The sequence below is a fragment of the Pongo pygmaeus genome, chromosome 22, assembly GCF_028885625.2.
Source record: "Pongo pygmaeus isolate AG05252 chromosome 22, NHGRI_mPonPyg2-v2.0_pri, whole genome shotgun sequence".
Classification (NCBI taxonomy): Eukaryota; Metazoa; Chordata; class Mammalia; order Primates; family Hominidae; genus Pongo; species Pongo pygmaeus.
The window spans coordinates 55,425,022-55,546,917 of NC_072395.2; the positions used below are offsets into that span (position 1 = coordinate 55,425,022).

The 121,896-nt window shown below is 47.9% G+C and overlaps 2 protein-coding genes across 13 annotated transcripts; one reads left to right on the plus strand and one right to left on the minus strand.

Annotated features, from left to right (window-relative positions):
* Window positions 1-9,690: 9,690 nt before the first annotated feature.
* On the minus strand, window positions 9,691-34,295 carry RSPH1 (radial spoke head component 1). 5 transcript variants are annotated; one of them, XM_054468558.2, is made up of 10 exons: window positions 33,230-33,701; window positions 30,311-30,395; window positions 30,063-30,176; window positions 29,855-29,960; window positions 23,498-23,588; window positions 22,797-22,932; window positions 19,753-19,824; window positions 14,461-14,614; window positions 13,100-13,249; window positions 9,691-10,070 (listed from the first exon to the last, which is right to left on the minus strand). In XM_054468558.2, the coding sequence occupies exons 1-10, from the start codon at window positions 33,466-33,468 to the stop codon at window positions 10,018-10,020; spliced, it is 1,200 nt and encodes a 399-aa protein (XP_054324533.1). In that variant the 5' UTR covers window positions 33,469-33,701; the 3' UTR covers window positions 9,691-10,017. The 5 variants fall into 5 exon arrangements, with proteins under 5 accessions (XP_054324533.1, XP_054324534.1, XP_054324535.1 ...); XM_054468559.2 differs by having other exon boundaries at window positions 30,320-30,395; window positions 33,230-33,692; XM_054468560.2 differs by lacking the exons at window positions 30,311-30,395; window positions 33,230-33,701 and adding an exon at window positions 34,238-34,295.
* Window positions 34,296-36,704: 2,409 nt separating this feature from the next.
* Window positions 36,705-120,401, plus strand: SLC37A1 (solute carrier family 37 member 1). 8 transcript variants are annotated; one of them, XM_054468551.2, is made up of 23 exons: window positions 36,709-36,847; window positions 39,418-39,531; window positions 39,803-39,907; window positions 45,669-45,766; window positions 56,796-57,027; window positions 64,264-64,345; window positions 73,233-73,365; window positions 74,018-74,096; window positions 78,068-78,203; window positions 80,890-80,966; window positions 81,888-82,054; window positions 85,579-85,616; window positions 92,781-92,861; window positions 97,683-97,814; window positions 100,793-100,883; window positions 102,547-102,609; window positions 103,470-103,555; window positions 104,590-104,638; window positions 105,749-105,822; window positions 107,132-107,210; window positions 113,810-113,907; window positions 118,709-118,773; window positions 119,318-120,401. In XM_054468551.2, the coding sequence occupies exons 5-23, from the start codon at window positions 56,972-56,974 to the stop codon at window positions 119,331-119,333; spliced, it is 1,602 nt and encodes a 533-aa protein (XP_054324526.1). In that variant the 5' UTR covers window positions 36,709-36,847; window positions 39,418-39,531; window positions 39,803-39,907; window positions 45,669-45,766; window positions 56,796-56,971; the 3' UTR covers window positions 119,334-120,401. The 8 variants fall into 8 exon arrangements, with proteins under 8 accessions (XP_054324528.1, XP_054324526.1, XP_054324532.1 ...); XM_054468557.2 differs by having other exon boundaries at window positions 36,724-36,847; window positions 39,395-39,531; XM_054468556.2 differs by lacking the exon at window positions 39,803-39,907 and having other exon boundaries at window positions 36,754-36,847; window positions 39,395-39,531.
* The last annotated feature ends 1,495 nt before the right edge of the window (window positions 120,402-121,896 follow it).

Below are 121,896 nucleotides of genomic sequence, written 5' to 3' on the forward strand. Positions count from 1 at the left end.
CTACTACGTGCTGCTTGACATATTTAGGTGGGGAAAGCCCAGGTCTGCTAGGAAGAATCCTGCCTCATGGCTAAATCCCAGGCACCAGACTTAAGGCGGTTTGCCACCTTTATCACAGGGTTCCAGCATGAGGGCCTTTGAACTCTCCTATGGTGAGAGGCCATCTGTTTCCTGCTGGGATCCGGACTGAGAGGATGGTGCCTTCACAGACCTCACATTTCAGTGAGGAGGAGGGTCAGCACAAAGGTAATTATGCAAATTAACACAGCAGGAAGTTCTCCTTATCAGGAGATAAACAGTTCAAAGTCATGCACAGCACATCCTGTTAAACCAAAATACAAAGTAAATACTGAGAAGTAGGGTTTGATTTAGAGTCTATCTTGATCAATTAAATTAAAAATTATGAACATTGGTCCATTTTACCTTGTATTTTAAAAAGGTAAATTAGTCAAAATTGCAACTATGCCCAAATTCTTAAAATAATAGTAAGTCAACATTAAGGGTGGCAGTAGAGTTCTTATACATTTTCTGACTATGTTTTATGAGAGCAGAACGCAACATTTTTAACTTCATGTTTGACTTAATAATACATCATGTGTTCAGCAGGAGAGTCATTTTTACAAAAATATGTATGGCCTTTAATTTTCCCAAGAGCTCTTCATCATCCTTTGAATTAAATTACTTGTTTTGTCAGGGCTGGTTTGTTTCTGTTTGTTTGTTTGTTTTTTCTTTTATCCCCCTAAGTAAGTAAACAAAGGACTAGTTGTTGACAGTCTCATACCCTATTGTTACTTAGTCTCATTTTTCCAGAGGCTCCTTTGTCAGTAGCTTTGTGTATAATTTGAGCAGTCCCCCAACATAACGTCAACAATTCCATGAAACCTTACAGCGTTTGCAAGATTGGAAATTTCCCTTTGCCATCCATTGGTGTTATATTTGCATTGTGTTGTGGAAAATTTGACGATCAGAAAAACTGATTGCCAAGCGCGTGGACACAATGATCAGAGGCAGAGAGATGCTCACGCTAAACAGGGCAGGTGTTCAGTGAGGGTGCAGCCTTTAAATGGTGCGTTTGTGGCAAATATTTTCAAGGCAGTCTGACCACTTTTGCTTCTCTACCAACATACGGGGTCCGAATAACGAATCCTTGGAGGGCATCCCTGGCCTACCCCAGCCCCAGGCACAGTGCCTGGCACACCCTTAGCTTTCCAGAAATAGTTATTGACTGGATGAATTGCAAATTATGGTAAATGGCATTGGTTAAAAAAAAAAAAAAAAAACTTCAGCCAAATTAAATTTAAAGGAGTTTAATCGAGCAATGAATGATTTGCAAATCAGGCAGCCTTCTGAGCCAGGGTAGGCTTAGAGACTCCAGCCACGTGATGGAAGCATATTTATGGACAGAAAAAGGAGAGTGACGTACAGAAAACAGAAGTGAGGTAGGGATGCAGCTGGATTGGTTACAGCTCTGCATTTGCCTTATTTGGATACAGTTCGAACAGTTGGCTGTATTTGATTGGCCAAAACTCAGTGATTGGCACAGGTGCAGGCCAATCTGCTTACACCTCTGCTTGTTAGTGTTCAGGACCTACAGAGAAACCTTTAGGCTGAACTTAAATATGTACGGAGGCTACACCTGGTTTAACAGCATAAAGAAAAACAAAAGAGCCAGGAAAGAGGACACCAGAGAGGCCTTAAAGAGCCTAGAGGTGGGGAAGGCCTCTGTGCGGGGTGAAGTGGGAGGAAGTGGCTGAGGAAAAGAGGAACGTGGGGCAGGAAGTACGGGTCAGGTGGGGCGAGGGCACCAGGTGTGAGTGTGAGGCAGGAGCGCAGCAAGGTGGAGATGGGGAAGGCGCGATGACGTGGGCCCTGCAATGACGCTTGTCTCTGTAAACCACAAAGCAGCAGCGATGGACAGGGACAGAGGCAGCAAACACAGGCATGGTCCCCTCCCCTCCCCAGGGCCAGTAGCCCTCATGTGTCACTAAGGAAGATTGCCTTAGGAGAGCAGTGGCTGACCAGCTCCAGCAGGGCCTGGGGTCTGTAATCCTGCTTGAGGGCTTCCAGAATTCCAGTGCTGCATGCTACTTTAGGTTTAGAAATAAAAGTATTCAGCTGGGTTTGGTGGCTCATGGCTGTAATCCCAGCACTTTGGGAGGCCAAGGCGGGAGGATCGCTTGAGCCCAGGAGTTTAAGACCACCCTGGGCAACATAGCAAGACCCTGTCTTTACAAAAAATAAAAAAAAAAATGAGATTGGCTTGGTGGTATTCACCTATAGTCCCAACTACTCGGGAGACTAAGGTAGTAGGATCTCTTGAATTAAGAGGTTGAGGCTACAGTGGGCTGTGATTGCACCACTGCACTCCAGCCTGGGCAACAGAGTGAGACCCCATCTCTAAAAAAAAAAAAAAAGAAAGAAAGAAAAAAAAAAAGAAAAGCATTCTCATAGTGTGATTCCCTTGTACCTGTAATAGGTCCATCGCCTGATGCACTCTGCAAATCAATATGCCAAGACCCCGGGCTGCAGCAGAGAAAGAGGCTTAATCATGGGGCTACCAGAAGAGGAGATGGCAGGAAGCCTCAACTCCATCTCCCCAAGGAGTGTGGGGCTATAGGGTTTTTAAGGGTTTTGGCGTAGGCTGCAGTGTGGAGATGGTTGATAGGTTGGAGAGTGGAATGAAGCCGTGGACAGGGAGATGGAAAAAATGGTGTTCTCATGCTGACTCAGTTCCTGTTATGGGGATCTTCAAACCGGTTGGCATCAGCTGTTCTGCTGGAATTCAGGATCTGCTTAAGCAATTCTTAAACAGAAGCCTTATGATTCTAACAGCAGGGAAGTTCCTGTCTAGAGGAATGGTGGGGTGCAGATGGTTGGTATCTCATGCTATGGGACTTTCCCTTACAGGGAAGTGGGTCAAAGTGCAGCCTGATTAATGTTTAATTATAACGATATTTCTGTCCAGAACTATTCTTAACACTGAACCATGGCTCCGCTATGATTTCAGATAGCAGCAGCAGCTCCCTTCACCCTCCGCCTTTCTTTCTCCACCCTTTTCTACCTTCTGTCCCTTCCCTGCCTCCCTCTATTAATGGTGCCCTGACCACAGTTCCTCCCCTTTCTCCACTATCTGCTTGCCCACTCGAAACCACCACCATAACCACAAAATGCTGTGTGCAGACCCAACAAGAGTGTCCTCTGAGGCTGCGATCTCAGGGCAGGAGAACAGAGAAGTTATCCAGGGTCAGGGCCAGCCCTCACACCAGCTGAGGGAAGAGCAGGTGGAGTTGAAGGGTTTCTCCAAGGTGGAGGTCCCAAAACCCCCACTCAGGAAGGCATTGATGCAGGATGGTGCTAGACATCCCCTAGACAGGCTCCAGTGAAACTGCCTTTGCAGTATATTATGACAGTAAGAGAAGTCTGACATCATTGACTCTATCTTGCTTCTGACTACCATGCCATCCTTGGTCATTCCTTGACCTATGCAAAGTTAGCATAGGTCAAGCTAACTTTGGGGAGAATTTATAGTTTAACTTGAAAGCAAGGATGATAACAGTCCCTTCCTAAAACTAACCCCATCCATGCTCAGGAACTGAAAACCACCTTGTAAGACTAATGAAAGCCCACAAGAATAGGTTTATAGGAGGGACCTGAATTCTGCTAAAATGTAGGCATAGTTTCTATAATCCCTTCTTTCCAGGGGCCATGTGGGGATTTGTGATTTTTCCCAATTGCTTCTACAAATAACATCACTATTGTAAAACCTAAGTGTTGTTTTTTTTTTAATTATTATTATTTTTCCAGACTGACCCTTTGGGTATCTGGGACTCATGACTCAACCGGTCTTGTGGCCCCACCCAGATGCAGACTCAGTACATGAGGACCATTTTCTGCACCCCTGTGATTTCATCCCTAACCAATAAGCAGCACCCATTCCCTAGCCTCCTGCCCACCAAACTGTCCATAAAAACCCTAGTGTCCAAGGCTTTGGGGAGAATGATTTGAGTAGTAACTCCAGTTTTTCTGCGTGGGCCAGCCTTGTGTCAGTGATACCTTTTCTCTACTGCAATGCCGTGGCCTCGGTAAATTAATTTTGTCTGTGCAGTGGACAGGAAGAGCCCATCGGACGGTTACACTGGCGGGGGGCCTGCTCTGAGAATGCTGACACCAAGGAGACTCAAGAGAGCTAGCAAAGGCCAGGAACAGCCCAAGGTGGTAGAGATACCTGAAATAGGAATCACGCACATCTTGAGATCAAGATGAATATCGTAATATTTCAGCTTATGATAAAGACATTTGGTGATCGAAACTTTTCTCTACCCAGAGTCACATGCTGCAGGCTCCATATCTGGTCAGCTCCTGCCAGAGCCAACCCTTCTGCAGTCAGCAGCTGTCCACGCTGGAGAAATTACAAAAAATAACTGCCTGATGCCAGCGGAGAGTGAACAAGATGAAACCAATTCTGGAAGGGAGTTGACACTTGGAAGAAAGGAGGGCAGCAGGGAGCTTCTGTCATGAAGGTTGTGGTGGTGGCGGTCGTAGCCATGATGAGTGACCAAAGGAAAACAGAAAACCGCAGCCTTTCTGGTCTGCAGAGCCAGTGGACTAAGCGCATGGCAGCCACAGTTGATAAAAAGCAAGTGAGCACCCAGGACAGAAAAGGCCACAAGGAGGAGCCTCAAATCCTGTGGCTAAACTCTGCCCAAATTAGATCATCAGAACTTCAGCCTTTGGTGACAGAAGCCCTCATCTGCACATCTTCCCAGCGAAATGGAAAGTGAGCATTCCCAGTACAAAAACCAAGTGCACTAGACTTCCAGCCACTGGGCTGAGCTCTTCCCCCAACTCCAACTCTCCACCACTCCCAGCTGTCCTAATTGAAACTCAGAGTGGAATACCAAGGTCTTTTTAAAACAAACAAATAATATTCAAACTTCTCATCAAGGACACAGTTGAGAAAACAGCAACAGTTTGTTGTTGAGCCACAGATTAAGCAAAACCTTGCTTCTGACAAAGGACAGAAAATGTAGAGGATTTCTACAATCCAAATAACAAGACAGCCCAATACAAACTTGAAACATATTTGAACAGGCATTTCCCAAAGGAAGATATACAAATATTCAATAAGTACATGAATGAATGCCCAATGTCATTAATATTAGCTAAAAAGTACATGATGGGGGCAACTGGTACAATGTGAATATGCACTATGGATTACAAAAATTATATCAATGTGAAATTTCTTAATTTGATAATTGTACTCTATATAATATCCTTGTTTTTACAAAATAGATACTGAAATAGGCATATCAGACTCAAAAGGTTATGAAGAAATGGTGTATGTCTACTGTGTATTTATGCCTTCTCTACATGCTATTCTCCCTCTCTCTGTTTCTCTCTCTCTCTCAGCAAGATGATAAAGCAAATGGGGCAAGATGCAAATAATTGCGAGTCTAGTTAAGGAGTATAGAGGAGTTTCATTCTCTATTCTTGCAAGTTTTCTTTAAGTTTAAAATTATACAAAAATAAATTACAAAACATCAAAAACACTAAAAAGTACTGAAGTTTTCAAGGACCAATGGGGTCTTGTCAACCAGACAAAACAGTGGCATGAAGAAGCTACCACTGGCCAAAGTTGTGTCTGTCTCTGCATCATAAAGAAAAGTGATTGGAGTGGATTGAAATGCATTGACTCAGTGACATCCACGAGTCCATGGTGACTACGCAAAAAAGATCCAGAACAAAGGGACTTGTCACCTTTGAAGCATCTGCTAAACTAACACCTCGCTTATAAAATTGGTCATTCAAGGGAAAGAATGAAAGGTTTTATTCTGTTTTTCTAGGAGGAGCTGCATTTCATGGGAACCAAATAAATCCATGATTTACAGCCTAATGAATTTAGAAGGAACAGTGGAGTTGGAAAAACACCATCTCGCAAACCATACTTGTAGTGGGCTGAATCATGATGGCAAAGATATCAGGCCCTAATCGTTATCTGGGGTTAACTGCTAACAGTGGATCAACCAGATAGGCTATGCCTTAGGCTGTAATGAAGGAGGAAGTCTGTAGCACCACAAATGTGAATTCCAGCTAAGAACATTACCATGAATCCACCAAACCTTTAGCTCCAGCTTCTTTGGCAGTAAGAAATGCCCAGAGCTTGAAGAACAAGAGAGCCCAGATAAGCCCAGAAGATGAGATATTCTGCCAGACAGCCCGCCCAGTCCCTTCAAAGCCAGCAACATGAAAGGGACTGCACTGAATGAAAAGAATGGGGTGCAGGGATTTCCACGAAGCTGCCAGCCTCCAGCTTCAGACTCTGCACAGGCACAGGCCCTTTCCAAGGTCCAGACGGGGTGTCCACCTGGCCCTGTGTTTCGTCTATTTTGCATTAGTGAACAATTTTAACCATAATCGTGCCTCTGCCACTTTCCCCTCTAATTTCAATCAGACATGTGTCCCCTCAGGTGGAAGGGCATTGAAGTGGCCACAGGCACTTTTAGAATCTGTTTCAGGGGCACTAATTAAATTGAATCAAGGGTGGATGTGGTGGTTTGGGTTCTGGAGAGTATTTGTGTATGCCACTGGTTTGCAGTAATTTTCATGTGTAGTACAGTTTCTGCCACCTGTCCTGGAGTAGTATCACTTCCAGAAATACTTCTAACACCCATTTTGCTACTTACCTAGAATTGAGACATGTAAGTGTACGGTCAAACTTCAAATCCCAGTATGAACCTGTCCTCCAGCTCCAGCACCATTGTGCATGGGAGTGTAGAAGAAATTAGGTTCGAAGTGCACAGAGTCAGAAGCTGGGCTATGGAGATTATTTCAATCATCAGACGTGGAAAACTGTAAAAGTGCGCTGATACCTGCTTCTAACCAGAATATCTCCTGTCAGGGGCATAATGATACATCATATACTTTTTTTTTTCTTTTTTTGAGACTGGGTCTCAACTCTGTTGCCCAGGCTGGAGTGCAGTGGTGTGATCACGGCTCACTACAGCCTCAACCTCCTGGGCGCAAGTGATCATCCTGCCTCAGCCTCCTGAGTAGCTGGGATACCAGGCTAACCTTTGTATTTTTTGTAGAGATGGGGTCTTGCTATGTTGCCCGGCTGGTCTTGAACTCCTGGTGCTCAAGTAATCCTCCACTCAGCCTTCCAAAGTGCTAGGATTACAGAAGTAAACCACCGTGACCAGCCCATCATATATATATATATATATATATATATATATATATATATTTTTTTTTTTGAGATTGAGTCTTGCTCTGTTGCCCAGGCTAGAGTGCAGTGGCACAATCTCGACTCACTGCAACCTCCGCCTCCCAGATTCAAGCGATTCTCCTGCCTCAGCCTCCCGAGTACCTGGGATTGTAGGTGCATGCCACAACTCCTGGCTAATATTTGTACTTTTAGTAGACAGGGTTTCACCATGTTGGCCAGGCTGGTCTCGAACTCCTGACCTCAAGTGATCCATCCACTTTGGCCTCCCAAAGTGGTGGGATTACAGAAGTAAGCCACAGTGCCCTGCCCCTGTCATATCTAATTTTGGATGAGAATCCATGCAAATGGATTTATCAGCACGACTGTTTGTCATTTGCAATCCTGTAGCAGTTTTGTGCACGGTGTTATGTTTGTATGTGAAGATGAATGTTTTATGCCCCTCAATTATCAGTAATGAATAAACCACACTAAAGAAAGAGTGTAATTATCTTGCTAATATCCCTATAGAAAATATTACAAAATAGTCGTAAAAAGAGGCAATCAAAGAGTATGCTGGAAAAAAATGCAGGAAAAGACGTATTACAGAGTTGTATTAAGCAGTGAATTAATAACAATATTCTGATAGTTTTCTAGATTTTGTACTGCTTATCCACTTTTCATTTGTAATTTTATTGTAATTTATTTTCCTATTCTAAATAAACATTTATTTTAATCTAATTTTATATTCATAATGCTGTATGTGCTTTCTTTTTTAGATTTTTTTTAAATGTATTTCTTTAGGCTGGGCACGGTGGCTCATGCGTATAATCCTAGCACTTTGGGAGGCCGAGACGGGCAGATCACCTGAGGTCGGAAGTTTGAGACCAGCCTGACCAACATGGAGAAACCCTGCCTCTACTAAAAATACAAAAATTAGCTGGGCGTGGTGGCAGGTGCCTGTAATCCCAGCTACTCAGGAGGCTAAGGCAGGAGAAACATTTGAAACTGGGAGGTGGAGGTTGCAGTGAGCCAAGATCGTGCCACCGCACTCCAGCCTGGGCAACAAGAGTAAAACTCCATCTCAAAAAAAATGTATTTCTTTAGAGATGGGTATCACTATTTTGCCCAGGCTAGACTCAAACTCCTGGGCTCAAATGGTCCTCCGACTGCAGCCTCTCGCGTAGCTGGGACTACAGGCTCGTGCCACCACACCCAGCTTGTGTGCTTTGTCTTAAAGAGGCCCTGTTCCATGAAAGGGCCGTGTATGCAAAGTAGACCCCAAATGCCAAAGGAGCCAAGAAACAAAAGGAGAAGGCAGACAAATCCAGTTTGTCGATATTGGTTGATGTATTGGGGAACTTACACATGGAAGCATGGCCCTGGGCGGCCACAGGAGAGGTGGCTCTCTGCACTGTTACTCCCCAGACCTGGGGCTTATATACCGCAAGGAAAGGGTGTACACGCTCTAGCAAGACAAAGGCAACTCTCCAGGACAGCAAGAATGCCATGTGCACTGTGGCCTCTAATTTGTGCAGTAACGTCAAGGTTGACACGTTCTTACACTAGAGACAGTAGATAAAGCGGACACCAGGAGCCATTCACAGGACTGAGGCCGATCAGACGTCAACATGGTGGGTTAGCATCCAAGAAGGAGCCACTTTTGTCTCCACGGGCCCCCTGTTTAGAGACATAGCCCCCAGATTATGTCTCTAAAGGACATTTTGGGGTGAACTGATAGTATGTGGGGTGAACTGTTTCGGGGTGAACTGAAGATGTCTGGGATGAACTGAAAATGTCCTTGACATTTGTTAAACTAACTCTAAAGGACATTTTGGGGTGAACTGAAGACACTTGCCCTCTGAGTAACTCAGGGGAGGGGAGGATACGTGAAGCAAAGCCATGAGAGCTATGCAAGATGGGGAGTCGGGCTCCCCTGGGAGGTCCTCGCTTACCTGCCCAGGAACAAGGGGGTGGCCTGGCACTGGGGAGAGAAAGGAGAGGCAGAGTCTGAGACGGTCCTCAAGAAATAAGAATGAGGTGCAGGTGGCAGCCTCCAGCACACTAAGAAACTGAAGCGTGTGCAAAACAGGCCAAAGCCTGGCCTGCGGGAGGCTCTTCTCCCCAGCCACCTGCAGGGCCCCCACAGTGGGCCTGGGCTCCACAGGGAGAGGCGAAGGAGTGGGAGGGAGCCCTGCGGGGCAGTGGGGGGTCTCCTACCCAAGTCGGCCATGTACCCATCACACTGCATTCGAGGAGCATTGCACACAGCAACCCTCATGTTCTAAGCGCTTCCTACCTCCCTTGTGGGAAATCTGAGAGAGGGGTTTGGGTACAGGATTATTCTCCCAGCTCAGCCAGAAGCCAAACTTCCATTCACCGTCTCCCGCAGAGTTACAGTTTTCTCTATCCAAGGAGAAGACGCCACTGAAAAACCGTGGCAAAACCACCTGGTAAGCTTCAGTTTACAGAACTTGAAGCAGAGGCTATTTCAGAAAGAAAGGATAATAAAGAGGTTTATTTGCAATTGTCAACGAACTTAACACACAGCTGAGAAAGAAAGACTAAAAACCCTCTAATAAAGATTGTTAACTGACAGAAGCATTTTTTGTTTGTTTTTGAGACAGGGTCTCGCTCTGTCACCCAGGCTGGAGTGCAGTGCCGCAATCTCAGCTCACTGCAACTGCCACTTTCCGGACTCAAGCAATCCTCCTGCCTCAGTCTCTCAAGTAGCTGGAACTAGATACACGCAGCACCGCACCAGGCTAATGACAGAAGCATTCTTATGATACGATCTCCTCTCAGCTCACTTCGTCTTAGTCCTGGAGCTCTGACTGTCTAGTTTCTTCTTCTTCAGAATTAATGTTTCCTGAAAAGAAAAGACAAATATGAATATATCTCATATTTACTTTGTTCTATTTTTAAAGTCTTTATTCACTAACAGATCTTTTGCCAAAAAAAAAAATTATTGTAACTATTAAGCATTCATCAGTCAAAAATTGAATGTTAAATTTTATCTCATACGCACTTCAACAGTTTTTTCTTTTGGTACCAGAAATAAAATAAGCAAAATACATACTCAAAGTAAATGCTAAGACAAGACTATCCATGTAACATCAGTAATTCTCTTATGCCTGCACACCTGTCCAAAACAGCCAGCTTTGTGGATAAAACATGTAATTGCTTGGCTATTAATTTAAAAGAAAAGCAGGCCGGGCACAGTGGCTCACGCCTGTAATCCCAGCACTTTGGGAGGCCAAGGTGGGCGGATCACTTGAGGTCAGGAGCTCAAGACCAGCCTGGCCAACATGGTGAAACCCCGTCTCTACTAAAAATACAAAAATTAGCTGGGCATGGTGACGCATGCCTATAAACCCAGTTACTTGGGAGGCTGAGGCAAGAGAATCGCTTGAACCCAGTGGTGGAGGTTTCAGTGAGCCAGGGTCACACCATTGCACTCCAGCCTGAGCGACAGAGCAAGACTCCATCTCAAAAAAAAAAAAAAAAGCAGAAATTTGCCACATTCTTATAAGATGCTATATTTAAATGTTTTGGGAAAGGTAGAGTTATTTTTTATTATTAATTAAACTCTATAACTTTCACTGTTGGGTATATTCAAAAAGAAATTAGCAGGGTAAATCTCCAATGTAATGTGGGATTCATGATGAATACATGTTGAACTTGCATTATTTTGATAAATATTCTGCTGACTAAGCCTATTTTGTATTACTCCCTTTTCACTTAGGGCCCTCCTGACACTGTGGCCTGGGTGACCCTTTGCTGGGGGCTGTCCTGTGCCCTGCAGGGTATTCAGCACCGTCCCCAGCCTCCACCCAGGAAGATGCCAGCAGCACCTCCCTCACCAGCCTCCCAAGTCTCCAGACATTGCCAAATGTCCCCTGGAGCCCCAAAACCACTGAGTTAAGGGGGTGTTCCCTCTGTCCAAGGCTGGTGCATGAACCCAGTCTCAGACACCCGCTGGTACTGGGCATCGTCCTCTCGGCCCCATCTCTCCCAGTCCGGTTTTCAGGATTCTTCCTGCTCCATCCCCTCCGTTATCTCCTCCACCAAAGTTTCTGGGGCCTCCTGCCTTGCCTGGCTCCAGGGCACCCATCCTCATTGCCCCAGAGAAGCTCAGAGAGCAAGCCTGATACAGGCAATCCCCACAGCCCCCAGAGGTCCCGCCTACCGGGCTCAGGATCAAGTTCAAAGGCCATCCGGTTCCAAGGGAAAGGGGCCACCTCCCCACCCCTACACTCTTCTGCTGTGAGACTCTGCTCTCTGCCTGGAATTTCCTTCCTGGTTTCACCCATTCCTTGCCACCTCCCTCCCAGCTAACCTGGAGTTTCCTGGTCCTGCCCCAGGTGAGTCATCACCTCTCCTGGGTACATGGTAACACATCCCTGTCACTGCAGGGAACTCACTGATTCCTTTATTCCAGCTTCCCATTAGGTGCTGGAGGGCGAGAGCCCAGCCCCTCACTTCCACACTGCCTATCAAACCGTGTCTCCCCCTCCAGCCGTGCTCCACAGTGACTAAGGACTGACATCTGTGGGCACAGCTGGATGCTGCTGTAACACCGTGCATACTCTAGCCACTCAGTCCTAACAGAATCCTGTGGACCCCCTACCTGCCAGGGCTTACTCTATCCACCCTGTACAAGTCAGAGAAGCAGAGACGATCTCTATCCACCCTGTGCAAGTCAGAGAAGCAGAGATGATGCTCACTTGTAAAGCCAGGTTTCCACCTGACCCCGCGTTCCACCTCAGCACTGCGTCACTGGGTGCATCGCTACAGCGCTCAGGGGAATTACCAATCACGAAAGTCTATGCGTGCTTCAAGCATCTAAGAGAAAACTGCCTTATGTGATTTCATTATTTCAAGTATTATTTTCAAAGGAATGGGAAGTATATTCTTAATTTACAACAGAGACAAACTAAGTGGAATGGGACTGCAGACCCCGTGCCTGAGGCCGCCGTGCCCAGGCTGTTCCCAGATGGCCCTTTCCCTCACAACCATGACACCCTCTTTCAGTCAGATGTGAAAAGTGAGTTAAGGGAAGAGAGTCCTCTCTCCGGGCTTTCTGCAACTGCCCACAAGCACTTGGGGAAAGATTTTTAAAGATTCCAGGAACCTGAGGCTTCAGTTAGTCAGAACTGAGGTCAAATCCCTGCCCTATGAGCTGGCAGAGGCAGAAGTTTCTAGATTAATCTTACATCCAAACCCATTGAAAAAGAGCTAGTTCCCGACACCACTAGTCTTAAACCATACTCCTGTGAGTCAGCCCTGCTAAAAATCATGCAAATCCCAGCAATTTGGGAGGCCGAGGTGGGCGTACTGTATGAGGTCAGGAGTTCGAGACCAGTCTGTCCAACAGGGTGAAACCCCATCTCTACTAAAAATACAAAAAAATTAGCCGGGCATGGTGGCATGCACCTGTAATCCCAGCTACTTGGGATGCTGAGGCAGGGGAATTGCTTGAACCAGTGAGGTGGAGGTTGCAGTGAGCCAAGATCGCACCACTGTACTCCAGCCTGGGTGACACAGCAAGACTCCATCTCAAAAAAAAAAAAAAAAAAAAAAATCACGCAAGAGAAGAAAGCCAGGCTCTGCATGTCTGACGGGCCTCTCCAGCCTGGGGGCGGTCCTCCTGTGACAACGAGCACGGGCACCGCTGCATACCCAGGCCTTTCCCACTGCAGCCAGGCTTGCAGGAGGGCCTGCCCGGGAGCAACGTTCTGAGATGGCTCCAGTGAGTGCTCACAGGGGGCCCCCTAAGCCTTCCCCGAGTCCCTGGGGCCCAGCTGAAGGCAGGCTTTGGTGGAGGGAAGGGGAATCTCACTGTTCGTGGCCCCTATGTGCGGGCCCTCGCCCCACTTCCCTGCACAGGGACCTCACCCTCATCCATGTCATAGCGGAACTCCTCCTGGTCATACTCCCGGCTCTCCTCCCGGAGGACGTCTGCATCTTCATCTCCAGGCCTCATGTCCATCTCACCCTCGAAGCCCTCCAGCAGAGCCTGGGCCTCCTCCCCGGGTTCTCCTGCACCTGAGATAAAACACAGGTCAGAAGCCTGAGTTCCTGGGAACAATGGAGCCTGCAGACCTGTGCAGGGCAGCTGTCCCCTGGGCTGCCGTGCCCCCACCCTCCCCTTCCCACTGGCAGCACCTCATGTTCCCCATGTCAACACCCGCCCAGCCCAGCCCAGGCCTGGCCAGGGGAGCAGCCCAGGCCCCACTGTAGTCAGTGGCTTGGGGATGGGAGCAGGTAGTCTGATAACTTTCATTCCTGAGGGTGTTGATGAGACTCTTGAGAAAGAGAAGTCCCCTGGGGTTCCTGAGAGTGTCAGCCAGAGGAGCCAGCGCAGAGGAGAGCTGGGACAGAGGGCGGAGGCTGCCCGGCCATTCCGGGGGCTGTCCCGGAGCTTCCCAGTCACGTGAGCCAAGAAATTCTTAGCAGCATGAGTATTCTTTCACGGAGGCCAATCAGAGCTGGCTTTCCTCCGCTTGCAATGGAAGGGATCTCACCCGGGGTAGCCACCTTCAACTTCCCCCGGCACATTAAGGACTTCCAGAAACACCGCTGGGTTGGACCTGGAGGCGCCACGTGGACCCTTCTTCAAGGAAGGACTGTCCCCCCAGCTGCTGTCAGTGCCAGCCCGGGGTCACACCCACATTCACTCACTGACCTAAGTGAGGGGATACAGGTCCCCGAGACGCCACAGTGCTCCCCACGGAATGAAGCAAGGCTGTGGAGGCCACGCCTCTGCCTCTGTCCAATCAACCCTGTTACTTTCCTCTCCCCTCCGCTCCCCGGGAGCGTCCTCCAATCCCAAAGGCTCTCCCTGATAACATCCCGCACACTCAAGTGACCCAGCATCTGATTTTCAGAGAGTCCAACCACACCTGGCCTGAAAACAGGATGTCCACAACTCCCACAGCCCAAAGGCGCCCCACACCCTCCCTCCCACAGCCTGGGGATGCCCCACACCCTCTGTCCCACAGCCCGGGGGTGCCGCACACCCTCTGCCCCCTCCACCCCACAGCCCGGGGATGCCCCACACCCTCTGTCCCACAGCCCAAACGCGTCCCACAGCTCGGGGGTGCCCCACACCCTATGCCACCTCCACCCCACAGCCCGGGGGTGCCCCACACCCTCTGTCCCACAGCCCAAAGGTGCCCCACACCCTCTTTCCCACAGCCTGGGGATGCCCCACACCCTCTGCCCCCTCCACCCCACAGCCCGGGGGTGCCCCACACTCTCAGCTCCTGGAGCCTCTTGGCCAGGTCCATCCGTAGAGGTCGGCTCTTTGGGGAGAGTTGGTGTCCACAGGGCCAATTCAGTGATTTTGGTAGCTTTCCATTTTGGAACAACAGTTACTAATTCTTCCTCCTCTTCCTCTTCTCCTCTTTCCTATTTTAAGTGCAAAAATGTACATTTACCAACATTTGTGAGATCTTGGTCTGGACTATTAAAAGTGAGGGAGGAAGGACAAGTTTTGAAAGACAAGTTTTGGCTTGTGTTTCAGCCTTTTTAGGAAGTCATTCAGGAATCAGACCAGTTGCTGACTATCCGTGGTATAATCTCAGGGTTGAGAACGGATCTTGAAAGAGCCAGGGTGAGAAATAAGGTCTCCAGAGCAATGCTGGGCCAGCGAGCTTTATAATGGGTGCCACAAAAGGCTTTCAGATGAGCATGTCGCAGTCACCTGCAATAGCTAAGACATGGCCAGGACTAAGTGGCCAGAACTGAGTGACCAGGAGTAAGTGGTCTTTTCAATTGTTCAGCCACATTTTGCAACTCTAATATAAAAAATTCTTATATTATATAATTATATGTCTACTGAGCTTAGTAGAAACATAATTATTTATATTATTCTTTATATAAATAATAAAAGAAACAGCCATTTGTTTTAGGCTTATAGGCCTAAGAAGTTCCTAAGATGTCCATATGATATGGATTTGCATAAACACGAAAGCTCTAGTGTCAAGGATTATGGGGAAAAATAAAATTCAAGGAAAGCAGAATGAGAGTTCATCAAGTCTGAATGTGGAACACTTTGTAATAAAAAAAAAAGTACAATTCCGACAATGGTGAGCAGCCAACATGTGCCAATTTTGCCAGGCATATTTGCCTACTTCTCAGTTTTGTGACAGTCACAAAATTCCAAAGATCTGAGCATCAGCACTATGACTATGGAGCACTTCGCTGCCACATAAGTGATAATACCGATGACAGAGAGGGGCAGACACCTGCCTCTTCCGCTGAGTCACTGGGAAATCAATTACTCTCTATTTTGGTCTCAGAGTGTTCGAGTATGGCCACCCATGAAGGGTGACACCAATGCTGCAGGACAGGGTCCTCAAACTTGACTTAGATCAGAATCACCCAGAAAGCATTAAAAGACAGATTGCTAGCCCCACCCCCAGAGTTTCAGATTCAGCAGGTCTGGAATAGCGTCCAATAAGCTGCATTCCTAACAGATTCCCAGGTGAAGCTGACAGTGCTAGTTTGGGAACCGCACTCCACTTTATGTATAAAACCAAGAGGTGGAACCCTCTTACATTGCTGGTGGGAATGTAAAATGCTGCAGCTACTGTAGAAAACATTTGGCAGTTCTTCAAAAAGCAAAACAGCATCACCATATGACCCAGCGATTCCAGTCCTCAGTATATAACCAAAGGAACTGAAAACAGAGATTCGAACAGATGCTTGTACACGAATGTTCGTTGCAGCATTATTCATAATAGCTAAAATGTGGAAGCAACTCAATTGTCCATCAACAGACGAATGGATAAGCAAGAACCTTGAAAACGTCGTGCTAAACGAAAGAAGCCAGACACAAAAGGACAAATACAGAATGAATTCATTTATATGCAACATCTAGAATAGGCAAATTCATAGAGAAAGAAAGTAGATTAAAAGATATCAGGGGCTGGGGGAGGTCGAATGGGGAGTTGTTGCTTAATAGGTACAGAGTTTCTGTCTGGGATAACGGACAAGCTCCGGAAATGCATTGTTCTCACAGTTGCACAACACTGAACATACTGAATGCCACTGAAAGCATGCTTTAAAATGGCAAATTTCAAACTCTATAAATGTACATATAAAACCATAATTTAAAAAGAAACAGGGAGTGAGCCACGGGCTGCAGCTTGGCAACCCCTACTCTACAGGGGATACATTCCCTTTACTAAGGAAAGAGAACACGGAGGCTCTTCTCTTCCACCACCATCCTAATCCATCCCCACAGTACAGTGGGAGGCCTTCCACAAAGCCCTCAGGCTGTTGCTGCATTATTTCATGGGTGGTTTTTCCTAAACAGCAACAGGACTTGGGGCTTATATCAGTAATTCTCCCTTAGATGTTACTGATGCTCCTTCTACCTTCTTCTCATCGTCCTGAGATACTGACTTCTAGGAACTTTTTCCAGTAGTCTAAAGCTGCAAAGCACTTAATAAGATGGGCTTTATTTTTATCACTACACAAATGTAAAAACTTGCTCAATCACCAGTAAACTTAAACAGTTATTCCCAGTGCTGACAATGTATCAATTTAACTAATAGGTTCCTTCAGGGAACAGGTGAGAGGTGTCCAACCCCATGGAAATCCCAGCAAAATACTAAATACCTCCCTGTCACAATCGAATCCTAAAGCTGACTGTCTTTCTTAGGCTTCTGACTATGTGTGTAGGAGGTTACACACACACACACACATAAATGGAGTGGAACCTCGGGGGAGGACAGTATGTCAAATTCCTCTATGTTTTGTTAGATGCAGATGACTTATAGGAAACTGCCTTCCACCCAGACTAGAGCACCCTGCGGTCCATGAAGAATCCATGCTCAGAGGAGGTAGGGCCTCATACTTAGCAACAAAATCAAGCATCGTGGCCATTTCATTTTCTGGATTGCTAGGGACCTGCCCCTAGCCAGTGGTTCCTTTTAGCTGGAGCAAAGCAGGAGAAGAAGAGGCAAAGAAGACAGATCACTGTGAGGCCACACAGGATTCTGGTCAGCCAAGAAGGCGGAGCATGAGCAACCATGGGCTGTTTGGGGAAACTAAATAACTGTGGCCAGAGTGATATGCAGAAAGTAGAACATCGCAGGAGCAGGAATCAGGAAAAGAGGGTGGCTGAGGTCAGGGCCGAGAGCCCTGGGGACGTCCAGCTCTGGCCACTCAGGAGGCAGCAACGGAGCACAGACACTCACTCGATCATGCGAGGTTAAGGGATAAAGATTCAAAGACTCCCTTTGGTTTTAGAATCTAACTGACTCTAGGAAGAAAAACGAGAAAAGTTAAAAAACTGTCTGGAGGGCTGGGTGCAGTGCACCTATAATCCCACCACTTTGGGAGGCTGAGGCAGGTGGATCATCTGAGGTCGAAAGTTTGAGACCAGCCTGGGCAATGTGGAGAAACCCCATCTCTACTAAAAATACAAAATTAGCCGGGCGTGGTGGCACATGCCTGTAATCCCAGCTACTTGGGAGGCTGAGGCAGGAGAATCGCTTGAACCCGGGAGGCGGAGTTTGCAGTGAGCTGAGATCACGCCACTGCACTCCAGCCTGGGCAACAAGAGCGAAACTCCATCTCAAAAAAAAAACCTGTCTGGAGAGCATTGAAGAGCATTGAATTGAAAAATTGGTGATGAGTTTAGACTTAGGATTCAAGGCCAGGGCCCTTGGGGTGAAAGGATGGAGCATTAGGTAGAGACAGCAGTGGGCGGCATGGAGCAGGTGCGGGACAGGCGCTCATGCACAGGATCTCCCGCAGCCTTCCAAGCTCCTTTCCCCAGCCTCACAGCTGAGCCCAAGGTAACGAGGAGCTGGTTTAAAGCAGGGCCTCTGGGTGATGCCAAGGGGTTGACGAGGGACACAGCAACAAAAAAAAAACAAAACGAGGTGACTTGGCTCAGGTTGTGACATAGTTTGGGTGTTTGTCCCCTTCAAATCGCATGTTGAAATGTGACCCCCAGGGTTGGAGGTGGGGCCTGGTGGCAGGTGTTTTGCTCATGGCAGCGGATCCCTCATGAATGGTGTGATGCCTTCCCTGTGGTGATGAGTGAGTTCTTGCTCTATTAGTTCACACGAGAACTGGTTGTTAAAAATATATATATATACCTGGTACCTCCTCCCCTCTTTTCCTCCTCTTTTGAGCTATGGTGCCAGCACCCCTTCACCTTCCATCATGAGTGGAAGCTTCCTGAGGCCTCACCAGAGGCCAGGCAGTTGTTGGTGCCATGCTTCTTGTACAGCCTGCAGAACTGTGAACCAAATAAACCTCTCTTCTTTATAATCTACCCAGCTTTAGGAATTCCTTTATAGCAGCACAAAAAGGACTAACCCAGGTTGAAAGGGCATTGATGTGGTGGTAGACCCAAACAAGCTGTTCCCCGGCTTTCTTCAGAAAGAAAGTATGCAAATATGGGAGAGTTTGTGTACAATAATATATTCTTAACTCACTAGGAAGGGACACCTCAACAACTTCAGAGACCAAAAAACAAACAAAAGCACGATTCCACGCGTGTGTCTGCCAGGTTCACACTCCTCCTTAAAACTCAAAACTTCTTACAGTGAGAATGACCTCAGCTAAACAAATAAGACAAAAGGATCAAAACCAGTACCAGGGTCAGGAAATGTTACTGAATTGCTAATTATCTACGGGGATTGCTCAGACATTAATCACGAGAGGAATAGGAACACAGATATTCCCACCTCAACACATATACATATCTCAATGCCTTAAAATGGCAATATTAGCTGACTAGCTGTACTATTAACCAGGGAATGTCAATGTAGTGTTAATATTGATGTTAGATATTGGAAAGGAAAAAACGAGAGAAAGACTTACCAACGGCGCGTTCAGAGAAGCATGCCGCACACCAGACAAGCTAACAGTCATTGGACAAACTGTGGCAACACCAGTTACAGATTCAGTTTTCACTTCTGGGACGTAACACTGTCTAGAACCCTCCTACTCAGGATTAGTTTTTTATTTGTTGTTTGTTTGTTTGTTTTTGAGACAGAGTCTCACTCTGTCACCCAGGCTGGAGTGCAGTGGCGTGATCTTGGCTCACTTTAAACTCCACCGCCCAGGTTCAAGCGATTCTCCTGCCTCAGCCTCCTGAGTAGCTGGGATTACAGGCATGCGCCACCATGCCCAGCTAATTTTTGTATTTTTAGTGGAGACAGATTCATCATGTTGGCCATTCTGGTCTCGAACTCCTGACCTAAAGCAATCCACGACTTCGGCCTCCCAAAGTGCTGGGATTACAGGCGTGGGCCATTGTGCCCGGCCAGGATTAGTTTCTATTGACAAAAACGGTATCTATCAACAAAGTCTAGAGTTCTGCAATAACTGGGAAATGATATTGTTTGCTTCTGGCAATTTAATTCTGTACTAACACATGCAAATAAGGAAAATGAAAATGTGAAAGTTCCTAAGAGTTGGCATAACTTTTAGGCGAACCACCTCCAACCTTGCAGGATCAATATTTTTGAGCAGCTACTTGCCTGTTAATGTAAAAAAGCCATACATGCTCTGCAACTTACCATATCTGTTAAACGATATTCACCATGTTGTTCACACCCAACATCAAATACATACTTTCCAGGGCCAACAGGCTACGAGTAAAGAGAAACCATTCTTAAGTGTCAACACCCAGCAGAAAATACAAAATACAAATGTCACCACCACAATACCCACCTCAAATCACAAAATTGGGTAAAGTGTAACATGGATTAAGGAATGCTTTTGTGAACTCGTGGCTAATGGAATTGGGACTTATATGCCCTGTTTTGTTTACTTTTGAAAACTTCAACCACATTTTACTTTTTTATAAAAGTGATGTATTCATTTTCAGAAAACCTCAGTGAATCAGTATCCATAGGCAAATTAGCTAGAGATGGAACTACTACTACTATTTTGATGCATTCTTTGTAACTTTGCTTCTAGTATACATTGTTAAATAAAAATCTGATCATAATTGTACATACTAACTCATACTCTATTTTTACAGAGAACTATGGCATGAACTACTCCCGTATTTACAAATATTCTTTCCTAATACCAGTTGCCACCTGGTATTTTATTTCATCTATGGATTGCAACCTATTTTACTCAGTTACTATTGTTGGTATTTGGGATACTGATTTTTTTTTTTTTTTTTTTACAAAGAACGCTCCAGCAAACGTACTCTGAGTTAAAACTTTATGTACGCTTTTGATACCATCCTTAAATTCTCAGAATTTCTGGACAAAAGCATACATGTGTTTTGATTAGATGAGGCTCTAATCATTTCATTCCCACAACTGCACTTAAGAGTCCCAGATCCTCAAACTCTTGATTTTAGGACTGTAAAAATGTTCTATTTTTACATGTTTTTTAATGTAAAACAACGGGGTCTCACAATTTTAATTCACTTCATTTCAGTTGTTAGTAAGCCTGCATTTTTTTCAAGATTTTTAGCCACTTAAATCACATTGATTGATAAAACACTTTATATATTAAATGTTGCAAATATTCTCTCCCCATTTAACAGTCATCTCTTAGATTTTCTTTACAGCATTTTCTAATCTATAAGAAGTTATTTTTATAAAGCTAAACCGATTGGTTTTTCCTTTCTATTTATGTTTAGAAAGTTCTCTTTCCTCATTTCAAGGTTAATATTCATCTACTTTTTTTCTATATTTCGTAGGGTACATTTAAATCTTTACTTCTCCTAGAAAGTATCTTCATCTGTGTGAAGGCAAAACTATTATTTTCCTCCCAAATAATTATCAAGTGTTCCTAGCACTATGTCTTGACTCTTCCCATCATTCCTTTGTTAATTTGACATCCTTATTGTGTGTGAAATTATTTTATGTACTGGGAACTGTCTCTAGACTTTCTAATTTGCTTCATTGGTGTGTGTGTGTGTGTGTGTGTGTGTGTGTATCCTGGTATCACACTGTTTTAATTATTGAAGCTTTGTAGTATTGATAACTTGTCCACAAGGACATGTACAGGGAATTTTCTGAAGAAGAAACAGAAACCAGCAATAAACGTGTGACAAGATGTTTGACCTCACTAGTAATCAGGGAAGTACACATTAAAACAATGAGATGACATTTTTTACCCGTAAGATTGGAAAAGAACAAAAACAACATTAAAGACTGAGAATATCCAATGTCAATGAGAATATATGATAAAGAGACTCATATTCTATTGGCAAGAGTATAAACTGACACCATTTTTTAGGAAAATGGATACTACCGATTGTGATTCTAAATGCCAATCCTCAAAGGTTTCACAATTCCATTATCTAACCTACATAATAGTCCCAAATGTGCAAAATGACAAAGATGTATCTTTATGTATATTTTTGCATCCTGACACAGTATGATCCTAATTATGTAATTAAAACCCCCAAACAATAATTCTGTGTCAGATGACTGTATTAGAATGTGCTTACATGACACACAGAAATAGTGTAGAAGGATTGGGCCCAGGGCGGTGGGGCAGGATCCTAGCGTTTAAGTGCTTTACAATTGGAATGTACTTGTGTATTATTTGTATAATTTAAAGTTTTTTACTAACTAGCAAAACAAAGCCTCCATTTTTACCCTGATTTTTCAGACTGGTTTAGGCTGGACAAGCCGACTGATTCTTCCAGATTCATTTTCATCAAATTCTCTTCCTCTGCAACCACCTTCCCATCTCCTCCAAAAAGACCCACAGAAATTTGCAGGGAATTATATAAACAATGCATGGGTTTGAGGGGAATGTGCTGTTTTAATGAAGACTAAAAGTAAAATCTGTAGTTAGGGCATGAATTATATGTAAATGAAAACTGGGTTCTCAGAGAGTCTAAAGAGACTTCATTAAATCAGCTAAACATTCCCTCTGTCAACTCCTAACACCATCAATTTGCTCAGCAAATTCTCTCTTCAGGGAAAGTTTCTGCTCAACCCCTGATCAAAGCTATCACGATGTCCTGAGTATTAGCTTCTGAATTATTCAAGGTTTCTCTGTACAATAAGGGCAAGAGGAACCACCAAGTCTTCGAACAGAAACGGCCCACCGTGGGTGCTAGAAGCTGGCAAGCCTCCAGACCCAGGGCCAGGCCCTTGGCAGCCTTAATTCCCACCACAACTAGGAGCATGCAGGCTGGCCTGTAGCATGAGGAGGGAGCTGGGGGTCTTCCTCCCCAGGGATGTTGCACCTCCCCTTCCAGGGAAACAAAACCCAAACACCTCTATGCTCAATTGCAGGAAATAGATATTTGGTATCTGATTTACCGATGAGAAGGAATACACACAAGAGGTTCAGATGTCCTCTTGTGTTATATAACAATGCAACAGATCCCCGCTGAAAGACAGTGGGAGTTTGTACTGAGACCCAGAGAAACAGGCCAATCCCTCCCTCCCCCCAATTCTGTGCTCTGTGGGTACCAGAGGCTCAGAGAATGGCACAGCTGTCCTGTTCCCCACATTTGAATAGGCCGGACTCAGTTTTCTCTGAGTTTTTGGTATTCTCTGGTCACACATTTGCACAGGCTGCCGGGGGGGGGGTTATTTTGTACTTCATTGGCAAATGTCACTTCCCATGGACTTACATTTTTGTTCAAGAACTTGCCCTGGTACCTGTGGTTCAGGTGAATGAGCTCGGCCGTGCCCTCCTGCTGTCCGTTCACCCAGGTGCCAACATACTTACTGCCCGTCTCCGCGTATAAATAGGTGCCTTGCCCATGCCTGGTTAAGACAAAGGGAACATGGTATTTCGTTCCAGCACAGTGAAAAATCTCCCAGGTTTAAAACACAGACATTGACATTGAGGGAGGCCCAGGCTGTTGCAGGCTCACAAGCGATGTAGCTTCTGTATCTGTGTCCAGTCAGAAGGTACACCTTGCTCAGTGTGCCCCAAGCACAGGACATTGCCAGAGGCACAGAGGACCGGCCAGCTGGACAGAGGCAAGACTCCTGTGTGTCAGCTGTTTTCCCCAGGGAAGAGGCAGAGCTAGTGGGAGCTGTGGCTCAGGTCCCCCAGTGGCTCTTCTGTGCCCTCCACTCCCTGGGACTCTTGGGTGAAAGACTCACGTGCTCTGCCCCAACGGAGGTGCAGATGTCAGATACTTGAGTCTACACTTGCACAGAAAGGCATCCTTGCCTCAAAGCCATGGAAAGATTGGACCTGCCTGGCAGAGTTGGTAACTGGGCTTTTGTTATGATTCTGTTCCTCAATAAGTGTAAACAATCTGCAGACATCATGTTCTCATTACATAAGCAAATCCCGTAAGACTCAAGATAGAAACCGAACCTTTGATGAGCAAACCACTCTCCGGTGTAGGTGTCATTATTGATGTAGTAGTATACGCCATGGCCATGCCTCAGGTCATTTGCCCACTCTCCTGAAAGGAACAACACAAAGGCAAGCCCACGTGAGAAGAAGGGATCGATGCCCTGTACCAGGTCTTCAAATTGTTAACCATGGCAGAGGCAGATGTGTTGTGAAGCAAATGAAGCCCATGCACACACAGGCCCCTTCTGCTCAGGAAATCCTGCAGAAGAGAGATTTTTAACAGCACCGACCAAGGCTGCTGTCTGTTTCCACTCTGACATCCCTCCACCCCTTCCTTTTGTGCCAGATGGCATAGGTGCTGAGCCACGGTGGACAGTGGTCTAAGAGAGGGCTGAGTCAGCAGTTCACGGGGTACAGAGTGAGGTGTATGGATGTGGGCCACAGCCACCTGCATGTACCGACAAGCACATTTCACAGGTTAGTCAGAGGCACCACAAAGATGCAACGAGGAGGGAGACAAACCAAGGTTGTCTGACCCATTGCCAGTGATCCTAACACCACACTTATTTACCTTGCAAATGTTTAGTGATCCAGCAACAACTCCAGGGCTTGACCGTCTATCCTCAGCCACCTGCCAGCATTTCAGTCTATCTCCCACCAAATCATCTGACTCCAACGTGCCACCCTACCCCCAGCTGCACACCGGCTCCATCCGCTGGTGCCATGCCTCTGTTTGAACTCTTCCCTCACCTCCTCACTTCCATACGGCTTCTGCTAAGTCCTTATAGGCTTGGCAGGCAGTACTGAAATTGGCAAGGATATCATAAAATTCATAATACCACTCCATGATGTGGACAACTGCAAACTACTTTTGTCAACCACAGTATGAATCTGCAGTAGAAAACTCAAAACGTCCTCAAATCTTACAGCTCACGTAGGAAAGAAACTTAATAGAGGTCTCCCAAAGGTGACAGCTCTTAAAAACGTGCATATTACACCAAGTCATTAAGCTAAATGATATGTTTTGAGACTACGAATAATAAAAAGCAAATGTTGATCAATTTGTTGATCAAAGAGAAAATAAGGAATTATATTTATATTCTCTCTATAGAAAACATTACAAAATGGTTGCCATATGGAGAAGCAGTCAAAGAGTATTAGCTAACAAAGGTGGAGAAAAGCTATTCTAGAAGTATGTCAGACATTAAAACCCAGGCTACTTAGATTCTGTGATGTTTGCGGTATTTTTAAATTTTTAACTTATTTTGATTTATCATTACAAATGAAAATTCACTTTTATACCTACTTTATATTTTCTTTTTTTTAAAGAGGGTTCTCAAAACTTACATAAGCTTCTGGCTTACACAAAAACTGGACCCACTTCCACATGAAGATAAAGAATACCCAATAGGCCAAGAAAATGCTAATTATTCAAGTAATATTTGTTTATGTGAATAACCCCAAAATTTATCTACAGAAGGAACTTCTACATATTTATTTCCTCAATCATTCCAGTATTTACTCAGCACCTACAATGTCCTGGGCACTTTGTGAGATGAACGAACAGCTGTACAAAGGACAGTGCATGTCCCCAGGGTGCCAGCACCAGCCTGGGGATGGAAGGTTGGCACCTGAGCAGCAGCCGAGGACAGGGAAGGCAGCACAGAAAGCTACATGGCACAATTTTAAAAAGTGGGTAGTCATTCAGAAAAGAGCAGACTTACCAAAAATTCATGGACAGAGGGAAGGTGGCAACTGCTAACAATTAAGGAAGAGGACTAGGTCCCATGATGTGATGTGTGACAGGAACAACATGAACAAGAGAGATGAAGATCCCCAAATTGAGATAATTCATTAAAAAATACTTCAGGCCCCTGAACCTAAATTAACCATGAGGATGTGCAAATACCTAGAGGGATTTTTCTGGGTCTTAAGGGGCAGTGATGTGCCTGGATTTGTAGCATTTGCCAGTTTCTGTGGTGTAAATACTCACACCGTGGCCAATTTCAAGCTACACATGGAGCTGGGAAGAGATGCACAGAATGGGTTTTTGTGAGCTATTATGAGGGGGTTCCAGCACAGCCCTGGGGCATAGAGACCTCAGCTGAAACAGGTACATCATTTGGTTTCTTCCCAACAAAACAAAAAATTATTACATCCCTCCTCTCTTGGCCATGTCAGAGGCTCTCCAGGGTGTCATGGTGAGAAAAACATATTACATATTTTGCAGAAAAATTTCAAAAATAAAAGAGAACAGTTAAGTTGCAAAAGACAATAAATTTTGCACCATGAGGACTGTAAGCAAAATTTTTTAAGTCCCAATCTACTTAAAAAACCTATTAAGAGGCTCTGCCCAGCATTTTGTAATGCCACCACAGGGACCCTGCACAAATAGAGAAGGTAATTCAGAGAAAAGTCACCTGCTGAGGCACATCTCTAACAGCTATAAGTCAAGTTTCCTTTTTTGAGGTGAATGACATTTGTAAAACTTTATCATTGTGGCTTTAAATTTGCACTTAATTTTTTTTTTAAGTCTTTCTACCCCAATCCTATACTTTCTGATCATTCTTGAACTTGTCAACTGAGGTTTTTTCCAACTATATTTCTTTTCAGGAGTAACTCCCAGTTGGTTGGTTGATTGGTTGGCTAATTGGTTGGTTAACTGGTTGGTTGGTTGGTTGACTGGTTGGCTAGTTGGTTAGTTAGCTAACCGATTGGTTGGTTGGTTGGCTGGCTGGTTGGTTGGTTAACTGGTTGATTGGGTAGTTAATTGGTTGGCTGGGTGGTTGGCTAGTCAGTTGGCTGGTTGGTTGATTGGTTGGCTGTTTGGCTGGCTGGTTCATTGGTTGTTTGGTTGGTTGGCTAGTTAGCTGACTGGTTTGTTGATTGGTTAGCTGTTTGGTTGGCTGGTTGGCTGGTTGGTTGGTTGCCTGGTTGGCTAATTGGTTGGTTGGTTAGACAGTTGGTTGGTTAATTGGTTGGTTGATTGGTTGCTTGGTTGGCTAGTCAGTTGGCTGGTTGGTTGATTGGTTGGCTGTTTGATTGGCTGGTTGGTGGGTCAGTTGGTTGGTGTGGAGCAGGTGCTCCTTGGGTAGAGCAGTTTGTCTGGCACTTGGGATTGAAGACAATTTAAAATGAGAAGCTCTCCAGGATGCTCCTCCCACCCCAAATGCTGGTTGGTCACTGGTTTGCCATGCTAGCCCATGGTCTTGCCAAGTTGGCTCCCTAAACTGCTGGGTCAGCCAAACACAAGACAGAAGGAGCCCACACTTATGGGGAAACACACAGTGTCAGACCCTGGGCAGGGTTCCGTGCACTTGCCACAGCATTTGGTATATGTAATAGCTGAAATATGGTTTTACAGATGCAGAACCTGAAAAGCGGAGAGACTGCATGCATTGCCCAAGGTCCCACAGCTGGTGGGTAGCAAGACTGAAATGAAAATTGGAGTCTGTCTGATTCTAACACCATGCTCTCTTCTCCACAAGCATCCCAATAGTCAAGTGCTCATTTTTTCCAGCTCCTGCCATTCGGGGGCTTCCAAAAAACCCAGCTTCAAGTTGTCATATCATTCTTGTTTCTCCACAATGTCGTTCTTAAACTTCTTTGTTTTGATGAGTTCTGTTTGACAGGCAACAAGGCCAGCAGGGAATAGGGATGCTCTTTCTCCTCCTTAACCTCAGAGTCCTCAGTTGGCCCTATACCCCCAACCCTCAGCATCAGTACATGGGGTCCAGGCCTCTCCAACATCTGGCACCCACCCTCCCCTCCATCTCATCCCCCACTACCCCTAAAAACCTCTGCCTTCCTGCCTGTATCCAAGTCACCCGCCACCCAGGACCGTCTCCCCACTCCTCTCCTGCAGCACTGTAGCCTCTGCTGGTGCCTGGACTCCCTAATTGGACTTGTCTGACCATCTGGGAGACAGGTAGGGTACTGGGCTTTATGCCGCAGGGTCCTGACGTTGAACACACTGCCCTGCACAAAACCATTCTGGCCCATTGTGATGGCAGCCAGCCAAGACACACTGTTAAGAATAACTCAGCCATACATTAACTGAGATTTTGTGATTGGAAGAGTATTGGCTTACTATGTTACAATTAGTATTATAACTTCTGACCTCAGTTTCCATTGCTGCCTTCATGAAGTAAGATACTTATTTAAGCTTTTGTCAGAGAAGAAATCTCTGGGTAGTGGCTAAATCTTGCACCCTTTAAGATACAAAGCCATCTGGAGAATCAAAAATCCCAACTGTTACCAGATGAGCTTTATATGTTAGTGTGGCATAATAAGAAATATTAGTCTTTATTCTTGGTTCCCAGCACAGAGCTCCTAAAACCCTTGACATTTCCTGACTGATACAAATGTTTTTGTTATTCAAAATGAGACTCTTTTGACCACACCTGAACTTATGCAAATGAGGCCCAGGATGGCCTCAAGATGGGACTGAACACCAGAAAGACCAAGTGATAAGAAGGGTGGAACCTCCAGCCCCACCCACCAACTCTGGGAAAGAAGAAGGAAGGGGCTGGAGATTAAGCTCTATAAAAACTCTTGAGCAAGATTTGTTGAGCTTCTGGGGTGGTAAACGTATCATGTGCCAGGAGGGTGGTGCACTCCACCTCCACGAGGACAGAAGCTCCTGTGCTTGGGAACCTTCCAGGCCTTGCCCTGTGTACCTCTGCATCTGGCTGTTCATCCGTATTCTTTATAATATCCTTTACAGTAAACCTAAGTAAAGTGTTTTCCTGAGTCCTATGAGCCACTGTGGCACATATCAAACCTGAGTAGGGTGTTGTAGGAACCCCCAATTTGTAGCCAAGTCAGATAGAAGTGTGGGTACCCTAGGGATCCACAACTTGAGGTTGACATCTGAAGTGGGGCAGTCTTGGAAACTGAGCCCTTAACCTGTGGGGTCTGTGCTAACTCTGGGTGGTGTCAGAATGGAGTTGCATCATTGGAAACTCAGTTGGTATCCACAGAAGACTGGAGAAGTACATAGCATGGAAAATCCATGCATTTGGTGTCAGAGAAACAGTTACCCCTTTTTAACCTTCATATTCAAAATTCCTTAAATCCCTTATTCTAAATATCTTCAAATTGTATCAACACCTACACTAAAATCAAAAGTGACAAGAATGAGATTAGGTGCATAAGGATTTGGAAAGAATTAAATTAAGCCCCAAATTAAATTGTTTAAAGTTGATTTAAAAAGCAGATGGTGCTTCTTATAGAGCAAGCCTTCCGGGATTTATGAAACAAAACAAAACAAACTCTATCTAACAGGGATGGTATGAACACCCTCCATCTTGGTCTCAGAATTGGACAGAATCATCACTGACATCTATTAAAATAAGAACCACCTACTGGTTCTTATTTTATCTAGGAGCAAAGCAAGCAACTATAGCTTGCACTTTGTAAGAATATGTCCTCCTCACTAAGAAGTGATGCTGTCACAAGTGCTACATCACAGTCCCAGCCCCAGTTACTGAGTGCTCACTATGGATCAGGCAAGGTTGCAAGTGTCTCCCTGTATTTATCCATTGAACCTTCATGCTACAGATAAGAAACTGAGGCAAGGAGATGTGAAGTCACCTATGCAAGGTACCAGAGTCCAAGGTTAGGGTCACAGATCTTTTTGGAAATCTGAAGAAAACTAGACAATTTCTTTCTTCCTAGGGAAAAACCAAAAAGCCCAGAACACAGAATTTTATATACACTTTCTGAAGACTCACAACACGCTCCCTGCCGGTCCCTCTTCCCAGGTTTGAGATATCACTAATGTTGTGGTCACACCAGGTGACAATGGCACAAGGGGCGGCAGGGAGGCTCTTGGAAATAAAGGAAAAAGAATCCTCCTCAAACATAACGTTGGCCTGTAAGGAATTATGGCACAGATAGGAAAAGTCAGTTTAACAAGGCAGGAAGACTCCCAGACAGGAAGCCCTGATGTAAGGAAACACTCGATCTAAAGAAATAACACATCCGTCAGATGCGGGGTTGGTCAGAAATGGAAAATGCAAAGACAGGTTCAGGAAGATGAATGCCGCAGAGCAGCTGAAGCAATGGGTCCACCAGCTCCGAGGCCTGCGTCCACCCAGCAGCCTCCCTTTTGTCTGCTCCCAGGACATGGACTTGCTGGCCATAGGGACAGATTTCCCACTACAGATTCATTAGTGAGTTAATTAATTACAAGGCTTTCATATTTGTGCATCAACCCTGTGAATATAGTAACACAATCTGTGTTCGTTGAATGAGTAATCTGGAGCACTTTAAGCTTTCTGATACATGTCAGTATTCACAGACAAGTTCAATCATAAAGAAAGAAAAACAAACTTCTGTAACACGAAAGTCTGCTTGGTGATAACATTTTACCTTCATATCTGGATCCATCTGGATATATAAAAGTGCCTTGACCGTGCTTTTTATTTCTAACATATTCTCCGATATATCGAGCACCATTTTTAAATTTGTAGATCCCCTGAAACACATTGATTATATAATTCATATCATTGCTGAATGTAGCATTTGCTAACAGAGCATTAAATAGAGAAAACCATCCAGTCAAGTCAACGGTTCTGACCTGGCCATGTCTTTTACCGAATTCGTAGCTCCCTTCGTAGGTGTCCCCGTTGGGTAGCCGTGCCCTCCCACGTCCGTGCCTTTCGCCTGCCTCATTCCGACCCCCCTCATATTCCTGGGTAATGAAAATTGACACAATTACAGGTAACATTCATTAAGCACTAACCAGGTGCTAAGCATTTTGTAAATATCATACCCTTGAGTCATCCCACTATGCTAAATCCCCGGCACTATACTCAATTGTCCCACCTTTCCCACCTTACAGTTGAGGTAGGTAACCACGCCTGGGCTAGATGAGGACAGAGCTTGCAATTCATTGTGATAATCCTTTACCCTGTAAGCAAAGTTAACCAATTTGTGAAAAATGCTAGATACTCTAAGCTGTGTTCTTAGTAGGAACATGCTTGAAATAGCACATGCGGGTAGAACAGTTCAAGTCCACACAAATACCTCCCCGTTTGCTTCCTTCAGTAATCCAGGATTTCAAAGGCAATTGCCCTGAGAGAAGCAACTCTTCCCTCAAATGATCCCTGGGGCAGGGTGTGGCCTGAAGAGACCTTTGCCCTGCAAGGAATTTCCGATGGAAGGGACAGGTTGGAGGGCACTGAGGAGTACACAGGGCTCCCTTGTCGATTAAGTTTATCTTATTTTTAAAACCCCTAGCAAGAGACTTAAGGTTCAAACACTCATGACCCAATGCTGCAATAATTACATATCTATCTGTGGTTTGTTTTTGTTTTTGTTTTTGAGACAGGGCCTCACTCTGTTGCCAAGGCTAGAGTGCAGTGGCACAATCTCAGCTCACTGCAACCTCCGCCTCCCAGGCTCAAGTGATCCTCCCACCTCAGACTCCTGAGTAGCTGAGACTACAGGCATGCACCACCACTCCCAGCTAATTTTAAAATTTTTTTGTAGAGACAAGGTCTCACTATATTTCCCTGGCTGGTCTCAAACTCCTGGATTCAAGCGATCCTCCCACCTTGGCCTCCCAAAGAGCTGGAATTACAGGTATGAGCCGCCACGCCAGCTCAATTATGTGTCTATCTTAAAAGTAAATCAATAAAAAATGTGATCAAAGCTTGCAATTTTCCTATCCTTCAGAAAATAAACGTTTCTTAGCACTTAATACATGGGTATAGAGTGAATATAGTAAACAATAAAATGCTGAAAGCATCCAGTAATGATCTAACATGGGTATCTCATAACATCACACTGTATTTCTTAAATATACACAATAAAATTTATTAAAAATTAAAATTAAAAAATGGAATTGGATGTATATAGACTTATTATAACACAAGTACTGACACACTACATTGAGGACTTCAGAAATAAACATCTGTGCAATTCTTGCCCTTTTCTAGCACTGTTTGGCCCACTAATTCCTGCCTAGAATATAAGGTAAAAATCTGTGACCTTACAGATTTGTTTCAGGGTTAGTTTACATCAAAATGTACAAAAGTCCCCTCCTTCCATCCAAGAGGCTTCCCAATACACCCAACAGTGAGCCACTGGGGTGGCTGAATAAGACAGAAATCCTTTAAAATGACCCCAAATGTGATATGAACCTAAAAATTATAGGCACTAAAAAGTTACAAATCAGTGGGGCCATTTGAGGAGACAAACTAGAAAGCTTGCTGGGCAAGTGTTGCAGGTTGGGTTCACCTAGAATCAGACCCTGAACAAGTGATTTCTTTTTTTTTTTTTTTTGAGATGGAGTCTCGCTCTGTCACCCAGGCTGGAGTGCAGCGGCGCCATCTCGGCTCACTGCAACCTCTGCCTCCCAGGTTCAAGCCATTCTCCTGCCTCAGCCTCCCGAGTAGCTGGGATTACAGATGCCTGCCACCACGCCCAGCTAATTTTTTGTATTTTAGTAGACACAGGGTTTCACCGTGTTGCCCAGGCTGGTCTCAAACTCCTGAGCTCGGGCAATCCGCCCACCTCGGCCTCCCAAAGCGCTAGGATTACAGGCATGAGCCACCGCGCCTGGCCTGATTTTTTTAAGTGCTCTCCTGGAAGAAAGTGTAAAGAAGACAGGGAAGTAGACATGAAAGGGCAGGCAGCTAAGGAAGGATGCCACTGCAGGGAAGTAGACATGACAGGGCAGGCAGCTAAGGAAGGATGCCACTGCAGGTGAAGTCCCAGACTTGGCCTAATCCAACAGGGACTCTGGGGGCATCAATTGCACTGTAGACTTTGTCCTGCTTCTTGCACTAGCTACTGGCTGTCTGGCCGGATGTGAATTTCAGGCACTTCTGGCTCTCCATACTGGGCAGGTAGTTGCAGTGCACAGAGGTGCTAGCTTGAGTAGCAAATCAGGCGGAAGCTGGGAGATGAGTGCCCAGAGCTAGCAAAAAGGTCTGGGCAGGCACTGACAGCACCACTGCAGAGTCGCTAGGTTTTTCAGTTAATTCTGAAAGTACCTCAACTCTGTACTGTTCATGCAGACTATAGCGGCTGAGGTTCCCTACCTGTCAGCCACGGAGAGGTCACCCTCTGGAGTAGGGAGGAACTACTCTCTGGGTGGTAGAAATATTCCCACACAGAACCCAGCTCACAGGCTGGATGTGCAGCTCTTTCTCCTCTCTGCTGCGTAACTCAGGAAATAACTCCAAAGACCTGGGTCAGTTCAGATGGGGACTGAAGAAAGCACATGTGAGGATACGCCTATAATATCTTCAGGAACCCTCTCCTGAGCCCAGGGCCTCCTCAGCATTTCTTGGAGGCTGCCAGGAAGCAACTATCCTCCATGCATCTAAATGCCGGGGGAGCAAATCTCAGCTACAGAAATGACTTATTCAAGGGTAGTATGGCAGCGTGGGATGATCTGCTCATCCAAGAAAACTGCCTCGATGGGAATTAACACAGGGAGGAGAAAACTTCCAAAGCCTTCTGCTGGGAAATCTTTGCCTTTAATGGGAGGCAGGATGCGGGTGGGGGAGGAACGAGGCGGGATGTGGTAACCAGACGTCACAGCGTTTCACTTTTCACCATCAACTTCCAGGACGCACGCAGGTGTGTCTGGCGTGGCCCTCGTCCCTGCCGGGGATCCTGGGGAGCTGTGGCTCAGACCTCTGGTTTCTGCGCCTCCTCACTCTCCAAACCCAACCTCGAGGTTCCCCCGGCGCTGCGCACCCTGGGAAGTCCCTTCTCACCAGGAGCTCTCACCCCAATATCATTCTCTCCCTCCTCCTCCAACTCCTCCGAGCCCAGGTCCGACATGGTCTTCCACCAGCCTGGATCCCAGCCGCAGCGCCTCTAGCAGGTGGGTAACAACCGCCTCCACCGCCGCGTCCCGCGTCGCCATGGAGACGCGGCCGGCCCCCGCCTCCCTCCCAGCCCGAAAGATGGGGAGCCGAGACAGGCGACGCGGACGGCGCGGGAGGACCCACTGGCAGCCTTTGCATACTGTCATAGCAACGGGAAAGGCACCTCGACCAATCACCGCCCGGGAATACGGAGGGGCGGGAAGGAAGGGACGAGGTGGAGCCAGTGGCAGCACTGGGATGCCGTCATAGCAACGAGGGGCCGCCTCGGCCAATCACTGCTCGGGAAGGGAAGGGGCGGGGACTGGGCAGGGCCTGAGCGGGTTGCGTGCCTGGCTGCCCACTGGCTCTCTGACCTGGACCTCGCCGTTGCTGGCCCCTGAAATTCATCACTTTAGTCGGCTGTTCTGTGACGCCACAACGAGGAGCCACCTGGGTACTGGGCCCTCAAGAGGAAGGACGCGGGAAACGCGTCCGGGCCAACTCTCGAGAGGGTTTCACCCCTGCCCAGTGCGGGCACTGCCCGCTCCCTTCCGCCCCCAGGCCTCGCAGGCCCCTCCGGGGGTTCTGCCCACCCCCATTTACCTTTCTAGACTCTGCTGACCCTTCGGGATTCGCGGCTAGCTAAGATGTGTCCGCCAAGATCTCTTCTCTTGTCTGTAAACAACTTCACTCTCAAGGAGGCAGCCCTGGCCTCTCAGCAGGGGCGGCCTACACTGTTGTCCGTCCGGGTTTTACATCCTTCCCCGACCTCGACATGAGTCCCAGCCCCCTCGGGCCTCTGACTCTCGGGTGTCCCGTACGATCTCCGGTCCTCTCCTCTCGCTCCTGGCTCCCCTCCACGGTCACACACCCGCACAATCACAGACGCACACGCATGTACACGTGCAGGCTTGGAAATCTGCTTTACCTGACGCACTCCGCCTGCCCAAGGCGCCTCACTGTCTCCCATTTCGTCTGCCATCATCCCAGACTACAAAGCTGTGTTATTTGTTGTTGCTGCAGGAGCTGGGGAGGAGTGACTGAATAACCATAGGATTTGGTCTTGATAGGAGAATACTAGAAGCCAAATCCAGGCAGTGAATAAGCTGCTGATCTTTCAGAGCACACATCCCCTAGAGATTCTTCCCAATGCTAATATGAAAGGTTACAACCATAACCCATCATCAGGCCCAAATATATTACTTACTGAATAAATACACAAGTTACAAGCAACACACGAGATTCCAAAATTATGTCGTTTTTTAGTTGCAAAGATAAAAATGTTGTAAACACCAAAATTTAACAGCTTTTCTTATGGGGAAAAGTGGGGAGTTAGGGATAACAGATGATTATTATTTTCTTCTCTACATATTGGCAGTTTCCCAGTCACTACAATTAAGCATGTCCTACTTTTATAATAAAATGCCAAAAGCATTTTAAATGTTAGAAATCAAGAATGGTAACATAAGTATATGCAAATAAATACTCGTTTTTTACATTTAAAATGTCAGAAATTTAGCTTTCAAATTTGTCCTAACAATGACAGTAACCGATGTTTACTAAGTTCTGACACTGTGTGCGGGCACTGTTTTAAGAATTTTATATGAGTTATCTTATTAAATCCTCACTATCATTTCTCCGTTGAACATCTAAGGAAAGGCAGTTATAGGGGGGTATAAACTAAAAATAACCCCCTAAGCCCCACCACAGCCAACTGAATGGACCCCCTCTTGGCCAAGGGGGCCCCAGAAACCTTAAAAACTGAGTTCTCAGCCATGATGGGAAGGGAGGTCGAACATGCCTCACTAATACCCTTTTGCAGTTTAGACACAACAACTAACAAGCATTAATGTTAAAATAGAGATCATAAGACTGACAGAATGGACGCTGTGGCAGTAAGATACCAACTTATAAACAGGACCTAAGGCCATGCCAGGCATGAGTTAAGTCATGCATCCCTACACTTAAAAGAATAAACTATATTTTAACTACCTGGAGAAGGTCTTATGATTCATGTTTTACATCCTGTACTTGAGCAAAAATCTTACTGTGAATCTCTCAAATCTTATCATGAGTTTCTCAGACTGTTGATATACTAATTAATACGTAAACTACTGACCCTGAAAACGATACTGATTTGTTTCTAAATCATGACGTTTCACTGATTGTCTTGTTCATATGCAGAAAACATTTTAGCCTGTATGTTGTCATCTGTAGCCAATAATCGTAACCTCTATATTGTCCCTCCAATGAAAAAAGACAACTCCAATATGAGGAGTCCCCTTCCCATTCCTCAACTTTCTTATAAAAGCATTGCAACTTGTAACAGACTTTGGAACACACCCAACTTTGTTGGTGTGTCTTCCCCATTCAATCTTCAAATTTGGCTTTCAATAAGCCTTTATCAATTTCTGCCTCAACAGCCTTAACTTTGGTCGACTGCAGTTAAGGTCCTTGCCCAAGATCATACAGCTAATGGGATTCAAATCAAGCCATCTGACCCAAGAGCAATTGTCGCCCATCACTATACTGCCTCCAAGATCTGTGATATAAAGAAATAACTACAGTTTTCTGGCAGTGACTGTAAACCATCTACCAAGCAGAGGACCACTGGTTCAAATGCCTTGGATTGCAAACACCAGAGAGTGGCTTAAGCAAACCACGTGGTTAAGCAAACCCTGTTCTGGATCACATCATTAGCAGCTAGACGTCTAGCTATAGCTATTAAACCCTAAGGTTTACAATTTGATTTCTATCCCATACAAATTAGCCAGGGTCTTCCCTCCCAAATCTTTCAGTCAATCTATAGTAATTTCACTACACTGTGGGTTTAGCAATTATCCAAATAATTGACACCAAAGGCAAGAAGGGGTGAACAACAGGATGGGCCCTCAGCACCTCCTGCAGCAGCACCTGGAGTGGATTCTAAATTCCTCCTTCCAGAAAGAAGCTGCATCCCAGCCCAGATCCAGCTGAGAGCCACAGCTGCCAAGAGGCAGTCGGAGCGCTGGGCACCTCTCTGCGCACCCGGGAAGCCCCAGGAGGACTTCATCAAGCCAAGTTGATGCCTCACTCAGAGCCCCAGGATCCCTGACCCCAACCCCACAGTGACCTGGAAATGCCTGGTGATGCCAGAAGCAGCGCTTTCCAATTCTGAAGGCCCTCAAAATGCTTGTTCAGCCCACCTTCCTCCTTTCCTGGGGCGTGGGAGTGGTGGGGAGATGAGAGCCAGAAAGATGAGGACATCATCAGGAGGTTTTTCCTTACTGGAAAATGAGAGGAAATCCTCTTCCACTGCCTAAAAAATCAAAAGGGGCTGTCCATATTCCTCTGGCAGGGGTCTCCCATCATCCCCTGCGAGGCCTTCCCATTATCCCCTGCGGAGCTTTCCCATCATCCACAGAGGCCCTTCCCATAACCCCCAAGCGGGAAGTTCTCGCAAGTGCGGCTCTGCAGGGAGGAGCGAGGGCAGAGTGGAAGGCCCTCGGGAGAGTGGAGGGCAACAGTGGCCGCGGTTCCTCTGTACTTCGTTTCTTCCGTAAGAAATGATCTTCTTGTCCTTCTTAAGTATAAATGGAGAGATCCATTTCCTTTTACCCATTAACCCCTTCAAAAAGAAGAAAAACAGCCCCAGGCTGGCCATGGTTGATCTCTGCAGAGGGGCTGGTCAGGGTGCCTTCTGCTTCCTGGTGGGATGGCCCAGGCCGGGGAAACTGTTGAAACCACCCTGGAGCTGCCTTCTGTATTTTCCACAACCTTCCAGGCCCACCTCCCAGCTGGAGGCCCTGCAGCTTGGCAGTTGCCATGGCGACTGAGTCCCTAAGTGTATCTTTTCGGAGCTCTCCTGGACAGTGTGGAGAAAAGGCCTTAAGAACTGAGGGGCTTCAGTAAAATGCAAACAGATTTTTTTTTGTAGGCACTGTTCAGATAAAAAGCAGGGACTTTCAACAAAATGAGTTCGGGTCCATCTTAACTATAGAACTATGAGGTTGTTTATTAGAATAATTGTACTCTGGTAAATTTACCAATTTCATACATATGCATATTTATAAACAAACATATTAGGGTATATAGATAGAAAAATTTCTATCTACCTGTAGAATCGAAAACTTTTTAAAACAGTGTTGGTAGTATCACACATTGCCATTTAGTGGATAGAGACAGACCCGAGTTTGGAGCCCTAGCTCCATATACTTCTTTCGGAAGGCAGTCCACTCAATCTGTAAAATGGGCTGTTGTGAGGTCAAAATTAGATATTCATAATGAGAGCAGCATAGTGCCTAGCACACAGTAAGGCACTTAGTAAATGGGAGCTAGTACTATTAATTGTACTGTTGTTAATCTTATAACAGGTTAAGCACCTTTTGTCTATCAGTATGTTTGGGGGGGAATTTTAACTCAAGTTTATCTTAATCGTTTTCAGTCGTGTTTTTTTCTTGAAAAGAATCAAACTGCCAAAGATGATTCAGTCAGATAGTTGTTTGTGACAATCAGAAGTTAGTCTGTGATGAACAGATTAGTTTTAATGCTCATATTCATTAGCACTAATATACATAAAGGTGGGGAGAGACTGAAGCTTCTGGAAATATATAGACAGGTAGATTCTTAAGTGTAAGTAGGTACTTGAACTGTTTGTGGATTATGTCTCATAAAATTGGCATCCAGCAAGGAGGAAAATGCCAGATACACACACACCCATACCTGAGGTATGTAGGTCAATGGAAGGCTATTGAAACACGGTTGTCAAGAGAGAAATATAAATTATTTTTCACCCAGGAAGTGAGATTATTCAGTGATGCATCATAACCAGTAGGGAAAACAGTTTAGTGGACACCAGTGTGGAGACAAGAGATGTCAGAAAATTGGATAGACTCGAATTTCACGTTGGGTAGCAACTCAAGGACATAGCTCAGTGCTTGGCACATAGTAAGTGCTCAACCAACACAGGTTTATCAAATTGAATGTTAGATATTATTTTACAACAGAGCTGTGCTTTATGCAGCACTAGGAAAAGAGAAAAATTGACGTGAATTTTTTTTTCTTTTTCTTGTTTTTTTATTCTTAAATCACACTCCATTTTCCGAGGGCTGTCTCAGGATATCAGTTGCTTAACTATGTCTGAGTGTCTTCTAGGTCGAGTACTAGGGGATTACAAGGAAATGAGAAAGAAATTACAGACCCATTGGGGGGCAAATTCTACATTAATCTACACTGTTAAAAAAAATTACCAGGGCCGGGAGCGGTGGCTTACGCCTATAATCCCAGCACTTTGGGAGGCCAAGGCAGGTGGATTGCCTGAGCTCAGGAGTTCAAGACCAGCTTGGCCAACGTGGTGAAACCCTATCTCTACTAAAAATACAAAAAATTAGCTGGGCATGGTGGCAGGTGCCTGTATTCCCAGCCACTCGGGAGGTTGAGGCAGGAGAATCACTTGAACCCGGGAGGCAGAGGTTGCAGTGAGCCGAGATTGCACCATTGCACTCTGGCCTGGGCAACAAGAGTGAAACTCTAACTCAAAAAAAAAAAAAAAAAAAAAAACCACCAAAACTATTATGCCTTCTGGCTACATGTTAATCCTTCATTCCAAAGTGGAGGTCACTCTTTCCTACTGGTGGATATGTAAGGTTGGTTCTAGTTTTGATGCTGCAGATAGCCTCACTCTAATCAGCAGTTGTGGTGGGAGATCCTGTGCTACATGGGGCTGTACTTTTCAAGGTCTAAGGGTGGATCAGATTTTCTAAAAAAGGGACAGGGAAAGAGGTGGCATGCTGAACCACGTGTCCATGATTTTCCCAGAATAAGGCTCCCCCTACCCAACTTATAGGAAGGTCATGATCAAATAAGATAACGAGGATGAAATGATTTGGAAGTGCTATAGAAATGTAAGCTGTATATTTAGCTCAGGTTTTAAAATCTTTTAATTATTTAATATTTGATGCATACAAAAGAACATATATTCACATATGCCAGCAAAGTAATACAGTGAACACCTGTGAACCCCTGCCCAAAGTAAATAGATGAATGAGTGAATGAAATAAATATAAACATCTGAATGCATAGATCTTTGTCCACATCTCAAATTCAGCTCTTTGGATTGCAGCTTTATAGAATTGAGAAATTGCTGAGCCTAAATACATGTTGCTGCATTGCCTCCGAGAATGGCTGGACCTATCCCCACTCTCACCAAAACAGAGTGTGTGACTCACTGCTCCCTCGCCTACTGTAAGTCCTATTTTTCTTCTTTGCTAATCTGATGGACAGGCAGTGTCTCATAGTGACTTTAGTTTGTATTAATATTTTCTCTATTATTTGAGAAGATAAGCATTTTTCCCCAAATGTTTATTCTTCACCTATGATAACCCTTGTTAATTATTTAGATTAGTTTTTTGCAGGCCACTTTCATATATCTGTATATGTTGTTTTCCCTTTCTGAAATGTGATGCCCATGTTTCTGTACCTGGTAAACAATTTGTCAACTTTAATATCTTACCAGATGTAAACCTTCCTAGGGATGCTGTTTCTAACTGCTGCCAGCCCCTTCCCGTCTCTCTGGTTGTGCTTCTGATGCATTCCCTACACAACTGGAACGTGTTTCCAGGTCAGCCTCCCTAAGCACCTCCTAAGGCCTCCACCCTACAGTCTCTCACAGAACTTGACACATACCAGATGCTCCAATTATTAAATATTACTGAATACTTTTAGAAAATTGGGAACATACAATAAAGTATAATGAAGAAAATAAAGATAACCAATAATCTCACTTCCCAAAGATAATAACTACTGCCATTTTGGTATGAATCCTTTCATGCTTTTAAAATGCATATATATGTCTATTTAATTGAAATCATTCTATTTGTCATTTACATTATCACATGTCATTATATGGTGAACAAGTCAAAAAAAATTCCCAAAGTGTTTTAAAGACAATAGTATTTCACCTTAAGGATATACCAAAATTATTATGTCACAAATGTTGGATAAGAGAATGAATGAAAATGTTTAATATAAAGTTGAACAAGGTAAGGGGTGTTACTTAAGGAAATTATACTCCTTTTTTTTGAGACAAGGTCTGGCTCTGTCATCCAGGCTGGAGTGCAGTGGCATGATCACAGCTCACTGCAGCCTCGACCTCCCAGGTTCAGGTGATCCTCCTGCCTCAGCCTCCCAAGTACCTGGGAATACAGGTGCCTGCCACCATACCTGGCTGATTTTTTGTATTTTTTTTGTAGAGACAGGGTTTTGCCATGTTGCCCAGGCTCAAACTCCTGAGCTCAAGAGATCCACTCACCTCAGCCTCCCAAAGTGCTGGAATTACAGGTGTGAGCCACCACATCCAGCCTCCATTTTGTTTTTAAGAAAACAATGTTTCGGGTGTCTTTTCTCAGTATCTCATTCACTCATGTTTCTTGGGTGACTACCAGAAGTTCCTCAGCTCTGGGTACTGTCACTGTCCTCCTCTTGTGGCCCTGGCATACCTTCTTGTTTGAATTGCCTTTCTCCTCTCCTCAAGCCCATTTTTAATTATGTAGTTACTAGGACAAGCCTCTAAATAGTTGTGGAGCAAATATAGTTATCAGAAGAGCTAAATGAACCATTTCCCTCTCCCTCTACAAAGAGGAAAGCCAGAAAGGTTTTAAACTGGACTGGTAATTTTAGGTTCCCCAGAGCTGGCTTTGTGCTATCTGACCACTGAGGCCCTGCACTGGGAGGGACCAGACGGGGCCCCTGGCAACCACATCCGGGTGGTACTAGAACAGCTCAGTGCTGTTATCTATGACCCCAGAACGCAGTCTCAGTTCAGAGGCCCTAAAAGAGTTTCCCCATTGAACAAGAATGGAAATGTGAAAATACATATTTATTAAACAAGATAAGTGAAGATTGTTTCATTTAGAATGTCATTCACTAATGTATTTCTTTGATTACTTAGTTATCTTGGTATGTTCAAAATAGTGTGGCTTTCTTTTTAGCAGTTCTTTATATTAATACATTTAAAGAGGGTCCCAGAAGGGCAGCAGGCTTTAGGATGGCTGGAAATGGGGAGATGGCCTGGTCATTTTGGGTCATCTTGGCCCTAGTCTCAGTTCCAAGGATGTGTTGGAGAGAGAATAGCGGTGATAGCTTAGGAAAACTCTCTGGAGTGAAGAGGCAGCTTGGCTTTATTAGGTTGTTTTTCTTCACCTTAATCCTGAAAACCTTTTCAAGCTAACTGGCAGCAAGCTGGACATCGAGGTATGTGTTTAGTTCTAGAAACTTCTCTATGTGTGTCATGATATTTTCTTTTGTTACTATTTTAAGTCATGCACATATATGATATGTATTGTAATGTAGTAGAAAAAGTAAAATTTATACAGTAAAGGGAGAAAAAGGACCCAGAGAGCAAGAACTCATCAGCCTGCCTGTGCCCAGCATTACCCTGCAAGACAGGCGTCTTACTCCCAAGTTCACCACCAGAATAAATGAATTAATTGACTCTCAAAGGGTTTTGGAACAGTTTCAAGTTATTATTGCTTATGCTTCCTCCCCCACATTCCAGATCCCACAAAGAAGCCACTTCTTGGGCTGACCTTTTTATCATCCACCTCAAACTCAACAAGGACAAAACTGAACCTCTTCTCTCCTCTTTATTTCCTTATCTTAATGAAGGGCCCACTTGCTACCGGTTTACTAAGCCAGAATCTGAACATCATCAATGTCTGGGACCCGTTCTTTCCTTCCCCCTTCCCCAACCAATCTCCAAATCCTGGAGAGTCTTCCTTCCAAATTATTCCAAATCCATCTACTTTTTTCCATTCCCACTGCTTCTTCCTTAGTCAGGACACCATCATCTTCTGCCAAGAAGACGCCAATAGCCCATGTGGTCTCCCTGCCCTTAGTCTCACTCTCTTCTAATCTATTTGCCACACTGACCAGAATAATCTTTTAAAACCACACATCTAATCACGTTGTTCTTCAGTTTAAAATCTTTCAGTAGTGAAGTCCAGACTCCCTCATTCGATTATTAGGCTCCGAATGACGTGGCCACTAAGTCCCTCCCCAGCCTCTTCTCTTGCCTTATGTTCACACACCACACTCTCTGCTGTGGCCATAATGACTTTCAGTTCCCCAAACCTAACTTTCTGTAGGATTGCTGGGCCTTTGCCCATGCTGTTTGTTCTCTGCTTGGAACACCTTCCACTCTTCTTTTGGGTAACTCGATGCCTTCTCCAGGTCTCAGCTCAGCTGTCACTTACACAACCCCATAGGCAGGCTTTATCCCCAACCCTTGTCCACAGCGTCCTCCAGGTGACTGTGTCTCCCAGGTGGTAGCCCCTGAAGTAACCCTCTACACTCCATCACTGTCAGGCAGTTGGAAGGCTAGAGAGGCATGACCCCTCAGAGTCGACCTAGATCCTTGTGGCTTCAGCCCCCAGCAGGTAGGGAGCCCACTAAGCTTCAGCTCTACAGCAGAGACACAGCCAAGGCTACTGGTATGTGCAAAATATTGGCTTGTGAAAATTACAGTATCCAAAACATGATTTTTTTTCTAAAAGAGCTTTTTAAATTTTGTTTTCTAAAAGTTAAAACCAGAAAATTTCTGACAGGTTAAGGATTTAGGAGAATTTTTAAGTTATGTGATGTGAGGCTCTCTGTAGTTTTGTACCAACTAGATTGTTCATTTTCTAAGAATGAGGACCTCTCCTATTCATCTTTGTAATAGCGACAGTGTCTTACAGATGAAAACATTCAATGACCCTACATTAGAGTTGAAGAAACTGGAGCACAAATTGGTTGAATGTTCTCCCATGTGACACATTTAATAAGGCTAATGTTGTTGAAGTGGAGGCTACGCAGGCAGTAAGAGGATTCCCTTGTATACTTGCACGGTGAACATGAGTACTGGCATCCCAGGCCTCATTCAATGTTGATACTCCTGAATTTAAAGTGGCATTTCCGTGTACTCTTACAGATGTTCCTCCATTTGCCATCAGAAGGATAGCTGTGAAGTGATATATAGGAACTTCGTAGGCATATTTGATTTTTAAACCTCTATTAACTTTGTGTCAAATAATCAAAGCTTAACGGGATTTATATTAAAGATGGTGAGAGGGAATCAAACTTCATTTTTAGAGAAAAATAGCAAATCAAAATAAGCTGATGAAAGGGACTTTGTGGTTCTCTCCTTCCTTCAGCTCCTGATATGAGTCCTAGACTTATTACATATTCATACTAATTAGCTGTGCTTTCCGATAATTAGAGTAGCCATATGCATTTGTACACTAATTCACAGTTCCTAAAGCATCCTTAGGAATATTAGCATAAATGTTTATTGAATGTCTTCTGTGTGCCAGGCATGATTCTATATGTGATAAGGATTCACTGATGAATAAAACCGGTTAAAAAATCTCTGCTTTCACGGTGCCTACCTTCTGACACCTTACTTTCCCCATTCATCCGTACATCAACCCCACAGAGTCACACCAGGAAAACTGGAGTTCAGGAGAGTAAAGTGACTTTCACAGGGTCCCAAAATAGTAAGTTTGGGGTCACAATTTGAACTTGTCACTCCAGATTCCAAGTCCCATGCCTTTTTTTTTTGCTAGGTCAGTATTCACTGTGGAATCATAACTGATGCTCAAAAAGATGATCTTGAGTAATATTTAGGAAAGAATATTATATTCAATAAGTTGCTTTTTTTTTTCTTTTTGAGACAGACTCTCACTCTGTAACCCAGGCTGGAGTGCAGTGGTGCGATCTCAGCTCACTGCCACCTCTGCCTCCTGGGTTCAAACAATTCTCCTGTCTCAGCCTCCCAAGTAGCTGGGATTACGGGCACATGCCACCACACCCAGCTAATTTTTTGTATTTCAGTAGAGACAGGATTTCATCGTGTTGCCCAGGCTGGTCTTGAACTCCTCAGCTCAGGCAATCCACCTGCCTTGGCCTCCAAAAGTGCTGGGATTACAGGCATGAGCCACCACACCCAGCCCAATAAGTTGCTTTTATTATTGAGTTACATAAGTCTTTTTTAGAAAGGATTTCAGATATAAGAGTTAAATACTAATGGTCTTAACCATAAGAGTTAAAACTATAAATTAACTGGAAAGGAGCAGCTGCCTAGAGGAACCCAGGGCATGTGCCTTCTGATGGCCACAGTGAGTGCTGGGGTCTTCAGTGTAGGCTGTGACGGGGACTGGCTGCCTAAACTGTCAGCCACTGGTGAGTAGGGTGGATTAAGCTGATGGAGCAGAAAGCCTCACCATCCAAAGCCATCCTTTCCCAGACTCCATGTCTGGTGCGAATAGATAGGCAACCTGGGAAAGAGTACTAAAGTGTGTGTCTTAGTCCTTTTGGGTTGCTATAAAGGAATCCTCGAGGCTGGGTAATTTATAAAGAAAAGAGGTTTATTTAGTTCATGGTTCTGCACGCTGAACAAGAAGCATGGCACCAGTACCTACTTCTTGCGAAGACCTCAGGAAGCTTCCATTCCTGGTGAAAGGCGAAGTGGAGCAGGCCTCACATAGTTAAGAGGGGAAGGAAGAGAGAGAGCATGGAGAGAGGTGCCAGGCTCCTTCTAATCAGTGCTCACAGGGACTGATACAGTGAGAACTCACTTACTACTGAGAGGATAGCACCAAACCATTCCTGAGGGATCTTCCCCCATGAGCCAGACACCTCCCACTAGGTCCCACCTCCAGCAGTGGGGGTCAAGTTTCAACATGAGATTTGGAGGGGACAAATACCCAAACAATATCAGTTTGATAAAGAGGATATGAGTAATTTCATTCTCCCATCAGACAGTGTTTGTTTAAAAGAAAAGTACCATGTCCATAAATCATCAAATGCTGGCCCAGAGGGAACTTTAAAGAACAGCCGCTTGCTTTTAAGCCACATAGTTTACCAAACTATAACTGGACTGAAGAGTATGCTCTTTTTTTTTTTTTTTTTTTTTTTTTTTGTGGTGGAGTCTCGCTCTGTTGCCCAGGCTGGAGTGCAATGGTGCAATCTCAGCTCACTGCAAACTGCCTCCCGGGTTCAAGCAATTCTTCTGCCGCAGCCTCCCCAGTAGCTATGATTACAGGTGCCCGCCACCATGCCTGGCTAATTTTTGTATTTTTAGTAGAGACAGGGTTTCACCATGTTGGCCAGGCTGGTCTGGGATTCCTGACCTCAGGTGATCCACCTGCCTCAGCCTCCCAGAGTGCTGGGATTACAGGCATGAGCCACCGTGCCCGGCCTAAGAGTATGCCTTTTTGCAGACCCCATAAAAATTTTCCAACTTGCTTATCTCATGTATCTGCACTAGCTCAACTGCAAGAATGACTCCTTAGCTGATGGGTCAGTTTCCTGTTTCCACATACCTGACCTCATTCTACCTATAGGCATAAAATCAAGAGGAATTTTACAACAGATGGGCTCAGGCAACAAGTTAGCCCCAGAGTGGAGCTCAGCTACAGAGGAATGCTTCACTGAAAGAAATGTAAGTCCCTGAATCTGATTCAAGCCTTTATCAAGTCCTACTTCAGTTAGAATCCAGTTTACTCCCCAAAGACCCATGAGTACTCTCTCAGTTACTATTTCCCTTGCCACACATATAAAAGAAAAGCAAGAAAGTTACCCTGCTGGGAAACACTGCCAAGGGATCTTAGAAGCAAGAAAATTTGCCTATTTTATACAGGTAGTTTAAAGGGAACCACTCTTATAAATGAGTGTTTGTCCCCTTATTATTTCAGGACACTGGCAAAGCTCCTCTCCTCCAAATTTGTCTCTAATTCAAGTATCACAGTGTCTAAAATTCTACCACTAAAATGCCATTACCTAAATTAAGCACGGCCTTCTGTCTTTATGTTGATATTTCTTTAAATATCATGCCAATAGTTTTAAAATCAAATGATACTAAAGATATATAACAACAAACAGTTGGGCCTGGCTTTATCCCTTCAACTCCTCTGTCTCATTCCCCTACCATTTTCTACTCTTTTACCCATTTCTTCTGCTAGTTCCCTATATTTCTAAATAATATGAGTAAACTATGATTTTTATGTCCAATTTTAAAGCTTTTCTATGGACCTCTGGTTTTAGAGACAACATCTAGTTCTCTTACATCCCTTGCCACTTCCCCTGATGCTGTAGGACTGACAGGTCTATCCCACCCATGGTGACTCAGTCATTGTTGTTCGTGGCCGCTGCCCGTTCTTCACGATCAAGGAGGAGAATGCTTTGGAGGAAACAGAGCTTTCATACGTGAATCGACTAGGAAGCGAGTCAAAAGTACTGCAACTGGAAGTGTGGCATGGGGCGGGGGTCATGGCCAGTCTCCTCGCTGGGGTCCTGGAAGTGTGGCATGGGGTGGGGAATGTGGCCAGTCTCCTCGCTGGGGTCCTGGAAGTGTGGCATGGGGAGGGGGGCGTGGCCAGTCTCCTCGCTGGGCTCCTGGAAGTGTGGCATGGGCCGGGGAGCGTGGCCAGTCTCCTCGCTGGGGTCCTGGAAGTGTGGCATGGGGCGGAGAAACGTGGCCAGTCTCCTCGCTGGGGTCCTGGAAGTGTGGCATGGGGAGGGGGGCGTAGCCAGTCTCTTCGCTGAGGTCCTGGAAGTGTGGCATGGGGAGGGGGGCGTGGCCAGTCTCCTCGCTGGGATCCTGGAAGCGTGGCATGGGGAGGGGGGCGTGACCAATCTCCTCGCTGGAGTCCTGGAAGCGTGGCATGGGGCGGGGAGCATGGCCAGTCTCCTCGCTGGGCTCCTGGAAGCGTGGCATGGGGTGGCAGCGTGGCCAGTCTCCTCGCTGGGGTCCTGGAAGCGTGGCTTGGGGAGGGGGGCGTGGCCAGTCTCCTGGCTGGGCTCCTGGAAGCGTGGCATGGGGTGGGGAACGTGGCCAGTCTCCTCGCTGGGGTCCTGGAAGTGTGGCATGGGGAGGGGGACGAGGCCAGTCTCCTCGCTGGGGTCCTGGAAGTGTGGCATGGGGCGGAGAACGTGGCCAGTCTCCTCGCTAGGGTCCAGGAAGTGTGGCATGGGGCGGGGGGCGTGGCCAGTCTCCTCGCTGGGGTCCTGGAAGCGTGGCTTGGGGTGGCTTGGGGAGGGGGGCGTGGCCAGTCTCCTGGCTGGGCTCCTGGAAGCGTGGCAGGGGGTGGGGAACGTGGCCAGTCTCCTCGCTGGGGTCCTGGAGGTGTGGCATGGGGAGGGGGGCGTGGCCAATCTCCTCGCTGGAGTCCTGGAAGCGTGGCTTGGGGAGGGGGGCGTGGCCAGTCTCCTGGCTGGGCTCCTGGAAGCGTGGCATGGGGTGGGGAACGTGGCCAGTCTTCTCGCTGGGGTCCTGGAAGTGTGGCATGGGGAGGGGGACGAGGCCAGTCTCCTCGCTGGGGTCCTGGAAGTGTGGCATGGGGCGGGGGGCGTGGCCAGTCTCCTCGCTGGGGTCCTGGAAGTGTGGCAGGGGGCGGGGGGCGTGGCCAGTCTCCTCGCTGGGGTCCTGGAAGTGTGGCATGGGGCGGAGAACGTGGCCAGTCTCCTCGCTAAGGTCCAGGAAGTGTGGCATGGGGCGGGGGGCGTGGCCAGTCTCCTCGCTGGGGTCCTGGAAGTGTGGCATGGGGAGGGGGACGAGGCCAGTCTCCTCGCTGGGGTCCTGGAAGTGTGGCATGGGGCGGGGGGCGTGGCCAGTCTCCTCGCTAGGGTCCAGGAAGTGTGGCATGGGGTGGGGAACGTGGCCAGTCTCCTCGCTGGGGTCCTGGAAGTGTGGCATGGGGCGGGGGCCATGGCCAGTCTCCTCGCTGGGCTCCTGTAGGACTGGGAACGCCTACTCCTTCACACCTAATTATGTTTGCTGGATTGGGTTATAGTTCTTCAGTGTGTGAACTCTTGTCAGTTTTATATCCGTAGGCCGAGCACAATGCCTGGAATACAGAGCATGCTTAATAATGAGAGGCTTTTCATTGTATTTCTTATCAACAACACTAGTAACTGAATATAAAACACCCTTCCTCGCCAGTCAGTGCACCATACCATTAGAATTCTTGCTTTTTGATCAGTGGAGATAAAATGAGTTTCTTTTCTCCTGTTAAGTAATCAGTTTTTCCTTTTCTTTCTCTCTAATAGTGTTTAATGCTCTAATGCTTTCTAAGCATGAGGTATTTTCTTGAGCTCTGAAGCCCAGTATCCTCAAAGCCCCCTTCAGGGAAACTCAGTTCCCTGTCAGTCAAGGCCTGTCACTGGCTTTGCCTTGGCCTTCTCTGGGAAAATGTCTGCTCCTTAAGTTGATGGCATACAAGTTGAGGTGGGGAGAAATTAAAGTGTAGGATTTCTGTAGGCAGCTATGTTTTATTACTGGAGGGCAGTGGTGCAATCTCAGCTCACTGCAACCTCTGCCTCCTGGGTTCAAGCAATTCCCCTGCCTCAGCCTCCCAAGTAGCTGGGACTACAGACACACGCTATCACGCCCAGCTAATTTTTTGTATTTTAGTAGAGATGGGGTTTCACCATGTTGGCCAGGATGGTCTCGATCTCCTGACCGCATGATCTGCCCGTCTCAGCCTCCCAAAGTGCTGGGATTACAGGCGAGAGCCATAGCACCTGGTCTAAAATGTTTTATACAAGCATCATAGTGACCACAAAACAAAAACCTGTAGTAGATATACAAAATGTAAAGAGAAAGGAATCAAAGCTTACCATTACAAAAATCATCACATTAGAAAGGAAGATAGTAAGGGAGTAAGAAAGCAGCAAAGGAACTACAAACCGCCAGAAAGCAATTTTTTAAATGGCAGTAGTAAGTCCTTATGTATCAATAATTAATGTAAATGGATTAAATTCTGCAATCAAAAGATAGAAGTGGCTGAATGGATAATAAAAAAAAAAATCTAGGTGCTGCCTGCAGGAGGTTCATCTTAGCTTTAAGGATACACATAGGCTGAAAGTAAAGGCATGGGAAAAGATATTCCATGCAAATGCAAATAGAGAGCAAAAAAGATACTTACATCAGACAAAACAGACTTTAAGTCAAAAACTTCATAAGAGACAAAGTCACTATATCATGATAAAGAGAAAAATTCATCAAGAGGATATAACAATTATAAATGTATATGCACCCAACATCAGAGTACCTAAATATATATTAACAGAACTCAAGAGAGAAATAGCAATACAGTAATAGCAGGGTACTTCAGTACCGCATTTTCAACAATGAATAGATGATCCAGACAGAAGATGAATAAGGAAACAGTGAACCTGAACAACATTCTAGAGCAAATGGACCTAACAGACATACAGAACACTCCTTCCACCAGCAGCTGAATACACATTTAAATGTACACAGAACATTCTCTAGGATAGATTGTATGTTAGGCCACAAAACAAGTTTTAACAAATTTAAGAAGACTAAAATCATATCAAGTATCTTTTCTGACCACAATAATATGAACTAGAAATCAGTAACAGGAGGAAAACTGGAAAATTCACAAATATGCAGAAATTAAATACACACCTGAACAACCAGTGGGGTCAAAGAAGATATCAAAAGGGAAATCAGAAAGTTCCTCAAGACAAATGAAAATGGAAACAACATACCAAAACATATGGGATGCAGCAAAAGCAGTACTAGAGGGAAGTTTATAAAGAAAATGTGGTGTATAGCTATATCTACACAATGGAATACTATTTAGCCTTAAAAAAAGAAGGATTTCCTGTCATTTGCAAAAACATGGATGAACCCGGAATACATTACGCTAGGTGAAATAAGCCAGGTACAGAAAAACAAATATAGGCCAGGCATGGTAGCTCACGTCTCTAATCCCAGCACTTTGGGAGGCTAAAGCAGGAAGATTGCTTGAGCCTGGGAGTTCAAGACCAGCCTTGGCAACATACCAAGACCCTGTGTCTACAAAATTTAAAAAATTAGCTGGGTATGGTGGCATGGGCCTGTAGTCTCAGATATTCAGAAGGTGGGAGGTGGGAGGATCACTTGGGCCTGGGAAATCAAGGCTGCAGTGGGCCTTGACCATTGCACTCACACCACTGCCCTCCAACCCAGGCAACAGAGCAAGACCCTGTCTCAAAACAAACCAACAAACAAACAAAAAAAGAAAAATATGCATGACCTCACTTATTTTTGGAATCTGAACTCAGAGAAGCAGAGCATATAATAATGGTTACCAGGGGCAGTAGGGTGGGAGAAATGGGGAGTTGCTGGCCAAAGAGTACAAAGTTTCACTTAGTAAAGATGAGTAAGTTCTGGAGAGCTAATGTGCAGCTCTAATGTATAATTAGTAATAATACATTGTATACTTGAAATTTGCAAGAAGAATAGATCTTAAATATTCTCACCACCAAAAAAAAATAATAATGTGAGGAGATTGGATATACTAGCTTGACTGTGGGAATAATTTTACAATGTATTCATATATCAAAACATCACACACTATACTACAAATTATGTAATTTTTATTTGTCAGTTATACCTCAGTAAAGCTGGGGGGGGGAGGGGGGTGGGAAGAAGCTGTCTCCATATGAGGCCGAGGTGTCCTATATATCCTGAGCTTGTATTATCACCTTTCAAGTGTAAAACCTGTAGGTGATGGGATGCCCAAAAGGTTTTAAAATCAGGAATGACAAGATCAGATTTTGCTTTAGGAGGGCCAATTTGAGGCAGCTTAAATAGTGGATTGCAGGAGGTAGAACTTGGAAGTGAGAAGGCTGTTGCACAAGTGCAGTGAGAGAGGAGTAGCCTCAAGCCAAACCAATGGCAAGGGCCAGGGCTGGGGAGACCATTGGAGAGAGCGGCGGGAGCCACACTGAGCTATCACCAGGAATGGAGAGCTAGAAAAGAGAGGAGAAAGAACTGGCAGAGGGGGCCTGCGGAGAGAAAGAAGGTCTGAAGAAAACCTGGCCAAAAAGAGAAGACTGGAGCCCTGGCCCATCTCGCTTGCAGAATGAGGGGCCAGCAGGCTTCCTGGGGCTGAACCCTGCGTGGCAAAGAAGTGGGCAGGTTTTCTTTCTGCCTGAAGGCTTCTCAAATGCCTAACAAAGTGATGGATTTCACGCAGCCCAGCTCAGCAAAGAGAGACACAGATATCAGAGTGTTCTAGAAACAAAGCAGGGCCCCAGGGGGAAACTGCCAGGCATAGCAGGGCAGGGGAGCCAAACACAGGGAAGAATGCCTTCTCCATTCTCCAGAGGGAAGCTCAACGTGCCTGGGGAAGGGTGCGAGGGGCACTGGCCTGTTGGGACATTTACAGCCAGGCCTCGGGTTGGTTTTATCCTTAAGCATTGTTTTATCCGGGGGCAGGCTTTTTCCCCGGAAAATTCCCCCTCTGCCTCACTTTGCTCTTCCCCGAGGAGTGGGCTGGGAGCCTGCTCTGCTCTGAAGCCATCCTGGGGGTCCACTGTGGGTGTTCGGCAGTAGCTTCTAGGGGACTGGCCAGGCCCCTCCCTGGGGCTGCCTAAGGAGAAGAGTTGTTTCTGGGGTGACGTGGGAGCCTGTGTGCCAGGGCACTGGCCCGCAAGCGTAAGAACCCGGCGGGCTCCCGCAGCCTAACAGGGAGCTGCCTCTGTCACGTGCCTGCGAGGTGGGACACAAGTTGGCTTACAAATTGGTTCGACATAGCCAAATCCGCGTGCCGCATTTCCACGCTATGGAGTGCTAGTCTTTAGGATTGTGCCCCTTGACATGACACAATAGGAATAAAAGCCGGGAGGCCAAGGAAAGGCCCTCTTTGGGGGTGGGGGCGCGGCGGCCTGTGACCCTCGCCGCCTGTGGGGAAGACCTGCCTTGAGGACAGAGCGCCAGCGGTGCAGAGGCCGCCTGGGACTGCCCGGAGGCCGGTGGGGAGCGCGCCAGCGAAAGTCCGTGCGCCCTCGGAACCGGGGAAGGCGCGGGCCATGACCCGGGTTCGCCCGCAGAGGCCGGGCAGTGCCGCAAGGCGTGGGGGCGCCCCCGCCCGGTGGCCCCGGGGCTGGTGCGACCCTGGGCACGCCGGGGCCAGGGCCGGGGCCGGAGCCGGGGGTCGCGGCGGCCGGGGAGGGGGAGGAGCCGCGCGGCTCCGCCGGCGCCCCGCAGGCCAGGGAAAGTGAAAGGGCGGCGGGGCCTCCCGCGCGCCGCTCCAGGAAGTCGCGAGCAGGAAGCGCCCGCGGCGGCCGGGCCGGGCTGCGGAGCGCGGGCCTCGGCGGCGCAGGTGAGGCGCGGGGCCGGGGCCGGACCGGGAGGCAGGGACCCCCAGCTCCACCGCCCGCACCTGCGGGGCCGCCGGCGCTCAGGCGCCGCAGCCGCTGAGCACCTGCGGCACCCGCAGGGAGCCGGGCGCGGGGCCCTGCGCACTCGGAGCTCGGCTCCTCTCCTCCTTCCTTTTCTTTTTTTTGGGGGGGAGGTGGGGGCTGGTTTGGATGTTTTCCGAGAGCCGGGGAAGGTCTCAAGCTGTTTTCGCGGAGGGATGTCTTTGAAATACGACATCTAGAAGAGTGGCCCTCGGCGACAATGCCGGGCGTTCCCGGACCGGGGCAACGCTGGGATTCCGGGGAAGTGGAGGCAGAGGGAGCGGGCACGGGGCCGGCAGCCGCTCCACGGAGTCCCCGGCAGGGGCGAGCTTAGTTGTCCGGCCGGGTCCCCTGCCCACCCCAGCCCGGGCCGCGGTGACAGCTGAGGGTCCAGAGAGCCGGCAGGAGGGGACCCTGCGCATTGTCTGCCGCGATGGGGACGTGGGCGTGCCCGCGGAATTCACCTCCTCCGGCGACCAGCCGCCCAGGGAGGAGCCGGCACAGAACGCTGGCTCGGAGCGCCGGCACCCTGGGCCTTTGCGTTGTTTGTCGGCTGAGCAGCTGGTTCCCGGAGCCCGTGGGTCTCCTGGCCAATGCGAGTGACAGCGACCTTCTGGGTTTATAATAAAGGGCTTGACGCGCCGGAAAGTCCCCTCGCCGCTGGCCACAAGCCTTCCAGCCCTTACGGCCCACGCTGTGATCCTGGTGACCGAGAAGGTACGTACAGTCCAAGAATTTGCATTTGAACGAAGGATACTGGCCAAGCCCCTTACCACCCCCACTCCCCGCTAACACCCCAGCCCGCGGCCCCAGGTTTGAATTTCCAAAGGAGGAATTGCTAAAGCCTGCCCTTTCCGGGTCTCCCTTAGCTCTTTGCCTGGAAGGTGCCTGCCTGCCTGCCGGCCCTTGAACTTAAATTGTCTGAAGTTGTGTAAGTGGATAAATATTTTAGACTTCCCCCCCGTTGTTTCTTTATTAATCCCCTTTGAGAGCAAGCTTGAAAACCCCTGGCCCCAGACCTGTGATTCACCAAGTCATTTTGGAACTGCATTTACACGCTCTGTCTCATGCAGCCCACCTGTGATGTTCTCTTTGTTGGGGGTTGGGGGCAGGTAAGGGAGGTGGTGCAAATGGAATTCAGGTTCCTTGTACTTCAGCCAAGGGGAAAGAGATAGTGACCATTTTCATTCATCTTTAATACGGAAAGCGCCTTTAAAAGCAAAAAGCCATAGAAAGAGCACACTCCGGACAGGAAGTTGTATTCTATCTCGTAATTAAAAAAAAGAAAAGAAAAAAATGCATGAAAACTTTTGGAGGAGAATTGCATTTCTCACCCATCTTTGCCTGTAAAGTGGGACCCAGTTAAAAAAAAAAATGTCATGAAGTAGATTATTTAAAATATCTGTGGGGCCGCTTTGATTATGTATAATGCCACCTCAGCCCTAAAAAGACTGTTGAACCTTACTCCTGCTATTGCTCACTTCCTATCCCCATTATTTGAGTCTCTGCAGATTACTTGGAACCTTCTAGGCAGCACAGATCACATGTGGGTGGGTCTGGGAGTGGAGCTTGTGAATGTTTCTTTCCTCAGCTCATTCTGTTTTACAGTTGCCTAGGGTGGGTTTTTTGAAGAGCTAGGTATAAAACCATGTGTCTTTCAGTTTGTTTGTTTTTTTAACTTTTAGTTTCAGGGGTACATGTGCAGGTTTTACAGGTTGTAATAAAGATGCTCTAATGGGCTGTTTCCTAAGTTACTATCTTTTTTATTTTTTTAAGACAGGGTCTCGCTCTGTCTCCCAAGCTGGAGTGTGGTGGTGCAATCTCAGCTCACTGCAACCTCCACCTCTGGGTTCAAGTGATTTTCATGCCTCAGCCACCCGAGTAGCTGGGATTACAGGTGTGCACCACCACACCCAGCTCTTTTGTGTATTTTTGGTAGAGATGGGATTTTGCCATATTGGCCATGCTGGTCTCGAACTCCTGGCCTCAAGTGATCTGCCTGCCTCTGCCTCCCAAAGTGTTGGGATTGCAGGCATGAGCCACCGTGCCCGGCCTAAGTTGCTGTGTTTGACAGTGCAATGAAACTGGACATTCTGCCACTTTTCCTCCCTGGAATGGTAAGTTCCAGGGGCGCCTGTAGAGAGTGACTTTTTAAAAAAGTATCTCTTCTTTTTATGTACTTGGGCTGTGTGCCAAAAACTGGGTTTAAACCAAGTGATTTGCTCCCATTCTGCTGCCCTTTCTCTGCAGGGGATGGGCAGGAGGAAGAGTGGCTGGAGGGAGGAGGTGGCTCAGAGAAACAGGACAAACTGGAATCTGCCCCACTTATCCAGTTGACCCAGGCCAGCCGCCTAGCCTCATTTTTCTCCCTTGTGAAAAGAACACCCTGCCTCTTCAGGGTGGTCACGGGGCTCAGATGAGAGCATGTCAGTCATGGTTCGTGCTTCCAGAGGTCTTGACCCACTCAAAATGAAGTGGTCTTCAGTGGTGCTGCACAGGCTAGGGAGGAAGGGCCTCATTAGTTGAGCTCTTAACATCCCAAATGTAAAATCACTGTCTTTGCACATCTTAACTGAACTCACTATGAGAATTTATAGCACTTTTCTTTCACCCATTTTACAGGGAAAAGAATCCATCATTGTTTTAAAAAGAAATCAAAGAGGTTTTTTTTCCCCTCTTGATTTGTCAGTGCCTTCTGGGCCTTTGATGTTGTTGTCACAGGTTTTATCAGAGTTGGAGGTTTTTGATTTATTTAGTAGATGGCAATGGAATGTTTCCAGACACACTGGACATGGAGAAGCAGCACTTGAGAGGAAGACGTTTGCTTCTGACCATCCGTTTCCAGACACTGTTGAACCAAATTCTTTACTCTGAAGTTGTTATCACAAAGTCATTTCCCAGAGCAGATCCAGACCCATTCTGGAGCCCACCCATTTTGAGCAAAATATTGCTTAAATCTAGAGGTTTGAGCAGACGTGGTTTTGAAGTATTTGTGGCTGTTCATTCAACGTGAGTTTCTTGAGCACGTGGTCTGTGCTAGGTTCTGGACAAGGAGATGGAAGTAGGACCTTGCCCTGCAGTCCTGGGCCTTCCTCTTGTGAATTTACAATGAGGATATTATCAGCTAGTGTTTGTTGGGCATTTACTACGTACCAGGCCACTTATCAAGTGCTTCCCATAGGTTATCTCATTGCATGTTTATAACAACGTGGATGCTATCATCCCCATTGTTTAGCCTGGAAGGAGAGGGAGCAGAAAGGTTAAGTGACTTGCCTCGGCTTACACAGCCCAGGGTCAGCCTTGGAAGCAGGAGATATTGGAGTGGGGTGAATCCCACCTGTTCAGGCCCTGGAGGACCTAGGAGAAAGGTGTAGTTCTGGCTGGAGCAGATAGAAGAGATGAGGGGCAGCTCCTGGGACAAAAGCTCAGCAGGGATTTTGAATCTTTTTGTAAAAGGTGGTATAAGGGAAAATCCTTGGAGAATGTGCATTTTTGGAAGCCCACTCTCGAGGGAGGCAAAAGTGAATGTGGGGAACTGACTGGCTTTGGAGGACACAGTGACTCAGGAATATCATGAGTTTGACGTTGGGATGGGAGACCAGGCCTGCCTGCTGTGCTGGGCCCTTCTCAGTTCTCAGGCCTCCCTCCCCATTCCTTCCTATATTGCTCTGCCTTCAGCCCTGACTTCATAATCAGGTCATTTTCTGTGACCTCTGAGGTGACCACAGGAGATGAAAAATGAAGAGGCAGACAGAGGCAAATTCATTCCTCCTTTGGATTCAAATGGCAAAGTCACAATTAAATGATTGGTTTGATCTGCCCTCTTGTCTAGGCCCACATTTCTCTGTCACTACAGTTCGAAGGTGGACTGGTCCATAGGGGTGGAACTGAAGCAGTCAGTGCCCTGGCGTGCCCTGATGTCTGGGCACGTAGCGTGGCTGCTGGACACATACTTGGTTTTGTGAATGGGTTGATCTCTAGATGCCTCCCAGATAGAGATGAGTTCCTTGGTTCCTTTTTATCCACCATCAGAACATTATTTGAAATTCATTTCAGGGTTCTCAGAACAAACTGCCTTGAGGGTAGATACTCCACCTCACTCCCCCTCTTCCTAGTAACATTCATGGTGGGGGCCCCTGCTTGTATCAGACGTGCAGCTTTGATCAGGACTCGGTACTGCTACTGTACGCGTGTGTGGTTACTTCTGCCAGTAACACTGAAGGTGTGAATGTCACTACACTGGACTCTGAATGCCTCTCCTCCTCCTTGTACAGAGCAGAGCCACTGCCAGAAGAAAGGGGACAAGACCTGGCAGGACACCTTCTTTCCATGCTTTCCAGCCTGTGGGAGTGGCAGGGGCAACAGAGAGGGAACCTGGAGCCAGGATTAATGACCCATTTATGAAGCATCTTATTCTGCGACTGAAGCTCGGTGGTCAGTGGCGACGTAAATGGCTCGACTCCCCGCTGGCATTCGCTTCATCGTCTCATTCTCCAGGGATCAGTGGTGAGTCCTGGTGGGGCAGGCCCTTGGCATGGAGCTGTGTACAGGTGAGGGCTACTGTGCAGGTAGTTGTGTTGCCCCAGTTTCATTATAAAACACATAAAACTTGAATCACTGACCTCGCCCATAACCGTTGAATTGCTTATTGGTGATGGAAGCCGTGACCCAGAACAGCGCTGAGGTGTCCTTTGTCCTTGGTACTGGCATTGTCAGATAGTGTTTAGGCTCCCGCGTGGTCTCCAGTGGTTTCTCTAAGAACCATGGTCCCTACAGAAAAATGACCACTGACTACCAGCAGGGTTAGCAAATGGCTGTGGTGAAATAAGCACCTAACTTATATATAAGTTACACAACTCTGAGATCAGATGAGTGGCCTCGCCAGGAAAGAACTTTCAAAGAGAAAATGAAATGTTCTGGTGCAGCCCAGAATGCTGCTTTCCATTCAGAGAGCGCCTCCCCTTGCATATTCTGAGAATCCTCTCTTAGGTGGCCTCATTAATTCCATTCTCCTTGAAGGAAACAGTTGACGAGCCCAGAGTCTGCAGCTAGGCTCCCTGGCCTCTAGCTTGTCCTGCTGACCTCTTCTGCGAGAGGAAAAACTTTGCTTCTACCCTCGTAGGTTCTGTTTTGGGGGGACCTGGGAATTAAACTGACAAAAGACAGACTAGCAAGAGAAAAGACAGATTTCACCACTTATGTACAAGAGGTCATAGAACAGTGTCCCTCAAAGGGGCATTTAGAATTCTGGGCTTATGCGCCGTCCGTCCTTCACAGGGGAAGGGAAGTGAGAGAAAGGCACCTGTGGGCAAACGAATGGCTTTTTGGAAAGACAAGTGGGCCCTCAAGAGAACAGAGAACAGATGGGCGACGTGGTAGTTTTGTGATCATTCCTGTTTCAGTGCAGCGTGGAGGCTTCTCGTCTCCAGTGCTAAGAGTCCAGTTTCCCTGGCTGCTCCTAAGGGACAGGATTTATAGCAGATGGATTCTTTTGAATTCTTTTGGGGAACTCTGCTTTTCAGTAGCTAAGAGAATTCAAGAACGCAAATGCCTTCTGCTCAAAATGATTTTGATGCCACAGCGGCGGATTCTGGGCCCATTCATCTCCTCCACGCCAACCCCCTGGTGGCCCCCAGCCCTGTGCAGCGTCTCAGCCCTGCTGGTTGGTGGAGCATCCACAGGGTGTCTCAGGTTTGAATTGAGGGCATCTGTGCTCTTCAGATTGCTTCTCTTCTTGATTTATTTCATGTCTGCTGTGAGTCTAGCCACAAGTGCCGGAACACTTATGTTTTATTTAGTGAATGTCTAGCGTCTTCATCTTGTAAGTTTATTTTGATATAATTTCAAACTCACGTAACTTACTAACATCTGTAAGAATGTTCCTGTAGAACCGCTGTATGTCAAAGATTAATATTTAGCCTCATCTGCTTCTCTCCCTGCCCCTCCACAGTGTGTGTGTATGTGTGTGTGCATGTGTGTAGATGTATGTTTGTACACACACACTTTTCTGAACCACTTGAAAGTAAGTTGCAGACATCATACCCTTTTATTTGTAAATACTTCCGTGTGTACTTCTTATGAATAAGACATTCTCTTATAAAACCACAGCAGAAAGATCAAAATCAGGAAATTTAACACTGATAAGATACTGTTATCTAACCCACAGTCCATGTTAAAAATGATGTCAAATGTCAAATATCTGTCATAGCATTTCTTCTTCTGTTCAGGATCTAGTTCAGGTTCATACATTGCATTTAATTATCCTATGGGTCTCGTCTCTTCATCTAGCACTGTTCCTCGGCCTTTTTTTTATCTTTTCTGACCTTGGCTTTTTTTCCTTCTTCTTCTGAGACAATGGCCTTGTTATGTTTGAAGAGTTCAAGCCACTTATTTTATAGAATGTGCCACATTTTAACTTTGTTATTTCCTCATCCTCGTGATTAGATTCAGATTATGCATTTTTGACAGAAATCCCATAGAAATGAGGCAGCTTTCTCTTTAATGGAGAAGGAGCTACAGACATGGGAAGAGGGAGGGGAACTGGAAGGAACTGAGTGAGGTTGGATTGGAATGAAAGGTCTCGGGATAAACTGGTGATGGTCGATATAGAAATAGAGAAGGGTGTATGTGTGCATGTGTGTGCGTGTGTGGGTGTGCGTGTGTAAAATGCACCCCGCTAGGAGGTCCTGGGAACAGTAAGAGCACCAAAGTGAGCACACTTTGGTCCAGGATCTTGGTTTCTGCATGGCATCTCCCACTAAAAGGAGCCAGGAGTCCTTGGAGACCTGGCCAATGCCAGGACTGGAGCAGGGCAAGGAATAGATGAGCCTGGAACGTCTTGTGCCAGAAAATAAGGAAGTACTTACAAACAAAGGGACTCTGACTTGTCAAATCTAGGACAATCTGAGATTTACAATAAATGAGACTCATGAATGACAGCCCATTGAATAGCGTAAGATTCGGCGAGTCCCACTGATATAACTAAATAAGTAGGAGAAATGCACGCTCTCCGTACAGTGGAAGCTGGCCGCCAGGTGGAGCGGGGATGTGGAGCCGCTGCAGGGTACCCAGCACAGGCACAGAACGCCGTGGGGCGGCAGCTTGAGGAACGGGATATCTACATTATCTCAAATCAGGTTCCCAGAAATTCCGTATTCATTACTTAGAGGGAAACATAGTGGTTTCACTGAGGAACTATGAGGCAGACAGCACTTTAACCAATGACCTATGTCGTGTCACTGCCATCCTGCGCCTTCTGACAGGATACTCTGAACAGGACATGGCATCGCTTCTCAGTCTCAGAAAACGTAGATAGAATTACAAAATAAGAAAGGATTTTGGGAGGGCTGTTTGGCTTCTGGGGGTTTGAGCCCATCCATGCTGCAGAGTGAAGCAGGGGATGTCTTTGGACTAATTTCTGCACCAAATCATATCACTCAGTAATTCTCAAAAGTGTTTCTTTATTCCTTATTTGCGTATGATTGAGGCAATAACACTCAAACAAGGAGACAGATATTTTGCATGGAACCTCTCACCCTAAGCAGGCTGCCGTTCACCTGAGAACACGTGGTCTTCCAGAACATCTCTGAGGAGGCCCAGAGAGGCACCCCCATCTGGTGCTGTCGTTGCTGAGACCTGCTTTTTTGCTAGAAATGTGGGATTTTTCATATTGGTGGAAGTCAAGCATGCTATAAGTAGTCATAACTGCAAAAAGTAAGCGGAACACTGAGGAGCAGATAGATTAGATCATTTATTTTTTTATTGTATTTGTTTTATGTTCATAAGTCTAAACATAACACAAAACAAAAATGAAAGGATTATATTAGCCTCCTGGGGCTGCTGTAACAAGGTACCACAAGCTGGGTGTCTTGAAACAACAGGAATTTACCCTCTCACATCCCTGGAGGTCAGCAGTCCAAAGTCAAAGTGTCAGCAGGGCCACGCTTCCTCTGCAGGCTCCAGGGACAGACCCTTCCTTGCCTCTTCCAGCTCCTGCTGCTGCCGCGTTCTTGGCTGGTGGCTGCATCACACCAGTCTGCCTGCGTGGCCACATGGCCTCCCTTCCTGTGTCTGAGTCTTTGTGTGGCCTTCTGGTGAGGATGCCAGTCATTGGAATTAGGGCTCACTCTATCTAATATGACCTCACCTTAGCTAATCGTGCTACATGACCCTATTTCCAAATAAGGTCACATTCTGAGGTTTTGGGTGGACATGAAATTATGGGGGACGATATTCAGCCCAGTACAAAATGAACAAAAGGAAACATATCATCCAAAACATCTGCTTTATAAATGATAAAACTTAGATAGAATTACGAAATAAGAAAGGACTTCGGGAGAGCTGTTTGGCTTCTGGGGGTTTGAGCCCATCCATGCTGCAGAGTGAAGCGTCTGCCTACCCAGAGGCCAGGCGTATCAGGGTGACCACCAGCAAGGCAGCGGCCCGAGTGTGGCTGCCGCGGTTTAGCAATAGTCACGGGAGCTGAAGTCAGACCTCTCAAAGAGGAAAGTCCAGCCTCCAACCACTGCGTCCTCCGTCCCCAAGCCCCAAGTCCTAAGTACAGAAGATGAAGAAATGAGAGAGGAAAGACGAATTTGGAAATAGAAGTAGAGTTGGCCTGACACCAGCTAAATAAATGCAGCGTTTTCCTCTTCAGTCTTTAGGAACATTCCAGTTTGCTGTGTAAATGGACCCTTCACCCAATTCTACAGGATGGCTTCTGTCAGCCTGGCTACACCGTGGCAGTGACTCTTCCCAAAGGGGCTCATTCATTAAGGCATCTCCCTCCACGCAAGGCTGAACTAAAGGTTCCAGAGGCATGTGCTGCCCCTTGTGTGCTCCTCAGTGTTCTCAGGGCATCTCTGGGCATGTGCTGTGAGCACCAGCCGGGAGTCACCCCGCAGAGGAAGGCAGGAGTCCAGAACACATCACCGGGGCCTGATCACCCAAGCAGCCCTGACCATCGGGAACGCGGTGTGTGTCGGGGCCTCAGCACTCTTCAGACCTCAGCCTGACAAAGGGAGACAGCCTTCCTTCTGGGCTGTCTGGGTGGAGAGTGGAGATATGAACCCACAGCCCATAGGGCAGAGCTGCTTTTCTCAAAATCCTTCCTAGCTGGGTGATAACACCTGTAGAACTGGCACCGTGGATGGAGAATCCTCCTGCATGGAGCAGGAGAGATGGTCCATGGACTTGTCTGAGACTGGGGAGGTGCTGGAGTGAACTTGACCTGAGAACTTTGTTCACCTGTTTTGAGGAGACTGAAGAAGGAAACCCCTGTACTCCAGTGAGGGCCGATCAGGGTCACCCATCAGCCTTACTTGCCCTAGTCAGCTGCAGCAGGTGGGGTGGAAGTGACCAGTTTGTCAAGCTGTGGGCTGGACAAGTGAGCATTGAGGGCCGGTGAAGCCCAGTGGCCTGGAATCTTCCTGCACCAGCAGTTGAAGGCGTGAGAAGCAGTGGTGGCCTAACAGAGCTTCATCCAAAGCGCTGAGACTTTCTTTCCTTGCCAGAAAGGATGGTTTTCAGAAACACGAGGACAGAGGCCGGGGCTTCTGGAGCAAATCCACTGTTCCCACGTAGCCTTTGTACTTTGGGCTTTGGGATAAATGATAGGCTCGCCTTTTAGAGTTTCACTTTTTTCCCATTTGGCCCTTGCCATGAGCTTGGAGAGGAAGAATTGGAGAAAGGCCGTTGGAAGATAGTTCCCTGATGAAGAAGAGCGCGCTGGGGAATTTCTATCTTCAGGCAGCAGGTATTCTGTGAGTTGGTTTGGTTTGGTTCCTTCCCCAAAGGCACAGGCATTCCAAAGGTTGTAGTTTTGAGTCACACAGAGCCACCAACCTTTCTTTCCCACCTGAAATATGGTCTTTTTTTTTTTTTAAGAAAAATCTGGAAATATTTATTTGACCCCTACTTTAGCTGGTGACCAGAGAAGGCAGCTCTGGGATCGTAGGATTTTAGTTATTCGTGGAAAGCTTCCCTCGGAGTAAATCACAACATTAAAAATGTAGATGCGCAGCTGGGAGAAGCAACCCCTTATCCCAGGGACTCCCGGAAACGCTGTCTTTCTTTGTCCTGTGTAGGATGCCACCTTAGGTAATTATTGATTCAGGTTGTTGGTGGCACCATTTGAAGTCTCTTCCCAGGCCACAAGCAGGACAGGTTCTCCAGGGTAGGGAGATGTGCCTAGGACACAGAAGAGCTGCCGCTTGCCTTCCACTCCTGTCAAATACTTCTGTCTCCCAACCCATTTTGTTGCCCCAAAAAGTATTTTTCTACGCGGTGGTTGAGACTCTTAGACTGGAGTTGCCCTTTATCTTCTTTCTAAGGCACCTTCTTTTCTTCTTTCTTCCTCACACTCATGCTTACTCTTTCGGCTGCTTTTCTCCCAGCCAAACTGAGCGAGGGGCTTTGTGCCAGTGTTTCTGTCATTGGCCTGTTGAGAGCCTGCCAGCGTCACTGACTTTCTCTTTGAGGGCCGTGAAATATTTATATGTCTGCCTTGCTTGTGTGCTTCTGAAAAGTTGCATAGAAACCAAAGAGCCAAAAATAAATATGATCTTAATTGCCCAGGATAGCAGGCTACGCAAGAAACTTGTGGTTAGTTTTGTTGTAAAGTAAACATTTCATCGTGCTTGTTCTGCTTTGTAAACTCAAGTGTGCATCTCGAGTCCCAGGTTTCCCTTTGGTTACGGTTTCTTTAAATAAATGAATGCTTTTGATGTTGCGACGTAATAATAAGAAACATGCTTTTGGTCTCTGGCCCTGGTTCTGGGCACACAGCTCCTACAACCTTTAGTGCTGAGTGTCTTTTTGTTTGCTAATGAGGTGACTGGCTGGGGCTCCAGGACAGCCTCCTGGGGGACTGGTTGCCAGGACAACCGACCACGTGATTAGAGGTTGGGCCTCCACCCGTGGACCTCTGGGGAGAGGAGGGAGCCCGCAGAGGTGGAGTGGATCACCAGTGGCCGGTGATCTGCTCGATCGTGTCTGTGTAATGAGGCCTCCACAGACTCCCTCAACGACAGGGTTTGGGGGCTTGCAGGCTGCTGAGCACGGGGAGGTTCCCGGAGGGTGGAGCCCTGGCGAGGGCACAGCAGCTCCGAGCTCCCTGCCCCATACCTCGCCCTGTGCATCTCTTCATCTGTATGTATTCTTTGTAACATCGTTTATAATAAAGCAGTAAATTGTGTTTCCCTGAGTTCTGCGAGCTGCTCTGGCAAATTAATCGAACCTGAGAAGGGGTTCTTGGGAAGCAGCCTGAGAGCCAGTTGGTCGGAGGAGCAGGTCACAACCTGGGGCTCGCCATTGGCATGTGAAGCGGGGCAGCCTCGGCTGGAGCCCCGCCCTGTGGGGGCTGATGCTGACTCCTGGAAGACAGTGTGAGAATTGAATTCACTTAGAGGACATCCAGTGTCAGCTGGAGAATTGCTTGGTATATGCGGAAAACCCCTACACATGTAGTGTTAGAAGTGTGGTATGTTGTGTGTTGTGCATGACGGTAGGAAAAGCGGTCTGGTTTTTCCTGTCTCTTACAGTGTTTAGTTTCCATTTGGACAAAGCAAAAGTGGCAATATTTTTTAATGTTCCAATATTATAGTGACATCAGTAATATTGATAATGGCTGTAGAACTGAATGAATAATACACAGCCTAAGAACGTTTCAGAACACAGTGATATGTATTCCTAACATAACTTCTGTTATTTCATATCATCCTCTCCCACTGTTTTGTGTTTCAGGTACAGAGCCTTCATTTTTATTTTGACATTTCTGCTGTATGCAAGTTTTCACTTATCTCGAAAGCCTATCAGCATAGTTAAGGTAAGAATCATGGAAAGCACTGCCTGCCATCTCTGTGAGGAGTTCGTCACTTGAAGAGCTTGTGGGGCAGAGGGTGGGGATGGTAGCAGGTACATGGGGAAACAGATTATGTAGAAACAAGTTATTCTGCTGCTTTGGCTTTTCGGTTTCCCTTTTTTAAAATTAAAGTCTTTTAAATGTTTTTCGGATTTATACTTTCAGAGGTAGTAGACTTTTAGTTTTATTGGTTGACAGTTCCAGAATTTGAAAGCTTAGCTAAATATTTATTTTATCTTGTGTGACTGTTCCTTCCAAATGTATCCAGTCTTAAGTGGTTCCCCAAATTCCAGCTCTTCATGCGATCCAACCCCGGGTCTGGCTGCGGAGGTGGCTCTCCGTTGTTCTTGGAATGCTGCGTTTTTGTTTCTATCCGACCCCAGGTCTGGCCGCAGAGGTGGCTCTCTGTTGTTCTTGGAACGCTGCATTTTTGTCTGAGTGATGGGTGGCCAGGAAGTTGTTAAGCAGGTGTTCTACTAGACTTTGAGAAAAGAAGATTAAAGCAGACAAGCCTACATAATCACCAGTTATAACCTGGAGAAAAGCAGGAATAATTTTCTTACCCTCATTGGGATTACATCACCCTGCCTATAGACCATCAGGGGCCTGAGAGGCATTTGAGTATCGTGGAAGGAACGAGGAAATCATCCACTGCCAGAGACAGCGCATTCACAGCCCGATGGCCCCTCGCTCACTCTCTGGGAGTTGGCAGGGACCCAGCTCCAGGACTGCAATTCTGTGACATTTGGAGCTGTGCTTCCTCCACTCCTGCCGGTGGCTGAGCCCTGGGGGGCTGCCCTCTGCAGCCCAGGTCGGCAGAGGCAATGCAGAGGCTGGTTCTTTTGTGACAGTCCTAGGTTCCCCACGCTCCAGCAGCTTTCAGGGGATGTTAAACATTCATTTACCCAAAAGATTCTAAAATTCCCCCTTGGCCCCTGATAAGCAAGAAACTTCCATGCCTCTCAAGCTGTTGACTGTGGAAAACGTTTGCAGACCTTTAAAAATGTGGTTTTTAAGAGAGAAGAATATGAAAAGAGGTGGTGGGCCTTAAGAAACATTCATCCGCTTGACAAGACTCTCAAATCAGTACCAATAATCAGCCACTGTAAATCAGTACCAATAACCAGTTGCTGTAAATCGGTACCAATAACCAGTCATTATAAATCTGAATACTACTACTATTTCTTGTCTTTCTGGTTAGAGAAATACACAAACAGCTCAAGAAAATGGTAAATTATAAAGGTGGAAGTGACTATTGAAGAGACTTGGTGAGTGTGTTGGAGTTGAAGGATCTGGTGTGGTTGGGGAGCCTGCGTGGGGTTTCAGGATTGACCTAGAAAGGTTGGGTGTGGGTTGTAGGGGAAGAAAAACAGCTTTGCAAGTGGGAGAATTGCCTTGAGTACTATGTGCAGGAATGGGCGTCTCCACGAAGCCACCACCTGATGGGCTGGGGGGCTGTTGGGGCAGATGTAGCATGTAAGGTGGGCTGGCCCTTGGGGGAATCTTTGTCAGGCCGTAGCTGTTGGGGTCCACCTGACGACTATGAGGGCCCCTGTGAGCCCGGAGCAAGTGGGAGCCCTGTCCCGGTCCCTCTCCTGGCTTTCCTGGTGGTCCCATCTCAAAGCCCCCGCCCTGCGTGGTGGTGTCCAGGCCACTGAGGACTTAGGGCTTCTGAGGAGGCGGCGTCAGGGTCAGCTCTTAGTTCAGTGTCATAAGTAACAATATAAATAACTGCCGCTTACAGAGCCCCGGGGTATGACAAAGTGCCACATACATTACCGCTGTGACCCTCACAGCAACCCTGCAAGTGCCCCTGTGAGGAAACTGAGGCTCGGGGCTTTGTTCCCCCAGGCAGGGCTGCCATGCACTCAAGAATTCCCTGTGGGTCAGGCTGCCTCCAGGGTCCCTACTCTTCCTCTCTGTGCCTCAGGGTCTGTCCGGGTTTAATTACCTGAGTACAGTCCCAGCATCACCCTCAGAGCCTCCTAAACGCACAGATTTCCTGACCTAGCAGCTGTGATGTGCCTGGGCATGGATTAGCTTGACGCTGAGTCCTGTGGGTTTCTTTACCTTTCAAGATAGATCGGAACATCACACCACATCAAAACTAAACTTTATAGTGCCTTCTGAAGCGCCCGTGTGCTTGAGCTCGTGATATAAATGACATCAACGAAACTGAAAGTAGTAGTGATTCTGTTGACCCACAAAACAGTTGAGTGATTATTTATAGCCCGCATTTCCTAGAATATTGTAAGCAAAACCAAAGCAAAATATATTTGCTTACTTGAAATCGAACCAGAGGCTGTGAATTAGAAAGTGATTCTCATTCTGTTATGTCATTTATAGAATGACATGGCACACCAGGTCACATTTAAGTTAGTTAAATGAAATGTTTAGACTTATCTTTGATCACTGCTGATTAATTGTATTTTTCTCGATGATGATGATAAAACCAGGGCTGGGAGGATAGTGATGTTATAAGTGCAACCCTGTCCCTTCTACCTGCTGCTCCAGCTGTGGCCCAGCCTCAGGACTCAAGGCAAGTATCTGCCCAAGCTGGTAGACAGGTGGGTCTGACTCTCCCAGCAGAGATCTTAGTGCGAGCTCTTTTCCCCTGGACTGGGCCAGAAAAGAAACCTGAAAGCAGAGGCTTCCCAGAGAAGCTTAAACCGCAGGGGTCCCTGGATCCAGGGGGATGGCAGCATTGATTTGAATGTGAGTGTGCCCACCCCTCTCTGGACACACAGGACTTAAAAGGAGAAAACTGGCCGGGCGCAGTGGCTCACACCTGTAATCCCAGCACTTTGGGAGGCCGAGGTGGGCGGATCACCTGAGGTCAGGAGTTCAAGACCAACCTGGCCAACATAGTGAAACCCTATCTCTACTAAAAATACCAAAAAAATTAACCAGGCATGGTGATGGGCGCCTGTAATCCCAGCTACTGGGGAGGCTGAGGCAGGAGAATCGCTTGAATCCTGAAGGCGAAGTTTGCAGTGAGCCGAGATCGCACCATTGCACTCCAGCCTGGGCGACAAAGTGAAACTCCATCTCAAAAAAATGAAATAAAATAATCCTCAATGGCAGACAGAAAACAAAGTCTGAAAAGCTGGAAATATGTACCATGGATGGGAAACTTGTTATTTGGAAAGTTCCAATTCTCCCAGTGTTAATATTTAAATAAAATGCAACTCCAGTGAAAATCTTAGCAGGGTTTTTTTTAATTGAATAAAATAATCTTAAAATTTGTATGAAAGAATGTCGAGGAATTATTAAGAAAAGTGTAAAGATAACATTTTATGATATGAAAATATGCAAAAGATCAACATATTTTAATACCATAATCAAATTATGATATTACACGAGAATAGACAAAAAGATCAGTAGAATAGATTAGAAAATATGGAATATTTGACAGAGCTTATTTAATAAATTTAATAAATGGTGTCGGCACAACTGGTTATTCGTCAGGAAGAAATAAATATTGAATCCCTATTTTATAAAAACAAATGGCCCAGGCACTGTGGCTCACGCCTGTAATCCCAGCACTTTGGGAGGCCGAGGCAGGTGGATCACCTGAGGTCAGGAGTTCGAGACCAGCCTGGCCAATATTTTCAAACCCCATCTCTACTAAATGTACAAAAATGAGCTGGGCATGGTGGCGGGCACCTGTAATCCCAGCTACTTGGGAGACTGATGCATGAGAATCACTTGAACCTGGGAGGCGAACGTTGCAGTGAGCCGAGACCACACCACTGCACTCCAGCCTGGGCGACATGAGTGAGACTCCATCTCAAAAAAAAAAATAAAATAAATGGATTAAAGACATGAATGTAAAACACAAACAGTAAAAATCGAAGAAGAAAATTATGTTTATCGTAGGAGTGAGTGTGAAGTTAGGAAACCCAAAGAAACAACGGGCAAGGGGGATGAACAAGCAGTTTACAGACATGGAATTCAGATCGCCAGGAAATACGTGAATGGTGTTCAAGTTTGCCGGTATTCCATATGCAAATTAAGGCAACACTGTGCTCAGTGGCTGGCACAACGTTGCCCAGGGCAGTAAGGGCTGGCACAACGTTGCCCAGGGCAGTAAGCGCTATTCACTGGTCATGAGAGGAGAGGACTTTTCATGCGTTCTTGATGGGATGTCAAGCGTTAGCACCTTTTGTTGACACCCAGTGAAATAAAAAATACTACAGCCTTCAGACATACTTCTGGGAATTTCACCCTAAAAATAAAAGCACCCTACTTAGGAATATCTTCATAAGCATCTTTATGGCATCTTTGTAGGGACCAAAAAAAGCAAAAAGGAAAAAAACCAATGCTGGATATCAAGGGAACCTAATAAGTAGGTAAAAGTTTGAATAAATTATGACAAGTCCATATTATAAAATGTGCAGGTCCGTAAAAGAATTTATCAGAGGCAAACCAGTTGACTCAGAAACATTTCCAGGAGGTATTTTGAGTAAGAAGTTAACATGTGCATAAGGATGTATAGAATGATTCCATTTTTGAGAAGTAAACAATGACCAAGAAGCTCCTCCATCTATTTCTGTATCCTTCATGAGTGGAGCATTTGCGTGTCTGTGCCCGAGTGTGTATAATGCATTTCACGTGGCACCTGTGACTCATCGCAGGAGGCTGGCCGTGGGCAGGTGCTGTTGTCCGTGGGGGAGAGCCTGGCTGGTCGCTCCTACTTTTGGTACCAAAACTTTAATTGCTCTTCCAGGGCTTAGATAATGCTTTGGAGAATTCTTGTGGCCTTATAAAAGGAATGTGAAGGACTAGTTAGAATCAGTGCACCCACACAGCCTAATGAGCCATGTAAAGTTGACTAGACAGATCATCAAATGCAGATGCTACACACACACACACACACACACACACACACACACACACACACACCCCCTCTGTGTTGGCTGAAAGTGGAGTGAAACTGGCCTAACCCCACTGTCCTCCAGGGGGATTCGATGAGGCCCGAATCCCCTGCTCCTGTCCTGTCCTCTCACTGTTGCCTTTCAGTGGCTCCTGCACCCTCCAGACTGCCTGATAATCTCCGCTATTGGAGGCCACGTACCTCCTGCAGAGAATGTGTCGCATGGCTATAGTCTTAGGCAACTTAGGTGGGGCTGAGAACCCAGGGCAGGAATGAGTGGTTTCTGTCTGCGAAGTGGCTCAAATTCAGCATGGAAAGAATGGAGCCTTCGTGGAATGCAGGCTAATACAGTGAATGTTTGTGCCTAAATGACCGCGTGGGTCTCTGCAGGTGTAGGATGAGGAGTCCAGTCTTTTCTAGTGTCATGAAATTCCGCTGCAGCTGCCTGCTGCTCCCTGGACGGGATTTCCTCTCACTGCCAGTGGTAGGGGTGGGGAGGGCTGGATGTGGCGAGGGAGTCTGTAGACAGAAGACATTGCCAGCTCCCGGCCCCACCACCTTCCCCGCACACTCGTCGCGCTGTGACTCCTGGCCCCACCGCCTTCCCCGCACACTTGTCGTGCTGTGATTCCTGGCGGTTTCCTGTGTTCTTCCATAAGATCGTAACCTTTCTTCTCCCACCCCCACCCTCCACCCGCGATGGCGTCTGCTGTTTATTTTTGTTGCTGTTCTGTGTGTTGCATGGATGCTTTAGCAGCCGTGACGCCCGCGTGTTCACAGGGCCCACTCAGCCTCCCACCTCGCATAAGTGTGGAGTTCAGTTGCTGCAGAGGCTTTTGCCTGATCAGTTTTAAATATCTCCCTGAAGTCGCAGGTTGATTGAGTTTGTATGTAACTTGTGTAAAAATGTGTGAAGAAAGCTGCTTTTATGAAAGCAGACGTTTCCCAAAGGACTTGACCCCCTCCCCAAGTATTTCTGCAGGGATGGTGTGGCTATGCAGAGGTGAGGGTGCTTCCCTGAAGCGCTTTGGTGAGAATTTGCTCACCTGGCGAGGGTTTTGCTTACCAGTTCATCTTAACCTAATTAAGTTTGCATTGTCTCTGGAATGCCAGGTTTGGGGGATAAAACTCATAGAAATACTGAAATATAGCAATGTTGTTGAAAACCTGTGGTTATGTAAATATCCTCAGAACTCTTTGTGCTGGAGTAATATGAAATCTCAATGGCTTTGGCAGCAGCCTTCCAACAGGGCTGCGGGGTGCGGGTGGAGGTGACCTTTCCCACATCAAGGAGAAGGGCCAGAGAGGCGCCCGGACTCATAGCGGCCCTTTCCTGGACCCTTCCCGGGGCGGAGGGCCAGAGAGGCGCGCTCTGATTATGGTCCATCTTTATAGTAACCCTGGGACACAGGCATTGTCATGCCAACTCCATAACTGATGGCCAGGGAGTGTAAGTGATGTCGCCAAGGTCAGTAGCCACAGAGAGGCACCAAGATCCCAGCTCAGGCCTGTCTGCTGCCGAAGCCTATAACCCTAACCAGAATGTGAGGCCCCCACTCGTTACATAACAAAACTAGAAAAACTTTTCTGCTTATTTATGAAAAAAAGGGAGCATTTCTAATCGGATATGTTTTCCACAGGTGGTTCCTCCCCAGAAATATTAAATCACAAGGATATAAAATTCTGTTTTAAGCGGCAGCCTGCAGAATCTCTTTTTCCTTTCTTCTGTGCCAGGTTAATGTTAGAAACTTCAGCTTCTCCCTGCACATGATTCTCCCTCAGCCAGGGAATGTCCTGTATTCCTGTCCTAGCTGTGGCTTTCTTCAGTCAGAGGTGAATTGTAGTGGCGATGCTTAGGCCCTTTGGGTGTGGCCAGATTGGCTTCCATGAGAGGCAGCAGGGAAAGGTGGGCAGAAACACCTGGCTTCTGAAGGCGCCAAGGAGGAGAAGTGTCCAACAAGGCGGCAGGTGAATGGAGAAAGGCCACAGATACCAGCTTGATACAGAGAGGAAGGGCTGCAGGCACCCACCCTGGGTCTCATGATCACACTCACAGCCCCTCACGTCCACCTTGGGTGGAGAACTTAAAACACAAGCAGGAGCAGCCAGGGGGCCCCAAGCAGTCGGGGAGCAAATGAAAGCACTCTCTTCCTGAGATGCCAGGAGGTCAGCATGGCGCCTCCAGGGAGGACCAGCTCTGCCAAGGGAGCTGCTGGGCAGATGATGACTTTGCATTGTAAAGTAGAGCCCTTGGCTAGTTTTTGGGGACAGTGTTTAATTATAGCAGAACAGCCCAGTGATGACGACAGAGTCACGTGACCGTGGAGCAGCTGCATCCCGTGTGCCATGCCAGGACTCAGTGACGTGGCCCACGTGCTGCCAGCTATAAATCAGGATGTCTAGCCCCGATTCAAAAGCCCTGGCCTTTTGAAAGTGGCCAGCCTTGGGAGGACAGGACTTCTGGCTGCTGCCTGCCTGGGGACTGGGGTGGCTCCCTGCCCAGCATTCTGTGCCCTGACCTGGAGCCAGCTTTGTGCACTGCCCTCCAGACCCCGGCCCCTCTCAGGTTCCAGCTCACGAGGACACCCCTCTGGTGTCATGGGCACTGAATGGGCACTCGAGCACCCTAAGGGACACCCCTCTGACCACAAGGACTCCACTTGCTGCCATCACTCACGCTTGATGGGGCAGCTCCTTTGAGTCTTGAATAGTGCAGAATGATCACTACAGAGACCCCTGAGAAGAGAGACATGGGAGCGACAGAGGCCACCAGGGAGGGACACACAGTCACAGAGCACATTCTGTCTTCCTCAGTTTCCCCCGCAACAAGACGGGCCCCTGCCACATGTGGTGCTGTCCTGGAAGTGTTGTTCCTCTTCCCAAGGAATGTGCTGAGGAAGAGCCCACTCAGGCCTCTCTGCCTCCCGACACATGAGCTTTCCTCTCTGCCCAGGGTTTGTTTCTCAAGGGCTGTGCCATCCTAAGCTCTGTGCAAAAAGCCTGGTGTTCAGCGTCACGGGTCCCAGTGACTTCTGTAACTGGGCAGCAGCCTTGTCTGCAGAGGGGGAGACCGAGGCAGGGGCCACAAGTAACATGCTCACACAGCCAGTCACCAGACTCCAGGCCGAGGGCTTTCCCCTCCTCCCACCTCCCAGACAAGTGCCTCCAACCCTGGCCCTGCTTGCTGGTTCTGTGGACAGTTTGCTGGGTCGGTGGTCTCCTGCCCCAGGGATATTTTTTAATTGAGGTGTGATTTACACTTAGTAAAGTATACAAATCTTCAGTGTACAGTTTGGCAGATCTGTATATGCCCACAGGGGTAGTCATCCTCTAGGTTAAGGGATGGACCCTTTCTAGCTCCCAGACAGCTCCCCATCCCCTGTCCCACATTGTTCCCCTTTAGGTAACCGTGCCTGTCACCTCTAGCTGCGTGGATTCGTTGCCCATCCTTGGACTTCCTATGAGTGGAATGCTGCAGTCTGTACTGTTTCGTGTCTGGCTTCTTCTGCTTCATGTTATGTTTGTGAGGTTCATCCTCATTGTTGCCTGGACCTGTAACTTGTTCTTTTTCACTGGTGTGTAGCATTCAGTTGTGTGAATCTAGGAAAATGTACCCCTTCTTCCTTGTGGACAGGTGGTCAAGGATGACAGGCAGTCGGCTTTCAGCTTGGAGCTCTTAGAACTAAAACTGCTCCCGAGGCTCGTCTTCCGGTGGCATATGAAGATGGCTTATGTTCGTTGTGTGCTCAGGAGTGGGCTTGCTGGAGAGTCCTGCTGAAACGTCACCAGCAGGCGTTCTTGTGGGTCCTGCAGACACACCGCCAGCAGCGCCTTGTGTCCCTCTTAGAATGCAGGGTGCAGGTGCCCTGGGCAGGCTGCTGGGAGAGGAGGGGTGACTGTTCCTCTCTGTGCCCCATGCTGAGCCTCACTGAGGGCACTTCCTCTCCTTGCTTCTGCCCTCCCATCACGTCCCAGGGTGAGCTCCACAAGTATTGCACTGCTTGGGATGAAGCTGACGTCAGATTCAGCAGCCAGAGCAGCAAGTCTGGGTCCGTTGCCCCCCACCAGCTCCCTGACAATGAGACCGACTGTGGCTGGGCACCATTTGGTAAGTCGATCATCAGTCCGTCCAGGAGCTGAAGCGGCTGTCCTTCCAGGGTCCTTCCAGCCTTGCTATTAATAATTTTAGCAGCAGTAATGCTGTTCCCAGATGTAACTGCATTTCCATGACAGCCCTCTCCTACCAAAAAGCACATGACTTCACCGCCACTGTGTCCACAGCGCCTGTGCGCAGAGCTATTCCTCCTGAAAGAAGGTTCTCTTTATGGGGAAATGTGCTGAAGATCATTTGTATTTTGTATTTTGGACTTGCAGGGCATAGTTCTGTGGGTGGGAAGAAGAGAGAGACACGAGGGGCTGGTGTGGGTGCTGGCCTAGGCAAGCATGCTGCAGAAAAGCCAATGGACACGTAAAACAAAAGGCATCAATCAAATGTGCAGCCACCATGCACAATGGGGATTTTATCTCATCTGAATGACGCCTGTATTATATTTAGTGATTATTTGAAACTGCGGTGACTTCATTTTCCTTTGCAAGAAACTGAACGGAAAATGCACCGCCTTGTTTTCTGTGTGGAAAACCACACGTTTCACTAAGTACACCCAGATTTCGGGAACAGATGCTTTGTGTTTTATAGCCGTGCTCTAGAACATAAACTAAACAATACTGAGCTTTTCCTGTTGAATTTCAAATTCATATAGATAAGAACAACTATCAGCAGCTGCTTGGGGCCCTGGACTACTCCTTCCTGTGCGCCTACGCCGTGGGGATGTACCTCAGGTAGGTCTGCTTCAGTTTTCCAGACGCTTCCTGGTTACCTGGCCCCTCCGTGCAGAGAAAACATCCGCTATGCCGAAGTGCACAGGTACGCGGGATTGAGGCCCTCTCTTGCCACTGGCTTCCCTGCTGTTCCCTTCCCAAAGATGAGGCCAAGCTTAGGAGAGAACAAGTGCGTGTGCTGTGCCCACAACACAGGACCTCGAGGCAGAGGATTTCCGTGTCCCGGGCGCTGTGCCAATTGACACAGGCTGCCCTCATCTTTCCTGGCCCTGAGGTTTAGGACCTACCATGAATCCTGCCGATCCTGGGACGTGGTCATTCAGGAACAGAGGACTAGTTTCCTGTTCGGCAGAGCCCAACCTCTCCTGTGGTTCAGAGGTTGCCATCTGTTTACATGCCCCAAATAACGAATTTCACCTGATGATCAGAACAGTTGGCACAGGATGTGCTGAACAGCTCTAGCTGGATGCCCAGCTTGGCCCCAGAACCCTGAGCACAGCAGAGGCAGGCATGCATGGCGGGGGGAGAACTCCAGAGAGAGACCGGCTCGGATCTGAGTCCCAGCTCTGAGTGCAGCAGAGGCAGCTCTGCGTGGTGGGCGGGGAACTCCAGAGAGACACCGGCTCGGATCTGAATCCCAGCTCTACCACCTGCTAGGATGTGGCCTTGAGCAAGTTACTATACCTCTTTGGGCCTCAGCTTCCCCTTTGCAACATGGAGGAAATAATAGTTCTTATGTCATAGGATTGGGGCAAAGATTGAGTTAATGTATGTAGAAGCTCAGAACGGTGCCTGGCCTGTGCTGCCAGCCCAGCCCATTCTTGATCCCACTTTGAGCTGACCAAGGCAGGTGGTGAATATTATATGGGTCATAGGACGTGTGATTGGGTGATTAAAAACTGCTATTGTGTCAGTCCAGCCAGGTATTTTTTTTAAAGGCAGTATAGGGATGTTCTAGCCCATTTTCTGTTGCTATTAGCACAATATCTGAGATTGAGTAATTTATAATGAAAAAAGGTGTATTTAGCTCTTATCTAACTGGGAAGTTCAAGATTGGGCAGCTGCATCTGGCAAGAGCCTCGTGCCGCATTGTAATGTGGTGGAGGGCGTCACCTAGCAGAGGTCCCTGTGAGATGGGTTAGCAGTGAGCAGGGCATACAAAACAGACACAGCACAGGGGTGACTTTGCTTTATAGCAACCAGCTCTCACCTCTCACGATAGCTCATCAGTCCTGAGAGCACGGCCACTCACTCCTGTGGATTCACTCCTTCGTCAAGGTGGATCCCTCATGATCCAAATGCCCTTCAAAGCTCCCTGCACCTCTCAACGCAGTTATACTGGGGGCCAAGCCTCAACACAAGTTTTGATGGAGACCAACCATAGTCAAACCACAGCCAGGGACTGAGGCCTGTGGTCCCAAGAGGCTTTTGTTCAGAGACAGAGGTCTTTACAGCCTGGAGAACCCCAGGGATCCCCATAAATGTTTAGCTGCTTCCCTGAGACCCGCCCAGAGTGTGGGATCGTCAAGACCTGGGCCCCCCTACCCCGCTCAGAGCCCTGGTGGGTGGTTGGTGCCCAGGCAGGCAGTGTCTGCTGTTGGAGGAGAGTGCATAGCTCTCCCTTTATTGAACGTGTGTATTTGCCTCCTGCTGCAGAACTTGTCTGAGTGAACAAATGAATAATAAAGATTCGGAATCCCAGAGTGTGTGGTGTGCAGCAGACCACGAGCCTAGCTGGAGAGAGTGCGGTGTGTACCTTGGGCTTCCTTAGGGCCTGGGTCTCAGCCAGGCTGCCAGACCTTCTCCATTTTGAGGTCAAATGTTTATATTCCCCACACTGCAGTCTTACTGAACACAAATAATCTGTGGTATAAAAAGACCCAAAGTGGGAGTGTGTTTTTCTCAGTTACTAGAAAACTGTATTTAAATCTGGTTCTCAGCTGGGGGCAGTTTTGTCTCCTAGGGGACGTTTAGTAATGTCTAGAGACAGTTGTGGGTTTCACAGCCAGGGAAGGGATGTTGCTGGCATCTAGTGGCTTGAAACCAGGGTGTTGCTAAACATCCTAGAACACACAGGACAGCCCCCAATGCCACAGAATTACCGGAGCCAAAGTATCAATAGTGCTGAGGTTCAGAAAGCCTGCTTTAAGTAAATAAACTGGTTTATTGTTGCTTATTTATCGGTAAAGATAATTCTTATGCAACTTGTCAGTAAGGTTATTGAAACAAAATTTGGTCTAATGTGACATCTACACAGTAAACTCATGACTGAAAACAAGGGCACGTGCTGCTGCATTGAAGGGGCCTTTTTGTGTGACAGTCCCTACCTGAGGTCTCAGTGATGGGTGATGTTTTGTTTGCTATGTCAGATGAAATCAGATATGAGAGGGTACAGCCATTCAGCCCAGGTACTGCCTGGTGGGTTCAAGCAGGTGCAGCGTGGACTTGAATCCCTGTATGAGTCCCATATAATGTGAAATGGTGTTTGTTCAATTAGACCTTTTCTTTAAAACTTTTCAGTAGAGATCAAAGTAGGCCCAAATCATATAGCAAGATTAGAGAATACTTCTAAGCCTATCCAGCAGCACCAGCTCTCAGGAGCCCATCTGGTTCTGCCGGCTGTGCTGTGACCTGGGCAGGTCAGCTAGCCTCTCAGGGACCTATCTCCTGGTCTCTGAAGTGGGCAGGTTGAAGTCGGTAACTCTCTAGCTCTAGAATGCTCTTGAGTCTGTGTGTGATGAGGTTTTAGCTGAAATTTTCACCTGGATGTTGTCTATAATTTTAAGTTACTTTCTTCTGCTTTAGTGTTTAAAAGGTCATTTGCATGATCCAAGGTAGATCTTTTTTACTTGGTGAATTCAGAAGGAAAAGCTCTCTGGTGTAGGTTTTTGAGATGAAAGCTGAGAACATTGGAGCTGACTCCCGGAGTGGGGTTCATGACAGGCAGGTGTCACTGTGTGTTAGGTTTCCTGTTTATCTGACTCCTAGAATGACCCTACAGAAGAAAGTGAGACCCATGGAGTCTCTAATGCTTGCGAAGGGCTCACGTCCATCCGTGACACTCTACAGCTTTTCTGTTTACTTAATAAGTCACAATGTTAAATTGGTCCATAGTGACATTTCCCATAAAACAGTAAGGGATGTTTTGGATGGCATTAGGTATTGTGCCGTGATGGCGGCTGAAGACTGTTAAGTCTGTTCCTTGCTGTGAAGCTGGAGACGTGCTTTACCACCCGCCTCGAGGCTGTTTTAGTGAGGCACTAAGCATCCCTTATGCCACCAGATCCCCAGACAGCTCTAGAAGATAAGACACCAAAGAGGGTAGCTGTTTAGTGAATCGCATTGCTGTTCAGAAGGATCAGAGAGATGCCACCCCAGCGTTTCAGACCTTACCATAGAACAAATCTTCTGCCTTTAAATCAGGTCAAAGTGGTGTGGCAGGAGGTGGTAGTGGCAAAGCAGCTGAAAGCCACTTCCCCACTGAGCCCAGCCAGCCAGGTGTATTAACACAGGTGACTTAATTACAGCTGGTGGGGCCGAATGACTTGCTCAGGGTCATCAGTGATCTCTTTTCATGACATTTGGTGTAGTTTGACAATTGGAATTTTAAGACACTATATACATTTACTGGATATGGTTTATGTGAAAGCAGGATTAACTAGCAAGACAAGTTCCTGTTTCCTTTCATTGGCAACTATCATAGATAAGTCATAGTGTTTGAATTTTATTATTTGACAGATAGGACTTTTACTAGAAATAAAATCTTCTAAGATGTTGCCAGTCTCTGGTTTCTGGTGAGTAAACACTCCGTAGGGAAATAGGTGTATGAAATCTTCCTGGAAATTGTAAGACTTGAGAGTTCCCCAAGCTCAGAGAACAGCATGAAAGCATCCGGCAAGAAACAGCCACCAGATTGTTCACATTCGGGTGTGTTTGTTATTCCTATTTGTCTTTCCTTCTCTCCACCTCAGTGGCATAATTGGGGAACGCCTGCCGATTAGGTATTACCTAACTTTTGGGATGCTCGCCAGTGGAGCCTTCACCGCCCTGTTCGGCTTAGGGTATTTCTACAACATCCACAGTTTTGGATTCTACGTGGTAACTCAGGTAAGGGTTTGGGTCCATGGCTCACCATGTATGGGTTTTCCTTGGTGAATAGGGTGGGGTGTTTATGTCACGTCACCTCTGTCAAGATGTTGGGAAGGGGCAGAAGTGCGTCCTGTCGGAAGTCAGGGTCAGCTGACATAACAAAGTCCTTCCTTTCTCTTCTGCTCAGAAATTCCAGCAACCAGGAGGTTTTCCTTAATTTCAGGAGTTGCCTCGTAAAGAATGCTGTCTGTCAGTGCCCCGGCAGGGAGACTGACATGCAGAGCCCTTGGGAGTCACTCTGTCTTCATGTGGATAAGTTTGAGATGTTTTATCTTGCGAAAGATTTGACCACTCAGGGGTTGGAGGGTGTGTCCTCCAGCTGAAGCCCCAGCTGCAGTCACCCTAACAGCGGTGGCAGGGAGTTCCCACCAGGGAGCGCCCCAAACCATCCCAAGATGGGGCTGGTTGGGATTCCAAAGAACAAAGCACTAAATGCTGGGTGATCAGTTTAAAGCATGTATTAGGGGAACTTATGTACTGAGGGCTGCAGTGTATAGTCTCAACACACAGCGGGACAGGGCGTTCCACCTAGGTCTGTCCACAGCGAGGGATTGGCATATAGAGTTTATATGCAGGTTTAAGGAATTTGGCTCAGGGCCAGGGTTAGTTTCTTTCCATGTTTTGGGTCAACAACTGAAACACCTTTATCAGTGCCTAGGAGTGTTCAGGGACCAACTTGGGTCCAAGCCTACAAAGGAAAACCTGCGGCTGGTTGAGTCGCAGTGAGAGGAAAAAGGGGGAGACCTGAGGGCTCTACAGAGGGATGCAAGGGTGGAAGGAAGGGCCAACTTTGGAGTCGGGCAGCAGGAGGGGGTGTGAGGCAGTCAGTGGAGAGAACAGGAGAAATCATGAACGTGCTAGAAGGGGAGAAGGCCTGAGGACAGCCCGCACTGGCTTTGCCCTTGGAGCTGGAGCCCTTCCGGAATCTCCTGGCTTCTGCCCTTCCCAGCAGTCCTGTGGATCAATATTCAGCAGCCAAGGAAAGCTGCTGAAATAATGATGCTCATCTCGGGCTTTGTGATGCTTCTGGGGCTCCCCAGATAGCTCAGGGAAATGCTATAAAACCATCAAAGCAGATTGTATTTAATTTTGCTCTTCAAGATTTTGCCATACCACTTGAAAAAGTTTGTCTATTTTAATTACAAAAGCAATTCACACTTGTGTAGTAATATAGAAAATTAGAAGGGAGGAGAAAACAATTTTCCAGAGTCCCAGCATGTTTCTGGAGTGAAGGCCCAGCCCGGTCAGCCCAGAAGCAGCAACAGGTAGACCAGCGGCTCCCAGGCGTCTTCTAGAGCAGCAGTTCCCAACCTTTTTGGCACCAGGGGCCAGTTTTGTGGAAGACAATCTTTCCACTCAGGACCAGGGTTGGGGAGAGGAGGATGGTTTGGGGATGAAACTGTTCCCCCTCAGGTCATCAGGCATTCGATTCTCATAAGGAGCGCACAACCTAGATCTCTCACACGTGCAGTTCGCAGTAGGGTTCGCGCTCCTATGAGAATCTAACACCCCCGCTGATCTGACAGGAGGTGGAGCTCAGGCAGCAATGCTCACTCTCCCACCACTCACCTCCTGCTGTGTGGCCCCGGTTCCTAATAGGCCACGGATCAGGACTAGTCTGTGCCTGGGGTTGGGGACCCTGCTCTAGAGAGCTGGCTTACTGCAGTGAGGTGGTCGGAGCTGCCAGGCTGGCCCTGGTTTCCTGCAATCTCGTAGAGCCACCCCGAGTCTCAAGATGCTAGAGCATCCTCAGCAATACATTCCCCAAGTCCCTTCATGAAACTCAAGTCAGGGATTCTTCAAAAGTGCGGAGATACTTTGTCCAGGCGCGAAGTCAAGTTTGTGTTCATTCCAGAGAATGATTAACAAGGGTACCTTCTCCATGGCATGGTAAGGGAAACACGCAATTCACAAGCCATGTTTATCGTACAATTCTATAAACGGTTCATAAAGAGAAGAAAGGTTTTCTCTCTTTGAAAAGTTTGCATTGATTTATTTTTTGAGACGGGGTCTTACTGTGTTGCCCAGGCTGGAGTGCAGTGATGCAATCACAGCTCACTACAGTCTTGACCTCCCAGGCTCAAGCAATCCTCCCACCTCAGCTTCTTGAGTAGCTTGGACCACAGGTGCGCACCACCACACCTGGCTAATTTTTAATTTTTTGTAGACAAGGGGGTCTGTCTATATTGCCCAGGCTGGTCTCAAATTCCTGAACTCAAGAGACCCTCCCGCCTCGGTCTCCCAAAGTGCTAGAATTACAGGCATGAGCCACTGCACCTAGCCTCTTGCTGTGAAGTTTTTGGATTCAAAAGAGACCGGGAAGCTTGGCCCCACACTGTTATGAGGTGTGATCTCCTGGTGGTGGGGTTCTGGCTGGGTTTTTTTCCCTTGCTTTTCTCTACTTATTCTAAAACTTCCACAATGGGCATGTATTGCTTTTATTTTGAAAAATATATAGATCCCTGTATACATGGTTTAAAAATACATATGTAGTTTAAACTGTATATAAATATACAATTGACAGTCCATCTCTGGCTGTCGTGCCCCCTGCTTTGTGTAAGCAGAGCAAGCTCTGTGCACCTCCCTGTGGCACTGTCCCGGCCTGCTTCCCACGGGTCAGTCTCTCCTTTGGCCTTTCCTGCAGGTCATCAACGGGCTGGTGCAGACCACCGGCTGGCCCAGCGTCGTCACCTGCCTCGGCAACTGGTTTGGAAAAGGAAGGTGAGAAAAAGCAGCCCTGTTTCCAATAGCAGATGAAAACTAGACCATTTTACTTTTAGTTTTTCTGTAGACTGATTACAGCAAAAACACTTTAGTATCCTCTTTAAAATAAGATGGCTGAAACCTCTGGGGCTTGAATTGCTGAAATTCAGATGGCCTGTATCCCACGAGACAGGGGAGCTCCGCCCTCCCACTGTGGGCCCGGTGGAGTCTGTGTCACTCGACGGCTCCTCTGACAGCTGCATCTGGCCTCCCAGGTGTTGTGGGAGATACAGAGTCCAGGACCCTGCCCCAGGCCTTTTGAAGCCGAAGCTACATGTTAACATGGGAGTTTGGGAAGTCCCGACCTGGGTCACCCAGCGCACAGCACCAAAGTAGCAGAGCTGGGACCCAGCCTGGCGAGTCCAGATTTATTTGTAAATGGCTGTGTAAAATTCAGCTCAGCCAGGCCAAAGGCTTATTTACGGTGGAAGATCGCAAACAAGATGCGGAAACTAAAAGGGGAACACCAGCGTCATCAGGTCTTAAGTCTTAGATACTGTGCCTCATTCACCTGGTGTGTGCATCCATGAGTTTTGTTCAAATGACAGTTCATCAAGTGACTGTATGTATTAATTGATTGTAGAGGCACAAATTTTAATTTCAGGCCTTCCAAGACTTTCAGGGAAAGGCCTCTTCTTCTTGAGTACAGAATGTGCTCAGAGCTAGAGGTGGAATGGATGATGGCACAGCCCGAGGCCACATAAACACATCAGCTCTCGTGAGCATCGCGAGTCCTGCATGGCACAGAAGCAGAGTCTGCACGGCCCTCGTTGATTCTGCACCGACTCCCTACTTAGCAGGCACTGCTGCGCCCTGCACTGCTGGACTCGTTTCAGTTTCTCAGCTCCATCTTCTGTCTTCTGTTTTGTTGTGTTGCAGGAGAGGTTTGATTATGGGGGTCTGGAACTCCCACACCTCTGTGGGCAACATCTTGGGGTCACTGATCGCTGGCTACTGGGTGTCCACGTGCTGGGGCCTGTCCTTCGTCGTGCCTGGAGCCATTGTGGCAGCCATGGGGATAGTGTGCTTTCTCTTCCTCATTGAACGTAAGTGCACATGGCCTTGGAGACCACCCACCAAGGGAGGCCTCGGGTTTCCCTGCCCGGGTGGGCCTTGGGGGCGAGTGTGAGAGCTGCGTGGCCTAGCGCCCTGTTTGCCTGTGGCTGCTTCAGCGCTCTTCTTACCAGGGAGACTTCCCCGGGGAGCCTGTTCTTTCCTGGTTTTGCTGGATTTTCTACTCTCCCCTGATTCTGGACTGACCCATGTCCACGTTCCTTCCTCCCGTCCTCTTGCCCTCCCTTGCCCCGGCATCCGGCGTTGGTGCCTGGGAGTCTTTGGGAGTCTTCCATCTTCCCACAGGCTGTTCCTTCTCATGCCTATCTTGCCACCACAACCTGAATTGGACCCAGTCAGCTCTTTGCCTTCTGATAAGATATATCTTGGACAGTGTTATAAAAGACTTACTTAATATCTTAACTGGATAAAAAGTGTCTCTTGGAAAATCAAATCCCTTATTCCATTTCAGATTCGATAGCAAACTTTTTATTTAATTGAATTTGAAATTCACTTCTGAAGTAGAGATCCAGCAGGCTCTGGTGCTGAGAAGACTCAGGACAGTTACAGCAAGAATAGAGATACCTGGGTGGCCCCGGCAGTCACACAACAGGGGCTCGAATCCCGCAAGCCATTCTGATAAGCTATACTCAACACTTAGTTCTTTGATTGAGTTTAAACCACAGCGAAACCATATGGCAGGAGATAGCTCCCTCCTGCCGCCTGCCAGGTAGAGACACTCAGAGCCAGCTCCCTCCAGCCACGCTGGGCATTGCTGATCCCTTCAGCTCTGCATGCAGAAGTTAATCCATATTCCATTTAGTCGCTCACTTTTTTTGTCTTACAAAAGCTAACCTTTTAATTTTTAAGATAACCATCATCTGGCCACGCTATGAGTTTGGAGACTCTCACCCCATGCTTCTATGTTGGTGAAAATAGAAATAAACATTCAGATAAGGAATGTCCAGACACACCCATTGGTGTGAGCAAAAAGTGGGGGCCCCGGGCTGCACTCAGCTCCCCTTTCCCCCCTTCTGCAGAGGCTGAGTAAGCCTTCGGCCACACCCCAAACAGCCTGAGCAGGGACCTCGTGGGATGGGTGGGGCTCTGGCTCCCTCACCAGTGGGCCAACATGTGGCTTTCAGCTCTGGCTGGTGTGTCATTACAGTTCTGAGAAAGGCCGTTTCCACCACCTGTTTTCTTCCGCTCTGGTTCCTAGAACCTGGAGTTCTGTCCCCTGCTCTCCAAGTGTTTGAGACACCAGCCACCTGAAGAACAATGTGCCTCTCTTTGTTAGCGCACAGGGGCCCCTGGGTGTCTCCTGCCTGAGGGTAGAGTCCATGGGGTCTTCTGTTCTCTTCCTTAACTGGAAAGGGGCTGGCTCTGGGAGAAGAGGACATGTGGAAGGGAAAGAAGCTTGCTCAATGGCCAGGACCTCAGCACCCGCTCCAGGCATTCAGAGCCCTATGTTGATGCTTGTCTCTGTAAGCAGAGAGAGCTCGGCTCTTGTGAATAAGCCTCCCTGATCCAATTTGGGCAGATAGCAATGAGCCAGATGCCCCCTGTCCCTGGGTCCTCTCTGGCCACAGGCCCACTCACCTACAGGAGGGCTGCATGCTTCATCTCTAGCCAAACAAAACCAAACTACCAGAACCTCCTGCCCAGGGAATCCTTCTGACACTCTTTCCCCTTGTGCCTGGGAGGTGCACTGTGTCTGAATGATGAGACCCAGCTGTGACAACAATGGCTAGATGCTGAGTCTGAGAACAGGAGCTCTTTGCAGATAGGGAGGAAACATCAAGTGCCCCTTGGTTTGTTTCTGCCCCCTCCTTGTCCCGAATCACTGATCCTGGGCAGGTACTAAAGGCATCAGATGTGCCATTCTTGCAGTCAACAGAGGATGTGGCTTTCTCTGCTGCTTCTTCACTCCTGTCTTCTGCCCAGGGTGAGCCCCAAAGGACAGGGCATCCCCTGCTCCTTTCTCAGGCCTCTCTGAGTCTCCTTTCTGAAGCTGTTCTCAAATGTGTCCCAGCCAAGGGACGTGTGTGCCCAAGTCCCTGAAGGTGAAAGTCCAGGAAGAGCCATATCAGGGGAACCCCCTGGCTTGCCCCTGGGGGCATCACACTGTGAGTGAATACCGATGGGGTGATTTGGCTGATGTCCTTTAAATTGGTGACCATACATCACAGGTGGACGATTGGGACTGCCCAACATGCCGACCATGTGTCCTTGGTCAGTAGCCTCGCCCTATGGGCTGTGCCCAGGACAGGAGGGCAATGCACCCCACAGCCAGCCACGGACCTCTGGGTGCAGACCCACCTGGCCCTATGGCATGTTGATAATAACCTTATCAACAAAACCCAAACAAGAGGTTCGATGCTGGCCTCGAGGCCAGCAGGAGTATGCTCAGCGGCTGCATGCCCCTCTATGATGTCACCCTGTGTTGTGTGGGAATGCACTTGGCCGTGGGGAGCCTGCAGCCCTATAGCTCAGTTTGGGTTGCAAGGCAGTAACCAGTTTCATCCAAGGTGATAAAGAGACCAAGGTGCTGGGTAGTCAGAGGGGGCTGCAGAGGTGGAGCGAGAAGAAGTAGAGCTGGTTTCCCGCAGCACCTAGAGGCCTGGGGTCTGACTCTGGGTTCCCGCATTGCTCGGGGCAGGTTGCTGGCATCTGTAAAGGACACGCTGAAGCCTCACTTCTGGTTCTGTTCCTTTTCAAGTTTCCTCCCTTCCTTGCGTTTACACAAAGATGTTTGTTCCATATCAAGATAGATGTTTTATCTCCACTCATTTTTATTTCTAATGAATTTCATAACATGAAATACCTCATTATAGACATTCTTCCAGCCTCGCTCCCCTGATGTGCTTTTCCTGGTTTTGCTTTTCTTCTGGGGCTTGTCCTCTGAATGAGAGTCGCGGGCTTGTCCGCACAGCGTCCGCGTGCTCTGCTTGTGATTATTGGCCATGCTGGGAAGTACCTTCCATATTTAAAGTAGCGTTCACGTTCACAGTGTTGGTACCGGCTGGCAGTGATCTGCCATACCCCCCTTGCACACAAGTGGGCTGCCAGGCTGAGTGACTGGGGGACAGGCAGGGGCGTGTGTGGGAGTCACTGGTGGGCCAGCCAAGCTGTGCCCTTGCCCTCACCTGGCATGCTATGGCGATGGTTTTTTTCTGAAACGAATGCCGATTTAGTAAAGGTATAAGATGGCATCTTGTGTTTTATTAAATAAATTTTATTGTGTATATTTAAGGTATGCAACATGGTGTTACAGATACATAGAGTAAAAAGGTTACTAGTAAAACGAAGCGAGTTAACATAGCCATCGCAACTCACAGCTGCCCGCTTTTGTTTTAGTGGCAAGAGCAGCTCAAATCCACTCATTTAACGTGAGTTCTGCATACAGTCCGGTTTCACCGCCGGTGCTCCCATGTTGCCCTGCCCTTGGTTTATGTAGCTTGCTTGGCATTGCCATGGTGGTGGACCTGCTCAGCCTCACTCATGTTTGCTCTTTCAGATCCGAAGGACGTCAGGTGCTCCTCCACCCTGGTGACGGTAAGGACCCTGTTTTCTTGTCCTTTTCTAGAACAGTGTGCAGTTCTGATCACTTCCCCAGCCTGCTCCTGCCTGTGCGGTGTCAGACAGAAACACACAGGGTAGACAGAAGTCCCACCCTCAAAATATTGGCAGTTCTAGGAGTAGAGAATATTCTGTTTCGGGTTTTGCTGATAATAACCTTATCAACAAAACCCAGACAAGAGGTTCGATGCTGTCCAGATGAAGGACTTCATGCTAAGGGAACCAAAGGCTGGGTCCCGGCCAGGCCTCCTCAGGAGTGGACATCTCCTGGTTTCCCCAGGGGCCTCAGCGTGACTGGGGAAAAATGCACGTGTCAGCTGGCTGCCATCACTTAAGTTGGTGGCTGCACGTCTCAGGTGGCCGAGAGGTCTGCCCAGCACGCCATTCCTTCTCTTCTGTACCCCTGCCCAGCTCAGCCAGCATAGGCCCTGCAGGCGGGATTGCTGACCACGTTGGCTGCCATGAACGAGCCCTGCCCTAGCTGCCTCCACCCGCAGCCAGTCACCACTGGCTAAGGCCAGCCCTCCCGTGGTACCGGTCCCTTCCCTCTCACGGCCCAGGGCTTGACTCCCGCAGACACACCCCCCGCCCCAAATACCATTCCTGGCACACTCATGTAGTATTGATGGCTGTCTTGGAAGAAGGTCCCTCTGGCCCTCATGCCTGCTCCCAGCCACCCCGCTCTCCATGTCCACTGGCATGACATCCCTCCTGTCTGCAGGCCACCGCCACCCCACAGGAACAGCCTATCCAGGTCCCAGCAACGTCACCTGGACACATAGGGTGGTCAGCTCTCTGGCCTCACCCTGCTGGACCTGTCACCCGCATCTGACCCGATGCTTCCCTCCCTCTGGGAAAGGCTCCCCTCCCCGGGCTAACATGTTAGTCATGTCTGTGCCGAGTGTCAGACCCCAGATGTGGGGGTGCCCCCAGGCTGCTCTGCGGCCTCCTCTCTCCTTGTCTGCCCGTTCACTGCAGGAGAGCGCGCTCGTGCCTTTCAGCACCCCCAGGTGCATTGATGTCGAGTCACCATGCTATCCCCAGAGTGACCCCTCTCCTGAGCTCCACAATCTGAGATCTCACCACCACTCAACCTTCCCACGGAGATGTCTGAGTGTCCTTCAGACTTAACATGACCAGAGGAGATGTCTTGATTTTACCCCTACACACGCCGATCCCCCAGCATCCCCATCTCAGTCAGGAAGCTGCTGTCCACCCTGTGGACAGGCCAGACCTGAGGAGCCAGCCCAGCACCCCCTCCCTTCAGCCCTGCACCCCATCCTTAGCCATGTTCTGTCAGTTCTGCTCTGTTCTGTGAGGGGGTGTGGAATGGAAACCCTCTCACCTCCTCCACCTCTACCACCCTGGTCCCCGTCACCACTGTCAGCTCTCCTCCGAGCCACTGCTCATCAGCCTCCTAGAACGATCCACTTTTGCTCCCCAGAATCTCTTCTTCACACCTCACTTGCAGAGACTATATTGAAACAGACGTCAGAGCACATCAGCCCTTGCATAACGCAGTCCAGTGGCTCCATGTCACCCCATGTGAAATCGTCACCAGTTCATCTGGTTGATCTGTGTCACCCCATGTGAAATCCTCACCAGTTCATCTGGTTGGTCTGTGTCACCCCATGTGAAATCGTCACCAGTTCATCTGGTTGATCTGTGTCACCCCATGTGAAATCGTCACCAGTTCATCTGGTTGATCTGTGTCACCCCATGTGAAATCCTCACCAGTTCATCTGGTTGATCTGTGTCACCCCATGTGAAATCCTCACCAGTTCATCTGGTTGATCTGTGTCACCCTCACAGAAGGATGCGAGCCCCTCGGGCCTAGATCATCACTGGGTCCCGGCGCCTGGAGCACCACCTGGCCTGGTGCAGGAGAGGGAGCCAGAGTCCTTTTTCTGTCTTTTAATACATCGGGCTCTTGGGTGTGATTCATATGGAAAGAAGGGTTCTGATACTTGATGACAAAAACAAAGAAACAAAATGAAGTTTGAAAACCAGTGCCTTCAGGAAGGTCAAACACCATATGATGTTTTTAAAACTATGGTTAATATTTTAAAATGTTTTAAAAAGCCGTGTTCCTGCCATGAGCATGAATTTCAATTTCCAAGCTTGTACAGTCGTGCTGTCAAGTAGCTTAAAGCTGCCTGGACCAGCCATCTTGAGACTGGGGAGAACTTCGGCACACACCTTCCACCCTGGAACATCTTCCCTCCAAGAAGAGCTTTTCCCACCCAGGGGCGGCCAGGCCTGAGGATAGGAAGCAGGTGTGCAGGGGGTTTTGGGGAGGGGCAGGTCTTCCTTACACACAGCTTTTAGGAATATGAGAGCACATCTAAGTGAGAGGCATTGCTTCTGCTGTTTGTGTGTACAAGTTTGGGGCTGAAGCCTGTGTTTCATTCTCCCTGTTCAAATCCTGTCCGAGCAGTTCACTGAGATCTAAGCAAGAGGCATTGCTTCTGCTCCTTGTGTATATGAGTTCGGGGCTGAAGCCTGTGTTTCATTCTTTTTGTTCAAATCCTCTCCGAGCAGTTCACTGAGATCTAATGGTGCCCAGGTGTCCCTGACGTGCCATGAGGCAGGTAGTCCAGAGAAACAGCTTCTCGTCCTCTTGCCTCTCCATGTTGGCTGGTCGCAGAGGGAGAGATGGCTGATATCTGGGGATATTTTATCAGCTTTTGGAAACAGCCCCAAAATTCTTTTTCCTGCAGGAATGTTACCTGCTCTGTGCAGGACACCGACGAGACCCTTGTCACGGGCCTTCCCGAGGGAGCTGAGGGCAGTTTGGCCAATGTCCCATCAGCTGCTGTCCTTCTGTAGTATCTTCCCTTTATCACAAATGGGAGCTTTTGGGCAAAGCAAAATGCATTTGTAAGAGATTTCAGATGTGCTGACTTGTTCTGGGAAGTTCCCATGTGGAAGTGTTATTTTTAGGATAAAATTCTAATTTTTTCCAATATTTTAAAGTTTTTGTTATGGAGACTTTAAACATATAAAAAGGTAAAAATAACAGCATAATGAACCCCTGTGTACCCATTACCCAAGTTTCCAACAGTTGGCCAATCTGACTCTATCAACGCCCCTTCTAATACTATCCCTTCCCACCTCCTGCTGATGTATTTTGCAAGCAAATAGCAATCATCTTAATATTTTGTCTCTGACTACTTCAGTATGTTTCCAAAATATAGGACTCTTTTATGTGAAACAAAATGTACTATACCATTATCACACTTAAAAACCAATGGCAAAGAATAGAAAAACAGTAGAGAAAATCAATGAAACCGAAAGTTGGTTCTTTGGAAAGATCAACAAAATTGATCATCCTACACCTAGACTGACCAAGAATAAAGGAAGACTCAAATTACCAAAATCAGGACCTTTTTGCCACCTTTCTGAAATAAAATGGATTATGAGGGAACTATATGCCAACCAATTAGAAAACTTAGAATAAATGGAAAAATTCATAGAAGGACAGAAATTACCAAAACTGACTCAAGAGAGGAGGAAATCTGAATAGATCTAAAACAAGTAAAGAAATTAAATTGTTAATTTAAAAATTTCACTCAAAGAAAATCCCAGGACCCGATGGCTTTACTGGTAAATTCTGCCAAACATCGAAAGAAGAGTTAATACTAATTATTCACAAACTCTTCCAAAAAATAAAAGTGGGGGGGAAACTTCCTAATTCATTCTATGAGGTGTTATCGTAATAACAAAAGAAGACTAAAACCTCTTAAGAAAACTGTACAACAGTATCTTTTATGAGTGTAGATGCAAAACTCAATAGCAGCAACCTGAATTCAGCCACCTACAAAAGGATTATATACCATGATCTAGTGGGATTTATCCCAGGAATACACAGTTGGCTTAACAGGTAATGTTAATGTAATACATCATATGAATGGATAAAGGAAAAAAGCTGCATGATCATCTCAGTAGAAGCAGGAAAAGCACTGGACAAAATCCAACACCCTTTCATGTGAAAACACTCAACAAACTAGAAATAGAAAGCAACTTCCTTAACCTGACAAAGGGCATCTAATAAAACCCACGCCTCACAGCATGCTTAATGGTGAAAGACCGGGTGCTTTCCCCCTGAGATCAGGAACAAGACTAGGAGGCCTGCTCTTGCCATTTCTGTTTACCATTGTAATGCAGGCAGGCCAGTTAGGCAAGAAAAGGATATAAACGGCATGCAGATTGGACAAGAAGTAAGACTACTTCTCTTTGCAGGTGACATGATCTTTTATACAGAAAATCATAAGGAGTCCTCAAAAAAATGGTTAGAGTGAATTAACAAGTTAGCAAGGTTGCAGGAAACAAGACCAGTATACAAAAATCAATTGTATTTCTATACACTAGCAATCAACAATCCAAAGATGAAATTAAGGCCATTTCATTTACAATAGCATCAAAAAACACTATGCGAAGCAGAAGAAACCAGTCACAAAAGGTCACATATTATATGATTTCATTCATATGAAATGTCCAGAATAGGCAAACCTAGAGACAGAAAGGAGATGAGTGGTTGTCAGGGACTAGGGTGGGAAGAAAGGGGGGATGACTGCTAACAGGTATGGGGTTTCTTTTTGGAGGTGATGAAAATGTTCTCAGATTGTAGTGATGGTTGCAAAACTCTGAATTTAAAAACCACTGAATTGTGAACATTAAATGAGTGAATGGGACAGTATGTGAATTCTGTCTCAACAATGCTATTACAAATTTTTAAAGTCTATAATCCTTTCTGTTATCACACAGCCACTCAATGGTCAGATCTGCTGATTGTCTTATAAATGATTTTACACTGTGTTTAAGCAAGGCCTAGGCAAGGTCCACTCCTTCTGATTGGTTAATTTAATAATGCCTCTTAAGCCTCTTCTAATTTATAGGACCTCAATGTTTGTTATTTTTTTTTTTTTTGGCTTGGTGTTATTCTCCTTTGAATTGCTTTTGTCAAAATAAAAAATGGTTATTTTTTCTACCAAGTTTCCCACATTTGAGGCTTTGCTGACCTTGTACCTGGGGTGTGTTTCATGTGTTCCTCTATCCCCTGTATCTCCTGTAAACTGGAAACCTTGATCTGATCCAGATTTGATTTTTCTAATTAGTTTTTGTTTCAAATGAATCACAATTAATATGAAAGAGAGTATTCAATTCTTTACCATTTGCCTTGAGTCTGAGGATGCTAATAAGAATGTGTCTCTTTATGCTTCTGCCCTGTGCTATTGAAGAGCCATGGGAACTTGCTCTTTTGCTTTGTATTTGATTCCTAGGTTACTTAGGTTTAGGATATCTATTTTGTGCCCTAATCTAGGACCTCATTGGGTCCAAAACCCTGTATCAGTTGTGTCAAAATTAATGCTTTTTATTAATATCTTCAAATTAGTTGGGGTTGTGTTCAGCAGCAAGCAATAGAAAAGCCCAAAAGCAGTGACTAAAACAAGATGGGAAGGTATTTCTCTCTTCTATTCAAGAAATCTGGAGAGAGCCAGCCCAGGATGATGTGGGGTGTGTATTGAGTGTCAGGGACACAGACTCCTCTTGTCTTTTCGTTCTTCCCCTGTGCATGGCTTCATGCCAAAGGTGATATATTCCAACCAATTAGAACAGTGCCAGGCACAGAGTTGATGCTTTATAATTATTTGTTGAATGAGTGAGTGAATGATTGGTCAGTGGCTGCTGGAGCTCCAGCCATTACATCTGTATTCCAGCCAGCAGGAAGGAGGGAAAGGACATTAGGGACAGGCCCCTTCCCTTTCAGGAGACTTCCTAGCATTTCCTAACATCATTTCTGCTTAGCTGACCACATCAAGCTGAAAAGGAATTGTAAGATAGGCTTTGCCTGAGCACCCCACGTTCCTGGCTGAAAAGCAGGAAGAAGAGGGCCCAGGTGATGCTGGCGGCCTCTGCACACTGCGGGGGGCCCGAGTGCTGGGGAACAGGAACCCATCTCTGCTTCTGCCTGGAATGATCGGGTGATAAACTGGCAAGATAATCGCCCCTAGCCTGGCAGGCTTTGCCCTCCCTCTGAGCACAAAACAAATGTATATTTAAAGGTATTTTGTTACATTTTCAGGTAATAAGATCAATAGTTTTTCTTAACCTTCAGAAACCTTTTCAGGGGAAATGCCTTGAAATGTAAAGGGTGGGATCCAACTGTCCATCTGAACGGAGTTTAACCCATGCTCTGTCTTCCCCGTGTTTCCCGCCTTTTGGAGGCCCCATAGATCTCTACTTGCAGATGTCATAGGTAGCATGCAAGCCTGGTGGTTTTTCTTCTCAAATGCATCCAGCACTAGTGCCAGAAATCTAAATCGTCTGGGCCTCTCTAAGCCTTAGAAATTGTTTTGTTATGATTTATACTAGAGTGAATGAATAACATCTTTCTAAGTACAGACTGATTCCTTATTTTAAAGGAAGTTTGTTTGGACTATTTCATCAGCAAACAACAATGACATTTTACCATTAGAGAATTTCAACAATTATTTTTATACCATTAATTATCTTCAAAAGGGGTTCTACATAGAGCCCTATAGAAATAATGATTAGGAAATGGTACCTTTATCTAGTGCCCAAGAAACTGCCTTCATTTCTTCACTTTTCACTTGGTAACAGGAGATAATTTTGAAATGATTTTGAGTTTTGGAGCGTATCAGTGCAGTCCTTCCACCTCCCTTCCCCCTAGCGGCAGGTCCACACTCTGGAGCTGTTGAGCAAGCCACACTCTCCTTCCGTAGAGATGGTTTTTTTTCCTTCGGAAGTATTCGGCTGACCTAGGGAGGGCAGGTGTTCCTCACATGTTAAAGGGAAAGATTGGTCTGGGCCTTTTCATTTCAAAACTGTTGAAACAATCCCACAGCCATTCAGAAAAGTTAAGTTGGCTTAATGGGTATTTTTACATTTGGTTACACCTCTGTCTTAGCTCTTTCTTCAAGAGAGGATTTTATTTTCACATTCTATTTGAGAGTCTGGAGTGTTGAGATCAACCATTATTGTGTTTAAATCAGTTGTCTTATGTCCTCTTGGTAGCTTTTTTGGGACGATAGTAAGTATCCTTGCTACAGTAAAGCCAGGTTTAATTTCTAGCTGTTGAATCAGTATTGCTCTAATGAAACTTTTTTTTTTCCCCAGCACTCAAAAGGCTATGAGAATGGTACAAACAGATTGAGACTCCAGAAGCAAATCTTGAAGAGCGAAAAGAACAAGCCTCTGGTAAGTCACACACAACTTCCACTTCCTAGAATGTCAGAGCTTCCCGAAAACTCCTTTGAGCCACGTCGGCTCTCTGTCCCTCTGCCTATGTGACATGTGTCACAAACATCCAGGTCTTAAAAAAATTGTGTCTCATTGTATTTCTTCAGTAAAATTTGAGTTTGCCCTTATTGGCTTTCTTTGGATTTTACACTTAACCAATTCATTCATTCAGCAGCTCTGCAGCTTTCAATGTCCCAGGCACTATTCCAGGTGTTGGGGGCAGTGGTGGCGTAGGCGGAAAGCAGGCAGAGACATCCCCCAAGCGGTGCCAAGTGCCAGGAAGGCAGGCTGAGCAGGCTCTATTTTCAGCTGGCCTTGGGAGGCTTCCCTAGGCAGGCAGTGTTGGAACAGAGCTGTGAGGGACTGGAGGGAGAGTCTGCAGGTGCCTGAGCACAGAGGGTGTCAGGGTGAGGGGCGCACGGTGGGCTGGCCACGTGAGGTGCACACAGAAAACTGACATCATGGGACCAAGAAAAGGTAAGGGAGAAACAGGTAACAGAAGGAGGCATCTCCCCCTCCCCACCCATGTCACAGATGAGGAATTCGGGACACAGAAATGCTAAGTTAATCTGCTGTGTCATCTGCGGTAGCAGGGAGGCCTCAGTGCAGGTCTGGCCCACTCCTAGCACCTGAGCCTCCTGTCCCCTACCCTTCCCATCCTCGACCCTTGTAGAAGCTCCTCACATTGCTGCTGCTTAGCTGACCACACCAAGCTGCAGCAGGCATTTTAAATTTGAGTTTAATCATTGAAGTTATAAACTGTTCTCTTTCTAAATCAGGGTTTTTTTGTTTGGTTGGTTTTTTTTTTTTTTTTTTTTTTTGAGACAAGATCTTACTCTGTCGCCCAGTCTGGATTGCAGTGGCACAATCTCGGCTCACTGCAACCTCCGCCTCCTGGGTTCAAGTGATTCTCCTGCCTCAGCCTCCCTGGTAGCTGGGATTACAGGCACCCACCACCACAGCTGGCTGAATTTTTTGGTAGAGATGGGGTTTCACCATGTTGGCCAGGCTAGTCTTGAACTCCTGACCTCAGGTGACCCACCCGCCTCAGCCTCCCAAAGTGCTGGAATTACAGGCTTCAGCCACCGCACCTGGCCTCTAAATCAGGTTTAACCTTCTACAGCAGACACAGGGCCTCTCCTCTGTGAGAAAGACCCCTCCAGCATGTGTGAGGGGCTGCTCTCCCTATCTTTTTAAATTAAATAGCTTAAAGGATTAATGTACTAAACATGCATCTCATTTTTTTATTGACTGGAGAAATGTATTTGTAGTGGCTGAAATATTAGAAAAGGGAAGAATGATGTCTCGTGCATCTGGGTTCTTGGATTTTAGGGAGACCGTAGGCGGTGACTAATTCAACCAAAATGCTTTAAAATCTGTACTTACTTCTGAATTCACATTTAAACAAATCATGTCCCAATCAGTGTCCAAAAGGCTGTCACCCCTCTCTGATGATACTGAAGCCTGCCGCTTGCTCTGAATCAAGACCACAGGCCCTTTCTTCTGGTGTAGTAACCGACCCATAGAACTAGCCTTGGCTTCTGAGTATAGCTTCTCTGTTTCCTTTTCCGGCCCTCTAAGAAAGGCTGTTTACAAACTTGCCATCAAGGAGCCAGTTATGTAAGTAAAGGCACTGGCAGGCCTTATTTCAGGCTGAGGGTGACGACCACAACCGGGCGCATGCTGACCCCGCTTATGTGGCATCCCCTTTCGGCAGGCCTGCCATTGCTCTTGGGTCAGAGTAGGCGGGGAGAGTGCCCCATGAGGTTGGCTGCACACCCTGGATGTCCCCTTTCCCAGAGTGACCGCTGGGCTCAGTAGGGTGTCACCCAGCCCCTCACCTCCACTCCTTTTCAGACAGAGCTGCTGCATTATGTCACATGGCAGGCACTTTCTCAGTGGCCTCTTGAAGAGACATGTAAAGAAAGCTGGGGGAGCGGGGAGCAAATGTGGGAAAGAGAATGAGGCTCTGCTGTCACTTGGCCACGTGGTGAGCCCACAGGTCCCCGTGGGCATTTTAGAGGATTGTCTTGGGGACAGTCACACTTGCCGTCCCTGTAGTCACTTGTCACTTTTCCTCCTTGGCATCTCTGAGGATCCTTCTGATCGGCTGTAGCTCAAGAACTGTTGGGCCCACCAAACACAGCGTGAGTGCGGAGTGGGTATTTGGAGGTTGAATGTGACTCCACCGTGCACTTTGCACGCCAAGTGGGGACTCCACAAATCTCTCTGTGATGGCCTTTCCCAAAGGGAAGCTGCAGACAGCATCAGGTAGCGGGTGAGCTTAGCATTTTTAGATAGAGCGATCGTTATTACACAGTCCCCCCACATGCATCTGTGTGTATTTTTGTTGTGTGTGTGTGTGTTTCAGTAGAGGGAGCCCTTTTCTCTTTGAAAGTGTAAGCCCTAAGCATGGAGCGCACTGGCCACAGAAGCCTCCACACCCACTGGGGGCTCCACAGATCCCATTTGGGGCTATTGGGACAGACTGGAAACTGCTTGTTTAGAGGCAGAGGTGCCTCTTGGCCTCCAGCCTAGTCTTGGTCCACTCAGTGGCTTCTTGTTTGCTGTGTAAGGAGGAGGCAGCAGCAGCCCCCCTGTCTGTTGTGGAAAACCAGCCACGGCCCCACACTCTCTCCCATCTCCTCCAGGAGCAAACAGCTGGGGCGTGGTGGCCGCAAGCCCTGTTTAAGATGAGTGGCTGTGAGCACAGGGCGTGTTCTCAGCAGAAACAGAGCCTTCTGTCTGTCTAGGGGGCTTCTTGCTGCTTAGAGAAGGAGCAGAGGGTCTGTGTCTGTGGCTTTAAACCAGCCCAGCAAGTGGACCCTGGAGCACTTTACAAATCCTGCAAGGGCCGTGGTTGGCCCTTGGGCATCTGGGTCCTACCTGAGGCCAAGTAGGTCTTCTATGTCAACCTGCAGTTACTTCTTTGTGGGTCAGAGGGTGCGCTTCTCCTGGCTAAGCGGCCTCATTCCACTTGACTTTTCTCCAGCTGGCTGCATTTCACCCACTGCTTAGCCTGTTTCCTGCGGAACAGCCTGTGAAGTCCTGTAGCCCTCAGCTTGCTATGAGTGGAACTCACCTGGGGCTGCTCCAGGGACTACTTCCGCGGGGCTGGGGGAATTTGGGGCTTCTCAAAGCCCCCCAAGGAGATTCTAGTGCTTAGCCACAGTAGAGCATTACTGATTCAGTTTCCTAAACTGGACGATTAGCAGAATTCATGAGAGAAAAGTTAATTCTGAAACTCAAGTAGCCATTCTTTGCTTTCACGTGCCGTGATGGGATTATCATCGGGAGCATGCTAGGCGTCTGCACTCAGCCTTGTCATCTTCATTCCAGAGCACCTGACTATGTGGCCACATGTGAATATCTTCATCAGAGACCCACTCTCCATGCCAGAGTCCTAGCTGTGAAGCCAGGCTTCCTGGGGAACGTAGACGCTGGGCTGCCCCCGAGGCCACCTGCCAGGTGCCCACACTGGGCTGCACTCGGTGCCACCTGCCACCCGGTTTCCAAATTTCTGTTTTCCACTGGAAGAGAATTATAAATATTCTAAATATCAAGGGGCAGGGGAATGTGGAATACATTACCATTTTCTTTTTTTTTTTTAATTAAACTACATTTTTAGTCCAACTTATAACAGGTTATAGTGAGATAAGTACCACAAAGCCTGTTTGATTTTGTGAAAGGTCTGAGATACCTAGAAGCATTTATTTGTAAGACCTTGAACCTCATAGCTCACTCATGAAGAACATTTTTATTTTATTTTCATTCTTCTTTGAAACAGGGTCTTGCCCAGGCTGAAGTACAGCCGCACAATCACAGCTCACTGCAGCCTCCACCTCCTGGGCTCAGGCGATCCTCCTGCCTCAGCCTCCAGAGCAGCTAGGACTACAAGCACATACCACCACATTCCACTGTTTTTTTTTTTTAGGTCTTACTGTGTGGCCCAGGCTAAGATTATTTTTATGTTATCCTTGCTCTGACTTGAAATCCCACTCTAGGTTGGGGAATCACTCTTCTTTGCTTTAATGAATGTACACTCTGTCCTTTAGTAACGTCTAGACAATCAGAATTCATAAATATCAGAATAGGTATATTTTAAAATAATGTTGGTGTATTTTAAAATAATGTTGTTTCTGGTCATATATGGCCATTGTGAACTCCTAAAACATACATGATCATGTAAAGAATTTCTTATTAGCATTTCGATAAAAATTACACATAATTCCACCACTCGGTGACAACCATTGTTGGCTTAGATTTCAGCTTCTTTCTTTCTAGAAATAGATCCTATAGTTGCCTAGTTATATATGTAGATATTTAAACATTCTTTGAGGAGGTTATAATGACATGCAGTTTTGAATGACGTGTTATTTAATGTGTCATAAGCATTTTCCTGTCATTAAAATCTCCCAACCTTTTTTTTTTACAAGATATCATTCGTATGGATGTATTTGAATTTTCTAATTTTTCTCAGTGATGATGTGACATCCATTTTATTTTATAAGTATCTTTTTACTTTTCAAATTATTTTTTGCAAATAGATTCCTAGAATTTCTGTATCAGAGGATCTGTGTACCTAGCCATTCATGAAAATGCATGAATGCTAATCATTGTAACGCAGTGTCCAGGTGGGAATGGCACCCAGGATGTCTCCAAGGCAGTGGAAGAGAGAGCCGCCGGGCACCCTCGTCGTTAGGAAGCCTGGCCCCACTTCACCCAGACTGCCTGGCTGGTAACACCTTTCCTTTTTGTTCCCAATGGATTTGCCTCCAGGACCCAGAGATGCAGTGCCTGCTGCTCTCAGATGGGAAGGGCTCCATCCACCCGAACCACGTCGTCATTCTCCCCGGGGACGGTGGGAGTGGCACAGCCGCCATCAGCTTCACAGGGGCCTTGAAAATTCCAGTAAGTAAATTTGCCCAGGAGGAGTTTCAGAAAGGGCTGCTGTGCTGGCTGTGGGAAGTCTGGTCGGTTGATGATTAAGCTTAAAAACAAATCTGTGGTTATAGAACCCGGGGATTCGAATCCATAGCCAAAGCTAGACGCTGCACAGTGGTAGCTTCAGGACTGAATATGTCTGCAGTGATATTTGGTTTGCCTCATACCATGTTTAAATTTTTTTTGAAATTCATTTTCTCCATTTAGATATTCAGAAGGTTCATAGAAAAATGGGGCTCCTGCCTTCACTGGAAAAACGGAAAGCCTGGCGCCCTGGGCCTGCCCCCACATGACAGGTTGGGGAACTGAGGCCCTGACTACTGTGCCACCTGGCCCCCGTGGCCCAGCCCCTCCCCGGTGCACTTGCCCTCCCACAGGCCTTGAGCGTGAGCCCGTGGGAGGTGCTGTCACTGAGTGCTGTGCCGTGGCCTTCGCGAGCCCGGCTGGATTCTCTTTCCCTATCAAGTGCCTTTAGGCCGAGCGCAGTGGCTCATGCTTGTAATCCCAGCACTTCGGGAGGCCGAGGCAGGCAGATCACCTGAGGTCAGGAGTTCAAAACCAGCCTGGCCAACATGGCAAAACCCCGTCTCTACTAAAAATACAAAAATTAGCCAGGCGTGGTGGCAGGCGCCTGTAGTCCCAGCTACTCAGGAGGCTGAGGCGGGAGAATCGCTTGAACCCAGGAGGCGGAGGTTGCAGTGAGCCAAGATTGTGCCACTGCACTCCAGCCTGGGCGACAGAGCAAGACTCTGTCTCAAAAAAAAAAAAAAAAAAAAGTGCCTTCAGTGCCACAGCCCATGGTCTGATTGCCCGTGCGTGTGAGCAGAGGATGCCAAGAGTGAGGGGGAAGATGCAGGGACCAAGGGAAGAATGAGCAGCACAGGCGGGAGAAGCCTTGGGGCCCTCAGAATCTGGACCGGGCTGGTCCTCGGTGGTGCTGCTGGCCTTGCCTCCAGACTAGAAGGGCGCCACCGTGCCCCTCAGTGGGTGATCGGTATCGGGAACAAGGTGACTTGGAGCAGATGAGCGGGAGGGGCACTGTAGGGAGATTTCTTGCTACTTTCAGTTTTTATTACATTCATGGACTCCCTCAGCAGAGAATCTAAGGAGCCGTGCACCGGGTGTAGAGACACTGTGTTCTTCCGATGGGGGCAAAGAGCTGAGAGCAGGGGCGTGGGAGGGAGACCAGACCCTGCCGTGTGGGCTGGGCAGGCTGTCCAGGGAGCGCTGTCCAGGGAGAGCTATCCAGGCTGTGCCCTCCAGCACTGACAGCCACAGCATCAGGGAGCAGACACAGCTCTCGCTTGTTGACACAACCTAGAGAAAGGCAGAGGGTCAGGGGCACAGGCCCGAGGCCCCTCAGCAGGTCAGGGCTGGAAGTGTAAACAATGCAACCCAGACCTCAAAATCATATCACAGAAATTAAAGACTGGGGAGAACCTCGGCTTCAGAACAGAAAGTATTCCAGTGCCCAGGAGAAACTGGGTCTGCAGAGACGGACCCTGGAGCCAGTGTTCATCCAGAGGAGAACATCCCAGCCCAGGCTGGGCACCAGCTCATGGGGAAAGGGCTGTGCATGCCAGCCTGTGGAAGCTGCTTGGTTTAAGTAAAAAGATTTGTTTTTAATTATGTCCTTAATACTAGTGACCTTTTCTGCTGTACCTTCCTCTGTAGCTACCCCCAAATACTTGTACTAAAAGTAGGATGCACACTAGTATAAAAATACAGGTTTTTATATAGTGGAGGTGTAGACGGTATGGGCTTCAGAAGTCCCGCTCAAGCCTCCCCCTGCCACCGCCAAGCTGAGTGTTCCAGGCAAGTGTGGCACACTCTGAGCCTCCATGTCCTCATCTGTCACACGGGTTCCATCCCTGGGGTAATACCATACGTTGTTCTGAGGATGAAATGAGGTCATTTAATGACGACTAAGCATATGCCCGTGAAAGGCATACGGTAAATTACACGTACACATCCTCATCAACTGTGAAGACATCAACTCGTTTCATTTTAGAATGACTTGGCGAAGTAGAGCGCTGGGTTCCCCCGGCCCCCATTTTGATTGATTTTCAGTGCACAGACAGCTGGGGGATTCAGTGCCGCGGTGTTACTGGATTTCTCACTCTGAATTTTCAGACGGCATCTGGAATTTTTATCTCACAAGTGCCACCTCTTTCTAAAAGTAGACATAAAACAAACACAAACAGGCATTTTACAGAACCCACCACTCGATTTCCTCACTCGTACCTACGTGTCTCTTTTCATTGTTTTCCCTGATACGGACTGGTTTGTGGTACTCACGAGGCGGGATGCAGTAGCCTGTACGCCTGTGTGCTGACAGAATGGTTGGAATTGTTTGATCTGTGTGTTTCCAGGTGGCTTGATAATTTACAGTGATTTCAGTTCCAGGAAAGAAGAAGGAGCCATTCAATACTCAGTCCACTGCACCCGGCTATACGAGAACTCCTTTAATAGCTAAGTTTTCCAGGCGATGTAGTGTGAAAATCAAACCCGTACATGTTTTCATTGACTCTACTCTGTTGTAAAGACACTGTGTTTTGATCCTAAAAGGTAGTCACCATTTCGAAATTCAGAAATTTCGTAGATAAATAGGGCTTCCTGTCTTCACTTGAAAAGCAGAAAATCTGGCCACGCTGGGCCTGCACCCCATGTGACAATGGCCGAGGAGCTGCAGCTGTGGCCCCACCCTTCTCAGGGGCCCCGCCCCTCCCTGGTGCCCCGCTGGGGTGAGTGCTCCACTGTTCCCGCGTCCTCATTACACCACACAGCAGTGCAGCACCCTCCCCAGTACGTGTCTGGAGGTGCTAAAGCCAGACCAGAGACCGGATGTCTTTATGGGAGCAAAGTCGTATTTAACTCTGTTGCATATTTACACACACCTGCTGACTCCACATTTGGAGGAGACGCCCGACTGCTCTCTCTTTCAGGGCGTGATAGAGTTCTCGCTGTGTCTGCTGTTCGCCAAGCTGGTCAGCTATACTTTCCTCTTCTGGCTGCCCCTGTACATCACGAATGTGGGTGAGTATCCACTGCTAGAACACATTAAATTCCGCACAGTGACTGGGGTCTGAACTCTCTTCCATCTGCTGGTTTTTTAGAGTCTTGGTAACACAAGGTCACGAAGGGTGATTTGAGAGGCACACTTTTGAATAAAGTACTATGATGAAACATAGGCTAAAAAGAATTCAGATATGCAAATTGTATTGTCATAATGGTAAACTTTATGGGGCTTAACGGTTGACACGTTCTATCCCAGCTAGGGCTACCAGTTCATGAGGTACTTCCTGTTCTGGGGCAGCCTGCGTTTAAATGTGGGCTACACTGAACTTTGGATCATAGCAGCCGGTGAGCAGAAGCAAAGCCTCTGGGGACCTGAGAGAAGAAATCTGTGATACTCTGACCTGGAAATGGCTTCTGGGAGACAGCTTCTCATTTTTGGCAGGGCCGACGGTTTGCTTTATGTTTCAGAAGCCCCGCAGTGGCTGCAGCTATAGATTATCAGAAAATGTGCCAGTGAAAGAGTACATGCCCCCCGCATGTCATGTGTGACCACAGGACAGACAAGAGGGGATGAGCAGTGCTTAAGGGAAGGGGCCGTTGAGTGGGGAAACCGGAACCCTGGCTGAGAGGAAGCGGGGATGGTCCAGGAGCACATGGAGGGCTCTTCACCCAGGGAGCCAGAGAGAGCGAGAGGAAGGAGAAGACACACACTAGGCTGTCAGGGAGGGGCAGGATCCAGCGATGTCTCAAAGAGGAGGCCTTTGAGAATGGGGGAGGCTGAGGAGCGCAGACCACCTATTCTGGGGATGCAGATCCCACCAGAGGAGAATGCTGGCAGCACGAGGCTGGAGGCTGAATACCCCAGGAGGGAAGTTGAGGAGGCGGTCTGGGGACTGTCCCACAGCCTAGCAGGGACAGGGCCTGCCCAAGGGCCAGTGATTGGGGAGGCAGCAAGGAGCACCCTTGGATCCTGAGGTTCCTTCCCTGCCTTGTGACCCCCGCCTCACTTCGGCCAGTGAGCTGCACACAGCTGGGCCTTCTTTCTCCGTTCTTCCCCTGTGATTGCAAAAGGGGTGACGTTCTCAGGACTTGAGTCTTGAACTGCTGACATTTCCAGTCTATTTGAAAAAAGCAAAGTTTCCTGTCCATGCCATTGATGATTCGGAACGGCTGGGTTTGACCCGCAGCCCCAGATGCCGCGCAGTCTCCTCTCCCACGCCCGGCCGGCTCAGTCCACCTTAAAGCCCAGAACTTGTGCAAAACCTCGTGGAGGGCACCCTGAGCTGGTGCCGGGAGGCCTCTGTGTCCTCATCTGCAGCTCTAAAGCCATGTGGTCAGACAGCACGTGTGACAGGACGCTCGAGCATCCAGGCGCCTTCCACACCCCCACTTCTGTCCTGTGTTAATCTAACTTCATGGCGGAGGGGCCCTTGGGGGGGCCTCTGAACCAAAGGTGGGATAATTAGACTGAGCAGAGGAAAGCCACGGTTTTTGGTTAAGAGTGTTTTCATCCTTTCTGTGTTACTTGTTTTTTAAATCTGAGTTAACTACTAATTGCTCCTTGGTATAAATCAAGCTTATGGAACCAGAGTCTCGTGCATGGGTCCTGTTCTGCCAGGGTGTGTCGCTGTGATGCATGAAAGAGATCCTCATTGTTTCACATCCGTTGTCATTTTAATAGATCACCTTGACGCCAAAAAAGCGGGGGAGCTCTCCACCCTGTTTGACGTGGGCGGAATCTTTGGTGAGTTCATTAAGACTTGTTCTGCTGCAACAATAATTTTGCAAGGGGCATGATCTCTGAGTTGATTCACTGCTCAGAGGGAACAGGATTCCCCAAGGTCTCATATCCCCTGAGTGGACCCAGCGCAAAAGGGTCAGGCCGTCACCTAGGGGTGGTCTTATGGTCTCCTGTCCCTCCCCAGGGCCCTGACTCTGCACTTGAACAGCTTCCCTCAGAAATAGCATGCCAGCTGGGCTCAGGGGCTCAAACCTGTTATCCCAGCACTGTGGGATGCCGAGTTGGAAGGATCGCTTGAGGTCTTCTTGTTATGAAGAGCAACCTGGGCAACATAACAAGCCACCTCTCTACAAAAAAAAAAAAAAAAACATAGCTGGGCGTGGTGGCTGGAGCCTGTGGTTCCAGCCTTGGGAGGCTGGGATAGGAGGATGGCTTGAGCCTGGGAGGTTGAGGCTGCAGTGAGCCATGATCATGCCATTGCGCTCCAGCCTGGGTGACAGAGGAAGACCCCATCTCAAAACTAAAACAAAAAAAAGCAGCAGCATGCCTCCTGGGCAGGTGACAGACTGGCCACCTTAGTACCTTGATAGGTAAAGGGGCTTTGAGGACCTTGATAGGTAAAGGGGCTTTCAGGCTGGCCTAAAACCTGAACCCGCAGATGTCTCCAAGACTCTCACATCTGACCACAACCAATGGAGGTCTGTGGGGAGGTCAGGGCTGTGAGAAGGCTGCCTGCCTGTGATGCATGGAGAGAGGGGCTTGGGAAAGGAGGAGGCCGTTCTCCCGGCTCCTGCAGTTCTGCTTCCTCCCCATGGGCTCATGCCCCGGGACGTCAGCACCTGAAGCCCGCCTCTCCATTGCAGGTGGGATCCTGGCAGGTGTGATCTCAGACCGACTGGAGAAAAGGGCCTCCACCTGCGGCCTGATGCTGCTGCTCGCGGCCCCCACGGTCAGCCATGCTGCCTTCCCTGGGCCCCAAAGCCTGCAGACAGTCCCCCACTGTCCTCCCCACCAGCCAGCATCCTTCCATCTGGCCCGTGCTTCCCTTTCCTGACAAGCCCACTTCATTCCCTCTCATGCCTCCTGTCCCCCGACCCCTCCCTTGGCACCTGCAGGCCTCCACCAGGCTCCCTCCCCCACATGCACAGCTGCTGCTGGTTTAGCATGGGCTGCGCACAAGCTGCTCCTCTCTTTGGGGTGCCCCCTTGCCCCAGACAAGCTCCTGCCCATCCTTTGGGATCTGCAACACCTCCCCCACCTCTTAGGCATCGTTGACCCCTGCTGTCATGATGCATGGTGCATAGTAGTTTTCAAGCATTTTGTAGCTCCTGATCTTGGGCTGTGACACCCCCCTCTATGCCCCAGTTCCCTCATCTGGAAAATGGGATGTCAGTATCACCACCTTGCAGTGGGTTAGAAACAATGCACATCGCTACTGTTTTTATCATCGTAACATTAGAGGTAACAGGCTTGTCAGTGGACGCTGTAGCTCTGTGCACGTCTACCTCTCCGCTAGCCCCAGAACAAGGCCTGGCTTTCAGCCATCTTGGGGTCCTGGACATGGCCCAACACAGAACCTGAAAGAATGCTGAGTGAAGAAATGCCTGGGTGGGCCCCTTGCTGCCACTGGGGGTGGGCAGCCTGAGGACTTGGCGGTCAGACTCGCAAATCAGGAGCTCAAGAAGGCAGCCCCTTGGCTGGGCAGGAGCTCAGGAAGGCTGCCCTTGCGTGGGGGTGTAGAGTGGGAGCACCCTGCAGACTTCCCCAGGTCGCCTGGGGTGCTTGGTCCAAAGCCCTCGTGGTGGGGACAAGGCTCAGTGCCTGAGATGGGAGGGGGCGTGGCCGTCACTCTTTTTTAGGGGTTTCCACTCTTGGGATGGCTGCCTGAGAATCACCCGCCGGGCTTTTGAGAAGTAGATTTCCAGCAATCTCGCACTGCTTGCAGCCAGCCATGGCTTTGACCTTGTGTCTTGATGTCCACAGCTCTACATCTTCTCCACCATCAGCAAGATGGGGCTTGAGGCCACCATCGGTGAGTCTGGAGGCCTTCCTGCTTTTCTTTCACACACGTTTTTAAAGTTCACACAACTGGCAAGATGAAATATTAAAATCAACAGGTGCATTGAGCTGGTTTAACTGGAGCACATGGTGTGGCTAAAATTGTCCCGTGTCCTCCTTTGGGCAAGGCCATCTGGAGAGGCCGGGGTCTCCTCTCCCCAGTGCGAGGCTTGTCAGTCTGCGGGTTTCAGTGTGAGCTGGGAGAGTGCGAGCCTGGTCTGGGGCAGTGGCCCTGGGCGCTCAGTGGAGAAGCCAGATGTGACCTTGAGGGCAGCCCCTCCTGGGGCCTTGGCAGGGCTGGTGGGGCTGCAGCAGCCTGCGAACTGCCACCTGCACCCTGCACCCCTGGTGATGAGAGCAGCCCAGGCTGGCTCTTGGGCCGCGTCAGGTAGCCAGGAACCTGGCGGTGTGACCTGAACAGGGTCCCACCAGGAGCCAGGGCAAGTGGCCCCCACAGCCACCTCCTCCCAGCTTTGTCAGCTGCCCCTCCAGGAGCAGTTGCATAACCTTGGAGGACTATTTTGAACACCCTGCAGGCAGCGCTATCAAATTATGCCTCCAGCACTTAGAAGTATGCTTTCTGTCCTAACGAGCCAGCAGTGGGGATGTGTGTGGTCCCCTTAAACATTATCCAGAAGGCAGCTTGCCCTCAGGAGAGGAAGCGGAATTTCCTGTGACCCGTCAGGCCAGAAGCTTCCTCACCTGAGTGTGAGCCTAGAGGAGAGTTTAGGAAGTGACCTGGTCCAGAGAGAGGGTGGGGGTCTGCCCTCAGCGAGCACCGCAGCAGCTGTGGGTGAGGAGAGTAAGGCCTTTCTGCTGCAGATGAAGCAGGGGTCAGCCCAGGCCCAGGGTCCGGCCTGTGCTCGCTCCCTCGTGGTGGCAGCTGCTGCCCTTCGAGGGTGGATGAGCCTGAGTCTTAGGGAGGGTACGATTTACTTTAGCTCCTCACTAGACAAGTTTAGAAGAAGCTGTTTCTGCTGCACCCCCTCCCTGTGCTCCCCAGGCGCCCACCTCAGGCTGCTCCTATGCACGCGGGGCTCTCCGGAGGGCGCATTTCCATTCTCTGTTCCTCTGCCTCCCACAGCCATGCTGCTGCTCAGCGGAGCCCTGGTCAGTGGGCCCTATGCACTCATCACCACCGCCGTCTCCGCCGACCTGGTGAGTAGAACCAGGAGAGACACTAGCCCTGTGGGCACCCTGCCATGTGCCTGCGCCATTCATGACAAAAGTGGCCTCCATTACCGTTAGTAAAACCACATTTGCAGAAGCACGTTTTTGGCAGCTCACCTACACCTGTGGTCTCCAGCCTTCCTGCACCTGCCCCCCTGCTCACCCTTCTCCTAGAATCATGGGCAGGTTGGTGCAAAACTCACCGTTCAGCACAACAAAAGGCTCTTGGGCGCCATCCTCATGACTCAGGTGCCTTTTCAATCCAAGGGGGCAGGGGAGGGTTCCTGTCCTGGACGCCTCTGCAGAGAGAGAGGGGCCACGAAGAGGCGCTGGGGGATTCGGCCCTCCTCATCCAGGTACCATGCCCTGCCTTGGTCACCTTTGTGTTGGGCGTGTCCTGAAACTGCCTGAGTATGCGTGAGCATGCAGACTTGTGTCTGCATGGGCATGGAAAATTCTGGAAGGATCCACATCAGACCATTAGCAATGGTCAGCCTTCATGGGGTAGAGGCAGAGGAGAGACTTTCACTTATTTTTTAGACTTCAAAATACGTAGGTTCTGGATGATTTTCATATTGTGTGTTCTTTATTTTATATACATATTACATGCATATACAAGCATTTATTTTTTTGAACGCTGGTTCATTTTTATAGTTTTAGGCTTCCAGGCACTGTTTCCCCGGATCTTTTTCCCCTCCTATTGTCCTCAATTTGTGCTATTTTCCCGTTATCTATGCAACATTTTCAAAACCAGAGCTCCTGGCGGCTGCTTACCGAGGACCTGCGCCAGCCTTGGTTTCTCAGCTCTCCCCTCCTCCCTTCTTCCCCTGGCATTTGCTATCGATCAGGTTGAATTTTAGGTCCTGCAGAGACATCTGACAGGGGTCCCAGGAAGGCCCTGGCTGTCGAGGAATCCAGCAGACACGTGGATGTGTCTGGGAAGGAAGGCCGGCGCAGCTCAGGGCAGGGGCGCGCGTCACGCATCTTCACGCCTCTCACGCTGGCTGCTCTGGGGCCTCAGGGAGGAGCAGGACTGTGCTGAACAAACGTTTTTTTATTTGAAGAGAATCCTAAGAGTTCTTGTAACTAGAACCAAGCATTTCTGATGATTTTTGACTCTTAAAAACCCTTGAAGTTTTAACTCTCCAAGGCAAGCTTGGGTGGAGTTTAAATAATGGGAAACACCCTCACAATGAGTTGTTCTGCAGAGCAGTTTGAGTAGATGGTCATACGGAGGCTTAGGTTTACTTCTCATGCTGCGGTGACAAGCTGCACATCTGTTTTTCCTCTCTTCTAGGGGACTCATAAAAGTCTGAAAGGCAACGCACACGCCCTCTCCACCGTGACGGCCATCATCGACGGGACCGGCTCTGTAGGTGCGCAGAGTTTTAGCTCTGGGAGTGTTGGTGTCTTAGGGGAAATCACATTGTCACATGCTCATGAACAGGTGCCCAGGGCTCCAATTGCATCTATAACATTGGGTGGGCCGGCTTCTTACAATACGAGCAGATGAGCAGGGGACATCAGCGCACAGAGATGGTCATGCATGTCTGGGTGGTTTCAGAGAGACAGGCACGTGACTAGCTGTGTGTGTCCGGGTTTTCACCCGAGGCAGTGGTTGGCAAACTACAGCCCGTGGGCTAATTCAGGTCCACTCATTATTTATCGCCTTCATCTCAAGAAAGACAGAATCTTATTTAAATTACAGAAAAACTAATTGGTCCCAAAGCATACAGGGTTCTGAGTGTTACCAGCATCATCGAAGCTCTTGAAGAGAATTCAGTGGCATATTCTGGAATTTAAAAAGGTGGCAGAATAAGCAAGCCATCCCCTTAGGGAGCAGGCAGGTGGGAGCTGGCAGAGCGCCAGTCTCCTCGCCCATGTGCAGCCTGACGGCACAGCTGTGGCCTTCCCTGAGCCCTTGTATGGGGAACACGCACAGTGGCTGCACCTGCCAGGCGAAGATCAGGAGGGTCCTTCCTACATGGGGGACGTTATGGGGGGCTGCCTGGTGTGGCTCTCACAGCTAATAAGGAGGACCTGGGGTGCCAACCTGGTGTGTCACTTGCTGCGTGGGGGTCTCCAGTAAAGCCGAGTGTTTGCTAGATGAAGGTGGCTCGATAAACCCAGGTCAGCCAGAACCTGTTGCTCTTGGCTGCCCCTGGCCGTGGTGCCAGCGGGCTGGAAACATCACAGCACGTTTCTGGGTGCCCACTGCTGTCTCAGTGATGCAGAATGCAAAGTCCTCCTGCCACATGGCCTCCCTGCTGCTCCTCCAAAGGCCAGGCTGGCTCCTGTGCGGGCTCTTTGCTCTGGCCACGCCCCGTGCCTGGGAAGGTCCCCACAGGTGACCTCGTGCCGCACTCCCTTGTGCCTTGAGTCTTTGCCCAGATATCATCCTCTCAGCGAGACTTCCTGGGACCACCCTGCTGAGAACACGTGAACTCTTCTGACCCAGCCTCCAGGCCCCTCTCCCGGGTCTGTTCTTCTCTGGAGCGCTCTCCCCAACCGCAGTGGGATTCGGTACACTCCTCTGCTTTGTCTCCTCTGTCTCCCGCCACTGGAATGGAAGCTCCAGGAAGACGGGATTTGCCTGGTTCTTTGCTGTATCCCAGTGAACTGAATGAGCTGCTCCCAGACAGTTAGAATCTCAGCCGGGGCCCAGGCAGCTGAGTACACAGTGAGGGGCCAGGCCAGACAGGCCCCAGGCGCCCCAGCCCAGCCCTGGGTGGCGGGAACCCCAGCTCCGCGCTGCTGCTGCTGAGTTTCCTTGTTCTGCGTTTCCTTGTTCTGGGAAGCGGCAGGCAGGGCTGCTGCTGCGTTTCCAGGGCCAGGGCTGGCTTTGTGTGACACACAGCCTGGTTCTGAGAAGCGGCAGGCAGGGTGACCGTTACCATGTGACACACGGCCTGGTTCTGAGAAGCGGCAGGCAGGGTGACCGTTACCATGTGACACACGGCCTGGTTCTGAGAAGCGGCAGGCAGGGTGGCTGCTGCCATGTCATGTGACACACGGCCTGGTTCTGAGAAGTGGCAGGCAGGGTGGCTGTTGCCATGTGACACACGGCCTGGTTCTGAGAAGTGGCAGGCAGGGTGGCCGCTGCCATGTCATGTGACACACGGCCTGGTTCTGAGAAGTGGCGGGCAGGGTGGCCGTTGCCATGTGACACACAGCCTGGTTCTGAGAAGCGGCAGGCAGGGTGGCCGCTGCCATGTCATGTGACACACGGCCTGGTTCTGAGAAGTGGCAGGCAGGGTGGCTGTTGCCATGTGACACACGGCCTGGTTCTGAGAAGTGGCAGGCAGGGTGGCCGCTGCCATGTCATGTGACACACGGCCTGGTTCTGAGAAGTGGGGAGCAGAGTGGCCATTGTCATGTGACACACGGCCTGGTTCTGAGAAGTGGCGGGCAGGGTGGCTGTTGCTCAGAAAGCCACGCTTTGGCTTTTGCTGTTCACCAAAGTGAGACCAGACCAGCCTCATCTCTGTCCTTCATGTTGGTTCCTTCCTTTCACTGGATCCAGAGGGGCTCTGAGTGTATTGGGTGGCGGCGGTGGTCACCCCTCTGATCTTCTGTCTTGGGCATCTCGGTAGGAAGTCGGGTGACTGCGGGGCTGAGCTCAGTTCTGATTGACGTTGTGACTGCGTGGCCTTCTCTTGGCCTTGTGCCCCAGTGGCCTGTGGTCTGCGATTCGGTCTGACTTCACTGTGAAACCTTGTTCTTAAAGCTAACTTGGCGCTCTACTGGCAACCCCGATTGCTGTTTTAAAAGCAGAGGATCAGCGTAAAAAAAGAGAGGGAAATCATGAACTGGGTGAAAAAACACATTTTTCTTCATATTCGCAAAATGAGAGGGAAGCAGAAGTCTGTGGCTAAGGGTGGAGACCCCGCATCTGTGAACAGAGGCGCCTGCCCACGACTGTCCCTGAGTGGGTGGAGGGAGGCGCAGTTCCGAATGCCTTCGGCCCCTCACAAGGAAGGTGGCACGCACACCGGACCCCCTCTGGCCTTCTTTTAACCTGCACCAAGTCCTGACTGTCCGGAGCTGCCGCGTCCACCTCGATGGCCACTGCGTTACAGCAGAGGCAGGACCAGGACCCAACTCCTCCAGGCTCCACTGCCCATCGGTGCCTGCTGCCTGCTCAGTAAATGGTCACCATGGAAACGGCGCTCAGGCCCGCCCACCCCCACCACCACGCCTCGGTCATTATTCCTTCCATGGGTGCTGCCCAGCGAGACAAAGCACAGGCCCCAGTGGGAAGGCCACCGTGTCAGCCACGGCCCTTCCCGAGGGACTTGCCCGCATGCGTATTTAGTGTCACTGTCCACTCCTTGGCAGTGACTCGGGTGGAGGCGAAGCATGACTAATCGTAAATCACCCCTGCCTTCTCCCAAGTGCCACACGGTTGGTTGACAGGGTGTGCGCCTGGGGCGTTCGCAGTGCTTAGAATCGCAGAGGTTGCCGTTTCTGTACGTTTCATGCAGAGCAATTAAATAGAGCGCTGCATTTTTTTTCAAGTTAATTTTTATTTATTAAAGTAAAACATAATGTACCTTAGAAGCCAGACAGTCCTACAAGCTTATTATGTTGTACTGCGGCGTTCCGTCCCCCTCCCCAGCCCTCTCTTTCTAGAGGCAGCCAATTTCAGCTGCCTGTCTCTGCTTACCTACGTATTTTCATGTTTCTTGGTTCATCATCTTAACATCATCAGCTGTGCTCCTCTTATGGAAGAGGGGACCTGGCTCCCTTCCACCCCGACACTGCCCACCCCTCCTCCTCCTCAGTTATACTGGCCATGCTTCTGCCCTTCACTTTCCAGCCAAGAAAGAAACTTTAATTATGCACCCTCGATAGATACATCTTGTTTTTTCCCGGGTAGGTAAACATCTCATCTTTTCCTCTTTTTTACATTTCTGACAAAGTTCTTCCTTCCCTGCACCGTGGTGGCCATCCTGCCCTGTCCCACCCCTTTCACGCCATCAGCCTCACTCCGCCCACTGCGCGGCTTGGCCCCAGAGCACCTGTCACCACGGTGCTGGGAGTCCCCCTGCTCTCTTGCCTGCGACACAGCCCTAGCAGTCTAGACCCCTGTTTACCTGTCCTGTGGTGGGAACTGTCTCCTAGCAGCTTCCTGAGTTAGCGGAGGTGGGTTCTGCAAGCTTACAAGTGCATGATGGCTGGATTCTGCTCTCGCCTGAGGCAGTGTGGACGTGGAAACACCTCTTCAGAACCCCCGTCTTCAAGCCCCCATTGCCGTCACTGACACGTTCACAGACATTCTGACCCCAGCCCTTGCTTTCTGACCTTCTCTTTTTTCTCTTAGAAATCTCCAGAGTCCCTTCCTTACCCCTGGAGCCTTTCTTCATCCACCATCCTGGGCACCTGGTGGCGCCTTCAGTCTGGAAACACCTGCCCTTCACTTTAGGGGAATTGGGCCCCTATTCGCTTGATAAGTTTTCCTACCATTTTCTGATTTGTTTTTCTTTCTGAAAAATGTGTTAGTCAGATGTAGGCTTTTCTGGATTAATCCTTCAACTTTCCTTTCTTTCTTTCCCTTCCTGCCTGTCTCCCTGTTCTTTCTTACACTTTCTCAGGGAGACTCTTGACTGTATTTTCCACCTTTGTATCGACCATTTTACTTTTCCTGCCATATTTTCAATGTTTACTGATGTTTCTCTGCCCTTTCAGTGCATCCTGTTTTATTTCATGTTAGACTGAATCATGTGAAATTGATAACAGGTTTTCAGCCACAAAAAAAAAAAAAAAAAAAAAAATAGGAGTGTCCTGAGGTTCAACTTAGTCTTCTGTTGGCTCTCTGGGGGAGGTTCAACTTAGTCTTTTGTTGGCTTTCTGGGGGTGCTGTGAGCTCCTGAGAATGTTCTTCTCCTCCAGGCTCCCTCCTGCCAGCTTGCTTGCTTTCGCGTTGGGGCATTCCCCAGACACAGGGCAGACCTTGGTTGCCCCTTCATCACTTCCCATGGAAGAAGGGGCCCTGCATAGTGGTTTGAAGTCTTTCTGTGGGGACAGTGTGCTGGCTGCTGGTCTCCAGGCAGTGGGACTCTGCGGAACCTGGAGGAGGAGACTCCTTCAGTGCCCAGGGGAGCCTGGGTCCAGCTGCCGACATCCTTGCCATGGCATGGAACCATGGGTGGCTGCTTGGTGGAAGCTGGTGTCTTTCCCCAGATCCCCTGTTGCTTGTTAGGTGAGCATCCCTGTCCTGCACTGGGCTTAGTGTCCCCACGAGTTAAGCTGCACTCTCCTGCACGGGGGCGTCAGGAGGAGTGTTTTTATCAGTGAGGATGAGAAAAGAGACCTGGGATCCGAGGTGCGGCAGAGGGAATGTAGCTAACAGTTTGTGGTAAAAGACTCAACCTATGCACCCTTTTTCTCTTGCTGACCCCCTTCCCTTCCCCCTGCCTTCCTCCTTCCTTGCCTTCCCCTCCCCTGTCTCTTGTGCTCCGCTGGGCCTCGCTCTGCTCCAGGTGTCCCTGTGCTGTCTCCCTCTGAGGATGCTCAGTGGAGCAGGGAACACTGGAGGCTGTGTTAGCTGTCAGCCCTTCTGTGTCCATCTTCCAAAACTACGTGCCCTTCGGTGGGAGGATTTATCATCTTTAGAAGTCAGTGATGGTGCTGTTCATGTTGCTTGGGGGATGTGGAGATAACACATGAGTAGCCGACCATGTTTACCTGGAAGTTCTGAGAATTAAAAAAAAAAAACATACAATTGCTCCTGGGATTATAAAATAGTAAGTGCACTTTGTGAACACTTGAAAAAAATGAGTGCCTAGGGCATGGAAGACCCTGGTTATCTTACCTCTCAGAGTTGAATGTCAGTTCATAGCTTAGTGGAAATTCTTCATGCTTTTTCCCATGCATCTACCAAAATAGGCCATCCTACATGTGTATCAGAATTCATTTCAGTCCCTCTTGGTAAAATGCACCAGAGGCTACAAAACACATTGTTAAACAGCAGTCCTTGGGCATTTGGGGGATACTTTATTTTGTTTTCATCATTTAAAAAAACATTTTGACATAATTTCAGACTTCGAGAAAGTTGCAGAAATAGTACAAAGAATTCAGACATTTTAGTACATGTGGTTCATCATGCACCCCTCATGTGTTTTTACACACACACATATATGCACACACACAAATATATGCACACACACATATGCACACACACAAATATATGCACACACACAAATATATGCACACACATATATGCACACACACACATAATTTTTCTGAACCACTTAAGAGATGCACACATGCTGCCCCTTTACTCGTAACTATTCAGCACGTACTTCCTAAAAACAAGGAATTCCATGACAGACCACAGTGCAATGATCAGAATCAGAAAGTGAGCATTGAAAGAATATTAGTATCTACAAATCTTATTCAAATTTTACCCAGTTACATTTTCATAGCATAAGAATATCTAAGATTGTGCATTGAATTCAGATTTCCTTACATGTACTCAAGAAAATAATAGGAGTGTTGGATGAAAAGAACGAACATTGCAATGTCAACACACATTTAGGATGGTTCTGGGAAAAGGCTGTGCCAGCTTTGCCTTCCCAGTACTGAGGCGTACAGGTGCTTATCTGAAGTGCTTGGGACCAGAAATGGTTATGTCTTTTTATTTTTTCAGATTGTGGAATATTTGCATTATACTGGTTGAGCATCTCAAATCCCAATTCTGAAATGCCCCAGTGAGCATTTCCTTTGAGTGTCGGCACTCAAAAAGTTATGAATTCTGGAGCATTTTGGATTTCAGGTTTTCAGATTTGGAAGGCTCAACCTATACTAGGCCTTTTACCCGCTCCCAATCTGATAGGCCAGGATGAGGTAGTGTAGTTCCATATGTGTTCCTTTCATTGTGAGTGAGATGTTGAGCCCCATTCTGTGTGGCTGCTAGTTATGTGCTGGGATTTTCTCTAAACAGCACCATGTGTGTCCATTTGCCTGATTTCAGGAGCAGCCCTGGGCCCCCTGCTGGCTGGGCTCCTCTCCCCGTCCGGCTGGAGCAATGTGTTTTACATGCTGATGTTTGCAGATGCCTGTGCCTTACTGGTAAGTCGGCCTATTTTTAGTCCAATCCACCTTGAATGCAGATCTCTGTGGTTGTGGCCAAACGCTGGTGGAACTTTCTCCCATGCATTCCTGAGTTATCAGGGAGGTTTGGGTCTTCCCATCTTTTCTAAATATGCATGGTCTAAAGCTCCTTCTCTCTCTGATTAGAAAAAGTCAGAAACAGAAGCAGGACAGTCTTGCTCTACAGCCTTGGGCGGGATAGCACAAAGGCCAGGAGCATGGAGCTCCGTGGCTCTGGATCCTGCCTGTCACCTGTCACGTGTGTGACTTGGGCAGGTTTCGTAACCTCTGCTCCACAGCTTCCACAGCTTTAAAATGGGCATGATAGTGGCACCCAGTGACAAGATTGTTGTGGGAATTAAAGCAGATGATACACAGAGCCCGGCCTCCCAGTGGTCATCAGCGTCCTGGTGTCCCTTCTGCAGCCATGCTGTCAGATGGCGGGAGCGGCCCCAACTTCTTTCACCTGAAGGGATGGGAGAGAATAAAGGAGCAAAGAGGTTGCCAGTACAGATGCTGAGTCGCCTTCTGGCTTCTACCCCCTTTTCTCTGGGCTCCTGCTTCTGTGCCCTCCTGTGTTGAGAAAGTTTGAGGTTTTCGCCTGGGTAGGGAAGACCAGTGATGATGTCACAGTCACACAGATGTGCACTTGTGAGGAGCGCATACACATCTTTACAAGTCACCTGGCCACAAAGTCCCCAGACCCACAGCCATGCCTCTTCTCTCACTTCACCAGACAAAACCTTAGGCTGATCCCAATAAAAACGAGTTGAGAATTTTAGAAATATCAACTCACTCAATTAAATGAAAGTCTTATATTTTAATTCCAGGAAATTCTAAAACTCAGCTTCCCCACCACATACAAAATCAAATACCAACTCTCAACCTATGAATTTACTAGGTTTAAATGGCTGTTCTTTGGATCATCTGTGGGTTTTTTTAATGCCTGAATGTTCTAATGAAGCCTCCAGATGGATTTCCACTAAGTAGCAGTAAAATTCCTGTCATTACAACTGTTCAGAGAATCTGAAATATCTTCTTCAGAAATATCTGGTAATATATATTGAAAATTGTTTTGATGCTTAGCCAAACTCATAAGAAAGTAAAGGAATTCCCCAGGAGCCAGAATTGTAAAGGCAATATAAATACACAAGCTCAGGAATCAACGGGTTGGGGTGGTTGTGCCCACACTGGGTAATAGACAAGGCATTAGGCTGGCAGAAGATGAGGATTTGGAACTGGAGACTTCATCATAGAGCTAGGACCCTCGAAGAGCCATGCTTGCAGTGAAAGAGTGTACTAGATGATATCTGCACGCTGGCACAGGAAGACAATGGGAATTTGCCCATCTTAGCCAGATTAGGGGGGAAAAATCTCCCTTGAAAATTTTTAGCCATAGGCCTCCCCACAGTCAGCTTTAATCTTTGAGCTTACATAAATATATTTTAAATGAGCAAAGTTGGTCCTTAGGCAGTGATAATGCAGAAGCAAATAGGGACAAATCTCAACTCTGCAGCATAGGATTTCTATAGCTAACACCCTACTAAAGATGAGCTCACAATCCAAAATAATGAAACATAAGGAAGCAATCCACTTTGAATGACAGTAACAGACATAAAAAATGGTGGAATTGGACTCCCCCAAAACTGCAGATAAAAGAGTTATATAAACTAAAAATAAATATATGCAATGTTACTAATGACATTAAAAAAAAGGAACTGACCTCATGAAAAAAGAACAAGACACTATCGAAAAGACAGAGCAGGCTTCAAAAACAACCAAACAGGAGTTATAGAAATGAAAAATGTGATCTTTAGCCTGGAAAAAGACTCAATGGATGGGTTAGAAAAGCAAATTAGATACAGCTGAAGAGAAGATTACTGAAGTGAAATATAGATATGAAGAAATTATCCAGAATTCAGCACAAAAAGAGAGATGGAAAATATTAAAGAGAAATTAAATATAAAATGGAGGACCAAATGAGATGGCCTAATATTATCTGAAAGTAATTCCAGAGGAAGCTAATAGACTGGATTTGAAGCAATATTTTAAGAGAAAATAGCTGAGAATTTTCCAGATACATGAAAGACAAACATTCTTAGAGTCAGGAATCAAACGACTTAGAATTCTGTACCTAGATAAACTTGCATGCAAGAGTAAGGGTGAAGTGAAAACATTTTTAACCAAAGATGCTCCCAGCAAAAATTGCTAAACAATGTATTTAAAGAAGGAAGATAGATCGAGAAGGAAAGTCTGAGATGCAAGGAGAAATGCAAGCAAAAAAAAGGGATATTCCTAAGGATGAATCTAAATGAGTATTGACCATATAAAATAGGGGCCAGCTAACTGTGGCCTATTTTTGTATGATCCTCCAGCTGGGAATGGTTTATATTTTTAAATATGTCTTTAAAAAATCAACAAAAGAATGTGCAACAGAGACCATATGGCTGCAAAGCCTGAAATATTTACTATCTAGACCTTTACAGAAAAAGCTTTCTGACTCTTAGTTTAAAACAACAGCAATAATGACTAATTTGGGCAATATAAAAAAGAACTGAAATACTGAAAATGTAAGGTACAAGTGGGACAATGAGAGTTCCAGCACACTGCAGTTCTTATATTGTCAAGCCAATAGCAATAGAATGTGTAACCTTCAAGGCAATACAGGGAAATGAAGACTTAATCTAAGAGAACCTAGGGTCAGGGGAAGCATAGAAAAAAAAGGGTAAATACAGAAATACCGAGCAACATGGATGAAAATGATCCCAGCATACCAGCAACACAGTAACAATAAATGGACTAAACTCATCAGTTAGGAGCAGAGATTGTCAGGTTGCTTTTAAAAATACAGGCACTGGTTATTTACAAGAAACACACCTACTACACTGGAATTCTGAAAAGACGAAAGTAAAAGAATGGGAAAATACACGACAGCTAAATAATAACCAGAGGAAGCTGGATTTGCTGCGTCGGAAGAAAGAGACCTAAAGCTGAAGCACTTGGGAGATGGGGGCTTGTTGCAGTGGAGAAGGAACTGTACCAGGATGTGCAGCAGGCCCATGAGCTTGAGCTGGGCTTTTCAAACCTAAGAACTAGACATACCTTTTTCTCTTCACTGATCAACATGCTTTTTGGTATCTTTTCACCAAAATAGACAAGTGTTTCCTCCCAAGCCTGGGGCTGAGAACCTCCATGATCTGAGCAGGTGTCCTGGGGGGCCGGAGGGCACCATGCTTCCTGCCTCACAACGCACACTGATGGCCAGCTGGGCCTGCAGGACTGCCTGGGCACACGACCGAAGGCCTCAGGTCTCCAGTGCGTGTCGCCTGGGCTCCTGGAGTTGGCAGGGCCCCTCCTTGTTGGTCATTCTTGCTTGCGTGAGCCAAACACGTGGGCATGTTTTGAAATTGGATCTCTGTTCTTCAGAACTGTCACCATTTACAGTTCATCCCATACCCACAGATAACACTTGCTACTACATTCTTCATCTTTTTCTCTCTCTTAGTGATTGGCTTTTCATAATCATAGGCCTCTTCGGGCTAGCACTTTTCATACATCACACTTGGCAGGATGTAGATGTGGGTAAGGTACCAGCTCAAACACAACAAGCCTGTGCCGGTAGTTGCAGCTAGAGGTTCAGATTCACACAGATGGATTTATTTAACAAAAATCTTGCTATTGCCACCAGCACTATTGTTAGTACCTGCCGTGTTCCCACGACCTTTACCACCTAATTGTCGCAAACACCTTTCATGCACCAAGCAGAGCAGCTGGATGCGTCTCATCTGTAGGAGGGGCCCCTGTTCTCTCCAGCTTGAACTAACCTCATACAAGGGACTCCTAAGCTCCTACTTGAACCATAAGCACCTAAGAAAATAGAAGAGTTTCTGCCTTCTAGAGCTCTGGCCTGAGGCTTGGGGGTGGGGCCATGTGTTTGGTTTTTAAGTAGCCCCTCGAGACCCTCCAGCACCCCTTCCCTGCCTCCCCTGGACCAGTGATCCACCCTGGGTCTGAGGGCATCTGCTGCCCTATAAGAACGAGGGGCCACGTCCAGGGAGAGCCCTCCTGTGGGCTGCTGTCACACTTCGGGAGAGACTGGATCCACACTGGAAAATGCACTAGTTAAATTGGAGGTAGCACCATCATTTGTCTGGATTTGCAGGCTGGCGTTGAGCCCTCCAACATGTGAAGGGCACGGAGTTAAAGCTCTGGGTCCGGCGAGGAGCCAAGGCTGAGGCAGTGATGTTGGTGGAAAGCCCTGGGCCCCGGCCAGGCCTGGCCTCCAAGGGGCTCCCAGTGGGGTGCAGCTGTCCTGCGACAGCCTCTTCAGACCCCAGGGCTGGCGTCAGAGGAGATGCTCACCTGGCTTTAGAGTCTCCTGAGAAGCTCGCAGGGCCACCCCCTGGGCCACCAGCATTATGGTCCTCTTGTCTTTATTTTCTTTTTCCCACTGTGGACATTTTATGACTGGATTAATTTTCTTCTAAACATGACTTGACCCCAGAAGTGTTTCAGGCTGCATCTTTCCCAAAAGCCTTGTTTTCAGAGCAACTCCTGGTTCTTCGTGGGCCCTCATCAGACAGCCCTGCCCACAGGAGCCAAGGCCTCGGGCTGAGCATGCAGGCCCCACTGCTCTTGCAGGGAGGCAACCCCAGGGAAGGTGCTGTGGGGAGAGAGCCACCCGCCCGGGCCTTGCGGGCCAGGTCCTCACGGTGCCCACGGCACGGGCCGCCCTGTGCCTGCTCCAGTAACAGGTGGGCTCACCTTTGTTTTGGTGCAGTTCCTGATCCGCCTCATACACAAGGAGCTGAGCTGCCCAGGGTCAGCTACGGGGGACCAAGTTCCGTAAGTCCCGCTCGGGCCCTGTCTCTGTGCATGAAAGCCGGCTCCAAGGCGCCTTCTGTCCTATCTGCCTTCTGCACCTGGCTTTCCCTAAAAGAAAGAAAACGCGTGGCTTATCTTTTCACTGCACGCCACCTTCACTCTCGCTTTTTCTTTTCTAATAAATACCTCTGGATAGGTTAGTGGTAATCTCTCCTCAAACCCTGAGTGGAAAATGTGAGGGAATTGCCGTCTTTGCATTCTGTTGGAGCTGCAGCCCACCGAGCTCTCCTTGCCTTCCTGCTCGCCCCCTTCTCCCTCCCTCCTCTTTTCCCTCCCACCTTGGTCCTCCCTCACTCCCTTCTCAGTCCTTCCTGGCCCCCAGGAGGCTGTGGGAAAGGTGCAAGGGTTTATCCAGCATCCAGCACCCCTGCAGGAGAGGAATCCCCGCTGGGCCGGGAGGGCAGCTGGCTCCCCATGGGATTTGCGCATGGTGTGTGAGGTTCAGCATCTCTTGCTGAGCCACTGCTGGCTATTAGAGCAGCTCTTCTTTCATCCTTTCTTTCAGATTTAAGGAACAGTGACACCCCACCCCCAGTCCCGTGGAGGGGGTCTGGGCCCACCCTTCACAACTGCCTTTCAAGGACAGTTCAGACAAAGGGCCCTACATGGAAAGAGTGACCTCCCTTTGCCTTTTGCACACGCACCTGGAAAAGACACAGAAGCCAACCTGAGAACTCCTGGTGCTATTTTAAAGGAGACGTAGAGCTGAACAGCAGTGAGAAAAGTCTGCAGGAACGGCTGCCTGAGCCGAGCCAGAGAACCGAAGACCCGGCTGGCCCTGGCCTCGCAGGCGTGTGCCCAGGCAGCCACCCAAATGCACGCGTGACAGCAAGGCTGGGAGGGTGGGGGGTACACAAGTAGCCCCGACCCTCTCAGGCATTTCAGCCACAGAACATGAAAGTGAGCGAGTGCCGCGCCGGCTGTGGCTTCAGAGAACCTGTATGTGCCATGTGGAAAAACAGGACACCAGAGCCCACCAGACAGTGCCGGCCAACAGAGAAGCAGAGAGCCAGCGCCACACGACATCAAGAAGGCCAACAACCAGGTCGGAAACCAAGACGGAGCTCAGACCCACCACATCGCCCCAGAGGCTTTTCCAGCACCCACGATGTTCCGGACTGAACTGAAAACTAATTGTTGAGAAGCCAAGGGTGAGGAGGCAGGAAGCACCTCCGGTTGGAGGCACCCAGGCGTGCCAGCCACAGAGCGCCCCAAAGTCACCGTCATCCCAGCCCCTGGCCTTCCTGCTGCCCTCCGGGGCCACGGCGCTGCTGTTCAGCTCAGGCACGGGGGCACGGCAGAGGCTTGGGAAGCGGTCTCCCCACCGGCACTGGGATTGGCGGGTCCAAGCCCAGCAACTGGCTTTGCTGCACAACACACACCACACCTGGGACTGTTTTCAATACATAGCAACAGAGTGGGTTATTTATTTAAGAGGTGTATTGTGTCATATGAAGTTTAAGAAACATAAATGGCATTTTGTTATTTATTAAGACAAACTCCAATTGTTCTCTGGCCGTTTTTTTCAGTTGTGTCTAGCAAAATACTTATCTGCCCTTTGAAATAAAATGTTTTTGTTAAAAAAAAAACCTCAGAACACTCAGAGAATGTTGATGATTTCTGCTCACATTTTCATTACGCTAAAAAAGGGAACTTCCAAATCGTGTTGTGTGTTTTGGGTTTTCTCAGGTTTGGACACATTGAGGTTTCTTGGGTTTGGACACATACTGGGAAAAGACCATTTCCAGCAGAAAAGGGGCCTACCTCTCGGTCCCTTGTTTGAACAGAAGGCCAAGCTGAAGTAAACAGCCATCTGGATATTTTATAAATCACGCAGTTTAAAGAATATCCTAAGATTTGTCCTTGACGAGGAGATGTCACACTGCGTGGCGGTGGGGGAAGGTGCTGACCCTGGCAACTCCATGGTGGGGTCTAGGCTTTCAAACGCCCTCAGAATGCTGACCCTCCAGATGTGCATGGTGCGGGCTTCCTCCGGATGGAGTGCTGTGGAAGTTCACTTGGGGACCTCTCACAGCAGCCGGGCAAAGGTCAGAAACAACGCACTGTGTGTCCCATGGTTCTCAGGGGCCTCCTGCCCGAGCTCTGCGGAGAAGCCCACAGGAGCAACAGACCTGGCTTTGGCGGCTTCTGCATGCCAGCTGCCCCACCAGATTGGCTCACTCTCTTTTTAATGGCAAGTTATTTCTACATTTAAAAGATTTCTGCTAAAAAAGAAATTCCCTAAACACCAAATGGATGGAGTGTGTTTCCCACACACACAGCGCACTCAGCTTGCGCTGGCCTTTCCCGGTCCTCCACCCAGTGCTTCCCCCGCCTGGGCGCACGTTCCCAGGAGCCTCCCGCTTTCCCCTCTCTCCCCCTGACCTGGCTCCAGGCACCAGTCCAGCCCTCTCCCGCTGGTGTCACGGTGGCCTGGGCTGTCCTGAGCCCCTGCCGGCTGCCATCCCTGAGGATGGGCACCTGTCCCGTGCTCACCACAGGGCACCTCTTCCCTCCGGGTGTGCGCACTCATATCCGTGGGGTGAACAAGCGAGGGATGAAGCAGATGGCGTAGTATCATTACAGAATGCACAGAGGGCTTTTTCCATAAACAAAATTCTTTGCATTCACTGCCCCCTGCCTCTCCAGAACTGTCCCCTCTGAGGCCTCATCTAGTCAGAGGCCCAGGGCTGGTGGGCCAGAGCAGACCCTCCTCACCCCATCGCCACCAGCCAGTGTTCAGTACAGCAGCTTTGAGGTGGTGATCACTATTACCTCAACTCAATGAACTGAAGTACTAGAAGAAAATCTCCCACAACTCACAAAGGAAGAGCAATTTCCCATTTCTGAACCCTCTGAGCTAAACCCTGAGAACCTTTGGAAATGGAGAGTCGATCCTTTTTTTAAAACGAAGAGTATACACACAGCTATTTTTTTAAAGCAATTTAGCAGGAATTCACCTTGATTCATGGATGGAAGATTTCATCATGACTTTTAAGGAAAAAAGTACATGATTTCAATATAAAAATACATCTTCATTTGAGCATAGCTGAGGTATTTTCCATCTGCAAACAGCCAGCTCTG

Coding starts and splice junctions, on each gene's coding strand:
- RSPH1 (XM_054468558.2), bottom strand. CDS start 33,468: ATGCAAAGGCTGCCAGTGGGTCCTCCCGCGCCGTCCGCGTCGCCTGTC. Junction 22,933..23,497: donor GAGTGGTTTGCTCATCAAAG/GTTCGGTTTCTA, acceptor TGTCTTAACCAG/GCATGGGCAAGGCACCTATT. Junction 13,250..14,460: donor AGAGGCTCCAGGAGCTGAGA/GTGTGGGGCACC, acceptor GTTTTATCTCAG/GTGCAGGAGAACCCGGGGAG.
- SLC37A1 (XM_054468553.2), top strand. CDS start 56,972: ATGGCTCGACTCCCCGCTGGCATTCGCTTCATCGTCTCATTCTCCAGG. Junction 100,884..102,546: donor CCTGTACATCACGAATGTGG/GTGAGTATCCAC, acceptor TCATTTTAATAG/ATCACCTTGACGCCAAAAAA. Junction 104,639..105,748: donor GGGGCTTGAGGCCACCATCG/GTGAGTCTGGAG, acceptor TGCCTCCCACAG/CCATGCTGCTGCTCAGCGGA.